General features: G+C 53.0%; 1 protein-coding gene and 2 long non-coding RNA genes across 3 annotated transcripts in view; 1 reads left to right on the top strand and 2 right to left on the bottom strand.

Moving 5' to 3' along the window:
* Window positions 1–5,123, top strand: part of LOC107180463 — a 10,429-nt gene extending 5,306 nt beyond the window's left edge. The window contains exons 5-8 of the long non-coding RNA XR_006211349.1: window positions 870–1,428; window positions 1,840–1,916; window positions 3,402–3,715; window positions 5,049–5,123. This is a non-coding gene — a long non-coding RNA (uncharacterized LOC107180463). The remainder of the gene's footprint in view (window positions 1–869; window positions 1,429–1,839; window positions 1,917–3,401; window positions 3,716–5,048) is intronic.
* The window catches only part of LOC122233682, a 14,212-nt gene extending 266 nt beyond the window's left edge, over window positions 1–13,946 (bottom strand). The window contains exons 1-3 of the long non-coding RNA XR_006211350.1: window positions 13,895–13,946; window positions 6,156–6,222; window positions 1–93 (exon numbers count right to left, since the gene is read on the bottom strand). The exon at window positions 1–93 is cut by the window's left edge and continues 266 nt beyond it. This is a non-coding gene — a long non-coding RNA (uncharacterized LOC122233682). The remainder of the gene's footprint in view (window positions 94–6,155; window positions 6,223–13,894) is intronic.
* A 56,791-nt stretch (window positions 13,947–70,737) lies between these two features.
* Window positions 70,738–133,326, bottom strand: LOC122233674 (elastin-like; the record flags this gene model as incomplete). The annotated part of the gene is made up of 34 exons (XM_042967174.1): window positions 70,738–70,781; window positions 71,678–71,729; window positions 72,428–72,598; window positions 73,946–74,127; window positions 77,329–77,347; window positions 78,408–78,488; window positions 79,430–79,611; window positions 81,432–81,450; window positions 82,511–82,591; window positions 83,533–83,714; window positions 87,905–87,923; window positions 88,984–89,064; window positions 90,006–90,187; window positions 92,008–92,026; window positions 93,087–93,167; window positions 94,109–94,290; window positions 97,739–97,757; window positions 98,818–98,898; window positions 99,840–100,021; window positions 104,642–104,660; window positions 105,721–105,801; window positions 106,743–106,924; window positions 109,906–109,924; window positions 110,985–111,065; window positions 112,007–112,188; window positions 116,894–116,912; window positions 117,973–118,053; window positions 118,995–119,176; window positions 124,174–124,192; window positions 125,253–125,333; window positions 126,275–126,456; window positions 131,044–131,062; window positions 132,123–132,203; window positions 133,145–133,326. Coding segments are annotated over 34 exons (3,269 nt in total), but the record flags the coding sequence as incomplete, so codon positions are not given.
* Window positions 133,327–140,019: the final 6,693 nt, after the last annotated feature.

Here is a 140,019-nt window from a genome sequence, read left to right as displayed (position 1 = left end):
CTCCTGGCCTGGGTGACCCCTTCCAGACCTCACCTTTGTGGGAATGGTGTGGCTGCTGTGTCTTCCTTTCTTGATTCTGGCGAGGAGATGAACCTGTTAGAAACGACATCGTGACTCCAACTTTGTATTTTGTGCCCTGTGCCATTTAGAGTGGTCCTAGATAAAGTCAGTGTCATCACTCATCACCTTCCCGTCTTTGTTGGTAAATGAGTTGTCTGGAATCCTTCCAGCTATACCTTAGGTAAAACTAGTTTGAACACTGTGTCCTTCAATTGTGTTTCTATGAGCAGTTTCTGGTTGTGTCCCCAGTCACTGTTAGAGCTGATACAGTCTCATGACACATACCAGGAGTTTTATACCAAAACACTTGCATGAAATCTGTTATGTGAATTTCTCCCTCTTTTTTTCTGTTGCACATAATTACTCCGTGTCCTGTAGTATGCTTAAAGTCAGAATTCCCTATGAATTAAGATGAACACATCTGAGCTTTGTAGACATTCACCACAAGTAACTTGTTCCTCACAGAAGACTCTCATTCCTCTGCAAGATTCCAGGCATCCTCCACTCCCCAGAGGTCTCAGAGGCCTTTGACAACACTTCAAGAGGGAAGACTCGCTTTCTCAGGGAGAGGAGCAGAGGAGGCACAGTGAGGGTCCGGCTACAGAACGTTTTGCCTGGAGTGGCTGTGATTCCATGAGCAGAATATGAGCCGTGTATTCCCACTCATTTTTTTGTGTTCTTAGTATACCAAAAGCAGAGCATCTGGAGTCGCTGTAGAGGAGGGATGCAGGGTGAACCTGGACATCGATGGCTGCCTGTCTGGAGAATCCTACTTCATTAGTCTGTAATTACTTCTGTTAACCCTCTAGGACAGGACCCTTGCCAGTTTACTTCTGCAGACATGGGCAGTGATGTGTGGTGGCATCCAGTGGCAGGGACAGAGTTTTCAGGTACTGATGCTACACTCTTGGATCCTGGTGGCAGAGAAGGTGGCAGGTGCTGACACCTTCTTCTCTGGGTTACAGCTGCTTTTGGTATTGGTTCTCTTGTCTGGCATATGGACGTAGCTGTCACTTCTGTTCTGCAGGGCAGTCTGGATCCTGGGGACCTCCTCCGTTAACTGGATGATTCTGCATGCCCTACCCTGGAGACGCCCTGCCCCCATGGACTATTAGGCACGTCCACCTCCTGAACCCTGGTGGCCCTGAGGCCACCCGGAACCCCTCCACCTGCAACACTTGGTAAGATGATCTGAGCACTAGGAGTTGACTTGTAAAACACACTCACCTTATTTTGTTGCTGTTAGGTCTTGGGCCAAGGTGCAGAGGAGGTACCACAGACCATTGTGATGCAAGAGGAGTGTCTGCTGCCATTACCACATTCCTCAAGTTTCTCAGGATCTCATCTTTGTCATTTCCCCCATCATGGGTGGGTACAGGCGTCTCTTGTGGAGAAGGAATGGGGCCGTATGCAGCAAATCAGACATAGCGCTTCAGCAGAAATGCCCTGTACACAGTCCACATGCTGGGATCTGTGAGGCATGAGGCACAACGTAACGTACGTCCATCTAGTTGTGCCCCCAGCCATCCATAGTTGTTCGCTGAGTGATGAATACATCTGAATCAGGGCTTTTAGGAGTCTTCATCAAGTTATAAGGGATGGTTCTTCAAGTTCTTCTTGGGGATCACCGGAGGCATGTGGGACACCCTGTGCATGTAATTTGGGATCTGACTGGGGCAAAGAATTTAAGTTGTCGGAAGTATGAGGGGAGGGTTTTTTGTTTTGTTTTTGGTCTCCAAACAGTCTACTCAAGTCAGAATAAACCTCCATCCCTTCTAGGGCTTTTTGCAGGAGCAGGTGTCACACCCAAGAGTGACATCGACACCGGCTCTGCCAAAACTGCCGAGAAACACAAGGTAAATGCTGTGGCCATTTTCAGTTTTGTCTTTACAGACATCCACGTCTTTCTGTACAAGACACTCTCCTGCCATTGTCTCTGGTCTGTGTGTCGTGTGGTATGCCTGCTGTTTTTGTTTTTTTCCCAAATGCAAAACCTTTACCGCCGAGTCTGCGGGCTTCCCAGCTGGCATCTGTTTGTGGTAAGTTGAGCAGCGAAGCGTGTCTAAGGGTGGGGACCATAGGGCTTTTCCAGTGTGTTCCTGGAATAAATCAAGGAGGATGACACCACCCTCCACTTGGAAGTCTCCTACTTTGGCTCATTCTCTGTGGATCTCCTCAATGTGGAATCATTGCTCTTGCTGTTTCTTCCTCTCCTGTTTCCTTCTATCGAGGGTTTTAACGTGGTCAGAAAAATCTGTGGGTATCCTTACAACTTGAAAATGCGAACTGCCTTCACTCCGACTTATATTTTTGTATGTGTCATTTAGAATGGTCTTAGACAAAGTAAATCTCATACCCATTAGCATTTTGGTAAACGTGCTGTCCAGAATCCCTTCAGGTGTGCCCTGGGTATAAATACTCTGAACTATAAGAGGTGGCATATTTGTCATAGAAAACGTGTCCTGGAACTTAAGTTGTGAAGAGAAAAAATCCAAAATTACCCGTGTGGCAAGTCCCCACAGTGTCCTTCACTTGTGTTCACATGAGCACGTTCTCTCGTGTCCTGTGTCACAGGTGCAGCTAAAACATGGAAACTTACACCAGAAATCAAAGTACATTTGTGTTAATTTTGTCTTTTAGAATTTCACCTCATTTTTCCAGAGGACACAATTACCCTGCAAAATGTACTTAAGCTGAGAAGTACCTCCGAAGTAAAATCAATTAGCTGAACCCAACTAACATGTATAGGTTACCTGTTTCTCTAAGAGCACATTTTCCCAGGTCCTCTACAGGCCCTCAGGATCCCCATCTCCCCATGTGTCTCTGTGCCCATGGATAGCACTTCCAGAGAGGAGGAGACCCCATTGTCGGGACAGTAGTTTGGGCACAGGCAGGGGCTTAGAGGCAGAGCTTTGAGCCACGAGGGCTATGATTCCATGTGTGGACACTGGCATTGTCATTCCTTCTCATTCTGTAGTTCTTCACATACACGTAAGCAGCCTCTGTGGTGGAGGGGGATCCTGGACAGAGATGCCTTCCTATCTGGAATATGCTACTTTGGTATTCAATCTATAAATCTTGTACGAAAAGAGCCCTTGCTGTTTCAACATTTCCAGACACGTGGAGACACTAGTTTACCCCAATCACATCCTCTTCCCACCCCAAAGCTGTAAGTGGAACCCAAAGTATGGGTAGAGATTTTGGCACTGATGCTGCCCTCTTGGAACCTGGTGGTGGGGAAGCTAGTAGGATATGAGCACTGCTGCTACGGGCTTCCGCTTTTTGCTGGTGTTGGTGCTCGGTTCTGTCCTATGAACATACCTCTCATTTCTCTCCCGCAGGCTATTATGTATTCAAGAGGGCCTGGTCCTTTCCCAGGATCGCCTTGCAGGCTGTTCCCCATGGACCACCCTTCACCACCAGTCCTGGGCTATAGGCCACATCCCCCTCCTCCACCTAGTCTATTTGTTAAGAAGACCTGAACTGGATGAGAGGCTGGTGAAGTATATTCATCTTCTTCATGATTGACTTTGTGGCAATGATGTAGAGATGGCTGTGAGTCTTGGCAATGCAACTACCAACTGCCTGAGGACGCTGTAGCATATCTCAAGTTTCTCGGGACATACAATGGGCAGTGTCATTTCCCTGTAATACGGTGAGCTATAAATGAAAGAGGATTTTTTTACACAAAAGCAGACGTAGCAGCAGCACTGGTGCATATTTTGGAGACACGGTGTTTTGGGTTCTGTAAAGAATGAGGCGCACCCCTAACTTTTAGAGCATCAGGTGTCCTGTGTGAAAGAGGGACATGCATTAAATGACGCAGACCTTGTGATCACCGTAATGGAAACACCGATGAAGGATCCAGTGCAAAAATGGGGGAGCCTTGAATCATACAGAAATAGAAGGGAAGTTGAGCACAGTAAGCAGAGTTTGAGGAGGCGCAGAGGGGAGGGTGTTGGGGTCAGTGAGATGCAGTTGGAGGTCATTCCTGGCCACAGCCTCAGCAGGGAGTGTGAGGTCCACACGGAGCTGCTATGTGGGATCGCTCTCAGTGCACAATGCAGCGTTCATCTCCAAAATGTCAGTGTGTTGCCAGAGCGCACGCAGGTAATCATCTAAAAAGATTGTCTCCCTGGATTTTCCTGAAGGTTCTGGGTATTTGTGGGGGAAAAAAGCCCTGGAGATATGGGGAATTTAACTTGGTCTTATGAAAATGCTGTATGCCCAAGTTCATATCCCTCAGTGAGACTAAAAGTGGAGACAGGATCTAGATCAGCTGAGTGCCTGCGTTGGCCTTCAGCCTGAGTCAGACTCAGGCCCACTTAGTGGGTCAACCTACAATTCAGGGTTGGCCAGAAGCTGCCCCCGCTGGACCCCTGTCATCACCCTGACTACAGCTTTGCATCTCCTCAGACTTCTCTCACAATATCCTGAGGCTTTGCCTGTGTTCCTGCTGTCTCAGCCCTGATACCAGTTCTTAGTGGGACCTACACAGAGCCTCAGCTGTGTTATCTGTGAAAACAGGGGTAATATTTGTTTTTAAGAACATTTTAAAAAGAAGACATTATATACATAAAGCATCTGCAAAATCTCTGGGAAGTGTCCACTCACCCTTCTCACAGTTTCAATTAAGATATCTCCACACAACGATCCTCCAAAAAAGATGGTCACGGGAGTTCATTAAACTAAGACTGTTAACAACTCAGCCCAGGGTGGGAATCACTGTTTTAAACAATAAGACAATGTCCCTCGTTTTTCTATTAGATTTCGGGCCCTGCCGCACAATGAAAGAAAATTATGAGAATGTGTACATTCAGAGACCTAGATCTGAAGACAATCATTTTCTATTACACATAATCTCGCAGATGCAGCCACACACTAAAGTTTCATCTGAGGCCACAGCCACAGTAAACTACAGAAGACAGAATGCATGTAGGAAAACATAAGATCAGAGGGAAATAACCCAAAATCTCTTTGCCTTATAGGACAACTCTTTTGAAATTTGAAGAGGACTGTGCACGGTGACAGACTATGGTGATTATATATACATTTTAAGAAGGTGTCAGATCTACCTGAATGCTTTCCCTGCCCATCATGTCCCCTCCACGTTGTCCTTCCTACTGTCCCCTAATCTACCTTTCATCGTTTTGTCTCTGTGTCAGCATCTGCTTTTAGGGCCATCTACTCTCACTCCTCATTGAGTGCACACAGTGGGGTTCCTATACACACAGGTAACAAAGTGCCAGAAATGGTGGTGATGGAGGATAGAAGCAAGATCACCCTTTCTGCAGGGGAGCCCGAGGGAGTTTTCTCTGGTGATGGGAACTTCCTATATCTAGACTGATGGGGTGCTTATGCTCATTTATTTTAGAAATATTCACTGACTCCCTGGTGCCTCGGGGTCAGATAGACAGGTATCTGTCCCTGGGAAATGGCAGAGTTCTAATGGTGCGGAAGGATGAGGGACCAGCAGTGACTGTGGGAGAGGAGTGAGGAGGCCACAATGGAGTCAGACCCTAACCCAGGATGCCAGGTCTCCACAGACAGCACCACGTGTAGGAGGGCTCTGAGGAGCAGAGGTTTCTGGATCAGACCCGTGAACTACATAATTCTCCTGCAGTTTCCTCACTGAGGGATGGACAGGGTAGAGGCCAGCAGCTGGAGGACACCCTGATCGTGGCTGGATTGGAGCAGGGGACCTGGGGGATTGAGTCAGAGAAAGGGACAGGCAGAAGGTAGCCGCAGGGAGTTTGAGAGACAAAGGGAAGGGAAGAGAAGGGACCTTTCTCTGCTGACTTCACCTACATTTCTGTGTGACCAAAAGGAGACTCTTGTCTCCAAGGGTAGGGAAGAGGGCTGGCAAAAAGTGACATTCTCAGCTCAAGTGCCCAGGATATCTGCCTTGCTCTTGAGTACCTAACACAGGAAGCCCATGCTTTCTGTCATGGTTGGAACTGCAGCTCATACCATTTAGTGAAAATCAATCCAATTATGAATCCCTCAACATTAAAGTACTGAAAGAAAATTAAGTGAACAGACTGAGAGATATAGCACAGGATAAAGTCCAAAGGTACACTGACTGCAATACTTACGGGAATATAGTCTATCAGAAAAGAAGTTAGGTACCCCAGTGCAGTCATTCAGACACCTGGGCCATATCTGAAAACGTAAAAAAAAAAAAAAAAAAAAAAAAATGTAATCCTTACTTCAAAAGCAACATTAGCGCTAGACACAAAGGGATCATGATTTAAGGTTTAGAGAGAAACCATATGACTTCATGGTGCTGTACCCATGAGATCAAGTCTCATCAAATTATACCCTTTAACTTGAAGGCTATTTGTTATATGTAAATTATACTTCACTAAAGAGAGTTTCAAAACATAAAATACAGAAGCAAATGTGGGAAAGTTCCTTTCTAATCCTGAAGTGCATGCGTGATGGGAGAGTGTCTGACCATGTCTCAACAATCCGAAAAATGAAGACATTTAAAAAATTAATAATATTAGAGTAAGAGGACGCTGAGCTCACCCTGTCCCATGTTTTCAACTACATAACATCCACATCCAAGTCCATAAGCACAGAGCGATCCAAAGAGTGGCAGAACAAAGTCCACAACTAAAGAGATAGAAGCTGTACCTGAAAGGTTAGGAAGGTCAGAAAGGTGGAGGGCGGCTGCCTGCAGAGAGGGCAGAGAAAGTGAGCCCTCACACCAGGGAGCTCACACAGGGAAGACTAATCCCCAGAACCTTTGGCTTTAAAACCCAGAGAGGCTGAATTCCCTTGCGTTTGGATCCTGGAGCTTTGGAGGTCAGCTGACCCAGCAGTGGGTGATCCAGAAGGCTGAATGGTAGCCTACAGGTCCCTGCCTGCGTAGAGAGGCAATGTAAACATGGCATTTTACACAATGCCAAGGCAACAGGAGGCAGATCTGTTCATGCTGACTTCTGAGTGGTGGGGGTACTTTTCCAACAATGAGGGAGCTCACAGGGACCATTCCCCACCCTGCCCCCCCAGATTAAGCACAGAGGCACTTACCAGGGAGTGGGCCTACAAAGACACTTGCTACCCTACGTGCTAGCTGTGTGCCAGTCCCAAGAGTTCTCTGGGGGACTCACCTACTCCAAGCCTGCTGGCCTCAGGGCAAACTGTTAAAACTGCATGGGCACCTTGTCTGGCCAGCTGCAGGCAAAGCTGCCACTGCACACTGTGCCCATCTGCACCGCACCCAGCTGTGCACCCCCAGCTACCCTCATCTGTCCCCCCCCCCCCCAGCTACTGACGCACTCTGTGCACAGCCTTGAGCCCCTGGTTGCCCTGGTGCATAGCTCCCAGCCACCAAAGGACAGCTATGATTTGTCAACAGAATCTTGGCAAGCCAGAAGGAAGTGACATGACATGTTCAAAGTGCTGAATGGAAAAATCAGCAGCCAAGAATATTCTATCCAGCAAGGCTATCATTCAGAATAGAAGGAGACAGAGTTTCCCAAACAAAAACTAAAGGAGTTTGTATCACTAAACCAATCCTGCAAGAAATATTGAGGGACTCTGAGTGGAAAGGAGAGATCCAAAGTGACAGTAGAGAGGTAGGAAACACAAATCCAGTAAAAATGAATATTTCTGTAAAACATCAGTTGAGGAACTCACAAAAAATGGATATAAAATATCGTATGTACCAAAACATAGGGAGGAGAAAATAATGGGTTCAGAGGTAAATGACCAGCAACTTAATACAAACAGCTAAAAGCAAAGAAATTATGTAAAAACCTAATGGTCACCATACATCAAAAACCACTCATAAATATGCAAAGAACAAGGAGAAAGAAATCAAATCACTAAAGTAGATCAACAAAACATGAAAGAGAGAAAGACAAGAAAGGGTTGAGAAAATCATTAGAAACCACAACAAAACAGGTAATAAAATGGCAATACATACATACAAATCAATAATTAATTTGAATGTAAATGGAATGAATGCTCCAATAAAAAGACATAGAGTGTAAAAATGGATGAAAAAACAAAACAGATTTATATGCTGTCTGCAAGTGACCCATTTTAGACCTCAAGACACTTACAGAATGAAAATGAGAGCATGTTGAGAAACATCACACAAATGAAGGTCAAAAGAAAGCCGGGGTAGCAATACATGTATCAAAGGGGAAAAAAAGAGGACTCAAATAAAATCACAAATGAGAGGGGCACCTGGGTGGCTCAGTCGGTTGAGCCTCCGGCTTCGGCTCAGGTCATGATCTCACACCCTGTGAGTTCGAGCCCCGCATTGGGCTCTGTGCTGACAGCGCAGAGCCTGGAGCCTGTTTCAGATTCTGTGTCTCCTTCTCTCTTTGACCCTCCCCCATTCATGCTCTGTCTCTATCTCAAAAATAAATAAATGTTAAAAAAAATTTTAAAAAAAAGTAAAATCACAAATGAGAGAGGAGAAATCACAGCCAACACCTCAGAAATACAAAAAATCATAATATTATGAAAACTTGTAAGTCAAAAATTTGGACAATTTACAAGAAACAGATAAATTCCTAGAAACATATAAGTTACATAAACTGAAACAGAAAGAAATAGAAAACATGAACAATAGCCAGCAAACAAATTGAGTCAGTAATCAAAAAACTCTCAACAATCAAAAGTAGAGGAGCAGGTGACTTCACAGGTGAATTCCACCAAACAGTTAAAACATGGTTAAGACCTCATCTTAAGCTATTCCAAAATATAAAAAAGGATGGAAAACTTCCAAATTCATTCTATGAGGCCAGCATTACCCTGATACCAAAACCTGATAAAGAGTCCACTAGAAAAGAGAACTCCAGGCCAATATCCTTGATGAACATGGATGCAAAAATTCTCAAATACTACCAACCAAGTTCAAAAATACCTTTAAAAAATCATTCACCACAATTAAGTGACTGTTCCCAAGCTGCAAGGTGGTTCCATATTTGCAAATCAATCACTGTGATGCATTACGTCATTGGGAGAAAGGATAAGAATCATATGATCAGGGCTCCTGGGTGGCTCATTCCTTGAAGCATCCGACATTGGTTCAAGTCATGACCATATGGTTCATGATTCAAGCCCTGTGTTGGGCTCTCTGCTGACAGCTCAGAGCCTGGAGCCTGCTTCAAATTCTGTGTCTCCCTCTCTCTCTGCCCCTACCCCACTCACATTCTGTCTCCATCTTTCAAAAATGAATAAATGTTTCAAAAAAAAATACAGTCATATCAATACATGCAGAAAAAAGCATTTGACAAAGTACAACATCCATTCATGATTATAACCCCCTAAAGTAGGTTTACAGGGAACATACAGCAATGTAATAAAAGTTATCTATGAAAACCCCGCAGTTAACATCATCCTTAGTGGGGAAAATCTGAGAGCTTTTCCTCTAAGGTCAGGAAGAAGACAAGGATGTTTACTCTCACCACACTTCATAAACATAGTACTGGAAGTCCAAGCCACAGCAATCACACACAAAAAACAAATAAAGATCTGGAAGAAGTGAAACTTTCACACTTTGCAGATGACATGACACTATATATAGAAAACCCTAAAGAGTCCACCGAATAACTGCTAGAACTGATAAATTCAGCAATATCACAGGATACACAATCATTGTACAGAAATCCGTTACATTTCTAGACAACAATCATGAAGCAGTAGAAAGAGAAATTAAGAAAAGAGTTCCATTTACAGTCACACACCAAATAATAAGATATCTATGAGTAAATCTAAACAAAGTGGTGAGTGACCTATACTCTGAAAACTGTAAAACAGTGATGAAAGAAATTCAAGATGACACAAAGAAATGGAAGGACATTCCATACTCATGGATCAGAAGTACAAATGTAGTGAAATTGTCTATACTTCCCAAAGCAATTGACACAATTAATGCAATCTGCATCAAAATACCAACAGCAGTTTTCACAGAACTGGAACAGTCCTAAAATTTGTATGGAACCACAAAAAACCCCAATCTTCAGAGTAAACATTCTTTATGTGAAGTGATAATTATGGATGGCATTATGCCTCTGGATCTTCTGCTCCAAAACACATGAACTCTGGCCTAAGCATATGAACAAACGTTAGACATATCCCGACCAAGGATCATTCTGCAAAATACATTCTACAAACGTACCCTCAAAACTTTGCAGATTATGAAAAATATGGAAAATCTAAAAATGGTTGTGACCAGGTGGAGCCTCAGGAGACAGGATGACTAAATGTAATAACGCCAGCTGGGATGAGTCTGGAACAGGAGAGGTTAAAACCAAAGAAATCTGAGTAAACATATAAATTTTAGTTGATACTACCATATCTCTTTGGGATATTGATTGTGATAATGTACCAACTCATATGACATCAATAGTCAGAAAACAGTCTGATGTATGTGGAGACTCAGTACTATCTTCCCAATTTTTTATTGGTAACTAGAAGCCCATATGAATGAAAACATTAGTAATCATGGTTTTATTTTTCAATACATAATATTATATAACTAGTTCTAGTATTAGTTACTAGTGATGGCCATGTACCTATTCTTGTTGTTCTTACTATTGTTTAATTTAAATAATAGCATTCATGGTACAGAAAACTGAATGCATGATAAACACTTCATAGAAACATCTACTTCACATATTTTAAGATAATAACGTATGTATATACCACTGTATTATGTGGTATGTAAATTAAGTGTTTTTCTGATCTTGAACGAACATGTCATTGAATGGCTTTCCATAAAGGTGGTTATCCTAGATAATGAATGATACTCAGATTTTAAAGGATGTACTCACATCATGCCTGAACACTGTCAAAAATAAAAATATACACACGGCCAGATGAATCATTGTGACTGGCTCACTTATCGTAAAGAATCCTTGCTTTAATATTTTCACGCATATTTTTGGCAGGAATACAAGAGAATGAAATATTTCCAAATAAAAGAGATATTCAAAGACTTGAATAACGATAGGGAGTTCAAGGGGTTTCAGAAGGAAGAGATGTGACCATGAGTGGGGAGTCACAGGCAAGCAGCTTTCTCTGGTCCATTCTGACATGTTTGCATGAGGATATGTGACTTGCCAAAGGGTAAGACCCAGAATTACAAGAGGGAAAGACAATGCTTTAGGAAGAAGTGACTTGGAAAGGGTGCTCCTGTGCCTAAGTGATGGCTCAGCAACCTGGCTGCGGGTCCCTGGGTCAAAGACTTCAAAAGACCAGCGGTAACCTAGACTAATGAAGATCTTAGTAACATAGATCAATGTAACTTAGAGCCACAAAGACTTAGAGCCACAGAGTTGATCTTCAAAGATCATCAAAACCATAATGAGATATCCCTTCACACGTATCAGAATGGCTAAATTTAACATCTCAGGAAACGGCAGATGTTGGCAAGGATGCAGAGAAAGAGAACGCTTTTGCAATGCTGGTGGGAATGCAAAGTGGTGTAGCTACTCTGGAAAATAATATGGAGATTCGTTACAAAAACCAAAAATAGAACTACACTAGGCCCCAGAAATTGCACAACTAGGTATTTATCCAAAGGATACACTAACTCTGACTCAAAATGACACATGCACTCTAATGTTTATAGTGGCATTATCAACAATAGCTAAATTATGCAAAGAGCCCAAATGAGCATTGACAGTTGAATGGATAAAAAAGATGTGGTATATTCATGCAATGGAATATTACTTGGCAATCAAAAGGAGTGAAATCTTGCTATTTGCAACAAAGTGGATGGAACCAGACTTTATTATGCTAAGCCAAATATGTCAGATAAAGACACACATCCTATGATTTCTCTCATCTGTGGAATTTAATAACACTGATGAACATAGTGAAATGAAAGCAAAAATAAGATATAAACAGAGAGGGAGTCAAACAATAAGAGACTGTTAAGTAAAGGGAAGAAGCTCAGGGTTCCTTGAGGATTACTGAATAGGGGTATGGGCTAAATGGGTGATGGGAATTGGGGAGGGCAATCGGGATGAGTATTGGATATATATTGTAATTGATGGATCACTAAACCCTAATCCTGAAACTGTATTCCACTATAAGGTAACTAACTTGGGCTTAAATTTTAAAAAAGAAGAAATATTTTAAAAAAGTAAAGAATGTACTACCAGTCAAAAGAAAATAATATTTAAATCAGACTCTTGGAGTGGAAATGAAAGACCAAAAGGGTTACAGATAAGAAAGGATCAGAGAAGACATCAAGAAACAATGGCAAAAAACTAGTAGAATGGCACTAAATATATATGCCTATCAATATTTACTCTGAATGTAAATCAGCTAAATGCTCCAATCAAAAGACATTGGATAGGGTGTCAGAATGGACCAAAAAAAAAAAAAAAAAAAAGAAAAAAGAAAAAAAAAAAGAAAACAAGGCCTATCAAGATTCTACCTACAAAGCCTTATTTGGACTTAAGTCACCTGCAGATTTTAATTGAGGGAATGAAAAAACATTTTTCATGCCAATAATGTCAAAAGAAAGCCAGTAGCAATACGTATATCAGGCAAAATAAACTTTAAAACCGAGAGTGTAGTTTGGTACTCTTTGGGTCAACACCTAGTAGTAAAATTGCCTGCACCAGTAGCCAAATTATGGGGAAAGTCCAAGTATCCATCAACTGATGAAGGTATAAAGTTGTGGGGTGAGCGTGTGTGTGTGTGAATGTAAATTACTCCTGACCAGCACCCTCACTTGTGTACTCCACTCAGCCCTTCGTGGAGACAAATGCTCTTCTGTGGGGTCAGTTCCTGGAGCCTCCTGGGACCTAACCCTAACGCTAACTGTAACTCTAACCATAACCCTCAACCTACACGTAACCCTACCTATCTCACTAAGTCACGCATGTGCCCTCACTTCAGCTCTTCATGGAATTCACAACACTGGTGAAAATGCTTCGACCCTGGCGACTTCTCTGGATTGATCCCTAACCCTAGCTAAGGGTCTCTCCGCATGGAGACCCAATTCAAAAGTGTGACAATAGCACACACATGGGTTCGAGAATTGGTAAAGAAATACTTGGCAGGGTACCTGGAACATCACCATGTCATTTGCAAGTGCGACTGCAGCTGCACTAGAGGATTCTGAGGCCTAAACGAAGGGTGGCCCATATATTTGTCGGGTTTGGAACCCAAAGACTAATCCTGACCAGCACCCTACCATGTGTACTCCACTCAGCCCTTTGGGGAGACCACTGCTCAGAGGTGGGGTCAAGGCCTGGAATCTCCTAGGACCTAACCTTAACCCTAACGTATAACCCTCAACCTACACCTAACCCTATCTATCTCATTAAGTCTACACCAGACCCACAGCCGCGCATGTGTCCTCACTTCAGCCCTCCATGGAATTCACAACACTGGTGTCGCTTCAACCCTGGCACTTCCCTGGACCGAACCCTAACCCTAGCTAAGGGTATCTGCCCACAGGGAATCAATTTCACAGTGTGACAACAAGAAGCACACGGGTTGGTGAATCGATACAGAAAATGTGGGCTTGCAACATGGAACATCACCATGTCATTTCCAAACGCGACTGCAGCTGCACGAGAGGATTCCTGAGGCCTACAAGAAGGCTTACCCATACATTTGTCTTGCTTTAGAACCCAAATACTAATCCTTACCAGCACCTTCACTTGTGTACTCCACTCAGCCCTTCGGGGAGACAACTGCACTGTTGTGACTCAGTGCCTGGAGCCTCTGGGACCTAACCCTAACCCTAACTGTAACCCTAAACATAACCCACAATGTACACATAACTGTATCTCTAAACCAAACCCTACATATGACCTGCACCCTCTCATGGGCCCTCAATTCAGACCTCGAGGGAGATCACAAAACCGGAGTCGCTGCGACCGTGGCGAGGCCCCTGGATGGAACCTTAACCCTAGTTAAGGCTCTGTCACCTTGGAGACCCAATTCCAAAGTCTGACAACAGCACGCGCACGGGTTGGAGAATCGGTGCAGAGATACTCGGCATGGAACTTGGAACATCACCATGTCATTTCCAAATCACGACTGCAGGTGCACGGTAGGATTCCTGAGGGCTACCTGAAGGGTGGCCCACACAATTGTTTGGGCTTGGAACCCAGACACTATTCCTGACCGACACCCTCCTTTTGTACTCCACTCAGCCCTTTTTGGAGACAACTGCTCGGCTGTGGGGTCAGTGTCTGGAGCCTCCTGGGACCTAACCCTAAACATAACCATAACCCCAACCATAACCATAACCCTCAACGTACATGTAACCGTATCTATCTCACTAAGTCTACACAACACCCACAGCCCCGTATGTACCCTCACTTCAGGCCTCCATGGAATTCATAACACTGGTGTCGCTTCGGCCCTGCTGACTTCCTTGGACTGAACCCTAACCCTAGATAAGGCTCTCTCCCAATCGGTATCCGATACAAAATTTTGTCTGACAACAGCACACACACTCAGGTCCGAGAATCAGTGCAGATATACACGACATAGAATCTAGAACATCACCATGTCATTTCCAAAGCACAACTGCAGCTGCAGGAGAGGATTCCTGAGGCCTAGCGGAAGAGTGGCCCATACATATGTCTGGTCTTTGAACCCAAAGACTAATCCTGACCACCACTCTCAACCTACACGTAACCCTATCTATCTCACTAAGTCACGCTTGTGCCCTCACTTCAGCCCTCTATGGAATTCACAACACTGTTGTCGCTTCGGCCCAGGCGACATCCCTGGACCAAACCCCAACCCTAGCTAAGGCTCTCTCCCCATGGGGACCCAAACCAAAGTGTGACAACAGCACGAACATGGGGTCGAGAATCGGTGCAGAAATACTCGGCATGGAAGCTGGAACATCACCATGTCATTTCCAAAGCGCGACTGTAGCTGCACGAGAGGAATCCTGAGGCCTACCCAAACGGTGGCCCATATATTTGTCTGGCCTTGCAACCCAAAGTCTAAACTTCTCTGGCACCCTCCCTTGTGAACTAGAGTGAGCCTTTGGGGAGACAACTGCTCTGCTGTGGGGTCAGGGCCTGGGAGCTCCTGGGACCTAACCCTAACCCTAACCCTAACCCTAAACTATAACCCTCAATCTACCTATCTATCTAACCTATCTATCTCACTAAGTCTACACCAGATCACAGCCGGGCATGTGCCCTCACTTCAGCCTTTCATGGAAATCAAAACCCTGGTGTTGCTTTGGTCCTGACGACTTCCCTGGAAGGAGCTCTAACCCTAGTTAAAGTTCTCTCCCTATGGGGACCCAATTCTAAAGTCTGACAAAAGCATGCACACAGGCTGGAGAATCGACAGAGAAATTCTCGGCATGGAACCTGGAACATCACCCTATCATTACCAAAGCGCGACTGCGGCTGCACGAGAAGATTCTGGAAGACTACATGAAGGGTGGCCCACACATTTATCTGGACTTGGAACACAAAGACTACTCCAGACTGGGACCCTCCCTTGTGAACTCCACTCAGCCTTTCGTGGAGAAATCTGCTTTGCTGTGGGTTCAGTGCTTGCAGCCTCCTGGGACCTAACCCTAACCCTGACTGTTAACCCTAACCATATCCCGAAACCTCCACCTAACCCTATCTCTAACCCTAACCCTAGACTTGACCTGCACCCTCGCATGGGCCCTCAATTCAGCCCTCGAGGGAAATTATGAAACTGGAGTTGCTTTGGCCCTGGCGACGACCCTGGACTGATCTCTCACCCTAGCTAAGGTTCTCTCCCCATGGGGACCCAATTCCAAAGTCTGACAACAGCACACACACAGGTTGGAGACTGAGTGCAGAAATACTTGGCATGGAACCTGGAACATCACTATGTCATTTCCAAAGCGCGACTGCAGCTGCAGGAACGGATCCCGAGGCCTACTCGAAGGGTGACCCATACATTTGTCAGGCCTTGGAACCCAAAGACAAATCCTAACCAGCACCATCCCTTGTGCCCTCAACTCAGTCTTTTGGGAAGACAACTGCACTACTGTGTGTTCACCTCTGGAACTGGGGACAAACCCTAAACCTAACCCTAAATTTAACAAGAACCCTCAACAGAAACCTACCATATCTCGACTCCTAACCCTACACTTAAACCACACCTTTGCATGGGACCTCACTTCACCCCTAGAGGGAGATCATGAGACTGGAGTTGCTTCAGGCCAGGCAACGTCCTTGGACTGAACCATAAGGCTAGCTAGGGGTCTCTCCTCATGTAGAACCAATAACAAAGTCTGACAACACCACGTGCCTGGGATCCAGAAGTGGTGCAGGATCACTCGGCATAGAACCTGGAATATCACCATGTCGTTTCCCAGGCCCGGCTGCAGCTGCCCGAAAGAATTACAGAGCCTCCACGACCAGTGACACATACAGTTGTATGACCTCGGAAATCAAAGACTAATCCTAACCGGCAACCTCCCTTGTACCCTCAAGTTATCTCCTCGGGAAGACAACTGCACTGCTCTGGGATCAGCAACTGGTGACTCCTGGAACATAACTCTAACCCTAACCCTAACCCTAAAACCTAACTCTAAACCAAACCATAGCATTAACACTACCATAACCCCAACCACAACACCAACCATAATCCTAAACCTAAACCCTACCCCGTAACCCAGAACCGTAAATCCCAAATCATAATTCAAACCCTAACCGTAACCACAAACCTAAACTCTAACCCTAAACTAAACCCAAACCTGAACCCCTAAACCATAACCCCTAAACCATAACCCCGAAACCCTAAACCTAAAAGAAACGTTGACCCTGAGCCTAACACTAACTCCTAACCCCTAACCCCGAAAACATAACCCCTGAACCCAAACCCTAAATCCTAAACTCTAAACCCTAAACCCTATCCCCTGACCCTGACACTGACCCTGACTGTGACCCTAACCCTGATCCTAACCCAAACCCGTAAGCCCTACACTAACCCTGTCACCCCAACCCTAACCCCTAAACCCTAACCCTAATCTTCACCCTAATCCTAACCTTCTAACTCTAACCATCTAAACCTAACCCTAACCCCTAATTGCTAACCCTAACCCCTAACCCTACCCCCTAACCCTAACCCTAACCCCATAGACAGTCCTTCATCACCAGTCATGGGCTATGAACCAACCCCCCCCCCCACCTCCTCCGTTTGGTAAGATAACCTGAACTGGATGAGGGATTTGTAAAGCATATTCATCTTCTTCGTGAAACACTTTGTGGGAAAACTATAGAGATGGTTATTAGGGCTTAGCAATTCAACTGCAAAACTGCCTGAGGACTTTGTAACATATTCAAGTTTCTCAGGACGTATGTACAATGGACTGTGTCATTTCCCTGAAGTGAGGTCAGCTTTAGGTTTCTCTTGTCAAAAAGAAAGAGGATTTTTACACAAAGACAGATGTATTGGGAGTACTGGTACATATTTTACAGACACAATGTTTTGAGTTCTGTGAAGGATGAGATGCACCCCTAAGTGTAGGTGCCTCAGGTGTCCTGTGTGAAATGGGGGCACATACATTATATGACACAGACCTTGTGGTCACCATAATGGAAGCACCAGTGAAGGAGTGGGGGAAACTTGAATCACACAGGAATAGAAGGGAATTTGAGGACAGAAAGCAGAGTTTGAGGAGGTGCAGAGGGGAGGGTCCTGGGGTCAGTGAGATGCAGTTGCAGGCCATTCCTGACCACAACCTCAGCAGGGAGCAAGAGTTCCACACGGAGCTGCTATGTGGGATCACTCTCAGTGCACAATGCAGGGTTCCTCTCCGAAATGTCATATTTGCCAAAGTGCACCTAGGTGATCATCTAAAAAGGTTGTTGTCTCCCTGCGTTGTCTGAAGGTTCTGGATATTTATGGGTGAAAAAATGCCCTGGATATATAGGAAATTTAACTTGGTCTTAAGGAAATGCTTGTTTGCATAAGTTCATATCCCTCAGTGAGACTAAAAGTGAAGACAGGATCTAGATCAGCTGAGTGCCTGCATTGGCCTTCAGCCTGGGTCAACCTACAATTCAGGGCTGGCCAGATGCCACCCCTGCTGGACCCCTGACATCACCCTGACTACAGCTTTGCATGTATCTCCTTAAACTTCCCTCACAATATCCCGAGGATTTGCCTGTGTTCCTGCTGTCTCAGCCAGAATACCAATTCTCAGTGGGACCTACACAGAGCCTGAGATGGGTTATCTGTGAAACAGGGATAATACTTGTTTCTAAGGACATAATGAAAAGAAGACATTGAATACAGAATGTAACTGCAAAATGTCTGGGAAATGTCCACTCACCCTTCTCACGGTTTCAATTAAGATATCTCCATACAAAAGATCATCAAAAAAAGATGGTCACAGAAGTTCATTTAACTAAGACTGTTAACACCTCAGCTCAGGGATTGGGGATCGCCACTTTAAACAGTAAGACAAAGACACGCTTATTCTATTAAGATTCAGGCCCCACCAGACAAAGAAAAAGATAATTACGAGAATGTGTATATCAGAGTTCTACATCTGAGATTTGAAGACAATCCTATTCCATTACATATAGACTCACAGATGCATCCACACACTAAAGTGTTCATCTGAGGACACAGATTAACTACCGAAGAGGGAATGCATGTAGGAAAACATAAGACCATAGGGAAATAACCCCAAATCTCATAAATTTCACTGCCTTATATGACAACTATTTTGAAATTGGAAGAGGACTGTGTGAGGTTACAGAGTATGGTGATTATATATCTTAAAAATGTGTCAGATCTGCCTGCATGCTGTCTCTGCCCACCCTGCGCTCTCCACTTTGTTTTTCTTAGTATTCCTTAATACTACTTTCACTGTTCTGTCTCTGTTTCAGTGTTTGCTTCTAGGAGGACCTACTCTCACCCCCCATCGAATGCACACAGTGCGGTTCCTATACACACAGGTAACAAACTAGCAGAAATTGCAGTGATGGAGGATAGCAGCAAGATCACCCTTTTTGCAGAGGAGACCAAGAGAGTTTTCTGGGGTGATGGTAACTTCCTATATCTAGATGCATGGGGTGCTTGTGCTTATTTATTTTAGAAATATTCACTGACTCCTGGTGCTTGGGGTCCGATAGACAGGTACCTGACCCTAGCATATGGCTGATTTCTAATGGTGGGTAAGGATCAGGGACCAGTAGTGACTGTGGGAGATGAGTGAGGAGGCCACACATGGAGTCAGATCCTCCCCCAGGATGCCATGTCTCCACGGACAGAAACCTTGTGCAGGAGGGATCTGAGGAGCAAATATTTCTTGATCACCTGTGAACTGCATAATCCTACCCCAGATTTCCCACTGAGGGATGGACAGGGCAGAGGCCAGCAGCTGGAGGACACCCTGATCATGGCTGGAGTGGAACAGTGGGCCTGGGAGATTGAGTCAGAGAAAGGGAAAGGCAGAAGGTAGCGACAAGGATTTTGAGAGATAAAGGGAAGACGAGGGAAGGGAATGTTTTCTACTGACTTCACCCACATTTCTGTGTGAACAAAAGGAGATTCTTGTCTTGCAGGGAAGGGAAGAGGGCTGGCAAAAAGACAGAGTGACATTCTCAGTTCAAGTGCTCAGGATATCTGCCTTGCTCTTGAATACATATCACAGGAAGCTGTGCATTCTGTCATAAGTGGAACTGCAGCTCATATCATTTAGTGAATATTAAAGCAATTATTAAGACCTTATCATTAAAGTAGTGCAACAAAAGTATGTGAACATACAGAGACATACAATAGAAGCAAAAGTCCAAAGGTAGACCGACTGCAATAGTTTTGGGAATATAGACTATCCGAAAAGGAGATATGCCAATGCAGGCTTTCAGACACCTGGGCAATATCTGAAAACGTGGGGGAAAAAGTAGTCCTTACTTCAAAAGCAACATTAGGATAAGACACAAAGGGATCGTGATGGAAGGTTTAGGGAGAAACCATATGATTTCATGGTGCTGTACCCATGGTCCTGTACCTTCAAGTCTCATCCAATTATACCCTTTACCTTGAGGCTATTTGCTATATGTAATCATACCTCATTAAGGAGAGTTTCATAAAATACTAGAAGCAAATGTGGGAAAGTTCCTTTCTAATCCTGAAGTGCATGGGTGATATGAGTCTGTCTGCTCATGTCTCAAAAATACAAAATAATAAGACATTTAAAAAGTTAATAATAGCAGAGTAAGAGGACCCTGAGCTCACCCTGTCCCATGTTTTCAACTGCATAACATCCACTTCCAAGTCCATGAACCAGAGAGTGATCCAAAGACTGGCAGAAGAAACTCCACACCTAAATAGAGAGAAGCTGCATCAGAAAGGTTATGAAGGTCAGAAAGGTGGAGTCTGGCTGCCTGCAGAATGGGCAGAGAAAGTGAGCCCTCACACCAGGGAGCTCACACAGTGAAGACCAATCTCCATAACATTTGTCATTAAAACCCAGAGGGGCTGAATTCCCTTGAGTTTAGATCCTGGAGCTTTGGAGGTTAGCTGACCCAGCACTGGGTGATCCAGGAGGATGAGTGATAGCCAGGTCCCTGCCTGTGTAGAGAAGCAATGTAAACATGGCATTTTACACAATGCCAAGGCAACAGGAGACAGATCTATTCATGCTGATTCCTGAGCGTGTTGGAGGACTTCTCTAACAATGAGGGAGCTCACAGGCACCATTCTTCTCCCTCAGCCTCCCAGAGTAAGCATAGAAGCACCCACCAGAGGGTGAGGCTGCACAGACACTTGCTACCTAACCCGTTAGTAGTTGCCAGTCCCAAGGGTTCACTAGGTGACTCACCACACCAAGCTGGCTGGTCTCAGGGCCAACATTTTTCAAACCACTAGGGCACCCTGTCTGACAAGCTGCATGCATAGCTGTCACAGCACGCTGTGTACATCTGCACCTCACCCAGCTGTATATATCCAGGCACCCTCATCTGTCACAACCAGCCACATGTCCCCAGGCACAGACATGCTGTGTGCATATCCTCAAGCCCCTAGCTTCCACTGCTGGTCCACAGCCCCCAGGCACCAAAGGACATCGGGAAATCTGGCATAGGAATAGTAGCCCTGTGCAATTTTGCTAACACTCCTGCCCTGTTCCCAAGTTACCCAGCGGGCATACCAGCTGGGCTGCCTGGGTCCCACTAACACCACTGAGAGCAAGCACATCCCACAACAGGCACGCAATCAGTGCAGACACCTGCACTAAAAGGAAAAGTAACCCAGACACAGCAGCAGGCCATGAACAATACCCATACGATAGTCTCTGAAGTTCCAGGACCTATAAATGGAGACGTGAACTACTGAGGTCTCTAGGACCTCTTCTTCATAACGTTATTAGTTTCAAGATCAGAAGGCACAGCTGACTTTCTTAACACAGAGAAATAGAGCCAGAGAGACAGACAAAATGGACACACACAGATGTTTATCCACAATGGAAGACCTAGTCAAAGCCACAGCCAGAGATAAGCCAAAGAGATATGAGTAACATACTTGATACAGAATTGAAAGCAATGATCATAAGGATACTAATTAGACTTGCGCAATGAGTAGAGAGTGAGACCCCTGACTAGAGTTAAGAAATAATACAGTAGTCATTGAGGACACAATAAAGGAGAGACAAGCTTGCTGGAACCAACAGAGGGATGGAAGAAGCAGAAGAACAAAGCAGTGACGTCAAAGACTGAATAATGGAAATTAAGCACACTGAACCAAAGAGAGAGAACAGAATTCTCCAACGTGAGACGAGACTAACGGAACTCAGTGACTACAGCAAACCTAATAATATTCATATTGTAGGAGTCCCAGTAGAAAGAGAAAATGGGGCGGAAAATTTATTTGTGGAAACAATAGCTGAAAACTTCCCTAATTGGGGGAGGGAAATGAACATCCACATCCGGGAGACTAGAGAATTCACATCAAAATCAACAAAATCAGGTCAACACCCAGACATATTGTAAGCAAACTTGCAAATTACAGTGACAATAAAGTAAAACTCTTAAAAGCAGCAAGACAAAGAGACCTTCACTTAGAAGGGAAGACCCATAAGGCTAGCTACCCGATTTCTGAACAGAAATTTGGCAAGCCAGAAGCGAGTGACATCACATATTCAAAGTACTGAATGGAAAAATCAGCAGCCAAGAATACTCTATCCAGCAAGTCTATCATTCAGAATGGAAGGAGACACAGATTTCCCAAATAAAAACTAAAGGTGTTTGTACCACTAAACCAGTCCTGCAAGAAATATTAAGAGGGATTCTTTGAGTGCAAAGGAGAGACCAGAAGTGACAGTATAGAGGTAAATGACACAAATCAAGTCAAACATGAATATTTCTGTAAAAAATAGTTAAGGAACTCAGAGATATGGGTTTGAAATATAATAACATCTACCAAAAACCTAGGGAGGAGAAAATAATGGGTTCCAAGGTAAATGACCATCAGCTTAATACAAACTGCTAAACGCAGAAGAGGTTATAGAAATAACCCAGCAGTAACCATATATCAAAAACCAGTCACAAATATGCTAAGAATAAATATAAAGAAATTAAAATACATCACTAAAGAAAATAAGCAAAACATGAAAGACAAGAAAGGATCGGAGAAAATCATTAGAAACCACAAGAAAACAGGTCATATAATGGCAATACATACATACATAGCGATCATTTCTTTGAAGGTAAATGCAATTAATGCTCCAATCTAGAGATGTAAGGTGTAAGACCAGATGAAAAAACAAAAGCTGGAGTAGCAATACTTGTATCAGAAAAAATACACTTAAAAAAAAGTAAATAACAAGAGACAGAGGAGGATGTTATATAACAGTAAAGGGTACAATACAAAAAGAAGATATAACAACTGTAAATATATCCCACAATTAAGTGGGATTTATTCCCAAGCTGCAAGTGTGGTTCAATATTCGCAAATCAGTCAATCTGATACAATATATCAACAGGAGAAAGGATAAGAACCATATGATCGGGGCACCTGGGTGGCTCAATTCTTTAACAGTCTGACATCAGCTCAGGTCATGGCCCCATGATTCGTGAGTTCAAGTCCCACATCGGACTCTGTGCTGAAAGCTCAGAGCCAAGAGCCTCCATCGAATTCTGTGTCTCCCACTCTCTTTCTGCCCCTCCCCTGCTCACATTCTGTCTCTCTCAAAATTAATAAATGTTAAGGGAAAGCACCATACGGTCATTTCAATACATGAAGAAAAAGCATTTGACATAGTACAACATCCATTCATGATTATAACCCCCTAAAGTAGGTTTACAGGGAACAAACATCAATGTAATAAATGTTTTCTATGAAAACCCCGCAGCTATAATCAACCTTAAGGGAGAAAATCTGACAGCTTTTCCTATAATGTCAGGAAGAAGACAAAGATGTTTACTCTTACCACTTTTAATAAACATAGCACTGGAAGTCCAAGTCACAGCCAGCAGATAAACGAAATGAAACAAAACAATGTAAAGTAAAATTAAAATAAAACATAATACAAAATAAAATAAAATACAAACAAATCCAAATGTGGAAGAAGTGAATCTTCCACACTTTGTAGATTACATGACATTATATCAGAAAACCCTAAAGAGTCCACCCAATAACTGCTAGAACTGATAAATGAATTCAGCAATGTCACAGGATACAACATCATTGTACAGAAATCGGTTGCAATTCTAGATAACAATAATGAAGCAGTAGGAGAAATTAAGAAAACAGTCCCATTTGAAGTTGTACATCAAATAATAACATATCTATGAATAAATCTAACCAAAGTGGTGAGTGACCTATACTCTGAAAACTATAAAACAGTGATGAAAGAAATTCAAGATGACACAAAAAAATGGAAGGATATTCCATACTCATGGATTGGAAGTACAAATTTCATGGAAATGTCTATACTTCCCAAAGCAACTGACACAATTAATGCAATCGCCATCAAAATAGCAACAACATTTTTCATAGAACTAGAACAGTCCTAAAATTTGTATGGAACCACAAAAGACCCCAATCTTCAGAGTGAAAAACCTTTATGTGAAGTGATAATTATGGATGGCACTATGTCTCTGGATCTTATGCTCCAAAACACAGTAACTCTTGCCTAAGCATCTGAACAAAGTTAGACATATCCCAACCAAGGATCATTCTACAAAATACATTCTACAAACATACCCTCAAAACTTAGCAGATTATGAAAAATACGGAAACATCTAAAAATCGTCATGGCCAAGTGGAGCCTAAGGAGACAGTATGAGGGTAATGTACCAGGTGGGATGATTCTGGGACAGAAGAGGTTAAAACCGAAGCATATGAATACAAATATAAACTTTAGTTAATACTACCATATCTCTTCGGGATATTGATTGTGATCATGTATCAACTCATAAGACATCAATAGTCAGAAAACAGTCTGATGTATGTGGAGACTCAATAATATCTTCCCAACTTTTCTGGTAACTAGAAACCCATCCTGAATGAAAAGATTATTAATAATCATGGTTTTACGTTTTCAACACATAATATTATATGACTAGTTCTAGTATTAGTTACTAATGATGGCCATGCACCTATTCTTGTTCTTACTACTGTTTAATTTAAATAATAGCATTCATGGTACAGAACACTGCTCTGGAGAGACTGGCCTTCTAGGTCAATCAGGCTTGCCTCAGCCCCAATGGAGGTGTCCCTTCCCTAGAAGACTAGCAGAAGCCCATGACCACAGCACCTCTCTTGACCAGACAGTTCTGCAGGGCTTCACTTTGAGTGGCAGTCATTTCAAGTCTCATTTAACAAGCAGATCAGAGCAGACCTAGATAAAACTCAGCACATTCTGGTCAAGGACCATACATTGCCCATACAACTGGCCAGAAGGATAGTGCAGCCAGAGCACAAAACAGTGCATGAAACACACACCACAGACACTCCCTGATGTGTCAGGCCCTGGACACTAGATGACCTCCTCTTGATAAAGCCATTCATCTCACAGGCAGGTAACACAATGAGGTTTGGTAACAGAGAGAAGACAAATACTCAGCTAAAATGCCAAGACAAGAGGAATACTTCCCAAATGAAAGAACAAGATAAGGTCATGGCCAGAGAAATGGAAGGAACACTTCCAAACTCATCCTATGAGGCCAGCTTGGCCTTGAGTCCAAACTGGACAAAGACCCCACTAAAAAGGAAAACTACAGACCAATTTCCCTGATGAACCTGGATGCAAAAATTCTCAACCAAAATTAGCAAACTGGGTCCAACAATACATACAAATAATTATTCACCACAATGAATTGGATTTATTCCTGGGATGAACAACCGATTCAGTATCTGCAAATCAACTGATCCGATACATCCCATTGATAAAAGAAAACAACCACATGATCCTCTCAATAGATGCAGAAAAAGCATTTGACAAAATGCAGCATCCTTTCTTGATGAAAAAAAAAAAAAACACTCATGAAAGGAGGGATAGAAGAATCTTGTCTCAATATCAGTATGTCCAGATACGAATGTCCTACAGCTAAATATCATCTTCAATGAGGAAAAACTGAGAGCTTTCCACCTAAGGTCAGGAACACGACTGGGATGTCCACTCTCAGCACTGTTATTCACCATTCTGTTGGAAGTCCTAGCCTCAGCAATCAGACAACAAAAAGAAATACAAGGTGTCCAAACTGGCAAGGAGGGGTCAAACTTTCCGTCTTCGCAGACATGATACTTCTACGGAAAATCCAAAAGACTCCACCGAAAAACTGCTAGGACTGATACAGGAATTCAGGAGAGTCTCAGGATATAAAATCAATATACAGAAGTTGATTGCATTTCTATACACCAATAATGAATCAGCAGAGAGAAATCTAGGATTGATGTACTTTACAACTGCACTGAAAAACACAAAATATCCAGGGATAAACTTAACCAAAGAGGTAAAAGATCAGTACACTTAAAACAATAGAGGGGAGCCTGGGTTGCTCAGTCAGTTAAGCGCTGACTTCAGCTCAGGTCATGATCCCTCACTTGTGGGTTCGAGTCCCACAATGGGCTCTGTGCTGACAGCTCAGAGCCTAGAGCCTGGAGCCTGCTTCCGAGTCTGTGTCTCCCTCTCTCTCTCTCTGCCCCTCCCCTGCTCATGCGCTCTCTCTTTCTCTCTGTCGCTCTGTCTCAAAAATAAACAAACATTAAAAAAAGGAACAAACCATACAACGTCTATGAAAGAAATTGAAGAAACACAAAGAAATGGAAAAACATTCCATGCTCATGGATTAGAAGAACAAATATTGTTAAAATGTCAATACTACCCAAAGCAATTGACACATTCAATGCAATCCCTATCAAAATAACACCAGCATTCTTCACAGAGCTAGAACAAACAACCCTAAAATTTGTAGGGAGCCAGAAAAGACCCCAAACAGACAAAGTCATGTTGAAAAAGAAAACAAAGCTGGAGACATTACAATTCTGGACTTTATGCTGTATTAGAAAGCCGCAATCATCAAGAGAGTATGGTACAGGCACACAAACAGACACAGACATCAATGGAACGGAATAGGGAACCCATAAATGGACCCTCAGACATATGGCCGAGTAATCTTTGACAATGCAGGAAAGAATATCCAATGGAAAAACAAAGTCTCTTCAGCAAATGGTACTGGGAAAACTGGACAGTGAGAAGAATGGACCTGGACTATGTTCTTAAACCACACACACACACACACACACACACACACACACACACACACACACACACACACACACCTCAAAATGGGTGAAAGATCTAAATGTAAGAAAGGGACCAAAAAATCCTAGAGGAGAAAACAGGCAATCTACCTCCTTGATCCTGGCCACAGCAACTTCTTGCCTGTCATGTCTCTAAAGCAAGGGCAATAAAAACCAAAATGAACTATTGGGACCTCAAAATAAAAAGCTTCTGCACAGCAGAGGACACAATCAGCAAAACTAAAAGGCAACTGAATGAAATGGGAGAAGATGTTTGCAGGTGACATCAGATAAAGGTTAGTATCCAAAATCTATAAAGAACTTATGACACTCAACACCCCAAAACCAAATAATCCAGTGAAGAAATGGGCAAAAGACATAAAGAGACACTTTAAGAACGATGACATCCAGATTGGTCACACAGGAAAAGATGTTCAATCTCACTCGTCATCACTGAAATACAAGTCGAAACCACAATGAGATATCCCTTCACACCTATCAGAATGGCTAAAATTAACATCTCTGGAAACAACAGATGTTGACAAGGATGCAGAGAAAGGGAACGCTTTTGCAATGCTGGTGGGAATGCAAAGTGGTGTAGCCACTCTGGGAAATAGTATGGAGATTTGTCACAAAAACTAAAAATAGAACTACCCTAGGACCCAGCAATTACAGTACTAGGTATTTATCCAAAAGATACACTAACACTGACTCAAAGTGGCACATTCACTCTAATGTTCATAGCAGCATTATCAACAATAGCTAAATTATGCAAAGAGCCCAAATGACCAATGAGAGATGAATGGATAAAGAAGATGTGGGATATTCATGCAATGGAATATTACTCGGAGATCAAAAAGAATGAATTCTTGCTGTTTGCAACAACGTGGATGGAACCAGACTTTATTATGCTAAGGAAAATATATCAGAGAAAGACACACATCATATGATTTCTCTCATCTGTGGAATTTAATACAACTGATGAACGTAGTGAAAGAAAAGCAAAAATAAGATACAGAGAGGGAATCAAACGATAAGAGACTCTTAAATACAAAGAAGAAACTCAGGGTTCCAGGAAGTTACTGAATAGGGGTATGGGATAAATGGGTGATGGGAATTGGGGAGGGCAATTGGGATGAGTACTGGATATATATTGTAATTGATGGATCACTAAATTCTGATCCTGAAACTGTATTCCACTATAAGGTAACTAACATGGGCTTAAATTTAAAAAAGAAGAAATATTAAAAATAAGTAAAGAAATATACTACCACTCAAAGGAAAAGAATATTTAAATTGGGCTCTTTGAGTGGAAATGAAAGACTAAAAGGGTTACAGACAAGAAAGGATCAGAGAAAACATCAAGAAACAATGGCAAAACAACTAGTAGAATGGCACTAAATATATACCTATCAATAATCACTCTGAATGTACGTGGACTAAATGCTCCAATCAAAAGACATTGGATAGGGTGTCAGAATGGACAAAACAAACAAACAAACAAACAAACAAACAAACAAAAACAAGACCTATCTAGATGTTGCCTAGTATCTAGCTTCCCTAGTATCTAGTATCCCTAGTATCTAGGGAATGAAGAAACATTTATTACGCCAATAATGTCAAAAGAAAGCCAGTAGTAATACTTATATCAGGCAAAATAACCTTTAAAACCGAGACTCTATTTTGGTACCCCTTGGGTAAATACCTAATAGTGACATTGCATGCACCCAGTATTTGTAGCAGCATTATCAACAGTAGCCAAACTATGGAGAAAGTCCAAGTATCCATCAACTGATTAAGGTATAAAGAAGCTGTAGTGTGTGTGTGTGTGTGTGTGTGTGTGTGTGTGTATACATATGTATATGCATATGTATGTTCATATATGCATACATACATATATACAATGAAATATAACTCAGCTTCAAGAAGAATGAGATCTTGCCATTTGCAACGATGTGGATGGAGCTAGAATGTATTATGCTAAGTGAAATATGTCAATCAGAGAAAGACAAATATATGATTTCACTCATGTGGAATTGAAGAAACAAAACAGATGAAAACATGGGAAGGGGGCAGGAAAAGTGAAGAGTGGTAACAAACCACATGAGTCTCTTAATGTTAGAGAAAAAAATTGAAGGTTGATGGAGGGAGATGGGTCAGCACTGGGCTAGATAGGGGACGAGTATTAAGGAGAGCACTTGTTTTGATGAGTACTGGGTGTTGTATGTAAGGGATGAATCCCGAATCCGAGAATGCACTATATGACAACTAGACTTAAATTAAAAATAAATAAATAAAAAATAAATAAATAAATAAATAAAGCTATAACAAGAGATGAAGACAGACACTATCTCTTACTAAAGGGGACAGCCAAACAAGAATATCCAATATTGTAAATTTTGATGCACCCAACATGCGATCACCAAGTATGTAAAACATTTAAAAACAACCATAAAGGAACTCATTTATAATAATATAACGATATAGAGGTCTTTAACACCACTCACATCAATGGACAGAACCTGTAAACAGAAAATCAACAAAGAAACAATGGCTTTGAATGACACACTGGACCAGATGGGTTTAACAGATATGTTCAGAACACTCCATACTAAAATGGCAGAGTACACATTCTTTTCAGGCGCACATGGGACATTCTCCAGAATTGATCACATTCTAGGTCACAAATCAGGCCTCAACAGGTACCCAAAGACAGAGATCAGACCAAGCATCTTTCTGACCACAAAGCTAGGAAACTGGAAGTCAACAACAAAAAAGCAGGGGTGGGGGGTACAAGGTCACATATAAAAGGAGGTTAAATTACATGCCACTAAATGAATGGGTCAAACAGGAAATCAACGGGAAAATACACTGAAACAAATGAAAATGAAAATATACTGGTAAAAACCTTTGGAATGCGGCAAAAGCATTCTATGATGGAAGTACATAGCAATACAAGCCTACCTTAAAGAGCAGGAAAAATCTCAAACAATCCTAACTTACAACCAAAGGAATGAGAGAAAGAACAGCAGAAGGGAGGAAATAATACGTGTTAGGGCAGAAATAAGGAATATAGAAACTAAAAAGACACTAGACCAAATCAATGAAACCAGGGGCTGGTTCTTTGAAAGCAGTAATTAACTTGAAAACCTCCTAGACAGACTTTTCACAAAGAAGAGAGAAAGGACTCAAATAAATAAAATCACAAATAAGAAAGGAGAAATAACAGTCAACACCACAAAACTGCAGTTAGAAGATAATATTATGAACAACTATATGCAACAAATTGGACACTCTGAGATATGGACAAATTCCTAGAAACAAACTACCAAAACTGAAACAGGAAGATACATATAATCTGAAAACAGAAAGAAATCAAATCAGTAATAAAAAATATCTCCCCCCAACACAAGAGCTCAGGGCCAGAGGGCTTCACTGATGAAGTCTACCATCCATTTAAGGAAGAGGTAATATGTAGTGTCCTCGAATTATTACAAAAAATAAAAAAGAAGGAAAACTTACAAATTCATCTTATGAGGCCATCGTTACCCTGATACCAAAACCAGATAAAGCCTCCACTAAAACCAAAAACTGCTGGGGCGCCCGTGCAGGTCAGTTGGTTTACTGTCCAACTCTTAATTTCGAATTAGGACATTATCTGGTGGTGTGTGCGTTCAAGTCCCACGTTGGGCCCTGTGTTGACAGTGTGTGGCATGGCCAGAAATCTCTCTCTCCCTGTCTCTCTGCCCCTGTCTCACTTTTATGTACTCTATCTAAGGAAAGAAATAAACATTTAAAAAAATGTTAAATAAAACTGCAGACCAATAGCCTGATGACTATGTATGCAGAACTTCTCATTAAAATACCTTCAAATTAGGGGCGCCTGGGTGGCGCAGTCGGTTAAGCGTCCGACTTCAGCCAGGTCACGATCTCGCGGTCCGTGAGTTCGAGCCCCGCGTCAGGCTCTGGGCTGATGGCTCGGAGCCTGGAGCCTGTTTCCGATTCTGTGTCTCCCTCTCTCTCTGCCCCTCCCCCGTTCATGCTCTGTCTCTCTCTGTCCCAAAAATAAATAAAAAACGTTGAAAAAAAAATTTTTTTAAATACCTTCAAATTAAAGTCAACAATACATTAATAGAATCATTTACAATAATCAAGTGGGATATATTCCTGGGCTGCAAGGGTTGTTCCACATTCACAGATCAATCAACATGATGCACCACAGTAATAGAAGAAAGGATAAGAACAATATGATGCTTTCAACAGATGCAGGAAAACTATTTGACAAAATGTCACATCCATTCATGATAAAAACCCTCAGCAAAGTACATTGAGACTCAACCTACCTGCACATAATAAAGGTCATCTATGAAAACCCACAGCTCATCTCATCCTCAATGGGGAAAAATTGAAAGTTTTTCCTCCAACATCAGGGACAAGATAGGAATGACCCCTCTCACCACTGTTATCCCACATAGTACTGGAAACCCTAACCACAGCACTCAGACAACAAAAAGAAATAAGAGGCATCCAAATCGGTAAGGAAGAAGTAGCACTTTCGCTATTTGGAACTGACATGATGTGTTCTATAAAAAAACATGAAAGACTCCCTTAAAAATCGCTAGAATTGATATATGAATTCGACAAGTCACAATATACAGAAATCAAGGTACATAGATGTATTGCATTTCTAACACAAATCATGAATTAACACAGAGAGAAAGTAAGGGATCAATCCCATTAACAGGCTCACAAATACCACAAGAAACCAGGAATAAACCTAACCAAAGAGGTGAAAGACCTGTACTCTAAAGGCTATGAAACACTGACGAAAGAAATGAAAGAGGACACAAAGAAATGGAAATACATTTCATGTTCATGGATGGGAAGCACAAAATACTGTTAAAATGTCTACACTCCTCAAAACAATCTACACATATAATGAAATCCCTATCACACTAACAAAAACATTTGTCACAGAACAAGAACAAATAATCTCAAAATTTGTATGGAATAACAAAAGTCCCCAAACAGCCAAAACAAACTTGAAGAAGAAAAGCAAAGCTGGAGACATCACAATTCCAGACTTTAGGTTATATTACAAAGCTGTACTAATCAGAACATTATGTTACTGGCAAAACAGCAACAACAAAAACACAGAGGCATAGACCAATAGAATGGAAACCCAGAAATGAACTCACACCTATATGGTCAATTAATTCTCAACAAAGCAGGAAAGAATATCCAATGGAAAAAAAGATAGTCTTGGGACACATGGGTGGCTCAGTCAACAAAGCGTGTGATTGTGAATTCAGCTCAGGTTATGATCTCAGGGCAGTGCAGAGCATGCGTGGGATTCTCTGTCTCCATTTCTCTCTGCCTCCATTTCTCTCTGCCCCTCTTCTGTATGCTCTCTCTCTCAAAAATAAATACATAAACTTAAAAAAAGGGTCCTCAACATATGGTTTTGGAAAAACTGGACAGCAACCTGCAAAACAAAACAAAAACAACGGACCACTTTCTTACAACATACACAAAAATAAATCCAACATGGATAACAACCTATATGTGAAACCTGAAACCATAAAAATCCCAGAGGATAACATGGGTAGTATCTTATTTGACATTGCCTGTACAAACGTCTTTGTAGATATATATCTAGAGGTAAGGGAAACACAAGCAAAAATAATGAGACTTCATAAAAAGTAAAACCTTCAGTCACCAAGGAAATAATCAACAAAACTAAAACATCAACAGAATGATATTTGCAAACGACATCGGATAAAGGGTTAGTGTCCAAAATATATACAGTTATACAGCACCCAAAAAATGAGAAATCTGATTAAAAATGGGCAGAAGACATGAATGGACATTTCCCGAAGGAAGACATATACATGGCCAAGAGACACATGAAAAAATGCTCAACAATACTGATCTTCAGGGAAATACAGTTCAAAAGTATAATGAGATAACACGTCACATCTGTCACAATGACTAAAATCAATGAAGGATGAAACAGCAGGTGTTGCCGAGAATGTGGGGAAAGAATAACCCTCTTGCACTGTGGGTAAGAATGCAAACTGGTGCAGCCACTCTGGAAAACAGAGATTCCTCAAAAAAAAAAAAAAAAAAAAAAAAAACAAAAACTGGAAATAGAAGTACCTTATGATGCAGCAATTTCACTACGAGGTATTTCCACAAAGAATACAAAATCTTCAAAGGGATACATGCACCGTGATGTTTACAGCAGCATTTTCTACAACAGCCAAATTACAGAAACTATCCAAGCATCCATCAACTGATGAATAAATTGAGATGTGGTATATGGAATGTAATATTATTTAGCCGTAAAAACATGAAATCTTGTCATTTGCCATGAGCTGGATGGAGCAAGAAAATGTTATCCTGGGTGAAATAAGCCTTTCAGACAAAGACAAATACCAGATGATTTCACTAACACATGGAAATAAAACAAAACAAAGCAGGAGGGGGGGAGGAGACAGTGACAAACAGACTCTTAACTAGGAAACGAACTGAGGGCTTCCAGAGCAAGGTGGGGAATGCGTGAAACAGCTGCTGGGGATTAAGAAGTGCACCTGGGATGAGCACCGGGTGACGTGTGGAAGGGTTGCTCTATATTGTACACCTGAAACTAATACTACACTGTATCTTTACTCACTGCAATTTAAATTAAAGATAACGTACGTTAATGACAGGTACCTACCAGGTTTTCTGTAGTTTGCAATCACTTAATTAGGTTGGAAAAATAACCATGAAATTTTTTAAAAAGCATGTATGATGTGGGGGACAGTTTGTGCCCTTACCTCAGTCTCTGGTTCCAGCAGGACTCGGAAAGTGGGTCCCAGCTCATTCTTCTAGGAGTTCCCAAAACGAGCATTTCATGTATTCATGTCCTAAAGGAATGCAGCTCCCATTCTGAATTTCTGTCAGCGTTTCTTCCCGGAAACAAGCCTGAATCTGGAACAAACCATCGACTGCATCGAGGGGTGATGTCGTGGGACCCTGCAATCCACGAGACCTTTAGTAAAATACGTCTTGTTCAAATACTGTCCGGGAAGGGGAGGAATGAAATACGGGAACAGCCCAGAAAATGCAAGGGCCTGTGCAGCTCAGCAACCAGCTTGCCCAGGGAAGCCACCCAGCGCCCACTCCTCAGCACTCAGTACAATAAGGCAAATTCTCTCTGGCGACTCAGGAGATGCCAAGTTGCTACAAAGCTCCCAAGGTCTCCCCTGGGTCAGGCGGCACAACCTGCTGGAAATGCAGCTCTGCTCTCTGTACTGAGGCAGCGGCAGAGGCCCGGAGTCCTCTGGGAGCAATCAAAGCCCTTCCTGCTCTGAGGTGCCCTGGGTCAGAAAAGCCCATGGTGCGCCCTCTGCTGGCCATCAGTGCCTGGGCAGAGGAACGCGCCTCTCCGGGTCTGTGGTGCTCGAGCTCTCTCTGTTGGCCATTATGGGCATTCTTGCAATGTGGAAGGCCCTGGTCGCTCAGCTGAGACACTCAAGGTGCTCTGGGCAACTAAACCTGTTCTCCACATTGGGAAAGGTTTTAATGACAGGGCCTGGGACACAAAGAAATCTTTTCCTTCTCCTTTCTTGTGAGTGAAGAATGAAACTGAACTTATTAACGTAATGACATCATTTGTAATGTTTTAAGCAATGTTCACAGAAAAATAGACCGCCAATTTACACTTGCTGAGCAAGAGATAATTGTGTTTACCACCAAATTACTTAGGTTAGATAAAGAATGAACACCTTTGAGAGAGATACCGGAGTCAGCTATGGAATGAATGAGTCCTAGGGATACAAGGGACAGCCAATGGAATGGAGTCAATCCTGTAATAATACTGTTGCATGCTTTCACATGATAGCTACACTTGTGCTGAAGTACAACATAATTTATAGACATATGGAATGACTGCAATGCATGCCTAAAACTAATACAACAAATGTGTGAACAATATTTCAATTAAAAATAGACAACCTTTACACTATCTTTAATTTCTCCTTCTTTGCCAATAAACTATCATTCCTGGGGCGCTTGGGTGGCTTAGTTGGTTAAGCGTCCGACTTTGACGCAAGTCGTGATCTTGCAGTCCATGAGTTTGAGCTCCGCGTCAGGCTCTGTCCTGAGAGCCCAGAGCCTGGAGCCTGCTTCAGATTCAGTATCTCCCACTCTCTCCCCCCTCCCCAGCTCGGGCTCTCTCAAAAAAAGAAAAAAGAAACATTAAAAATGAAAAATCATTCCTAATTTGGAATCTGTGAAATTCCATTTATACCAGATTCTCTAACATGACCATCTTGATGTTGAGAGCTTATCTGAAAAGTCACTAATAATATCTTTGATGACACATATGTAACAAGGTCAGAATGAAACTTACAGGGAGCTATGAATCAGTTGTGAATTTACAGTATGTATCCTTGGCTAATATTTCCAATGAAACGTGATTTAGGGACACAGATGGATGAAATAATGTCCACCAGTCATATAGGTAAATATCCTATAGGATCATTATGCCTTCAATTACTAATTGTCATCTCTTCAGAATTAAAAGAAAGCTGGGACAAGAAAATGTCTTTGAATTTGATGTAAGAGAAGACTAGAGTGTTTTAAAGTGTTCACCTACTTTCTGGAATCCTCAGATTAGTTATGGACAGGAGGATAGCAACCCACGATTGGGATGCACACCGCTAGTCGCAGAGGGAGGATATGGACCTAATTTCAATTTTTTAAATCAATATCAGCCATCCACCTCTGCCAAGTAGACTTCAGGACCTGGGGGCAACATGATGCCTGATGCCTGGGTTCAGAACTTGAGGAAGGCCAGCTGGTGGGGGAGAGGGGAAATCCAACAGGGCCTGGGGCAGTGAGGGAGATGGCCCCAGGACACCTACCCACAGGGCAGGCTTGGAGTTTACCTGCCAAAGAGCAGCACAATCTCCCTCAAGACATCCCTCTCCATGACAGAACATGAGGCTGAGCCTCACAATTCCAGAAGAAATGAGGGATACCCATCTGTTCAATTCCAATGGCTTCTGCAGAGCTTGGACATAGGGATGTTGGAGTCTTGGGGTCATGGAACTCTGATGCCCATGATACAAGCCCTTTCTGCCCCAGCACTCAGAGCTACCTCATACATCCCCTCTCCCCTGATGCATCTCACGCCGTCCACATACCTCCAGCAGGTGTCTACCTTCCTCTTTGTACTTCCTCTTTGTCACTGTTTCTCTCTAACTACATCTCTCTATGTTTCTTCCTTTCACTCTTTAGGGAGTGGTGTAACATACGGTGCTAACCTTTATTCTTATACATGTGAATATCCAATTTTCCCAGCACCAGTTATTCAGGAGACTACTCTTCTCCACTGTGTATTTTTGACTCCCTTGTCAAATAGTAGTTGTGCATTCATGGGTTTAGTTTGGGCTCTCAATTTCCATTCCATTGTCTTGTATGTGTGCTTATGCCAGTGACATAACTGACTTCTTTGTGTTAGAATGAAGCTTGAAATCAAGAAGTGTGATGCCTCCTATTTTGTCCTTTCTTGCATTGGCTACTTCGGGTCTTTTTGTGGTTCCAAATACATTTTAGGATATGTGTTTCTAATTGCATAAAAATTGCATCGGAGTCCTGATAGAGATTGCACTGAATCTCTAGAGGGCTTTTAGAATGGACATTGTATCTATACTAATTCCTCCTACAGATGGACATGGGGTGGCTTTTCACTGACTTGTGTGTTCTGTTTCTTTCATCCAAATTGAATTTCTTCCATTTCTGCACACAGGTTTTATAGTTTTCTGTAGAGATCTTTCACTTCCTTGGCTAAATTTATTCCAATAAATTTTATTGTTTTTGATGCTATTGTAAACGGGATTGTTTTCTTTCCTTCTTAGATATTTTGGTTAGTGTATAGGAATGCTACAGAATTTGATATGGTGACTTTCTCTTTTGGAAATTTACTGTATTTCTTCATTAGATATTAACAGGTTCTTTTACATTAAACTTTTTATTTCATTCCTTTACCTTATTTAAAACTAACATGTTATTTGGGAATAGCTGACACACTATGTTACATTAGTTTCAGATGAACAACATAGTGATTGGACAAGTGTATACATTCTGCTGGGCTAACCCAGGTGAAGCTATCATCTCTCACCATGTATCACTATTCCAGTCCCACTCTCTATGTTCCCTATGCTATATCTTTTATCTGTGATTTATTCATTGCATCACCAGAAGCCTGCATCACCCAATCCCCTTCACATATCTAGGGCATCCTTGTCTTGGGCTTGATTTTAGTGGAAAAACTTTCACAATTTCACTATTGAGTATGATATTAGCTGTGGGCTTCACATACATGGCCTTTCTTATGTTGAGATATGTTCCTTCAACACTGAATTTTAAAGAGATTTTTAGCACAAATTAATACCAAATTTTCTCAGAAATTTTTTTCTGTGTCAATTGACATCATCACATTTATTTTCTTTTTATTTTTTAAAATGTATTTATTTAGTTTAATTTAAATTTATGTATGCAATTCTTTAGTATTTATTTTTTCAAGTTTTTGTTTAAATTCCAATTGGTTTGGGGCGCCTGGGTGGCTCAGTCGGTTAAGCGGCCAACTTCGGCTCAGGTCACGATCTCGCGGTCCATGAGTTCGAGCCCCGCGTCGGGCTCTGGGCTGATGGCTCAGAGCCTGGAGCCTGCTTCCGATTCTGTGTCTCCCTCTCTCTCTGCCCCTCCCCTGTTCATGCTCTGTCACTCTCTGTCTCAAAAATAAATAAAAACGGTAAAAAAAAAAATTCCAATTGGTTAACATACAGTGTATGTTAATTTCAGGTATAGAATGTAGTCATCCATCACTTACATACAACACCCAGTGATCCTCACTGCTAGCGCCCTCCATAGCCCATCACCCATTTAACCCATGCCCCTGCCCATCTCCCTTATAGTAACCCTCCATTTGCTATTTATAGTTAAGAGACTGGTTTCTGGTTGATTTTTGTTTCACTCAATTATGTGAGGGGTCACATTTATTGATTTGAATTTCTGAAACATCCTGCCTTTACAGGGGAAAAACCATACATCACGGTCAATGATCCTTTTCGTGTGATCCTGAATTTGGTTTGCCTGTATATTACTGGGAATTATTCATCTATATTCATCATGGGGATACTGGCCTATAGATTTCTGTTCAGGTAGTATCCTTTTCTGGCTTCCTACCAGGGTAATTCCAGTCTCATGAAATGAGTTTGGTGGTGTTCATTCCTTTTGAATCAGTGAGAGGACTGCTGTTAGTTCTTCTACAAACGTTTGGTTAAATTCACCAATGAATCCACCTGGTCCTGGGGTTTTCTTCCTTGGCAGAACTTCGATTACTGATTCAATTTACTTACATTGGTGATCTTCTTGTATTGATACAGTCTTCCTTTAATGGGTCTGTGCAAACCGTCTATATCTTCCTGATACAATCTAGGTTGTGTGTTTCTAAGAACCTATCCATTTCTTCTAGGTAGGTAGTTTTCTGGCATCTAATTTAGCCATAGTCGCCACTTTGTCTGCTTTATGTTTTTTTGGTATAAGGCATAATGTCTTCTCTTTTATTTATAATTCTCTTGAATTTGGTCCTCTCTCTGTCTTAGCATAGTCTATGTATAGTCCTGACAATTTTGTTTCACTCTTCTGAAAACCCACTGTTGGTCTTCTTCATATTTTCTATTGATTTCATGGTCTCAGTTTCATTGGTTTCCACTCTCATATGGATTAATTTATCCCTTTTGAGAACATTGGGCATAGATTGTTGTTTTCTTCTAGTTCTTAGAAGTTAAATATAGGTTGTTCATTTGAGTCTCAAATCTATCCTCCACGCATGCAAATCCAGTGACTCATCAGAGAACCTTCAATAGGTCTTTTCTGTCCTACTTCTCATTCTCAGAACTCTAAGAAATAGAATCCGAAAATTTATTTGAAGACACAATAAATGAAAACTTCCCTAATGTGGGAAAGGAAACAGATCCAGAGCAGGAGGCACAGAGAACCCCCATTATATTCAAAAGAAGCAGATCCACACCAAGTTGTATAGTAATTAAAACCCAAAATGTCGTGATAAAGAAAAAATTTTCACAGCAGGAAAACAAAAGTTGACAGTTACCTACAAGGGAAACCCCATAATGTTATCACTGGATGTATTTCAGAAGAAACTTTGAAACTGTAAGTGAGCAGCACGGGTTGGTAAAGGTGCCGAATGGAAAACATCTGCAGCCAAAGAGAGTCTATCCAGCAAACTATCATTCAGATGGAAGGAGAGATCAAGAGGTTCCCAAATAAATATTCAGCGAGTTCACAACTAACAAACCACCCCTGCAAGAAATGTTAAAGGGGACTCTTTAAGTGGAAAAGAAACACCTAAAGTGACAATATTAAAGTGCGAAACGCAAAAGCAATAAAAATGAGCATATCTGTAAAACATCAGCCAAAGTATTCGCGATGTGAAAGGTTTTGAAATATGACACTACATATCTACAACACGGGGAGGAGAGGAGTAAAGAACTGGTTCAAACTTAAACAACTATCAACTTAATATAGACTCCTATATGCAGAAGTGTTTAGGTACAAACCTAATAATACCCACAAATCAAACACCACTAATACATATGCAGAGTATAAAGACAAACAATTTCAACTGTGAAATTGTGAAGAAACCCAGCAAATCAAAAACAGAGAAAGAGAACAAAGGATTAGAAAAATTCAGAAATAACCAACATCAAGTAATAATAGGACAAGTACATGTCTATCAATTACTTTGAATAGAAACGGAATAAATGCTCAAATCAAAGGCACTGGGGGGCAGATAGGGGCAACTGGATGGCTCAATCGCTTGAGATTTGGACTCTTGATTTCGGCTCAGGCTATGATCCCAGGATCATGGGATTGAGCCCCAACTGGGCTCTGCACTGAGCATGGAACTTGGTGAGGATTCATTCTCATTCTCTCTCTCTCTCTCTCTCTTTGTCTCTCTCTTCCCTCATTCCCCCCACCCCGCCCTCCCATGCCTGTGCTCTCTGTATTTATAATAAAAGGCACTGGGTGATAGAATGAGTAAATATATAGGACCCATCTATCTTCTACCTACAAGAGACTAATTATAGAACTAAAGTATCATAAGAAATCTTCAGTAGCAATACCTTTATCAGACAAAATAGATTTAAAAAGAAAACTGTAACAAGAGACAAAGAAGGACACTATAATAATAAAAGATACAATCCACAAAAAGATAGAACAATCATAAACATATATGCGCTCAACCTGAGAGCATCCAAATACACAAAACAGTCCAAAACTAAAGAATTGATAGTAATACAATCATAGTAGGGCACTTTAACACCACAATGACATCAATGGAGAGATATTTCCATCAGAAAATCAACAAGGAAGTAGAGACTTTGACTGATAGAGTAGACCAGATGGACTTAACCGATATATTTGAGACATTCCATCCTAAAACAGCACAATACACATTCTTTTCACGTGCACATAGAGCAGTCCCCACACTCGATAAAATATTAGGTCATAAAACAAGCGAAAACAAAATCAAACCGATCGACGCCATACCATGTGTCTTTTCAGACCACAATTCTATGAAAGTAGAAGTCTACTACAAGAAAAATAAACTGGAAAAGGCACAAATCATGGAAGTTAAATAACATGCTACTAAAAAATCAATGGCTCACCAACAAATCAAAGAGAAAATTCAAAAAACATGGAAAGAAATGAAAATGAAAACACAACAATCCAAACTTCTGTAAGCAGGAAAACTGGTTCTAACAGGGAAGTTTATAGCAATACAAGTCTGCCTCTGGAAAAAAAACAACACACACACACACACATACTGAAGTAAACTCCATAACCTTATAAGTATAAAAGCCAGACAAAGGACAACAAACAAAACTCCCAAACAGCAGAATGAAGAAAATAATTAAACTCAAAGAAATAAATGAGATAGAGATTAAAACTATGCACCCCATGCATCAAAAACGGACGAGGCAGTACATGAAACCCTATCATACCAAGAGAGAGCAGGATGACGGTGTGAAACAGTCCAGATCCAAGCTCAAATGGGGCGAGGCGAAAACAACCTCCAGTGGAGAGAGACAGGAACGAAAAAAATGAACGCAATCCCTCCCGGATGGAGGGCTGTGTCCACGAATGAACATCTCCCCGCTCCAAGTGGGAGTGCAAGCACGACCTACTTTATGTCCTATCCCTAAACCTAACACTAACCAAAATCCCAACACCTAAATCTAACAGATAACACTAACCATAAACCTAATACTAAACCCAGCCCCTATCCCTAGGCCTAATCCTAACACTAACCCTACCGAACCGACAAAGTAAACATAACCCGAACTAACCGTAACCTTGACCCTAAACCTCTAACTGTAACTCCATAAATCTAACCATAAAAGCCTAACCCTAATGCTCTAACTCAACCTGCTAACCCTAAAATTATAAAACTTAAAACTAACCCTAATCCTAACCATAAAACTCTAACACTAACCCTAACGCTAACCCTTAATCCAATCCCCACACCCATAACCCGAACCCAAGTCCTAGACCTAGACCTCACCTTATCCCTAAACCTAACGCAAACCCTAACACTAATGCTATCAACTAACCCTAACCCCACCATCTAACCATTACCCTAACTCTCAAACCCAAACCATAACCCTAAACTTAAGGCTAACCCAAGCCCAAACCTAATGCCTAAACCTAACTCTAACTCCAAACCTAACCCTTAACCATAACACTAAACACTAACCATAACCCTAAACATAACCCTAATACATAAACCCAACTCTAACCCTAACACTAACCCCTAACACCAAACCCAATCCCAAACCCTAACCCAACGCACACGACACACAGGAATGGTGTCACATCCACACTGGTGAAGTCCCTGGTCAGAACATTAACCCTAGTTAAGGATGGTTCTAGATGGGGACCCAATTCCTATCTCTGAGAACACCACAAACAAATGGCCCAAAGCAGTGCAGAATTACTCGACATGGAACATCGAACATCATCATGACATCTCCAATGCCCGCATGGAGCAGCACAAGGGGGCTGATGAGGCCCAACTGAAGATGGCACACACACGAGGCTGCTCCTGGAACACAAAGACTAAGCCTGAACAGCCCGTTCCGATAAGGCCCACACACAATCCTCTGGGGAGACCACTACCCTGTGGAGGTTCAGCGCTTGGAGCTTCCTGGGACCTAACCCTAACCTTAACTGTGACACTCGCATACCGCTCAAACTAAACCTCACGCCAACTCTAAACCTAACCCTACACATGACGGGCACCCACACATGGACCCTCATTCAGCCCTTCAGGATGATCACGGCACTGGTGTTGCTTTGGCCCTGGCAACATCCATGGAACGAACCTTAACCTTGGCAAAAGCTTTCTCCTAATGGGGACCCAAATCCTAAGTCTGAGGACATGATGGACATGGGACCCAGAAGCGGAGGAGGATTACGCGGCATGGAACCTGGAACATCACCATGTCATTTCCAAAGATCAGAAGGAGCTCCACAGGAGACTTCTTGAGGTCTAACCAAGGACTGGCACTGGAACCCAAAACTCAGCCTGACTTGACCTAAACCATAACCCTCACTCTACACCTCACCCTATATAGCACATTAACTCTACAGCGGACTCACAGCCACGCATTTTCCCTCACTTCACCTTCCATTGAATTAACAACACTGGTGTCGCTTCAGCCCTGGCAACTTCCCTGGACCGAATCCTAAACCTAGCTAAGGCTCTCTTCCCATGGGGTCCCAATTCCAAAGTCTGACAATACCACGCAGACGGGTTCAAGAATCGGTGCAGAAATACTTGGTATGGAGCGTGTAACATCACCATGTCGTTTCCAAAGCGCGACTGCATCTGCACAAGAGGATTCCTGAGGCCTACGCGAAGGATGACCCATACATGCATCTGGCCTTGAAACCCAAAGACTAATCCTGACCAGTAACCTCCCTTGTGTCCTCCACTCAGCCCTTTGGGGAGACAAAGGCTCTGCTGTGCGGTCAGTGCCTGGAGCCTCCTGGGACCTAACAGTAACCCTAAATGTAACCCTAACCATAACACTCACCCTACACTTAACCCATTTTCTGACACTAACGATACACTTGACCCACACCCTCCCATGTGCCCTCATTTCAGCCCTCGAGGGAGGTCACAAAACTGGAGTCGCTTGAGACGGGGCGATTTCCCTGGACCAAATCCTAACCCTAGCTAAGACTCTCTCACCATGGGGACCCAATTCCAAAGTCTGACAACAGGCCGCTCAAGGGTTCGATAATCGGGGCAGAAATACTCGGGTCGGAACGTGGAACATCACTAAGTCATTTTCTAAGGGTGACTGCAGCTGCAAGAGAGGTTTACTGAAGCCTACCCAAAGGGTGGCCCATATATTTGTGTGGCCTGGAACCCAAAGGCTAATCATGACCGGCACCCTCCCTTGTGTCTTCCACTCAGCCCTCCGGGGAAACATCTGCACTGCCTTGGGGTCAGTGTCTGGAGTCTCCTGAGCCTAAACCTAACAGTAACCCTACCCAGAACCCTCAGGCGAACCCAAACCCTATCTCGAACTCTAACCCTACACATGAAGCGCACCGTCACATGGGCCCTCACTTCAGCCCTCGAGAAAGGTCACGAGACTGGTCTCGTCAACACTGGCGATGTCCCTGGATCAAACCCTAACACTAGCTAAGGCTCTCTCCCCATGGGTTCCCAATACGAAAGTCTGACAAACCCACGCGCCTGGGGTCCTGAAGCGGTGCAGGATCACTCGGCATAGAACCTGGAACATCACTATGTTGTTTCCAAGCCCCAGCTGTAGCTGCCCCTGAGAATTCCTGAGACCTACCCGACCAGTGGCCCATAAAGTTGTCTGGCCTTCGAACCCAAAAATTAATCCTGAGGAGCATGATCCACTGTGCCCTCCACTCAGCCCTTCAGGGAGACAACTTGCACTGCTGTGGGGTCAGCGCTTGGAGCCTCCGGGAAACTAACCCTAACCCTAATACTAGCCAGAACTCTCAACAGATCCCTAACCCTATCTCAATTCAAAGCCTACTCATGACATGCACCTTCGCATGGGCCCTCACTTCAACCCTCCATGGAGATCACAAGACTGGATTTGCATCGGCACTGGTGATGTCACTTGATAGAACCCTAAATTTAGCTACGTTCTCTCCCCATGGGGACCCAATACCAAAGTCTGAAAACACCACGTGTCCGGGTGCATGAAGTGGTGAAGAATCACTTGGGAAAAAACCTGGAACATCACCATGTCCTTTCAAAGGCCTGGTTGCAGCTGCCCAAGAGGATTCCTGAGACCTCCCTGAAGGGTGGCCCATACATTTGTCTGGACTTGGAACTCAAAGACTAATCCTGACCAGCATCCTCCCTTGTGTACCCCACTCAGCCCTTCGGGGAGACAATTGCTCTCATGTGGGATCAGTGCCTGGAGTCTCCTGGGACATACCCTAACCCTAACTGTAATCCTAACCCTAACCCTCAACCTGCACCTAACACTCTCTATAACACTAACTCTACAGCAGGCCCACAGCTGTGCAAGTGCCGTCACCTCAGTCCTCCATGGAATTCATGATACTGGTGTCGCTTCAGCCCTGTCAATGTCCTGGTCCGAACCCTAACCGTAGCTATGACTCTCTCCCCATGTTCCCAATTCCAAAGTCTGACTACAACACACACACGGGTTCGAAAATAGGTGCAGAAACACTCAGCATGGAACCTAAAACATCACCATGTGATTTCCAAAGCGCAAGTGTGTCTACAAGAGAGTATTTCTGAGGCCTACCCAAAGAACGTCCCATAGAGTTGTCTGGTCTTGGAACCCAAAGACTAATCCTGACTGGCACCCTCCCTTGTATACTCCACTCAGCCCTTTGTGGAGACAAGTGCACTGTTGGGGTTTCAGTGCCTGGAGCATCCTGGGACTTAACCCTAACCCTAACCTTAACCCTAACCATAACCCTCAACCTACACCTAACCCTGTCTCATTAACAAGGACAACATCAGAATCAGAGGGCTCCCAGAAGATGAAGAGAGAGACAAAGGGGTAGAAGTGTTAAGTCAGCAAATCATAGCGGATAATTTTTTTTTTTTTTACCTGGGAAAAGGCACAGACATTAAAGTCCACGAAGCACAAAGGACTCTCATAAGATTCAACAAAAACCCACCAGTAAAAGTAATATTATATTCAAATTCACAAAATACTCAGGCAAGGAAAGAATCATGAATGCAGCAAGGGAAAAAAAGTCCTTAACCAACAAGGGAAGACAACAAAGATCAGGTTTGCAGCAGACCTGCCCACAGAGGCTTGGCAGGCCAGAAAGGAGGAGAAAGATATACTCAATGTGCTGAATCAGAAAACTATGCAGCCAACATTCCTTATCCAGCAAGTCTGTCATTCAAAATAGAAGGACAGATTAAAAGTTTCCCAGACAAATAAAACTTAAAGGAGTTCGTGACCACCAAACAAGTCCTCAAGGATTTTTCACGGGGACTCTCTGAGGGGAGAAAAGATGAAAAAAAAAATAATAATAAAAAAACACCAAAAGTACCAAAGACTGGATAGCACAAAAAACACCACCACAATATCCAACACTACAAGACACATAATGGCAATAATCTCATATCTTTGAGTACTCACTCTAAACATCAATGGCATAGATGCTCCAATCAAAAGACACAGGGTAACAGAGTGGAGAAAAAAACAAGATACATCTATATGCTGTTTACAAGAGACCCATATTAGACCTAAAGACACCTTCAGATTGAAAGTAAGGGGATGCAGAACCATCTATCATGCTAATGGTCGCCAAAGAAAGATGGAGTAGCCTTACTCATATCAGGCAATCTAGACTTCAAAATAAAGACTGTAACAAGAGATGAATAAGTGTGTTGTATCATAATTGAGGGGGTCTATCCACCAAGAAGACTTAACAATTGTAAACATTTATGCTCCCAATGTGAGAGCACCCAAAGATATAAATCAATTAATCACAAATATAAAGAAGCTCATTGATAATAAAACCATAATAGTATGGGACTTCAACACCCCATTATGACAACAGAAAGATAATTTAAACAGAAAATCAACAAACAAACAATGGATTTGAGTGAGACACTGGACCAGATGGACTTACCAGTTGTATTCAGAACATTTCATCCTAAAGCAGCAGAATGTACATTCTTCTCCAGGACACATGGAATGTCTGCAGAATAGATATCATACTGGAAAACAAATCAGCCCCCAACAAGTACAAAAAGTTCGAGATCATACCGTGTATATTATCATAACACAATGCTATGAAACTCAAAATCAACCACTAGAAAAAATTTGGAAAGATAACAAATACGTGGAGACTAAATAACATACTACTAAAGAATGAATGGTGGAATGCAGGCTGGTGCAGCCACTCTGTAAACAGTATGGAGGTTCCTCAAAAAACTAAAAACAGAACTACCCTATGACCCAACAATTGCATTGCTAGGCATTTAACCAAGGGATACAGGTGTGCTGTTTTGGAGGGACACATGCACCACCCCCATGATTATAGCAGGACTATCAACAATAGCCAAAGTATGGAGAGAGCCCAAATGTCCATCAGTGGATGAATGGATAAAGAAGAAGTGGTATATGTGTGTGTGTGTGTGCATCACACACATATACACATACAGACATACACACACACAATGGTGTATTACTTGGCATTCCAAAAGACTGAAATCTTGCCATTTGCAACCACGTGAATAGAACTGTAGTGTATTATGTTAAGTGAAATTAGTCAGAGAAAGACAAAAATCATATGACTTCACTCACATGAGACTTTAAGAGACAAAACATATGAACATAAGGGAAGGGAAACAAAAAGAAAATAAAAACAGTGAGGGGGACAAAACAGAATTGACTCATAACTATGTAGAACAGACAGAGGGTTACTGGACGGGATTTGGGAAGGAGTTGGTCTACATGGGTAAGGGACATTAAGGAATCTACTCATGAAATCATTGTTGCACTATATACTAACTAATTTTGATATCATTTTTAAAACATAAAAAATAAAATTAAAAAAAAAAAAAGGAATGAATGGGTGAACCAAGAAGTTAAAAAGAAAATTAAAAAGTACATGGAAGGCAATGAAACGGATAACACCACACCCCTAAACGTCTGTGATTCAGCAAAGGTAGTCATAAGAGGAAGTTTATAGCAATCCAGGCCTTCCAAAAGAGGTAAGAAAGTCTCAGATACACAGCCCAACTTTATACCTTAAAGAGGTGGAAAAAGAACAACAAATAAAACCAAAACCAGCAGAAGACAAGAAATGATAAAGATTACAGCAAAAATCAATGCTATTGAAACTGAAAATGAAAACAAAAACACACACAGAAAAAACAACAACAAATAACCCCCCCCACACACACACACACAAAACAGAACAGATCAATGAAACCAGAAGCTGGTTCTTTGAAATAATTAATAACATTGATAAACCACTAGCCAGTTGGATCAAAAAGAAAAAGGAAAGGACCCAAATAAATAAAATCACGAATGAAAGAGGAGAGGTCACAACCAACACAGCAGAAATATAAATAATAAGAGAATATTATCAGCAAATATATGCCAATAAAATGGGCAATCTGGAAGAAACAGACAAATTCCGAAAAATATATAAACTAACAAAACTGAAACAGGAAGAAATAGAAAATTTGAACAGAAACATAACCAGTAAAGACATTGAATTAGTAATCAAAAATTTCGCAAGAAAAAGAGCCCAGGGCCAGATGGCTTTCCAGGGGAATTCTACCAAACATTTAAGGAAGAGTTAACACCTATGCTCTTGAAGCTGTCCCAAAAAAAGAAATGGAAGGAAAACTTCCAAACATTTTCTCTGAACCCAGCATTACCTTGATTCCAAAACCAGAAAAAGACCCACTAAAAAGGAGAAGTATACACAAATTTTCATGATGAACATGGATACACTAATCTTCCACAAGATATGAACCAACCAGATCCAACAATACATTTAAATGTTACTCACCACGACCAAGTGGGATTTATACCTGGAATGCAAATCGGGTTCAATATCCACAAAACAATCAATGTGACTTATCACATCGATAAAAGAAAGGACAAGAACCACATGATCCTCTCAATAGATGCAGAGAAACCTTTGACAAAAGACAGCATCCTTTCTTGATAAAAACCCTCAAGAACGTAGGGATAGAAGGATCATACCTCGAGATCATAAAAGGCATATATGAAAGACCCGACACTAATATCATCCTCAAAGGGGCAAAACTGAGAGCTTTCCTCCTAAGGTCAGGAACAAGACAAGGATGTCCACTCTCACCACTGGTATTCAACATAATATGGGAAGTCTTAGCCTCAGCAATCAGACAACACAAAGACATAAAAGGCATCCAAATCGTCCAGGAGGAGCTCAACCTTTCACTCTTCATAGATGGCATGAAACTCTATGTGGAAAACCCACCATAGTGCAACAAAAAACTGCTAGAAATAATACATGAATTCAGCAAAGCGGCAGGATATAAAATCAATGCACAGAAATCAGTTGCATTCCTATGCACCAACAATGAAGCAACAGAAAGAGAAATCAGGGAATCGATCCCATTTACAATTGCACCAAAAGCCATAAAATACCTAGGAATAAATCTAACCAAATAGGTGAAAAATCTATACACTGAAAACTATAGAAATCTTATGAAAGAAATTGCAGATGGGAAACACAGAAAAGAAAAATATTGCATGCTCCTGGATAGGAAGAACAAATATTGTTAAAATGTCAATAGTACCCAGAACAATCTACATAGACAACACAATACCTATAAAAATAACACCAGCATTCTTCACAGAGCTACAACAAAGAATCCTACAATTTGTATGGAACCAGAAAAGACCCCGAATAGCCAAAACTATCTTGAAAAAGAAAACCAAAGTAGGAGGCATCACAATCCTGGACTTCAAGCTGTATTACAAAGCAGTAATCACCAAGACCGTATGGTCTTGGCACAAGAACAGACACTCAGATCAATGGAAGAGAATACGAACACAGAAATGGACCCAGAGATGTATGGCCAACTAATCTTTGACAAAAAGGAAAGAATATCCAAAGGAATAAATACAGTCTCCTCAGCAAGAGTGCTGGGAAAACTGGACAGCGACATACAGAAGAATGAGTCTGGACCACTTTCTCACACTCAAAATGGATGAAAGACACTCAAAATGGATGAAAGACCTAAATGTAACATAGGAAGCCATCAAAACCCTCGAGGAGAAAGCTGTCAGAAACCTCTTTGATGTTTTCTTCCACAACTTCTTAGTCAACAAGTCTCCAGAGGCAAGGGAAACAAAAGCAAAAATGAACGATTAGGACCTCATCAAAATAAAAAGCTTCTGCACAGTGAAGGAAACAATCAGCAAAACTAAAAGGCAACCAACAGAATGGGAGAAGATATTTGCAAACGACATATGAGATAAAGGATTAGTATGAAAAATCTATAAAGAACATATCGAACTCAAAACCCCAAAAAACAAGTAATCCAGTGAAGAAATGAGCAAAGACTTGAGCAAACACTTTCCAAGGATGACATCCAGATGGCCAAATGAAACATGAAAAAATGCTCAACATCACTCATCATCATGGAAATACAAATCAAAACCACAATGAGATAACACCTCACCCCTGTGAGAATGGCTAACATTAACAACTCAGGCAACAGATGTTGTCAAGGAAGCGGAGAAAGAGGAACTCTTGCACTGCTGGCGGGAATGCAAACTGGTACAGTCACTCTGGAAACCAGTAGGTAGGTTCCTCACAAAATGAAAAAGAGGACTACCCTACAACCCAGCAGTTTCACTACTAGGTATTTATTTAAATGATACAGATATGCTATTTTGAAGGGAAAAGTGAACCCCAAAGTTATAGCAGCACTATCAACAACAGCTAAAGTATGGAAAAAGCCCAAATATTCATCGATGGATGAATGGATAAAGAAGATGTGGTGTCCACACACACACACACACACACACACACACACACACACACACGTATTTATACATACACAATAGAGTATTACTTAGCAATCCAAAAGAATAAAATGTTGCCATTTAAACTGCATGGATGGAACTAGAGGATATTATGCTAAGCGAATTCAGTCAGAGAAAGACACATATTATGGGACCTCACTCATATGAGGACTTTAGATACAAAACAGATGAATATAGGGAATAGGAAGCAAAATAATATAAAATCATGGAGGGGGACAAAAACATTAGAAAACTCTTAAATGTGGAGAACAAACAGAGGGTTACTGGAGGGATTGTGGGAGGGCTGATGTGCTAAATGGGTAACGGGCATTAAGTAATCTACTACTGAGATCATTGTTCCACATTATGCTAACTAACTTGGATGTAAATTTAAGAAGTAAATTAACTAAAATAAAAAAAAAAAACACTAACCCAGTAAATAAAAGACATCCCGACAGAATATTGTTGAAAAGCTGAGTCAGTCATGAGTCCCCACTAAGCTTTATACCTAAGTGGCTTTCTTAATTTCCCTAGTTTCTTATAAATACAGGCAATGTGCTCTGACACAAATCTGCTCTTGCCCTGCCTCAAGGTGAGCAGAAAGAACATATTCACCCTTGACTTGGCTTGTTAAAAAGAAAGAAAAGAAAATTCATTTGAGATAAAGCAACTTTTACTCATGATGCAAAATCTGCTTGACTACTTTGGACATAATGTATTGCATTTGTTTATGGCTGACTTTGCCTAAATTAGTGAATCTTTTTAAATGACCAAATATTACACATTTCACTTAGTTGCAAACACACAGACACACACATACAGACACACACACACACAGATACACACACACACACACACACACACACAAATAGCATGAAATAAAAGTGAATAGGATATAACATAAGTGCAGTAAGGACATAAAAGATTAGTTTTCCTATAAAACATAAAATAACTGCTTTGGGAACAGTTTTCCATTTGATAACTTCACAAGCAAATTTATATTGATTTCCAATTTATTAACCATTTTTAGAAATACTATGTTTAATGATAACTCTAAATACAAATGGGATTATTTTTCAGAAAGAGGGAAACATATTTTTTCTCTTTAGTATATTAATTAAGCTGAAAACTGAAAGGATATCAGTTTTGTAAAAGACAATCCCAACAGACAACATTGTTGGTATCTGAACCATCATGTCAGTAAAAGTACAGTCAGTGAGGCTGTATCCTTGACTGAAAATCATGCACCATTTGTGGAGGGAACACCAGAAACTCTCCTCCAACATGATGATTGTCATTCAGGAGCTGTATTTTTTTTTTTATTTGATGAAATGGCATGCTCAAACTATCTTTATCATGACTCCAGTCTCTGGCTTTTTAAGTCCAGGTCAGTTCTAAAATGGTCTTAATTCATTTGCCTCAGGTAACTTCTCTTAATCTTGAATACCCAAATAAAAGAGACCTCAAATTAATTTTTTGATCATTAAAGAAAATAGGTCTACCAAAACGACATATACCAAACCTTACTAGCTATAATAGTATGCTTATCTCTTCCAAGTTACTAAAAGATTACTGCTTGTATTCAGCTTAATGGTCAACCTGGCATTTAATGGGAGCCTAGGGAAACAACAGTAATGTATGCTTGGAGTTTCAGGCTATTTCTTTGTTTCAATCAGCAGTCACTATAAATATGTTATGGTCTACAGATTTATTCTAGACCTATTTTCTATGTTTAAGTTTATATTTGAGAGAGAGAGAGAGAAAGCATGAGCCAGGGAGGGGCAGAGAGAGGGAGACACAGAATCTCAATCAGGTTCCAGGCTCCCAGATGCCAGCACAGAGCCCAACATGGAGCTCAAAGTCATGAGCAGTGAGATCATGACCTGTGCCAAATTCAGATGCTTAACCAACTGAGCCACACAGATGCCCATAGACCTATTTTAAATTTGCAAATTAATATCAGACTCCAAAAGTATTGACTATTATCTAAGCCTTTAGCTCATTCACAAGGTGCACTGACTTTGAACAAAATAAATTTTGATAAGATGCGCTAGTCTTCTATTTTTAGGAGCTACACAGACATAGAAGCAGAAAACCAACAGCTTCCTCATAAACAACTTAAGAATCATCTCTACACCACTGATACCAATTTAAAACAACCATTATATGGCCACTTGATCAACATTCATAAGGTCATGGCAATGGTTTGGAAATGCCAAATGAAACCAGAGCTCAACACGTGTAAGGAGTCACACCATGACCCTTAGGATTTCCATCTACATGTCCAAATGACAACTATTAACAGCTACTTTCCTGTGAATTTAATGATGGTACAACTTGCATGAATGCAAATATAACATACTTTTTAAAACAAAGCTCATTCTTAAATAGACAATCTATGCAGAAAAATCCTAAGTTCTATTCCAAACAATCAGCTGCACCCAAAGAAAGAACGATACTCTCTTAACTATAAATAACTGACTTTCAAAATCTATGATGGGTTTTCACCAATACAGCTCAGTCATGTTACCAAGAACACATGGTAAACTCTTACAACAAAGGCAATGACCTTTTCCTCTATATTTTAGGAAAAAATAACAGCTATTATCTTGACATTATGAATTCATTGTATAATTCAGACCTGTTACAAAGGAAACAAACTCTCTCAGTATTCTTACTGGCTAAATTTTGCAAAGGGAAGAATGCGTTTATATAATCATTAAGGATAACAGAAATTGCAGCACTAAAAAATAAAAGGATGTGACATTGAAATTCAACCTGTGGGTATAATTACTCAGACACTAAACTTAATCCCATTTCCTGAATTGTTACACCAGATTTACATGTACCATTGTTTATATTATACCAGGCTGAAGTATGGCTTTTCCCCGTTCATCTTGGAGACATGTGGTAGATGAAAGAAAGTGGGATTTGGAGCCCATGAGAACAAAGTTATCCAAAGGACAGCACTTACTAGTACTGTGATCTCAGAAACATGACCTACTCTCTTTTGAGCTTCAGATTGTTGATTTTCAAAATGAAAACAATCATACTTACCTCACCTGGAGGTTATGATGTCCGTGCTAAAGATGTAATTCCAGTGCCAGCCAGGAACTTGGAGTATAGAGGTAGAGGGAAGATGCAAGCCTATACAAATAAATAAACAAACAGAGTTATAACTTGGGCTAAGGGCAAACTGGGATTAGCACTGTGTGAGCAAATAATGGGCACAAAGGCATAGAGAAAAAAAAAACCCATGTAGGTAGTGACTAGGTACAACAGACAGAAACCTGTTATGGAATGGATTTGCCCCCAAAATCCATACATTGAAGTCCTAACTACCCATGGGACTGTACTTGGATACCAGATCTTGAAAGGTAAAGTGGAGGTTGAATGAGCTCATTTGCGGGGAGGGACTCTAGTCTGATAACTGGTGTCCTATAGGAAGAGAGTGGGCAACTACACACAGAAGGAAGACCACATGAAGACAGTGGGAAGGAGGCTATCCACCAGTCATGGAGAGAGGACACCCACCCTGGCCACACCTTGATCTGAAGTGTGAGAAAATAAATAAATCAATTTCTGTTGCTTAAGCCACCCAGTCTGTGGTACATTGTGATGGTGGACCCAGCAAAATAATATGAAATCCTAATATTTACTTGCTCAGCAAATGGGGTGTGAGCCTTTGAAGGAGTTAGGCACTGTTCGAGGGCCCTATGGAACCAGCCCTAAACAAAGCTAGTTTGGTCTTTGGACCCCATGGAGCCGACAATCTGGCAGGGACTGCAGTAGGCAACATCCAGCAAGCAAGAAAGAAAAACAGATGGTGCCAAGGACCAGGAAGAAAAAGAATGCAGGGAAGGGATATTGGGTGTTCAGGTCAGAGAAGGAGAAGTTTTCAGTTTTAGACAGAGAGCTAGCAGAGACTCCACTGAGCAGGTGATGTCAGAGCAAGGTTATGACGTAAATGAGGGAGTATGTCATGTTGGCACGTGGAAGTATATTCCCGACAGAGAGAGACAAAGTGAGTGCAAAGACCTGAAGCAGGGGTATGTGCCTGACAAGCTCAGGGAACAGGGAGGGGCCAGTGTGGCAGAAGCTCAGTAAAAAAGGGGAGGGGAATAGAGAGGCCTACAGGGAGGTAGCAGAGTCTGGGGAGGGTAGCACCTGTGTGGTGCACAGCTGGAGTCAGGTGTCTGGAGACATGAACAGCTGTGGGCAGTGCATAAAGACTTAGAGGCCCCAGCTGCTGGCATATACAAGCCTGAGGCTGGCTGAGATCACCCCAGAGTAAGGGCAGATGGAAAGCAGATGGGGGCAGGAAGAAGATGAGGACCTACCAACACAGACACTGGTGAGCAGCGGCCCAGACTGTGGGAGGAGGAAGGAAGTAATTTTTAAAGACAGTAGGTAATCAAGTGAGACTGTAAAATGGTGCCACGTAATCAATCCACATACTGAAGTTTGAGACTTCACTGTGACCTTCAGCGATGTGTGTCATCCATTAAAGAGATGAGAAGTAGGGACGAGTGGGAGAGGAAGCCCATTCAGACTCAGCTGACAGAGAAACAAGGGAAGTTCTGCAGGCACCGGCACGTGCACTGCTAGGCATAGGAAGACAAAGCAGGTGGTGCTGGATGGGAAGTGATTGCTCCCCGTGGGCCGGGAGAAACAGCTGCAGGTGCACAGGAAACAATAATGCTAGTATGTGCAACAAGAAATATTTGTACTTGCTTAAGCTCAATCAGAGTGGATAACCATGGATAGTTAACCATGAGATAAAAATAACCTAACTGTAAAGTCAATATCAAACCAATTGTTGACCCAACACAGATAGGCAATCAAGGAAAGATGAAATGAAGTAAAAGGAACTCAGTGAACACAAACCCCACCTGTTTACCAGTAAAATCAACTCTAGCATTTCTAGTTTTAGAGGCCCCGCCTGCCTAGGGACATTCATGAAATGGCCATGGTATCCTGACCGTGCAAAAGTAGCATAATCACTTGTTTCCTAAATAGTGACTCATTTGAATGGCCACACGGTTTTACTGTCTCTTCCAATCGGTGAAATGGACCTTCCCGTGAAGAGGCAGGAATAGGGCAAGAAGACAAGTAGATTGATGGGGCTGCTTTAAAATATTTTTAGCTTCACTGTTTTTTGAGAGAGAGAGACAGACAGACAGACAGATGGAACACATGTGGGGAAGGGGCAGACAGAGAGTGAGACACAGTATTTGAAGCAGGCTCCATGTTCAGAGTCATCAGCACAGAGGTGAAGCCAGGGTTCGAAACCACAAACCGTGAGACTATGACATGAACCGAAGTGGGACACTTAATCCACTGAGCGGCCGAGGCAGTGCAAAATACGTCTGGCCTAAAAGGAACATCAAGGCTACATTGCCGATGAAGGGGTGCAGAAGGGGCACATGCATGATCCCCTCCCATGCCAAGGTATGGGAAAGAACATGAGTGACACCCCTCCATCGCAGAGACAGTGGCGCAATGGTGACCCCCTCCCTTAATGTGGGAGGGCGCATGTGTTAATCCCCTCCTGTCCAAAGTGGGGGAACGCTAATGCTTGAAAACCTTTCATACCCAGGGTGGAGGAAGTACTACCTAAGCCTTACCCTACCCCTTATGTCAGTGCCAACCCTAACACTTACCTTAAGAGATGGGTGTTTCTTCAGCTGTGAAAGTGAAAGAACCATTCGTGAAATATCACATTTAATAGCGACATCACTACTCTCCCTAAAAGGTGGCACTGTGCATGGGTGACCATCTCACACACCAACAAGGGTCAAGGCAGAATCCTGAACCACCTCTGGCGTCAAGTGGGGTGGGGCACATGTTTGAACGCCCTCCAATGCTGAGGGGGGTTATGTGCATGTGTGAACACCCTTCCCACCGAGGTGAGTGGGGCCAAGCATGAACGCTGTCCCTTGCTGAGGGAGGGTTGTGTGCCTGTACAAATGGTCTGCCTCACAGAGCAGGGGTTGTGGGCATGCCTGAACCCCCTTCGGCAAGGAGGGGGGTGGTTTGCACATGCGTGAACACCATCCTGGCGAGAGGAGCGGGGAGCATACGTCAACGCCCTCCCTGGCCGCGTTTCTTCAGCTGTGTTTCTTCAGCTGTGAAAGTGAAAAGAACCATTCATGAAACATCACATTCAATAGTGACATCAGTACTTCCTCCCGGAGGGGTGACGCTGTGCATTGGTTAACGACTCACATGCTGACAGGGGGCCAGGCGGAAGCCTGAACCACCTCCTGTGCTAAGTGGGGCAGGGCGCATGTACCAACGACCTCCCTGGCTGAGGTGGTGGTTCGGTGCATGCCTGAACACCCTTCCTTGCCAAGGGGAGGGGGGCACATGTGCAAATGCCTTCCCTCATTGAGGGGAGCTGTGTGCATGCGTGAACATACACCAGTAGGGGGGCTGTGCGCATGCCTGTACAGCCTCCTGCGGTAGTGGGTAAGGAGCATGCATGCATGCCCTCCCTCACTGATGGGGATTGTGCTCATGTGGAAACGCCCTACCTCTTGGAGCAGGAGTTTTGTGCATGTGTAAACACTCTTCCACAAGTAGGGAGAGCTGTGCACATGTGTGAATAGCACCCAGTGGTATGGGGCGGGGCCCACGTGCGAATGGCATCCCTCCCCTAGCCAGGGTTGTTCAGAAATGTGAACACATTTTGCCACAACGGGGGCTGTGCACATCTATGAACACCCTCCAGCGCTGAGGGGGTGAGGTGCATAGGTCAACACCCTCCCGTGCCAAAATGGGTATGGGGCACATGCTTGAACCATTCCCTTGTTGAGGGATGCATGGCGCATATGTGAATGCCCTCCTTCATGGAGGGGTTGTTGTACGCATGCATGAATACCGTCCCTCACTGACTGGTGGCTGTGCGCATGCATGAACACCCTCCCAGGCAGAGGGGGGCGGGACAGATGCGTGAATATTCTCCCATACTGATGTGTCACGTCACATAGGTCAACACCTTCCCATGCCAGAGTGGGGGGATGGTGCACATAGGTGAATGCCCTTCCGCCAGGAGGGGGGGCCTTGCACACTCGAGAACAAACTCCCACACTAATGGGGCAGGGTGCATGCACAAACGCGCTCCGTCACCAAGGAGGGTTGTGCATGAGAACACCCTTCTACACGGACAGAGGTCTGTGCCCATCTGTGCCAAGGGGGGCAGGGAGTATTAGTGAAACACCTCTCGTGCAGAGAGGGGGAGCAAGCATGACCTAACCCTTACCCTAAAGCCTAAATGTAATGTTAACCCTAACCCTTACCTTAAGTGATGCATGCTTCTTCAGCTGTGAAAGTGAAAAGAATCATTGATGAAAGGTCACATTTAATAGTGGCAACAGTACTCCCTCTCCGAGGGGTGGCACTGTTCATGGGTGACACCCTCCCTCACCGAGGGGATGAGGAGCATGTGTGAACCACCTCCCATGCCAAGGGAGACAGGGCACATGTGTCAACACCCTCCCTCACCTTGGGACGGGTGGTGCAAATGTGAGAATGCGTGAACTCACTTCCAAGCTGAAGAGTTTGGGGCGCATGTGTGAACACCTTCCCATGCTGAAGAGGGCAGGACACATGCATGAATATTCTCCCACACTGAGGGGCAGTGCTATTGTGTGAATACACTCTAGAGACAAGGGGGTGGGTGTGGAAGCATGACATAACCCTTACCCTAACCGCTAATGGTAATGCTAACCCGGACCCTTACCTTAAGAGTTGTCTGCTACTTCAGCTGTGAAATTGAAAAGAACCATTCATGAAACGTCACATTTAATAGTGGCATCACTATTCCCTCATTGAAGGGTGGCGCTCTGCATGGGTGACCTCCTCCCACACCAAGGTGGGGCTGTGCACATGCGTAAAGACCCTCCCTGCTGAGGTGAGCAAGACACATGCATGAACCATCTCCCATGCAGAGGTGGGGTGTGACCATGAGTGAACACCCTCCCAACCTGACAGGTGGTCATGCACGTATGTGAACAATCTGTCCCGAAGGGGGGATCTATGCATGTGTGAAAGCCCTCCCCAGCGGAAGTGGAGTGGAGCACGTGCTTCAATATTTTACCACTCTCAGGGGTTGGGGTGAAAGGGTGAACACTCTCCCTTGCTCAGGATAGTGGGGTAATGCGTGAAGTCTTCCCGTGCTGAGGGGGGAGAGCAAGCATGACCTAGCCTTTATCTTAACCCCTAACTGTAATGCTAACCCTACCCCTGACCTTAAGAGATGCATGCTTTATCAGCTGTGAAAGTGAAAACAGCCGTCCATGAAACGTCAGATTTAATAGTGGCATCACTACTCCCTTGTTGACTAGTGGTGCTGTGCACAGGTGACCCCCTCCAGCACCTGAAGGGGGAGGGCACATGCGTAAACCCCCTCCCACGCTGGGGGGCAGGTTCATGCACATACCTGAACACCTTCCCAAGCCAAGGGGGCACTGTGCTCATGCGTGAACACCTCCTGAGCCAAGGAGGGCATGGTGCATGGACAAATGCCCTCCCTCGCCAAGGGTTGTGGTGTCCATGCATGAACACCCTCGCACACGAGATGGGTGCAGGCGCATACATCAACATCCCCCCTGCTGAAGGGGACTGGTTCCTATTGGTGAACACCGCCCCCCCGAGATGAGGGGGGGCGTGGCGCAAGTGTGAACGCCCTCCCACTCCAAGGGAGGGTGCAGGCATGGCCTATCCCTTACCCTAACCATGAACGGCAATCCTAACCATAACCCTTACCTTAAGAAATGCCTGCTTCTTCAGCTGTGAAAGTGAAAAGAGACATTCATAAAACAACACGTTACATAGTGGCATCACTACTCCCTTGTGGAGGGGAGGCAGGGTGCATGCCTGAACACCCTTCCGCAAGGAGGGTGGCGGGGGTCAGGTGTGACCTTCCTTCCTTGCCAAAATGGGGGTGCAAGCATGACCTAACCCTTACCCTAATCCTCAGGGTAATCCAAACCCTAACCCTCATCATCAGAGATGCTGCTTCTTCAGCCATGAAAGTGAAAAGACCCATTCATGAAACGTCAGATTTAATAGTGGCAACACTACTCCCTTGCTGTCTTTTTCAATCGGTGAAATGGACCTTCCCGTGAAGAGGCAAGAACAGGACAAGACCCTATGGAGCTTTAATTCACTGGCCTACAGAGACAACATCAATACAACCAGTAGAGACAACACATCTCCCCATGGGCCAACAATTTAGGTTGGGGTGACCTCAGAGAATATCCCCTCTGAGGGATTTAGATGTACACTTACCAGTCAAAAGTACAACCTCACTTATTGATCCAAAATACATGACCAACACCTTAGGTTCGATACATGTACCCTGCTAGAGTTTCCTTTTGGGGGTGGGTGGTGGTTGTCTCCACATTTGGTGCAGGGTTATGAAACGGTGGTGGTGGGTGTTTTCTCTTCATCCATAAAGAGTTCCAAGGTGACAATTTGTGGGAGCCAAGCGGTAGTTGGTCTGCCCCTGAATCCCTGTGTGCTTCGGGTTCCCTGTTTGGCATCATAGCAGTGGCCTAGTGGAAACATAAGAGATGTGAAGACACTCAGGTAACCAAAGATGTGAATGAAGAACCTCCTGAAATACCATCAGAAGACTATGGGACAGTGCTACCATCCACAGTTACAGTCCAGTTTCCGAGAGCATGTGGGATGCGCTAGAGAAATGCAGTGTTACAGTGGATGAGAGGTGTCCGGCTGGTAGAAGAAATGCTGCGCATCCCCGATGCTGTCTGGGGAAATGTCGTATATGTTGTCAGCTATGCCAAAGATAACAAAAGAACAATGAACGAGACAGACGCCTGCTTCTTCAGCAATGAAAGTGAAAAGAGCCATCCAGGAAATATCGGATTGAAAATGATTTTAGGTACATTAATTTTTGAAAGACACAAAGAACACAAGTGGGGCATGGGCAGAGAGAGAGAGAGAGACAGATAGTATCTGAAGCAGGCTCCAGATTCAGAGCCATCAGCACAGAAGCTACCCAGGGCTCAAAACAAGAAACCGAGAGACCATGAACCAAGACAAAGTGGGACGTTTAACCCAGAGACATCTAGGTGAATTAAAACATCTGAATTAAAACATCTGAATGAAACATCTGAATTAAAAGGAACATCACTGCTACATCGCGGATAAAGGGGAGCAGATGGGACACATTCGTGAAGCCATCCCACACCAAGGGGGATTGCACCATGCCCTAAACCTTAACTAACACCTAATATTAATCCTAACCATAAACCTTACCTTAAGAAATGCCTACTTCTTCAGTTGTGAAAGTGAAAATAGATATTCATGATTTAATACTGGCATCAGTATCAGATTTAATACTGGCATCAGTAATCCCAATCTAAGGAGGGGTGAGGCTCATGGGTGACACCATCGCACCCAGAGGGTGTGGGGGTCACATGTGTGAACACACCCCATGCACCAAAATGGATTGGGTGGTACGTGAAATCCGACCATACCGAGAGAGGGTGGGGTGACGGTGTGAAATACTCCAGAGCAAAGCTGGAATGGGGCGAGGGAAGAACAACCTGCAGTGCAGAGAGACTGGGGTGATAGCAAGAACACAATCCCTTGAACATGGAGGGCGGTGTCCACGCATGAACACCTTCCCGCTCAAAGTGGGGGTGCAAGCATGACCTATTCTTTGCCCAACTCCTAACCCTATCACTAAACAAAATACCACCACCTAAACCTAACACCTAACCCTAACCATAACCCTAATGCTAAATCCTGCCCCTACCCTTCCCCTAACCCGAGCCCTACCTCTAACTAACTGTAAATGTAAACATAACCCGAACTAACCCTAACCTTACCCTAACCCTCTAACCCTAACCCTAAAACCCTCATCCTAACGCTCTAACTCTACCCGCTAAATCTAAAACTATAAACCTAAGGCCCTCTCCCCATGGGGATCCATATCGAAAGACTGATAACAGCACACACACCGGGACCAGAAACGGTTCATGAACACTCGCATGGAATGTGGACATCACCACGTATTTCCAAAGCGCCGCTGCAGCTGCACAAGAGGTTTCCTGAGGCCTAACCGATGGGTGACCCATACAGTTGTCTGGCCTTGGAACCAAAAGACTAATCCTGACCAGCACCCTCCCTTGTGTACTCCCCTCTTCCCTTTGGGGAGACAACTGCTCTGCTGTGGTTTCAGTGCCTGGAACCTCCTGGGACCTAATCCTAATGCTAACCAGGACCATATGCTAACCCTCAACCTAAACCTAACCCTATCACTCACACTAGACACACCTATCTACACCAGACCAGATACAGTTGTCTGCCCTTAGAACCCAAAGATTAATCCTGACCCGCAGCCTCGTTGTGCACACCACTCAGTCATTCGTGGAGGCAACTGCACTGCTGTGGGTTCAGTGCATGGAGCCTTGGGAATGAAGAAAACCCTAACCATACCCCTAACCATAAACCTCAACCTAATCATAACCCTATTTCTAACCCTAACCCTAAACTTGAGCCGCAACCTCACATGGGATCTCAGGTCAGCCCTTGAGGGATATCACGAGACTGGAGTTGCTTCAGCCCTGGTGACTTCCCTGCACCGAACCCTAACCCTGGCTAAGGCTCCTTCCCCATGGGGATCCAATTCATAGTCTGACATCAGCACGCACATGGAATCGAGAAGCGGTGCAGGAATACTTGGCGTGGAATGTGGAACATCATCATGTCATTTCAAAATCCTGGCTGCCACTGCACTCGAGGATTCAACAGGCCTACCTGAAGAGTGCCCAATACAGTTGTCTGGCCTTGGAAACTGAAGACTAATCCTGACTGGCAGCCTCCGTTGTGCACTCCACTCAGCCCTTCCGGGAGATGACTGCACTGCTGTGGGTTCAGCGCCTGGAGACTACTGGGACCTAACTCTAAACCTAACCATAACCCTAACCATAACCCTCAGCCTAAATCTAACAGTTTCTATCACACTAGACCCACCTATCTACACCAGACCTTATAGAGTTGTCCGTCCTTGGAACCCAAAGACTAGTTCTGACAAGCAGCCTCCATTGTGCACTGACTCAGCCCTTCGGGGAGACAGTTGCACTGCTGTGGGTACAGCGCCTGGATCCTTCTTTGACCTACCCTAACCCTAACCATAACCCTGAGCAAAACCCTCAATCTCACCTGACCATATATCTCACAATACCTCTACACCAGACCCACACCAGTGCATGTACCCTCACTTCAGCCCTCGAGGGAGATCACGAGACTGGAGTCCTTTGGCCCTGGCCACATCCCTGCACTGAACCCTAACCCTAGCTAAAACTCACTCTCCATGGGTACCCATCCCAATGTCTGACAACAGAATGCACGTGGGGTCGAGAAGCAGTGCAGGATCACTCAGCGTGGAACGTGGAACATCACCATGTCATTTCCAAAGCCCGGCTGCTGCTGCATAAGACGATTCCTGAGGTCTCCCCCAAAGAGTGTCCAATACACTTGTCTAGCCTTGGAACCCAAAGACTAATCCTGACCGGCAGCCTCCGTTGTGCCCGAGAGCATTCCTGAGGCTTACCTGAAGAGTGCCAGAAACAGTTGTCTGGCCTGGCAACCGAAAGACTAATCCTGACCCGCAGCATCCATTGTGTACTCCAGTCAGCACTTCGGGGAGACCACTGCACTGCTGTGGGTTCAGCATCTGGAGCCTCCTGGGACCTAACCCCAACCCTAACCAGAACCCTGACCCTAACCCTCAACCTAAACCTAAACCTATCTCTCACACTAACTCTATACCAGACCCGTACCCTCGCAAGTGTTCTCACTTCAGCCCTCCATGAAATTCACGAGACTGGAGTCACTCTGCCCTAGTGATGTCCCTGCACTGAACCCTAACCCTAGCTAAGTCTCCCTCCTCATGGGGCCCAATTCCAATGACTGACAACAGCACGCTCATGGTGTAAATCACTCGGCTTGGACCCTGGAACATCACCATGTCATTTCCAAAGCTCAGAGGGAGCTGCACAAGGGCGCTGCTGAGGCCCAACTAAGGAGTGTCCTACACCCAAAGATGGCCTTGACACCCTAAGACTAAGAAGGAATGGCACCATCCTTTGCGTCCTCCACTCAACCCTCTAGGAGACCACTGCACTACTTAGGTTTCTGCGCTTAAGCGCCTCCTGGAACCTACCCCTAACCCTTACCATGACCCTCGCCATATTCCTCAACCTAAACCTCACCCCAATTCTAACACTAACCCTACACCTGACCTGCTACCACGCATGGCCCTCATTCATACTCAATGGAGATAAATGGATTGTTGTTGCTTCAGCCTTGCTTATGTCCCTGAATCTAACTGTAACCCTAGCTATTTCTCTATTCCGATGGGGATCCAATTCCTAATGCAGAGAATATCACGCACCTGGGGCCCAGAAGCGGTGCAGGATTACTCCACACGGAGCGTGGACCGCCACCATGTCATGTCCAAATACCAGAGGGAGGTGCCAAAGTGCTTGCTGAGGCTCAAAAGTGGCCCACATGCAAGGCTGGCACTGGTAACCAAAGACTAAACCTGACCTCCCATGTGCCCTCCACTGAGCCCTCCCAGGAGACCACTGCACTGCATGGGGTTCATCACCTGGGGACTCCTTGGAGCTATCCCTCACCCTAATCATGACCCACTCCATACTCCTCAATCGGAACCTCACCCCAAGTCTAACGCTAACCCTACACGTGACCCGCATCCGTGCATGAGCCCTCATTCAGCCCTCCATGGAGATAAAGGGATTGTTGTTCCTTCGGCCTTGCTTATGGCCTGTCCCTGGATCAAACCCTTGCCCTAGGTATGGCTCATTCCCGATGGGGACCCAATTCCTAACTCGGAGAAAACCACGCACATGGGGCCCAGATGCGGTGCAGGCTTACTTGGCATGGAACGTGGAACATCACCATGCCATTTCCAAAGTCCAGAGGGACCTGTACAAGGGGGTTGCTGAGGACCAATCGAAGAGTGGCCCACACAAGAGGCTGGCCTTGGCACCCAAAAAATAAGCATGACCGGCACCCTCCCATGCGCCCTCCTCTGGGTCCCCCAGGGAAACAACTGCACTGCTTTGGATTCAGCACCTTGGGCCTCCTGGAACCTAGCCCTAGCCCCAACCATGACCCTCCCCATACTACTCAACCTATACCTCACCCCAATGCTGATGCTAACCCTACACCTGACCCTCACCTGTGCATTGGCCCTCATACAGGCCCTCATGAAGATAACAGGACCGGTGTCTCTTCATCCCTGCTTATATCCCTGGACAGAACCTCACCCTATCCGTGGTTCTCTCCCAATGGGTATCCAGGTCCTAATTCTGAAACACCACGCATATAGGTGAAAACCCCTGCAGTATTATTCGGTATGGAATTGGAACATGATCATTTCGTTTCCACTGGTGGGATGGAGCTGCCCCAGGAGGTAACTGAGACCCAAATCAATAGTGGCACACACGGGAGGCTGGCCTTGAAACACAAAGAATAAGTCTGAGCTGAAGGCTCCCATGCAGCCACCACTCAGCCTTCCATGGAGACCACTGCGATGCTAGGGGTTCACTGCCTGGAATTTCTTGGGCCCTAACCCTAACACTAACCATGACCCTCACCATACCCTGAACCTCAAACTCATTCCTACACTAACGCTAACCCTACAACTGACCCTCACCTGCACACTGGCTATCATTCATCACCCCATGTAGGTAAGTGGAATAGGGTATCTGTGGCCCTCCTTATGGCCCTGGTCTGAAACCCAACTCTATCTAAAGCTCTCTCCAGATGGTGACCCGATTCTTAAGTCTGAGGATACCTCCCTTCCAGAAGAAGAGGCGGATTCCTCAGCATGGAACACGGAATATCACCATGTAATATCCTAAGCCCAGATGTTGCTTCAGAAGCGGTTCCTGAGGCTCAACCAAAGTATGGCCCACAAAGGAGGCTCACTCTGGCTCTCAAAGACTAAGCATGATCCACACCCTTCCCATGTGCTCACCACTGAACCCTCCAGGAAGACCAGCACTTCTGGTGCTTCAGCGTCTGGAGGACCTGGGACAAAACCTAACCATTATATTGACCAGAACCATACACATCATCCTCAACCTCACCCCAACTCTAAAGGTAACGCTACACCTGACCTGCACCCCTGCATGGGCGCTCATTCAGCCCTCCATGTAGATAATGGGACTGGTGTCACTTCGGCCCTGCTTATGTCCCTGGACCGAATCCTAACCCTATCTATGGTTCTCCCCCAAAGGGGATCCAGTTCCTAACTCTGAGAACACCATGCACATAGGGTCCAACCCCCTGTGGTATTCTTCAGGATGGAACTGGAACATCATCATTTCATTTGCACTGCTGGGATGGAGCTGCACAAGGAGGTTGCTGAGGTCCAACTGAAGACTGTCACACATAGGATGCTGCCCTGGCACGCAAAGACTTAGTCTGAACTGTAGACTTCCATGCAGCTTCCACTCAGCCCTCTGTGGAGACCACTGCACTGTTAGGCATTCACTGCCTGGAACCTCCTGGGACCTAACACTAACACTAAACTTGACCTTCACCATACACCTCAACCTAAACTTCACACCAACTCTAACGCTAACCCTACACATGACCCGCACCCAAGCATGGGCCCTATGGAGTCCTCTGGAACGATCATGGACTCATGTGGATTTGGCCCTATCTACATCCCTGGGCTGATACCTAACCTTAGTGATGGCTCTCTCCCATTGAGGAACAAATTCCTAAGTCTCAGTCACCACGCACATGGGGCCCAGAAGCGCTGCAGCGTTACTCGCATGGAACGTGGAACATCGACAGTAATTTCCAAAGCCCAGAGGAAGCTGCAAAAAGGGTTTGCAGCCCATCTGAAGATTGCCCCACAACTGATGCTGGCTTCGGCACCCAAAGACTAAGCCTGAGTGGCAACCTACCATTTTCCCTCCACTGATTCCTCCAGTGAGACCACTGGACTGCTTGGGGTACAGCACCTCGTACCTCCTGGAACCTAACCCAAACCGTAACCATGACCATCAACATACTCCTCAACCTCAACCTCACCCCAACTCTAAGGCTTCACCTGACACCCTACACCTGACCCTCACCCGCACATGGCCCTCATTCAAACCTCCATGTAGGTAATGGAATTGCTGTTGCTTTGGCCTTGCTTACATCCCTGGACCGAACCCTAACCCTAGTTGTGGCTGAATCCCGATGGGGATCCAATGCCTAACTCTGAGAGACCACACACATGGGGCCCAAAGCTTTGCAGGATTCCTCAGCATGGATCTTGGAGCATAATCGTGTCATTTCCATTACCCACAGGGAGCTGCACAAAGGGGTTCCTGAGGCCCAACTGAAGAGTGACTCACATGAGAGGCTTGATCGGGCACTCAAAGACAAAGCCTGATCAGCACAACCCCATGTGGGATCCACTCAACCCTTCTTGGAGACCACATCCTTCCTGGGGTTGTTGCACCTAGAGCCTCGTGAGACCTAACAATAACCATGACCTTCAAAATACCCCTCAACCTAAACATCACCCCTATTCTAAACATAACCTACAACTGACCCGCACCCTTGCAGGGACCCTCACTTCAGCCCTCCAGGGAGATCACGGGACTGCTGTCGCTTTGGCCCTGCTTACATCCCTGGACTGAACCCAAACTCCATTTTAGGCTGTCTCCCCATGGTGACCCAATACTTACTTCTGTGCAAACCACACACGTGGGGTTCAGAAGAGGAGCCGGATTCCTTGGCATGGAACGTGGAACATGACCAGGTAATTGCCAAAGCCCAGAGGGAGCTGCACAAGGGGGTTGCTGAGGCCCAACCAAAGTGTGGTCCATATCCGAGGCTGGCCCTAGCCCCTAAAGACTAAGCCTGGCCGGCACCCTCCAATGTGACCTCCCTCAGCCCTCCAGGGAGATCACTGCACTGCTTGGGTTTCAGCACCTAGGGCCTCCTGGACCCTAACCCTAACCGTGACCCTCGCAGTACTTCTCAGCCTAAACTTCACTCCAACTCTAACGCTAATCCTACACCAGCCTCACATGCGCATGGTCCCTCATCCAACACCCCATATAGATAATGTGAGTAGTGTTGCTTCAGCGCTGCTTATGGCCCTGAAGCAAACCCTAACACAAACTAAGGCTCTCTCCTGATGGTGACCCAATTCTTTAGTCTGAGGATACCACACACATGGAGTCCAGAGGAGGAGGAGTATTACTCAGCGTGGAATGTGGAATATCACCATGTAATATCCAAAGCCCAGATGTTGCTGCAGAAGTGGTTGCTGAGGCTCAATCAAAGAATGGCCCACGATGGAGGCTTGCCCTGGCAAACAAAGACTAAGCATGATGGACAACCTGCAATATGCCCTCCACTGAGCCCTCCGGGAAGCTCACTGCATTGCTGTTGGTTTATCGCTTGGAGCCACCTAGGACTTAACCCCAAACCCAATAATGAACATAACTATACACACCAACCTCACCATGAACATAACTATAAACAGAACTATAACAATGAACATAACTATACACACCAACCTCACCAACTCTAACCGTAACCCTACATCTGACCTGCACCTGTGCATGCGCCCTATTCAGCCCTCCATGTAGCTCAAGGGACTGGTGTTGCTTCAGCCGTGCTTATGTCGCTGGAACGTACCCTAACCCTAGCGATGGCTCTCTCCCAATGGGGATCCAGTTCCTAATTCTGAGAACACCACGCCCATAGGGCCCAGACCCCTGAAGTATTATTCGGTATGGAATTGGAACATCATCATGTCAAGTCCACTGCCTGCATGGATTTGCACAAGGAGGTTGCTGAAGCTCAACTGAAGAGTGGCACACACGGGAGGCTGGCTCTGGCATGGAAAGACGAAGCCTGAACTAGAGGCTTTCATGCAGTCTCCATTCAACCCTATGTGAAGACCACTGCACTGCTAGGATTTCACCGCCTAGAACCTCCTGGGACCTAAACCTAACAGTAACCTTGACCCTCACCATACCCCTCAACCTAAAGTTCACACCAACCCTTACCATAATCTTAAACCTTACACGCATTAGTGCATGGGCCCTCACTTCAGCCTTCCAGGGCAATCATGGGTCTCCTGTCCATTCAGCCCTAACTAAGTCCCTGGCCCAAACCCAAACACTAGCTAGGACTCTCTCTCTCTCGATGAGGACAAAATTCCTTTATCTGATATGACCACACATATGTGGGGCCAGAAGTGGTGCAGCATTACTCTCCATGGAAAGTGTCCTGAAGGGCACAGACGCTCCCAGTAACTGAAGGTGCGTCCCATGCCTGAAGCCACTCCCAATACCTGAAGGTGCTCCCCATGCCTGAAGACAAGCTCCTTGCCTGAAGGCAAGCCCCTTGCCTGAAGCCGCTCCCTGTGCCTGAAGCCATGCCCAGGGCCTGAAGGCATGCCCCATGCCTAAAGACAAGCCCCTTACCTGAAGGCAAGCCCCTTGCCTGAAGCCATGCCCCGAGCATGAAGCCATGCCCCATGCCTGAAAGGCAGGTCCAATGCCTGCAGGCTCACCCCTTGCCTGAAGGCTCGCCCTGTGCCTGAAGGGCTAGGCATGCCCAGTGCCTGAGGGCATACCCAGTGACTGAAGTCAGTCACACCCAATGTCTGAAGTCATTCCCAGTGAATGAAGTCACTCCCAAAGTCACTCCCAGGGACTGAAAGCCAAAGTCACTCCCAGTGACTGAAGACAAAGTCACTCCCAGTGAAGGAAGTCATCCCAAAGTCACTCCCAGTGACGGAAGTCTCTCCCGAAGTCACTCCCAGTGATGAAAGTCACTCCCGAAGTGACTGCCAGTGACGAAGTCACTCTAGATGTCACTCCCAGTGACACAAGTCATGCCCAAAGTCACTCCCAGTGAGAGAAGTCCCTCTCGAAGTCACTCCCAGTGACTGAAGTCACTCCTGAAGTCACTCCCAGTGACTGAAGTCAAAGTCATTCCCAGTGAATGATGTCATAGTCACTCCCAGAGACTGAAGTCAGTCACTCTCAGTGTCTGCTGTTACTCCCAGTGACTGGAGTCTCCACTCACAGGGACTGCAGTCATCACTCCCAGTGCCTGAAATTGGCACTCCCAGTGCCTGAAGACACTCCAGGGGAAGGACAGAGTGAGAGGGAGACACAGAATCCCAAGCAGGCTCCAGGCTCTGTGCTCTCACCACAGAGCCTCATGGGGAAGGACAGAGAGGGAGACATAGAATCCCAAGAAGCCCCTCCAGGCTCTGTACTCCCAGCACAGAAACTCCAGGCTCCGTGCTCACAGGACAGAGCCTCCAATGCCTGAAGGCACTCCCCTTGTCTGAAGGCACTCCCCTTGCCTGAAAGGCACCAGCACTCTCTAAAGACATACCCCATGCCTGAAGGTATGCCCTGAGTCTGACTGAGCTCCCTGTGCAGGATGGGGCATCCTGTGCCTGAAAGGCACAGGTGCTCCCCTTGCCTGAATGGCACAGGACCTCCTCTTGCCTGAAGCCGCGCCCCATGCCTGAAGCCATGCACCATGCCTGAAGCCACTCCTTATGTCTGATGGCTCGCCCCATGCCTGACTGCATGCCCCATGCCTGAAGAGCACAGATGCTCCCCGTGCCTGAAGGCGCGCCCCTTGCATGAAGCTGCTCCCAGTGCCTGAAGACAAGCCCAATGGCTGAAGGTGCACCCCTTGCCTGAAGATGCTCCCTGTGCCTGAAGCCACACCCTGTTCCTGAAGGCACGACCCATGCATGATAGAGCTCCACATGCCTGTAGGCAAGCCCACTGCCAGAAAGCAAGCCCCTTGACTGAAGCAGCGCCCCATGCATAATGCCGCGCCCAGGGCCTGAAGGCACACCCTGTGCCTGAAGGCATGTTCCATGCCTGAAGGCGCTCCCCTTGAATGAAGGGCACAGGCACTCCCTGAGGGCGCATACCATGACTGACAGCGCACCCCTTGCCAGAGGGCACCCCGTGCCTGAAGAGCACAGACTCCCCCCGCCCCCCGTGCCTGAAGTCGCGCCCTGTGCATGAAGCCGCTCACTGTACCTGAAGATGCTCCCAGTGCCTGAAGACAGGCGCCATGGTTGAAGGTGCGCCACGTGCCTAAAGACGCTCCCAGTGCCTGAAGCTGCTCCCTGTTCCTGAAGGCATGCCTTTTGCCTGAAACAGCTCCAGGGGCCTGTACTCAAGCCCCTTGCCTGAAGGCAAGCCCCAGCCTGAAGCCTTCCCCCATGCATGAAGCCCCGCCCAGTGCCTGAAGGCACCCCCCTTGCCGAAAGGCACGCCCCATGTCTGAAGGCTTGCCCCATGGCTGAATTCTCACCTTGTGCCTGAAGGCTAGCCCCCTGCCTGAAGGGCACAGGCATGCCCAGTGCCTGAGGGCATGCTCAGTGACTGAAGTCAGTCACTCCCAATGACTGAAGTCATGCCCAGTGAATGAAGTCACTCCCAAAGTCACTCCCAGTGACTAAAGTCAAAGTCACTCCCAGTAAATAAAGTTACTCCCAAAGTCACTCCAAGTGAGGGAAGTGTCTCCCGAAGTCACGCCCAGTGACGGAAGTCACTCTCTATGTCACTCCCAGTGAGAGAAGTCTGTCCTGAAGTCACTCCCCGTGACGGAAGTCACTCCCGTTGTCACTCCCAGTGACTGAAGTCAAAGTCACTCCCTGTGACTGCTGTCATAGTCACTCACAGTGACTGAAGTCAAAGTCACACTCAGTGTCTGCAGTTACTCCTAGTGACTGCAGTCGTCACTCCCAGTGACCGAAGTCGGCACTCCCAGTGCCTGAAGGAACTGCAGGGGAAGGACACAGAGAAAAGGAGACACAGAATTCCAAGCAGCTTCCAGGCTCTGTGGTCTCAGCACACAGCCTCCCGGGAAGGACAGAGTGAGAGGAAGACAGAGAATCCCATGAAGCCTCCAGGCCCTGTGCTCGCCCTCCAGGCCCCGTGCTTCCTGAAGCCACTCACCATGCCTGAAGGCACTCCCCGTGCCTGAAGGCACTCCCTTTGCCTGAAAGGCAGAGGTACTCTCTGAGGGCGCACCCCATGCCTGAGGGCATGCCGTGAGTCTCACTGAGCGTCCTGTGCATGATGGGGCGTCCCTTGTTGAAAGGCACATGTGCTCCCCTTACCTGAATGGCACAGGAGCTCCCTGTGCCTGAAGCTGCGCCCCATGCCTGAAGAAGCTCCACGTGCCTGAAGGCAAGCCCCATGCCAGAAGGCACTCCCCTTGACTCAAGGGCACAGGCATTCCCTGAAGGCACGCCTGTGCCTGAGGGCGTCCTGTGCCTGATGGCGAGCCCAGGGCCTGATGGCGCGCCCCGTGCCTGAAGAGCACAGAGGCTCCCCGTGCCTGAAGTCGCACCCTGTGCACGAAGCCGCTCACTGTACCTGCAGGTGCTCCCAGTGCCCGAAGACAAGCCCCATGGTTGAAGGTGCGCCCCGTGCCTGAAAATGCTCCCTGTGCCTGAAGCCGCTCCCTGTTCCTGAAGGCATGCCCCTTGCCTGAAACAGCTCCAGGTGCCTGTACTCAAGCCCCTTGCCTGAAGGCAAGCCCCGAGCCTGAAGCCTTCCCCCATGCATGAAGCCCCGCCCAGTGCCTGAAGGCACGCCCCTTGCCGGAAGGCTCGCCCCATGTCTGAAGGCACGCCCCATGTCTGAAGGCTTGCCCCATGGCTGAATTCTCACCTTGTGCCTGAAGGCTAGCCCCCTGCCTGAAGGGCACAGGCATGCCCAGTGCCTGAGGGCATGCCCAGTGACTGAAGTCAGTCACTCCCAATGACTGAAGTCACTCCCAGTGACGGAAGTCCCTCACGAAGTCACACACAGTGAAGGAAGTCCTTCAAGAAGTCACTCCCACTGACAGAAGTCACTCCCAGTGATTGAAGTCACTCCTGATGTCACTCCCAGTGACTGATGTCACAGTCACTCCCAGAGACTGAAGTCAAAGTCACACTCAGTGTCTGCATTTACTCCTAATGACTGTAGTCATCACTTCCAGTGACTGATGTCACAGTCACTCCCAGAGACTGAAGTCAAAGTCACACTCAGTGTCTGCAGTTACTCTTAATGACTGTAGTCGTCACTCCCAGTGACTGTAGTCGCCAATCCCAGTGCCTGATCTTCATTGCCAGTCCCTGAATCACCACTCCCATTGCCTGAAGGAACTGCAGGGGAAGGACAGAGAGAGAGGGAGACGCAGAATTCCAAGCGGCCTCCAGGTTCCAGTGCTCGAAGCACGGACCATCCAGGTTCCAGTGCTCTTGGCACTGGAGCCATCAGGCTCTGGTGCTCACGGCACTGGAGCCTGATGTCTCCACTGCTCGTGGCACTGGAGCCCCCTGGCTCCAGTGGCGTCCAGGCCCCAGTGCTCGCGACACAGAACCTCCAGGCCCCAGTGCTTGCAGCACAGAGCCTCCAGTTCCTGAAGCCACTCACCATGCCTGAAGGCACTCGCCGTGCCTGAATGCACTGCCCGTTCCTGAAGGCACTCCCTTTGCCTGAAGGCACAGGCACTCTCTGAGGGAACGCCCCATGGGTGACGCACAGCTTGCCTGAGTGCACCCTTTGCCTGATGGCAAGAACAGTGCCTGATGGCGCGCCCTGTGCCTGAAGAGCACAGAGGCTCCCCGTGCCTGAAGTTACGCCCTGTGCATGAAGCAGTTCACTGTACCTGAAGGGGCTCCCAGTGCCTGAACACAAGCCCCATGGTTGAAGGTGTGCTCCGTGCCTGAAAAACGCTCCCTGTGCCTGAAGCCGCTCCCTGATCCTGAAGGCATGCCTCTTGCCTGAAACAGCTCCAGGTGCCTGTACTCAAGCCCCGTGCCTGAAGGCAAGGCTTGTGCCTGAAGGCAAGCCCCGTGCCTGAAGCCTTGCCGCATGCATGAAGCCCTGCCCAGTGCCTGAAGGCACGCCCCTTGCCTGAAAGCACGCCCCATGCCTGAAGGCTTGCCCCATGCCTGAATTCTCACCCTGTGCCTGAAGGCTAGCTGCTTGCCTTAAGGGCACAGGCATGCCCAGTGCCTGAGGGCATGCCCAGTGAGTGAAGTCAGTCACCCTCAATGACTGAAGTCACTTCCAGTGACAGAAGTCCCTCACGAAGTCACACACAGTAACGGAAGTCCCTCTCGAAGTCACTCCCACTCTTGGAACACTCCCGAAGTCACTCCCAGTGACTGATGTCATAGTCACTCCCAGTGACTGAAGTCAAAGACACACTCAGTGTCTGCAGTTTCTCCTAGTGACTTCAGTCGTCACTTCCAGTGACTGAAGTCGTCAATCCCAGTGCCTGAAGGAACTGGAGGGGAAGCAGAGAGAAAGAGGAGACACAGAATTCCAAGCACCCTCCAGACTCTTTGCCTGAAGGCACAGAATTCCAAGCACCCTCCAGACTCTTTGCCTGAAGGCACGCCCCTGGCCTGAAGGCATGCCCCATGCCTGAAGGCTTGCCCCATGCGTGAATTCTCACCCTGTGCCTGAAGTCTAGCCCCCCGCCTGAAGGGCACAGGCACGCTCAGGGCCCGAGGGCATGCCCAGGGACTGAAGTCAGTCACTCCCAATGACTGAAGTCACTCCTAGTGACGGAAGTCCCTCGCAAAGACACACACAGTGACGGAAGTCCCACTCGAAGTCACTCCCACGGACGGAAGTCACTCCCGAAGTCACCCCCAGGGACTGAAGTCACTCCTGACGTCACTCCCAGTGCCTGAAGTCCGCAATCCCAGTTCCTGGAGGAACTGGAGGGGAAGGACAGAGAGAGGGAGACACAGAATTCCAAGCAGCCTCCAGGCTCTGTGGTCTCGGCACAGAAACTCCTGGGGAAAGAGAGAGACAGAGGGAGACACAAAATCCCATGCAGCCTCCAGCTCTGTGCTCAAACCAGAGACCCCTGGGGAAAAACAGACAGGGAGACTCAGAATCCCAAGCAGCCCATCCAGGCTCCAGTGCCAGCCGTACCGGGGCACAGGACGCCCCAGCGACCGCGGGACTGGAGTTTCCGGTGACCCGAGGGACCGCGGCCCCGGAGCCTCCAGTGACCACAGTGCCCACGTCACTGCAGACTCCAAAGAACCCAGTGCCCGCGGCACTGCGGCCTCCAGGGAGCACAGTGCCCGCGGCACTGCACACTCGAGTGAACGCTGTGCCCGCGACACAGCAGTCAGCAGTGAACCAAGCGCCTGAGGCACTGCAGCGTGCAGTGAACCCAGGGCCCTCTGCACTGCAGCCTCCAGTGAACACACTGCCCGCGGCACTGCAGCTTCCAGTGAGGGCAGTGCCCGCGGCAGTGCACCCTCCAGTGAAACCAGTACCAGCGGCACTGCACCCTCCAGTGAGCCCAGTGCCAGCGGCACTGTAGCCTCCAGTGATCCCAGTGCCAGCAGCACTGCAGCCTGCTGTGAACCCAGTGCCCGTGGCACTGAAGTCTGCAGGGAATCCAGTGCCTGCGACACTGCACCCTCCAGTGAACCCAGTGTCCGTGGCACTGCACCCTCCAGTGAACCCAGTGCCAGCGGCACTGGAGTCTGCAGTGAATCCAGTGCCCGCGGCACTGCACCCTCCAGTGAAACCAGTGCCAGCGGCACTGCACCCTCCAGTGAACCCAGTGCCAGCGGCACTGCAGCCTGCTGTGAACCCAGTGCCCGTGGCACTGAAGTCTGCAGGGAATCCAGTGCCCGCGACACTGCACCCTCCGGTGAACCCATTTCCCGTGGCACTGCTCCCTGCAGTGAACCCAGTGCCCGTGGCACTGCATTCCGCAGTGTACCCTATGCCAGGGCACTGCAACCTCTAGTGACCCCAGTGCCCACAGCACTGCACCCTGCAGTGAACCCAGTGCCCTCGGCACTGCATTCCGCAGTGAACCCTGTGCCCACGGCACTGCATTCTTCAGTGAACCCTTTGCCCGAGGCACTGCACCATCCAGTGAACACAGTTCCTCTGGCACTGCACCATGCAGTGAACCTATTGCCAAGGCACTGCAGCCTCCAGTGAACCCAGTGCCCGCGTCACTGCAGCCTCCAGTGAACCCAGTGCCCGTGGCACTGAAGTCTGCAGGGAATCCAGTGCCTGCGACACTGCACTCTCCAGTGAACCCAGTGTCCGTGGCACTGCACCCTCCAGTGAACCCAGTGCCAGCGGCACTGGAGTCTGCAGTGAATCCAGTGCCCGCTGCACTGCACCCTCCAGTGAAACCAGTGCCAGCGTCACTGCACCCTCCAGTGAACCCAGTGCCAGCAGCACTGCACCCTCCAGTGAACCCAGTGCCCTCGGCACTGCATTCCGCAGTGAACCCTGTGCCCACGGCACTGCATTCTTCAGTGAACCCTGTGCCCGAGGCACTGCACCATCCAGTGAACTCAGTTCCTCTGGCACTGCACCATGCTGAACATATTGCCACAGCACTGCAGCCTCCAGTGAACCCAGTGCCAGTGACACTGCACCCTCCAGTGAGCCCAGTGCCTGCGGCACTGTAGCCTCCAGTGATCCCAGTGCCAGCAGCACTGCAGCCTGCTGTGAACCCAGTGCCCGTGGCACTGAAGTCTGCAGGGAATCCAGTGCCTGCGACACTGCACCCTCCAGTGAACCCAGTGTCCGTGGCACTGCACCCTCCAGTGAACCCAGTGCCAGCGGCACTGGAGTCTGCAGTGAATCCAGTGCCCGCGGCACTGCACCCTCCAGTGAAACCAGTGCCAGCGGCACTGCACCCTCCAGTGAACCCAGTGCCAGCGGCACTGCAGCCTGCTGTGAACCCAGTGCCCGTGGCACTGAAGTCTGCAGGGAATCCAGTGCCCGCGACACTGCACCCTCCAGTGAACCCAGTTCCCAAGGCACTGCACCCTTAAGTGAACCAAGTTGCCGCAGCACTGCACCCTCCGGTGAACCCATTTCCCGTGGCACTGCACCCTGCAGTGAACCCAGTGCCCGTGGCACTGCATTCCGCAGTGTACCCTGTGCCCGAGGCACTGCACCATCCAGTGAACCCAGTTCCTCTGGCACTGCACCATGCAGTGAACCTATTGCCACGGCACTGTAGCCTCCAGTGAACCCAGTGCCCGCGTCACTGCAGCCTCCAGTGAACCCAGTGCCCGTGGCACTGAAGTCTGCAGGGAATCCAGTGCCTGCGACACTGCACCCTCCAGTGAACCCAGTGTCCGTGGCACTGCACCCTCCAGTGAACCCAGTGCCAGCGGCACTGGAGTCTGCAGTGAACCCAGTGCCCGCGGCACTGCACCCTCCAGTGAAACCAGTGCCAGCGTCACTGCACCCTCCAGTGAACCCAGTGCCAGCAGCACTGCACCCTGCAGTGAACCCAGTGCCCTCGGCACTGCATTCCGCAGTGAACCCTGTGCCCACGGCACTGCATTCTTCAGTGAACCCTGTGCCCGAGGCACTGCACCATCCAGTGAACTCAGTTCCTCTGGCACTGCACCATGCAGTGAACATATTGCCACAGCACTGCAGCCTCCAGTGAACCCAGTGCCAGTGACACTGCACCCTCCAGTGAGCCCAGTGCCAGTGACACTGCACACTCCAGTGAGCCCAGTGCCAGCGGCACTGTAGCCTGCCGTGAACCCAGTGCCAATGGCACTGCAGTCTGCAGTGAACCCAGTGACCGCGGCACTGCAACCTCCAGTGAACTCAGTTCCCGCGGCACTGCACCCTCCAGTGAACGCAGTGCCAGCGGCACTGCAGCCTGCAGTGAACCCAGTGCCTGTGACACTGCAGTCTGCAGTGAATCCAGTGCCCGCGGCACTGCACCGTACAGTGAACACAGTGCCTTCGGCACCGCAGCCTCCAGTGCCCCGGTGACCATGGCACTGCAGCCACCGGTACCCCAGTGCCCTCGGCCCATACCCTCCAGCTCTTGAAGCCACTCACCGTGCCTGAAGGCCCTCCCCGTGCCTGAATGCACTCCCGGTGCCTGTAGTGACTCCCATTGCCTGAATGGCATGGGTAATCTCTGAAGCTGCACCCCTGCCTGAGGGCATTCTCTGTGTCTCCTTGAGTTCCCTGTGCATGACGGGGCATCCCTTGGTGAAAGGCACATGTGCTCCCCTTGCCCGAATTGCACAGGAGCTCCCCGTGCCTGAAGACTCACCCCATGCCTGAAGGAGCTCCCAGTGCCTGAAGGCAAGCCCCATGCCTGAAGGCGCTCCCCTTGACTCAAGGGCACAGGCACTCCCTGAAGGCTTGCGCCATGCCTGCCGGTGCACCCCTCCCCTGAGGGTGCCGTGTGCCTGATGGCGAGCCCAGTGCCCGACGTCTCGCCCTGTGCCTGAAGAGCACAGAGGCTCCGCGTGCCTGAAGTCGTGCCCTGTGCACGAAGCCGCTCACTGTACCTGAAGGTGCTCCCAGTGCCTGAAGACAAGCCCCATGGTTGAAGGCGTGCACCGTGCCCGAAAATGTTCCCTGGGCCCGAAGCCGCTCCCTGTTCCTGAAGGCACGCCTCTTGCCTGAAACAGCTCCACGTGCCTGTACTCAAGCCTCTTGCATGAAGGCGAGCCCCGTGCCCGAAGCCTTGCCCCGTGCGTGAAGCCCCGCCTGGTGCCTGAAGGCACACCCCTCGCCTGAAGGCACGCCCCGTGCCTGAATTGCACGGGCATGCCCGGTGCCTGAGGGCATGCCCAGCGACTGAAGTCGGTCACCCCCGATGACTGAGTCATGCCCAGCGAACGAAGTCACTCCCAAAGTCACTCCAAGTGACTGAAGTCAAAGTCACTCCCAGTGAAGGAAGTTACTCCCAAAGTCCTTCCAAGCGACAGAAGCCTCTCCCGATGTCACTCCCAGTGACGAAAGTCACTCGCTATGTCACTCCCAAGTGAGGGAAGCCTCTCCCAAAGTCACTCCCCGTGACAGAAGTCACTCCCGATGTCACTCCCAGTGACGCAAGTCACTCCCGAATTCACAACCAGTGACGGAAGTCCCTCTCGAAGTCCCTCTCCCAGGGACGGAAGTCACTCCCGAAGTCATTCCCAGGGACTGAAGTCAAAGCCACTCCCAGCTGCCGATCCAGCTGCTGAGGTCATCGTTCCTCCCAGTGACTGAAGGAAATGTCACACTCGGTGTCTGAAGTTGCTCCTAGTGACTGCAGTCGTCACTCCCACTCCCAGTGCCTGAAGTCTTCACTGCCAGTGCCTGAAGTCGGCACTCGCAGTGCCTGAAGGAATTGCAGGGGAAGGACCGAGAGAGCGAGACGCAGAATTCCAAGCAGCGCCTCCGGGCTCTGTGGTCTCAGCACGGAAACTCCCGGGGAAAGACAGAGACAGAGGGAGACACAGAATCCCATGCAGCCCCCAGGCTCTGTGCTCTCACCACAGAGCCTCCTGGGTAAGGACAGAGAGGGAGGCACAGAATCCCACGCAGCCCCTCCAGGCTCTGTGCCCGCAGCACAGAGCCTCCAGTTCCTGAAGCCACTCACCATGCCTGAAGGCACTCCCCGTGCCTGAATGCGCTCCCCGTTCCTGAAGGCATTCCCTTTGCCTGAAGGCACAAGCGCTCTCTGAGGGCGCACCCCGTGGGTGACGGCGCACCCCTTGCCTGAGGGCGCCCTGCGCCTGAGGGCGAGCCCAGTGCCTGACGACGCGCCCTGTGCCCGAAGAGCACAGAGGCTCCCCGTGCCTGAAGTCGCACCCCGTGCATGAAGCCGCTCACTGTACCTGGAGGTGCTCCCAGGGCCTGAAGACAAGCTCCATGGTTGAAGGCGCGCCCCGTGCTGGAAAACGCTCCATGTGCCCGAAGGGGCTCGTGTTCCTGAAGGCATGCCTCTTGCCTGAAACAGCTCCACGTGTCTGTACTAAAGCCCCTCGCCTGCAGGCAAGGCCCGTGCCTGAAGGAAAGCCCTGTGCCTGAAGCCTTGCCCCATGCATGAAGCCCCGCCCAGGGCCTGAAGGCACGCCCCTGGCCTGAAGGCATGCCCCATGCCTGAAGGCTTGCCCCATGCGTGAATTCTCACCCTGTGCCTGAAGTCTAGCCCCCCGCCTGAAGGGCACAGGCACGCTCAGGGCCCGAGGGCATGCCCAGGGACTGAAGTCAGTCACTCCCAATGACTGAAGTCACTCCTAGTGACGGAAGTCCCTCGCAAAGACACACACAGTGACGGAAGTCCCACTCGAAGTCACTCCCACGGACGGAAGTCACTCCCGAAGTCACCCCCAGGGACTGAAGTCACTCCTGACGTCACTCCCAGTGCCTGAAGTCCGCAATCCCAGTTCCTGGAGGAACTGGAGGGGAAGGACAGAGAGAGGGAGACACAGAATTCCAAGCAGCCTCCAGGCTCTGTGGTCTCGGCACAGAAACTCCTGGGGAAAGAGAGAGACAGAGGGAGACACAAAATCCCATGCAGCCTCCAGCTCTGTGCTCAAACCAGAGACCCCTGGGGAAAAACAGACAGGGAGACTCAGAATCCCAAGCAGCCCATCCAGGCTCCAGTGCCAGCCGTACCGGGGCACAGGACGCCCCAGCGACCGCGGGACTGGAGTTTCCGGTGACCCGAGGGACCGCGGCCCCGGAGCCTCCAGTGACCACAGTGCCCACGTCACTGCAGACTCCAAAGAACCCAGTGCCCGCGGCACTGCGGCCTCCAGGGAGCACAGTGCCCGCGGCACTGCACACTCGAGTGAACGCTGTGCCCGCGACACAGCAGTCAGCAGTGAACCAAGCGCCTGAGGCACTGCAGCGTGCAGTGAACCCAGGGCCCTCTGCACTGCAGCCTCCAGTGAACACACTGCCCGCGACACTGCAGCTTCCAGTGAGGGCAGTGCCCGCGGCACTGCACCCTCCAGTGAAACCAGTGCCAGCGGCACTGCACCCTCCAGTGAACCCAGTGCCAGCGGCACTGCAGCCTGCTGTGAACCCAGTGCCCGTGGCACTGAAGTCTGCAGGGAATCCAGTGCCCGCGACACTGCACCCTCCAGTGAACCCAGTTCCCAAGGCACTGCACCCTTAAGTGAACCAAGTTGCCGCAGCACTGCACCCTCCGGTGAACCCATTTCCCGTGGCACTGCACCCTGCAGTGAACCCAGTGCCCGTGGCACTGCATTCCGCAGTGTACCCTGTGCCCGAGGCACTGCACCATCCAGTGAACCCAGTTCCTCTGGCACTGCACCATGCAGTGAACCTATTGCCACGGCACTGTAGCCTCCAGTGAACCCAGTGCCCGCGTCACTGCAGCCTCCAGTGAACCCAGTGCCCGTGGCACTGAAGTCTGCAGGGAATCCAGTGCCTGCGACACTGCACCCTCCAGTGAACCCAGTGTCCGTGGCACTGCACCCTCCAGTGAACCCAGTGCCAGCGGCACTGGAGTCTGCAGTGAACCCAGTGCCCGCGGCACTGCACCCTCCAGTGAAACCAGTGCCAGCGTCACTGCACCCTCCAGTGAACCCAGTGCCAGCAGCACTGCACCCTGCAGTGAACCCAGTGCCCTCGGCACTGCATTCCGCAGTGAACCCTGTGCCCACGGCACTGCATTCTTCAGTGAACCCTGTGCCCGAGGCACTGCACCATCCAGTGAACTCAGTTCCTCTGGCACTGCACCATGCAGTGAACATATTGCCACAGCACTGCAGCCTCCAGTGAACCCAGTGCCAGTGACACTGCACCCTCCAGTGAGCCCAGTGCCAGTGACACTGCACACTCCAGTGAGCCCAGTGCCAGCGGCACTGTAGCCTGCCGTGAACCCAGTGCCAATGGCACTGCAGTCTGCAGTGAACCCAGTGACCGCGGCACTGCAACCTCCAGTGAACTCAGTTCCCGCGGCACTGCACCCTCCAGTGAACGCAGTGCCAGCGGCACTGCAGCCTGCAGTGAACCCAGTGCCTGTGACACTGCAGTCTGCAGTGAATCCAGTGCCCGCGGCACTGCACCGTACAGTGAACACAGTGCCTTCGGCACCGCAGCCTCCAGTGCCCCGGTGACCATGGCACTGCAGCCACCGGTACCCCAGTGCCCTCGGCCCATACCCTCCAGCTCTTGAAGCCACTCACCGTGCCTGAAGGCCCTCCCCGTGCCTGAATGCACTCCCGGTGCCTGTAGTGACTCCCATTGCCTGAATGGCATGGGTAATCTCTGAAGCTGCACCCCTGCCTGAGGGCATTCTCTGTGTCTCCTTGAGTTCCCTGTGCATGACGGGGCATCCCTTGGTGAAAGGCACATGTGCTCCCCTTGCCCGAATTGCACAGGAGCTCCCCGTGCCTGAAGACTCACCCCATGCCTGAAGGAGCTCCCAGTGCCTGAAGGCAAGCCCCATGCCTGAAGGCGCTCCCCTTGACTCAAGGGCACAGGCACTCCCTGAAGGCTTGCGCCATGCCTGCCGGTGCACCCCTCCCCTGAGGGTGCCGTGTGCCTGATGGCGAGCCCAGTGCCCGACGTCTCGCCCTGTGCCTGAAGAGCACAGAGGCTCCGCGTGCCTGAAGTCGTGCCCTGTGCACGAAGCCGCTCACTGTACCTGAAGGTGCTCCCAGTGCCTGAAGACAAGCCCCATGGTTGAAGGCGTGCACCGTGCCCGAAAATGTTCCCTGGGCCCGAAGCCGCTCCCTGTTCCTGAAGGCACGCCTCTTGCCTGAAACAGCTCCACGTGCCTGTACTCAAGCCTCTTGCATGAAGGCGAGCCCCGTGCCCGAAGCCTTGCCCCGTGCGTGAAGCCCCGCCTGGTGCCTGAAGGCACACCCCTCGCCTGAAGGCACGCCCCGTGCCTGAATTGCACGGGCATGCCCGGTGCCTGAGGGCATGCCCAGCGACTGAAGTCGGTCACCCCCGATGACTGAGTCATGCCCAGCGAACGAAGTCACTCCCAAAGTCACTCCAAGTGACTGAAGTCAAAGTCACTCCCAGTGAAGGAAGTTACTCCCAAAGTCCTTCCAAGCGACAGAAGCCTCTCCCGATGTCACTCCCAGTGACGAAAGTCACTCGCTATGTCACTCCCAAGTGAGGGAAGCCTCTCCCAAAGTCACTCCCCGTGACAGAAGTCACTCCCGATGTCACTCCCAGTGACGCAAGTCACTCCCGAATTCACAACCAGTGACGGAAGTCCCTCTCGAAGTCCCTCTCCCAGGGACGGAAGTCACTCCCGAAGTCATTCCCAGGGACTGAAGTCAAAGCCACTCCCAGCTGCCGATCCAGCTGCTGAGGTCATCGTTCCTCCCAGTGACTGAAGGAAATGTCACACTCGGTGTCTGAAGTTGCTCCTAGTGACTGCAGTCGTCACTCCCACTCCCAGTGCCTGAAGTCTTCACTGCCAGTGCCTGAAGTCGGCACTCGCAGTGCCTGAAGGAATTGCAGGGGAAGGACCGAGAGAGCGAGACGCAGAATTCCAAGCAGCGCCTCCGGGCTCTGTGGTCTCAGCACGGAAACTCCCGGGGAAAGACAGAGACAGAGGGAGACACAGAATCCCATGCAGCCCCCAGGCTCTGTGCTCTCACCACAGAGCCTCCTGGGTAAGGACAGAGAGGGAGGCACAGAATCCCACGCAGCCCCTCCAGGCTCTGTGCCCGCAGCACAGAGCCTCCAGTTCCTGAAGCCACTCACCATGCCTGAAGGCACTCCCCGTGCCTGAATGCGCTCCCCGTTCCTGAAGGCATTCCCTTTGCCTGAAGGCACAAGCGCTCTCTGAGGGCGCACCCCGTGGGTGACGGCGCACCCCTTGCCTGAGGGCGCCCTGCGCCTGAGGGCGAGCCCAGTGCCTGACGACGCGCCCTGTGCCCGAAGAGCACAGAGGCTCCCCGTGCCTGAAGTCGCACCCCGTGCATGAAGCCGCTCACTGTACCTGGAGGTGCTCCCAGGGCCTGAAGACAAGCTCCATGGTTGAAGGCGCGCCCCGTGCTGGAAAACGCTCCATGTGCCCGAAGGGGCTCGTGTTCCTGAAGGCATGCCTCTTGCCTGAAACAGCTCCACGTGTCTGTACTAAAGCCCCTCGCCTGCAGGCAAGGCCCGTGCCTGAAGGAAAGCCCTGTGCCTGAAGCCTTGCCCCATGCATGAAGCCCCGCCCAGGGCCTGAAGGCACGCCCCTGGCCTGAAGGCATGCCCCATGCCTGAAGGCTTGCCCCATGCGTGAATTCTCACCCTGTGCCTGAAGTCTAGCCCCCCGCCTGAAGGGCACAGGCACGCTCAGGGCCCGAGGGCATGCCCAGGGACTGAAGTCAGTCACTCCCAATGACTGAAGTCACTCCTAGTGACGGAAGTCCCTCGCAAAGACACACACAGTGACGGAAGTCCCACTCGAAGTCACTCCCACGGACGGAAGTCACTCCCGAAGTCACCCCCAGGGACTGAAGTCACTCCTGACGTCACTCCCAGTGCCTGAAGTCCGCAATCCCAGTTCCTGGAGGAACTGGAGGGGAAGGACAGAGAGAGGGAGACACAGAATTCCAAGCAGCCTCCAGGCTCTGTGGTCTCGGCACAGAAACTCCTGGGGAAAGAGAGAGACAGAGGGAGACACAAAATCCCATGCAGCCTCCAGCTCTGTGCTCAAACCAGAGACCCCTGGGGAAAAACAGACAGGGAGACTCAGAATCCCAAGCAGCCCATCCAGGCTCCAGTGCCAGCCGTACCGGGGCACAGGACGCCCCAGCGACCGCGGGACTGGAGTTTCCGGTGACCCGAGGGACCGCGGCCCCGGAGCCTCCAGTGACCACAGTGCCCACGTCACTGCAGACTCCAAAGAACCCAGTGCCCGCGGCACTGCGGCCTCCAGGGAGCACAGTGCCCGCGGCACTGCACACTCGAGTGAACGCTGTGCCCGCGACACAGCAGTCAGCAGTGAACCAAGCGCCTGAGGCACTGCAGCGTGCAGTGAACCCAGGGCCCTCTGCACTGCAGCCTCCAGTGAACACACTGCCCGCGACACTGCAGCTTCCAGTGAGGGCAGTGCCCGCGGCACTGCACCCTCCAGTGAAACCAGTGCCAGCGGCACTGCACCCTCCAGTGAACCCAGTGCCAGCGGCACTGCAGCCTGCTGTGAACCCAGTGCCCGTGGCACTGAAGTCTGCAGGGAATCCAGTGCCCGCGACACTGCACCCTCCAGTGAACCCAGTTCCCAAGGCACTGCACCCTTAAGTGAACCAAGTTGCCGCAGCACTGCACCCTCCGGTGAACCCATTTCCCGTGGCACTGCACCCTGCAGTGAACCCAGTGCCCGTGGCACTGCATTCCGCAGTGAACCCTGTGCCCGCGGCACTGCATTCTTCAGTGAACCCTGTGCCCGAGGCACTGCACCATCCAGTGAACCCAGTTCCTCTGGCACTGCACCATGCAGTGAACATATTGCCACGGCACTGCAGCCTCCAGTGAACCCAGTGCCAGTGACACTGCACCCTCCAGTGAGCCCAGTGCCAGTGACACTGCACACTCCAGTGAACCCAGTGCCAGCGGCACTGCAGCCTGCCGTGAACCCAGTGCCAATGGCACTGCAGTCTGCAGTGAACCCAGTGCCCGCGGCACTGCACCCTCCAGTGAATCCAGTGCCTGCGGCACTGCACCCTCCAGTGAACCCAGTGTCCGTGGCACTGCACCCTCCAGTGAACCCAGTGCCAGCGGCACTGGAGTCTGCAGTGAATCCAGTGCCCGCGGCACTGCACCCTCCAGTGAAACCAGTGCCAGCGTCACTGCACCCTCCAGTGAACCCAGTGCCAGCAGCACTGCACCCTGCAGTGAACCCAGTGCCCTCGGCACTGCATTCCGCAGTGAACCCTGTGCCCACGGCACTGCATTCTTCAGTGAACCCTGTGCCCGAGGCACTGCACCATCCAGTGAACTCAGTTCCTCTGGCACTGCACCATGCAGTGAACATATTGCCACAGCACTGCAGCCTCCAGTGAACCCAGTGCCAGTGACACTGCACCCTCCAGTGAGCCCAGTGACAGCGGCACTGTAGCCTCCAGTGATCCCAGTGCCAGCAGCACTGCAGCCTGCTGTGAACCCAGTGCCCGTGGCACTGAAGTCTGCAGGGAATCCAGTGCCTGCGACACTGCACCCTCCAGTGAACCCAGTGTCCGTGGCACTGCACCCTCCAGTGAACCCAGTGCCAGCGGCACTGGAGTCTGCAGTGAATCCAGTGCCCGCGGCACTGCACCCTCCAGTGAAACCAGTGCCAGCGGCACTGCACCCTCCAGTGAACCCAGTGCCAGCGGCACTGCAGCCTGCTGTGAACCCAGTGCCCGTGGCACTGAAGTCTGCAGGGAATCCAGTGCCCGCGACACTGCACCCTCCAGTGAACCCAGTTCCCAAGGCACTGCACCCTTAAGTGAACCAAGTTGCCGCAGCACTGCACCCTCCGGTGAACCCATTTCCCGTGGCACTGCACCCTGCAGTGAACCCAGTGCCCTCGGCACTGCATTCCGCAGTGAACCCTGTGCCCACGGCACTGCATTCTTCAGTGAACCCTGTGCCCGAGGCACTGCACCCTGCAGTGAACCCAGTGCCCTCGGCACTGCATTCCGCAGTGAACCCTGTGCCCACGGCACTGCATTCTTCAGTGAACCCTGTGCCCGAGGCACTGCACCATCCAGTGAACACAGTTCCTCTGGCACTGCACCATGCAGTGAACCTATTGCCAAGGCACTGCAGCCTCCAGTGAACCCAGTGCCCGCGTCACTGCAGCCTCCAGTGAACCCAGTGCCCGTGGCACTGAAGTCTGCAGGGAATCCAGTGCCTGCGACACTGCACCCTCCAGTGAACCCAGTGTCCGTGGCACTGCACCCTCCAGTGAACCCAGTGCCAGCGGCACTGGAGTCTGCAGTGAATCCAGTGCCCGCTGCACTGCACCCTCCAGTGAAACCAGTGCCAGCGTCACTGCACCCTCCAGTGAACCCAGTGCCAGCAGCACTGCACCCTCCAGTGAACCCAGTGCCCTCGGCACTGCATTCCGCAGTGAACCCTGTGCCCACGGCACTGCATTCTTCAGTGAACCCTGTGCCCGAGGCACTGCACCATCCAGTGAACTCAGTTCCTCTGGCACTGCACCATGCTGAACATATTGCCACAGCACTGCAGCCTCCAGTGAACCCAGTGCCAGTGACACTGCACCCTCCAGTGAGCCCAGTGCCTGCGGCACTGTAGCCTCCAGTGATCCCAGTGCCAGCAGCACTGCAGCCTGCTGTGAACCCAGTGCCCGTGGCACTGAAGTCTGCAGGGAATCCAGTGCCTGCGACACTGCACCCTCCAGTGAACCCAGTGTCCGTGGCACTGCACCCTCCAGTGAACCCAGTGCCAGCGGCACTGGAGTCTGCAGTGAATCCAGTGCCCGCGGCACTGCACCCTCCAGTGAAACCAGTGCCAGCGGCACTGCACCCTCCAGTGAACCCAGTGCCAGCGGCACTGCAGCCTGCTGTGAACCCAGTGCCCGTGGCACTGAAGTCTGCAGGGAATCCAGTGCCCGCGACACTGCACCCTCCAGTGAACCCAGTTCCCAAGGCACTGCACCCTTAAGTGAACCAAGTTGCCGCAGCACTGCACCCTCCGGTGAACCCATTTCCCGTGGCACTGCACCCTGCAGTGAACCCAGTGCCCGTGGCACTGCATTCCGCAGTGTACCCTGTGCCCGAGGCACTGCACCATCCAGTGAACCCAGTTCCTCTGGCACTGCACCATGCAGTGAACCTATTGCCACGGCACTGTAGCCTCCAGTGAACCCAGTGCCCGCGTCACTGCAGCCTCCAGTGAACCCAGTGCCCGTGGCACTGAAGTCTGCAGGGAATCCAGTGCCTGCGACACTGCACCCTCCAGTGAACCCAGTGTCCGTGGCACTGCACCCTCCAGTGAACCCAGTGCCAGCGGCACTGGAGTCTGCAGTGAACCCAGTGCCCGCGGCACTGCACCCTCCACTGAAACCAGTGCCAGCGTCACTGCACCCTCCAGTGAACCCAGTGCCAGCAGCACTGCACCCTGCAGTGAACCCAGTGCCCTCGGCACTGCATTCCGCAGTGAACCCTGTGCCCACGGCACTGCATTCTTCAGTGAACCCTGTGCCCGAGGCACTGCACCATCCAGTGAACTCAGTTCCTCTGGCACTGCACCATGCAGTGAACATATTGCCACAGCACTGCAGCCTCCAGTGAACCCAGTGCCAGTGACACTGCACCCTCCAGTGAGCCCAGTGCCAGTGACACTGCACACTCCAGTGAGCCCAGTGCCAGCGGCACTGTAGCCTGCCGTGAACCCAGTGCCAATGGCACTGCAGTCTGCAGTGAACCCAGTGACCGCGGCACTGCAACCTCCAGTGAACTCAGTTCCCGCGGCACTGCACCCTCCAGTGAACGCAGTGCCAGCGGCACTGCAGCCTGCAGTGAACCCAGTGCCTGTGACACTGCAGTCTGCAGTGAATCCAGTGCCCGCGGCACTGCACCGTACAGTGAACACAGTGCCTTCGGCACCGCAGCCTCCAGTGCCCCGGTGACCATGGCACTGCAGCCACCGGTACCCCAGTGCCCTCGGCCCATACCCTCCAGCTCTTGAAGCCACTCACCGTGCCTGAAGGCCCTCCCCGTGCCTGAATGCACTCCCGGTGCCTGTAGTGACTCCCATTGCCTGAATGGCATGGGTAATCTCTGAAGCTGCACCCCTGCCTGAGGGCATTCTCTGTGTCTCCTTGAGTTCCCTGTGCATGACGGGGCATCCCTTGGTGAAAGGCACATGTGCTCCCCTTGCCCGAATTGCACAGGAGCTCCCCGTGCCTGAAGACTCACCCCATGCCTGAAGGAGCTCCCAGTGCCTGAAGGCAAGCCCCATGCCTGAAGGCGCTCCCCTTGACTCAAGGGCACAGGCACTCCCTGAAGGCTTGCGCCATGCCTGCCGGTGCACCCCTCCCCTGAGGGTGCCGTGTGCCTGATGGCGAGCCCAGTGCCCGACGTCTCGCCCTGTGCCTGAAGAGCACAGAGGCTCCGCGTGCCTGAAGTCGTGCCCTGTGCACGAAGCCGCTCACTGTACCTGAAGGTGCTCCCAGTGCCTGAAGACAAGCCCCATGGTTGAAGGCGTGCACCGTGCCCGAAAATGTTCCCTGGGCCCGAAGCCGCTCCCTGTTCCTGAAGGCACGCCTCTTGCCTGAAACAGCTCCACGTGCCTGTACTCAAGCCTCTTGCATGAAGGCGAGCCCCGTGCCCGAAGCCTTGCCCCGTGCGTGAAGCCCCGCCTGGTGCCTGAAGGCACACCCCTCGCCTGAAGGCACGCCCCGTGCCTGAATTGCACGGGCATGCCCGGTGCCTGAGGGCATGCCCAGCGACTGAAGTCGGTCACCCCCGATGACTGAGTCATGCCCAGCGAACGAAGTCACTCCCAAAGTCACTCCAAGTGACTGAAGTCAAAGTCACTCCCAGTGAAGGAAGTTACTCCCAAAGTCCTTCCAAGCGACAGAAGCCTCTCCCGATGTCACTCCCAGTGACGAAAGTCACTCGCTATGTCACTCCCAAGTGAGGGAAGCCTCTCCCAAAGTCACTCCCCGTGACAGAAGTCACTCCCGATGTCACTCCCAGTGACGCAAGTCACTCCCGAATTCACAACCAGTGACGGAAGTCCCTCTCGAAGTCCCTCTCCCAGGGACGGAAGTCACTCCCGAAGTCATTCCCAGGGACTGAAGTCAAAGCCACTCCCAGCTGCCGATCCAGCTGCTGAGGTCATCGTTCCTCCCAGTGACTGAAGGAAATGTCACACTCGGTGTCTGAAGTTGCTCCTAGTGACTGCAGTCGTCACTCCCACTCCCAGTGCCTGAAGTCTTCACTGCCAGTGCCTGAAGTCGGCACTCGCAGTGCCTGAAGGAATTGCAGGGGAAGGACCGAGAGAGCGAGACGCAGAATTCCAAGCAGCGCCTCCGGGCTCTGTGGTCTCAGCACGGAAACTCCCGGGGAAAGACAGAGACAGAGGGAGACACAGAATCCCATGCAGCCCCCAGGCTCTGTGCTCTCACCACAGAGCCTCCTGGGTAAGGACAGAGAGGGAGGCACAGAATCCCACGCAGCCCCTCCAGGCTCTGTGCCCGCAGCACAGAGCCTCCAGTTCCTGAAGCCACTCACCATGCCTGAAGGCACTCCCCGTGCCTGAATGCGCTCCCCGTTCCTGAAGGCATTCCCTTTGCCTGAAGGCACAAGCGCTCTCTGAGGGCGCACCCCGTGGGTGACGGCGCACCCCTTGCCTGAGGGCGCCCTGCGCCTGAGGGCGAGCCCAGTGCCTGACGACGCGCCCTGTGCCCGAAGAGCACAGAGGCTCCCCGTGCCTGAAGTCGCACCCCGTGCATGAAGCCGCTCACTGTACCTGGAGGTGCTCCCAGGGCCTGAAGACAAGCTCCATGGTTGAAGGCGCGCCCCGTGCTGGAAAACGCTCCATGTGCCCGAAGGGGCTCGTGTTCCTGAAGGCATGCCTCTTGCCTGAAACAGCTCCACGTGTCTGTACTAAAGCCCCTCGCCTGCAGGCAAGGCCCGTGCCTGAAGGAAAGCCCTGTGCCTGAAGCCTTGCCCCATGCATGAAGCCCCGCCCAGGGCCTGAAGGCACGCCCCTGGCCTGAAGGCATGCCCCATGCCTGAAGGCTTGCCCCATGCGTGAATTCTCACCCTGTGCCTGAAGTCTAGCCCCCCGCCTGAAGGGCACAGGCACGCTCAGGGCCCGAGGGCATGCCCAGGGACTGAAGTCAGTCACTCCCAATGACTGAAGTCACTCCTAGTGACGGAAGTCCCTCGCAAAGACACACACAGTGACGGAAGTCCCACTCGAAGTCACTCCCACGGACGGAAGTCACTCCCGAAGTCACCCCCAGGGACTGAAGTCACTCCTGACGTCACTCCCAGTGCCTGAAGTCCGCAATCCCAGTTCCTGGAGGAACTGGAGGGGAAGGACAGAGAGAGGGAGACACAGAATTCCAAGCAGCCTCCAGGCTCTGTGGTCTCGGCACAGAAACTCCTGGGGAAAGAGAGAGACAGAGGGAGACACAAAATCCCATGCAGCCTCCAGCTCTGTGCTCAAACCAGAGACCCCTGGGGAAAAACAGACAGGGAGACTCAGAATCCCAAGCAGCCCATCCAGGCTCCAGTGCCAGCCGTACCGGGGCACAGGACGCCCCAGCGACCGCGGGACTGGAGTTTCCGGTGACCCGAGGGACCGCGGCCCCGGAGCCTCCAGTGACCACAGTGCCCACGTCACTGCAGACTCCAAAGAACCCAGTGCCCGCGGCACTGCGGCCTCCAGGGAGCACAGTGCCCGCGGCACTGCACACTCGAGTGAACGCTGTGCCCGCGACACAGCAGTCAGCAGTGAACCAAGCGCCTGAGGCACTGCAGCGTGCAGTGAACCCAGGGCCCTCTGCACTGCAGCCTCCAGTGAACACACTGCCCGCGACACTGCAGCTTCCAGTGAGGGCAGTGCCCGCGGCACTGCACCCTCCAGTGAAACCAGTGCCAGCGGCACTGCACCCTCCAGTGAACCCAGTGCCAGCGGCACTGCAGCCTGCTGTGAACCCAGTGCCCGTGGCACTGAAGTCTGCAGGGAATCCAGTGCCCGCGACACTGCACCCTCCAGTGAACCCAGTTCCCAAGGCACTGCACCCTTAAGTGAACCAAGTTGCCGCAGCACTGCACCCTCCGGTGAACCCATTTCCCGTGGCACTGCACCCTGCAGTGAACCCAGTGCCCGTGGCACTGCATTCCGCAGTGTACCCTGTGCCCGAGGCACTGCACCATCCAGTGAACCCAGTTCCTCTGGCACTGCACCATGCAGTGAACCTATTGCCACGGCACTGTAGCCTCCAGTGAACCCAGTGCCCGCGTCACTGCAGCCTCCAGTGAACCCAGTGCCCGTGGCACTGAAGTCTGCAGGGAATCCAGTGCCTGCGACACTGCACCCTCCAGTGAACCCAGTGTCCGTGGCACTGCACCCTCCAGTGAACCCAGTGCCAGCGGCACTGGAGTCTGCAGTGAACCCAGTGCCCGCGGCACTGCACCCTCCAGTGAAACCAGTGCCAGCGTCACTGCACCCTCCAGTGAACCCAGTGCCAGCAGCACTGCACCCTGCAGTGAACCCAGTGCCCTCGGCACTGCATTCCGCAGTGAACCCTGTGCCCGCGGCACTGCATTCTTCAGTGAACCCTGTGCCCGAGGCACTGCACCATCCAGTGAACTCAGTTCCTCTGGCACTGCACCATGCAGTGAACATATTGCCACAGCACTGCAGCCTCCAGTGAACCCAGTGCCAGTGACACTGCACCCTCCAGTGAGCCCAGTGCCAGTGACACTGCACACTCCAGTGAGCCCAGTGCCAGCGGCACTGTAGCCTGCCGTGAACCCAGTGCCAATGGCACTGCAGTCTGCAGTGAACCCAGTGACCGCGGCACTGCAACCTCCAGTGAACTCAGTTCCCGCGGCACTGCACCCTCCAGTGAACGCAGTGCCAGCGGCACTGCAGCCTGCAGTGAACCCAGTGCCTGTGACACTGCAGTCTGCAGTGAATCCAGTGCCCGCGGCACTGCACCGTACAGTGAACACAGTGCCTTCGGCACCGCAGCCTCCAGTGCCCCGGTGACCATGGCACTGCAGCCACCGGTACCCCAGTGCCCTCGGCCCATACCCTCCAGCTCTTGAAGCCACTCACCGTGCCTGAAGGCCCTCCCCGTGCCTGAATGCACTCCCGGTGCCTGTAGTGACTCCCATTGCCTGAATGGCATGGGTAATCTCTGAAGCTGCACCCCTGCCTGAGGGCATTCTCTGTGTCTCCTTGAGTTCCCTGTGCATGACGGGGCATCCCTTGGTGAAAGGCACATGTGCTCCCCTTGCCCGAATTGCACAGGAGCTCCCCGTGCCTGAAGACTCACCCCATGCCTGAAGGAGCTCCCAGTGCCTGAAGGCAAGCCCCATGCCTGAAGGCGCTCCCCTTGACTCAAGGGCACAGGCACTCCCTGAAGGCTTGCGCCATGCCTGCCGGTGCACCCCTCCCCTGAGGGTGCCGTGTGCCTGATGGCGAGCCCAGTGCCCGACGTCTCGCCCTGTGCCTGAAGAGCACAGAGGCTCCGCGTGCCTGAAGTCGTGCCCTGTGCACGAAGCCGCTCACTGTACCTGAAGGTGCTCCCAGTGCCTGAAGACAAGCCCCATGGTTGAAGGCGTGCACCGTGCCCGAAAATGTTCCCTGGGCCCGAAGCCGCTCCCTGTTCCTGAAGGCACGCCTCTTGCCTGAAACAGCTCCACGTGCCTGTACTCAAGCCTCTTGCATGAAGGCGAGCCCCGTGCCCGAAGCCTTGCCCCGTGCGTGAAGCCCCGCCTGGTGCCTGAAGGCACACCCCTCGCCTGAAGGCACGCCCCGTGCCTGAATTGCACGGGCATGCCCGGTGCCTGAGGGCATGCCCAGCGACTGAAGTCGGTCACCCCCGATGACTGAGTCATGCCCAGCGAACGAAGTCACTCCCAAAGTCACTCCAAGTGACTGAAGTCAAAGTCACTCCCAGTGAAGGAAGTTACTCCCAAAGTCCTTCCAAGCGACAGAAGCCTCTCCCGATGTCACTCCCAGTGACGAAAGTCACTCGCTATGTCACTCCCAAGTGAGGGAAGCCTCTCCCAAAGTCACTCCCCGTGACAGAAGTCACTCCCGATGTCACTCCCAGTGACGCAAGTCACTCCCGAATTCACAACCAGTGACGGAAGTCCCTCTCGAAGTCCCTCTCCCAGGGACGGAAGTCACTCCCGAAGTCATTCCCAGGGACTGAAGTCAAAGCCACTCCCAGCTGCCGATCCAGCTGCTGAGGTCATCGTTCCTCCCAGTGACTGAAGGAAATGTCACACTCGGTGTCTGAAGTTGCTCCTAGTGACTGCAGTCGTCACTCCCACTCCCAGTGCCTGAAGTCTTCACTGCCAGTGCCTGAAGTCGGCACTCGCAGTGCCTGAAGGAATTGCAGGGGAAGGACCGAGAGAGCGAGACGCAGAATTCCAAGCAGCGCCTCCGGGCTCTGTGGTCTCAGCACGGAAACTCCCGGGGAAAGACAGAGACAGAGGGAGACACAGAATCCCATGCAGCCCCCAGGCTCTGTGCTCTCACCACAGAGCCTCCTGGGTAAGGACAGAGAGGGAGGCACAGAATCCCACGCAGCCCCTCCAGGCTCTGTGCCCGCAGCACAGAGCCTCCAGTTCCTGAAGCCACTCACCATGCCTGAAGGCACTCCCCGTGCCTGAATGCGCTCCCCGTTCCTGAAGGCATTCCCTTTGCCTGAAGGCACAAGCGCTCTCTGAGGGCGCACCCCGTGGGTGACGGCGCACCCCTTGCCTGAGGGCGCCCTGCGCCTGAGGGCGAGCCCAGTGCCTGACGACGCGCCCTGTGCCCGAAGAGCACAGAGGCTCCCCGTGCCTGAAGTCGCACCCCGTGCATGAAGCCGCTCACTGTACCTGGAGGTGCTCCCAGGGCCTGAAGACAAGCTCCATGGTTGAAGGCGCGCCCCGTGCTGGAAAACGCTCCATGTGCCCGAAGGGGCTCGTGTTCCTGAAGGCATGCCTCTTGCCTGAAACAGCTCCACGTGTCTGTACTAAAGCCCCTCGCCTGCAGGCAAGGCCCGTGCCTGAAGGAAAGCCCTGTGCCTGAAGCCTTGCCCCATGCATGAAGCCCCGCCCAGGGCCTGAAGGCACGCCCCTGGCCTGAAGGCATGCCCCATGCCTGAAGGCTTGCCCCATGCGTGAATTCTCACCCTGTGCCTGAAGTCTAGCCCCCCGCCTGAAGGGCACAGGCACGCTCAGGGCCCGAGGGCATGCCCAGGGACTGAAGTCAGTCACTCCCAATGACTGAAGTCACTCCTAGTGACGGAAGTCCCTCGCAAAGACACACACAGTGACGGAAGTCCCACTCGAAGTCACTCCCACGGACGGAAGTCACTCCCGAAGTCACCCCCAGGGACTGAAGTCACTCCTGACGTCACTCCCAGTGCCTGAAGTCCGCAATCCCAGTTCCTGGAGGAACTGGAGGGGAAGGACAGAGAGAGGGAGACACAGAATTCCAAGCAGCCTCCAGGCTCTGTGGTCTCGGCACAGAAACTCCTGGGGAAAGAGAGAGACAGAGGGAGACACAAAATCCCATGCAGCCTCCAGCTCTGTGCTCAAACCAGAGACCCCTGGGGAAAAACAGACAGGGAGACTCAGAATCCCAAGCAGCCCATCCAGGCTCCAGTGCCAGCCGTACCGGGGCACAGGACGCCCCAGCGACCGCGGGACTGGAGTTTCCGGTGACCCGAGGGACCGCGGCCCCGGAGCCTCCAGTGACCACAGTGCCCACGTCACTGCAGACTCCAAAGAACCCAGTGCCCGCGGCACTGCGGCCTCCAGGGAGCACAGTGCCCGCGGCACTGCACACTCGAGTGAACGCTGTGCCCGCGACACAGCAGTCAGCAGTGAACCAAGCGCCTGAGGCACTGCAGCGTGCAGTGAACCCAGGGCCCTCTGCACTGCAGCCTCCAGTGAACACACTGCCCGCGACACTGCAGCTTCCAGTGAGGGCAGTGCCCGCGGCACTGCACCCTCCAGTGAAACCAGTGCCAGCGGCACTGCACCCTCCAGTGAACCCAGTGCCAGCGGCACTGTAGCCTCCAGTGATCCCAGTGCCAGCAGCACTGCAGCCTGCTGTGAACCCAGTGCCCGTGGCACTGAAGTCTGCAGGGAATCCAGTGCCTGCGACACTGCACCCTCCAGTGAACCCAGTGTCCGTGGCACTGCACCCTCCAGTGAACCCAGTGCCAGCGGCACTGGAGTCTGCAGTGAATCCAGTGCCCGCGGCACTGCACCCTCCAGTGAAACCAGTGCCAGCGGCACTGCACCCTCCAGTGAACCCAGTGCCAGCGGCACTGCAGCCTGCTGTGAACCCAGTGCCCGTGGCACTGAAGTCTGCAGGGAATCCAGTGCCCGCGACACTGCACCCTCCGGTGAACCCATTTCCCGTGGCACTGCACCCTGCAGTGAACCCAGTGCCCGTGGCACTGCATTCCGCAGTGTACCCTGTGCCCGAGGCACTGCACCCTGCAGTGAACCCAGTGCCCTCGGCACTGCATTCCGCAGTGAACCCTGTGCCCACGGCACTGCATTCTTCAGTGAACCCTTTGCCCGAGGCACTGCACCATCCAGTGAACCCAGTTCCTCTGGCACTGCACCATGCAGTGAACCTATTGCCAAGGCACTGCAGCCTCCAGTGAACCCAGTGCCCGCGTCACTGCAGCCTCCAGTGAACCCAGTGCCCGTGGCACTGAAGTCTGCAGGGAATCCAGTGCCTGCGACACTGCACCCTCCCAGTGAACCCAGTGTCCGTGGCACTGCACCCTCCAGTGAACCCAGTGCCAGCGGCACTGGAGTCTGCAGTGAATCCAGTGCCCGCGGCACTGCACCCTCCAGTGAAACCAGTGCCAGCGTCACTGCACCCTCCAGTGAACCCAGTGCCAGCAGCACTGCACCCTCCAGTGAACCCAGTGCCCTCGGCACTGCATTCCGCAGTGAACCCTGTGCCCACGGCACTGCATTCTTCAGTGAACCCTGTGCCCGAGGCACTGCACCATCCAGTGAACTCAGTTCCTCTGGCACTGCACCATGCAGTGAACATATTGCCACAGCACTGCAGCCTCCAGTGAACCCAGTGCCAGTGACACTGCACCCTCCAGTGAGCCCAGTGCCAGCGGCACTGTAGCCTCCAGTGATCCCAGTGCCAGCAGCACTGCAGCCTGCTGTGAACCCAGTGCCCGTGGCACTGAAGTCTGCAGGGAATCCAGTGCCTGCGACACTGCACCCTCCAGTGAACCCAGTGTCCGTGGCACTGCACCTCCAGTGAACCCAGTGTGCCAGTCCAGTGCGCGGCACTGCAGTGAACCCAGTGCCCAGTGCCCGCGACACTGCACCCTCCAGTGCACTGGCAGTCCCAGTGCCAGTGGAGTCTGCAGTGAATCCAGTGCCCGCGGCACTGCACCCTCCAGTGAAACCAGTGCCAGCGGCACTGCAGCCTGCTGTGAACCCAGTGCCCGTGGCACTGAAGTCTGCAGGGAATCCAGTGCCTGCGACACTGCACCCTCCAGTGAACCCAGTGTCCGTGGCACTGCACCCTCCAGTGAACCCAGTGCCAGCGGCACTGGAGTCTGCAGTGAATCCAGTGCCCGCGGCACTGCACCCTCCAGTGAAACCAGTGCCAGCGGCACTGCACCCTCCAGTGAACCCAGTGCCAGCGGCACTGCAGCCTGCTGTGAACCCAGTGCCCGTGGCACTGAAGTCTGCAGGGAATCCAGTGCCCGCGACACTGCACCCTCCAGTGAACCCAGTTCCCAAGGCACTGCACCCTTAAGTGAACCAAGTTGCCGCAGCACTGCACCCTCCGGTGAACCCATTTCCCGTGGCACTGCACCCTGCAGTGAACCCAGTGCCCGTGGCACTGCATTCCGCAGTGTACCCTGTGCCCGAGGCACTGCACCATCCAGTGAACCCAGTTCCTCTGGCACTGCACCATGCAGTGAACCTATTGCCACGGCACTGTAGCCTCCAGTGAACCCAGTGCCCGCGTCACTGCAGCCTCCAGTGAACCCAGTGCCCGTGGCACTGAAGTCTGCAGGGAATCCAGTGCCTGCGACACTGCACCCTCCAGTGAACCCAGTGTCCGTGGCACTGCACCCTCCAGTGAACCCAGTGCCAGCGGCACTGGAGTCTGCAGTGAACCCAGTGCCCGCGGCACTGCACCCTCCAGTGAAACCAGTGCCAGCGTCACTGCACCCTCCAGTGAACCCAGTGCCAGCAGCACTGCACCCTGCAGTGAACCCAGTGCCCTCGGCACTGCATTCCGCAGTGAACCCTGTGCCCACGGCACTGCATTCTTCAGTGAACCCTGTGCCCGAGGCACTGCACCATCCAGTGAACTCAGTTCCTCTGGCACTGCACCATGCAGTGAACATATTGCCACAGCACTGCAGCCTCCAGTGAACCCAGTGCCAGTGACACTGCACCCTCCAGTGAGCCCAGTGCCAGTGACACTGCACACTCCAGTGAGCCCAGTGCCAGCGGCACTGTAGCCTGCCGTGAACCCAGTGCCAATGGCACTGCAGTCTGCAGTGAACCCAGTGACCGCGGCACTGCAACCTCCAGTGAACTCAGTTCCCGCGGCACTGCACCCTCCAGTGAACGCAGTGCCAGCGGCACTGCAGCCTGCAGTGAACCCAGTGCCTGTGACACTGCAGTCTGCAGTGAATCCAGTGCCCGCGGCACTGCACCGTACAGTGAACACAGTGCCTTCGGCACCGCAGCCTCCAGTGCCCCGGTGACCATGGCACTGCAGCCACCGGTACCCCAGTGCCCTCGGCCCATACCCTCCAGCTCTTGAAGCCACTCACCGTGCCTGAAGGCCCTCCCCGTGCCTGAATGCACTCCCGGTGCCTGTAGTGACTCCCATTGCCTGAATGGCATGGGTAATCTCTGAAGCTGCACCCCTGCCTGAGGGCATTCTCTGTGTCTCCTTGAGTTCCCTGTGCATGACGGGGCATCCCTTGGTGAAAGGCACATGTGCTCCCCTTGCCCGAATTGCACAGGAGCTCCCCGTGCCTGAAGACTCACCCCATGCCTGAAGGAGCTCCCAGTGCCTGAAGGCAAGCCCCATGCCTGAAGGCGCTCCCCTTGACTCAAGGGCACAGGCACTCCCTGAAGGCTTGCGCCATGCCTGCCGGTGCACCCCTCCCCTGAGGGTGCCGTGTGCCTGATGGCGAGCCCAGTGCCCGACGTCTCGCCCTGTGCCTGAAGAGCACAGAGGCTCCGCGTGCCTGAAGTCGTGCCCTGTGCACGAAGCCGCTCACTGTACCTGAAGGTGCTCCCAGTGCCTGAAGACAAGCCCCATGGTTGAAGGCGTGCACCGTGCCCGAAAATGTTCCCTGGGCCCGAAGCCGCTCCCTGTTCCTGAAGGCACGCCTCTTGCCTGAAACAGCTCCACGTGCCTGTACTCAAGCCTCTTGCATGAAGGCGAGCCCCGTGCCCGAAGCCTTGCCCCGTGCGTGAAGCCCCGCCTGGTGCCTGAAGGCACACCCCTCGCCTGAAGGCACGCCCCGTGCCTGAATTGCACGGGCATGCCCGGTGCCTGAGGGCATGCCCAGCGACTGAAGTCGGTCACCCCCGATGACTGAGTCATGCCCAGCGAACGAAGTCACTCCCAAAGTCACTCCAAGTGACTGAAGTCAAAGTCACTCCCAGTGAAGGAAGTTACTCCCAAAGTCCTTCCAAGCGACAGAAGCCTCTCCCGATGTCACTCCCAGTGACGAAAGTCACTCGCTATGTCACTCCCAAGTGAGGGAAGCCTCTCCCAAAGTCACTCCCCGTGACAGAAGTCACTCCCGATGTCACTCCCAGTGACGCAAGTCACTCCCGAATTCACAACCAGTGACGGAAGTCCCTCTCGAAGTCCCTCTCCCAGGGACGGAAGTCACTCCCGAAGTCATTCCCAGGGACTGAAGTCAAAGCCACTCCCAGCTGCCGATCCAGCTGCTGAGGTCATCGTTCCTCCCAGTGACTGAAGGAAATGTCACACTCGGTGTCTGAAGTTGCTCCTAGTGACTGCAGTCGTCACTCCCACTCCCAGTGCCTGAAGTCTTCACTGCCAGTGCCTGAAGTCGGCACTCGCAGTGCCTGAAGGAATTGCAGGGGAAGGACCGAGAGAGCGAGACGCAGAATTCCAAGCAGCGCCTCCGGGCTCTGTGGTCTCAGCACGGAAACTCCCGGGGAAAGACAGAGACAGAGGGAGACACAGAATCCCATGCAGCCCCCAGGCTCTGTGCTCTCACCACAGAGCCTCCTGGGTAAGGACAGAGAGGGAGGCACAGAATCCCACGCAGCCCCTCCAGGCTCTGTGCCCGCAGCACAGAGCCTCCAGTTCCTGAAGCCACTCACCATGCCTGAAGGCACTCCCCGTGCCTGAATGCGCTCCCCGTTCCTGAAGGCATTCCCTTTGCCTGAAGGCACAAGCGCTCTCTGAGGGCGCACCCCGTGGGTGACGGCGCACCCCTTGCCTGAGGGCGCCCTGCGCCTGAGGGCGAGCCCAGTGCCTGACGACGCGCCCTGTGCCCGAAGAGCACAGAGGCTCCCCGTGCCTGAAGTCGCACCCCGTGCATGAAGCCGCTCACTGTACCTGGAGGTGCTCCCAGGGCCTGAAGACAAGCTCCATGGTTGAAGGCGCGCCCCGTGCTGGAAAACGCTCCATGTGCCCGAAGGGGCTCGTGTTCCTGAAGGCATGCCTCTTGCCTGAAACAGCTCCACGTGTCTGTACTAAAGCCCCTCGCCTGCAGGCAAGGCCCGTGCCTGAAGGAAAGCCCTGTGCCTGAAGCCTTGCCCCATGCATGAAGCCCCGCCCAGGGCCTGAAGGCACGCCCCTGGCCTGAAGGCATGCCCCATGCCTGAAGGCTTGCCCCATGCGTGAATTCTCACCCTGTGCCTGAAGTCTAGCCCCCCGCCTGAAGGGCACAGGCACGCTCAGGGCCCGAGGGCATGCCCAGGGACTGAAGTCAGTCACTCCCAATGACTGAAGTCACTCCTAGTGACGGAAGTCCCTCGCAAAGACACACACAGTGACGGAAGTCCCACTCGAAGTCACTCCCACGGACGGAAGTCACTCCCGAAGTCACCCCCAGGGACTGAAGTCACTCCTGACGTCACTCCCAGTGCCTGAAGTCCGCAATCCCAGTTCCTGGAGGAACTGGAGGGGAAGGACAGAGAGAGGGAGACACAGAATTCCAAGCAGCCTCCAGGCTCTGTGGTCTCGGCACAGAAACTCCTGGGGAAAGAGAGAGACAGAGGGAGACACAAAATCCCATGCAGCCTCCAGCTCTGTGCTCAAACCAGAGACCCCTGGGGAAAAACAGACAGGGAGACTCAGAATCCCAAGCAGCCCATCCAGGCTCCAGTGCCAGCCGTACCGGGGCACAGGACGCCCCAGCGACCGCGGGACTGGAGTTTCCGGTGACCCGAGGGACCGCGGCCCCGGAGCCTCCAGTGACCACAGTGCCCACGTCACTGCAGACTCCAAAGAACCCAGTGCCCGCGGCACTGCGGCCTCCAGGGAGCACAGTGCCCGCGGCACTGCACACTCGAGTGAACGCTGTGCCCGCGACACAGCAGTCAGCAGTGAACCAAGCGCCTGAGGCACTGCAGCGTGCAGTGAACCCAGGGCCCTCTGCACTGCAGCCTCCAGTGAACACACTGCCCGCGACACTGCAGCTTCCAGTGAGGGCAGTGCCCGCGGCACTGCACCCTCCAGTGAAACCAGTGCCAGCGGCACTGCACCCTCCAGTGAACCCAGTGCCAGCGGCACTGTAGCCTCCAGTGATCCCAGTGCCAGCAGCACTGCAGCCTGCTGTGAACCCAGTGCCCGTGGCACTGAAGTCTGCAGGGAATCCAGTGCCTGCGACACTGCACCCTCCAGTGAACCCAGTGTCCGTGGCACTGCACCCTCCAGTGAACCCAGTGCCAGCGGCACTGGAGTCTGCAGTGAATCCAGTGCCCGCGGCACTGCACCCTCCAGTGAAACCAGTGCCAGCGGCACTGCACCCTCCAGTGAACCCAGTGCCAGCGGCACTGCAGCCTGCTGTGAACCCAGTGCCCGTGGCACTGAAGTCTGCAGGGAATCCAGTGCCCGCGACACTGCACCCTCCGGTGAACCCATTTCCCGTGGCACTGCTCCCTGCAGTGAACCCAGTGCCCGTGGCACTGCATTCCGCAGTGTACCCTGTGCCCGAGGCACTGCACCCTGCAGTGAACCCAGTGCCCTCGGCACTGCATTCCGCAGTGAACCCTGTGCCCACGGCACTGCATTCTTCAGTGAACCCTTTGCCCGAGGCACTGCACCATCCAGTGAACACAGTTCCTCTGGCACTGCACCATGCAGTGAACCTATTGCCAAGGCACTGCAGCCTCCAGTGAACCCAGTGCCCGCGTCACTGCAGCCTCCAGTGAACCCAGTGCCCGTGGCACTGAAGTCTGCAGGGAATCCAGTGCCTGCGACACTGCACCCTCCAGTGAACCCAGTGTCCGTGGCACTGCACCCTCCAGTGAACCCAGTGCCAGCGGCACTGGAGTCTGCAGTGAATCCAGTGCCCGCTGCACTGCACCCTCCAGTGAAACCAGTGCCAGCGTCACTGCACCCTCCAGTGAACCCAGTGCCAGCAGCACTGCACCCTCCAGTGAACCCAGTGCCCTCGGCACTGCATTCCGCAGTGAACCCTGTGCCCACGGCACTGCATTCTTCAGTGAACCCTGTGCCCGAGGCACTGCACCATCCAGTGAACTCAGTTCCTCTGGCACTGCACCATGCTGAACATATTGCCACAGCACTGCAGCCTCCAGTGAACCCAGTGCCAGTGACACTGCACCCTCCAGTGAGCCCAGTGCCAGCGGCACTGTAGCCTCCAGTGATCCCAGTGCCAGCAGCACTGCAGCCTGCTGTGAACCCAGTGCCCGTGGCACTGAAGTCTGCAGGGAATCCAGTGCCTGCGACACTGCACCCTCCAGTGAACCCAGTGTCCGTGGCACTGCAGCCTCCAGTGAACCCAGTGCCAGCGGCACTGGAGTCTGCAGTGAATCCAGTGCCAGCGGCACTGCAGCCTGCTGTGAACCCAGTGCCCGTGGCACTGAAGTCTGCAGGGAATCCAGTGCCCGCGACACTGCACCCTCCAGTGAACCCAGTGTCCGTGGCACTGCACCCTCCAGTGAACCCAGTGCCAGCGGCACTGGAGTCTGCAGTGAATCCAGTGCCCGCGGCACTGCACCCTCCAGTGAAACCCAGTGCCAGCGGCACTGCAGCCTGCTGTGAACCCAGTGCCCGTGGCACTGAAGTCTGCAGGGAATCCAGTGCCCGCGACACTGCACCCTCCAGTGAACCCAGTGTCCGTGGCACTGCACCCTCCAGTGAACCCAGTGCCAGCGGCACTGGAGTCTGCAGTGAATCCAGTGCCCGCGGCACTGCACCCTCCAGTGAAACCAGTGCCAGCGGCACTGCACCCTCCAGTGAACCCAGTGCCAGCGGCACTGCAGCCTGCTGTGAACCCAGTGCCCGTGGCACTGAAGTCTGCAGGGAATCCAGTGCCCGCGACACTGCACCCTCCAGTGAACCCAGTTCCCAAGGCACTGCACCCTTAAGTGAACCAAGTTGCCGCAGCACTGCACCCTCCGGTGAACCCATTTCCCGTGGCACTGCACCCTGCAGTGAACCCAGTGCCCGTGGCACTGCATTCCGCAGTGAACCCTGTGCCCGAGGCACTGCACCATCCAGTGAACCCAGTTCCTCTGGCACTGCACCATGCAGTGAACCTATTGCCATGGCACTGTAGCCTCCAGTGAACCCAGTGCCCGCGTCACTGCAGCCTCCAGTGAACCCAGTGCCCGTGGCACTGAAGTCTGCAGGGAATCCAGTGCCTGCGACACTGCACCCTCCAGTGAACCCAGTGTCCGTGGCACTGCACCCTCCAGTGAACCCAGTGCCAGCGGCACTGGAGTCTGCAGTGAACCCAGTGCCCGCGGCACTGCACCCTCCAGTGAAACCAGTGCCAGCGTCACTGCACCCTCCAGTGAACCCAGTGCCAGCAGCACTGCACCCTGCAGTGAACCCAGTGCCCTCGGCACTGCATTCCGCAGTGAACCCTGTGCCCACGGCACTGCATTCTTCAGTGAACCCTGTGCCCGAGGCACTGCACCATCCAGTGAACTCAGTTCCTCTGGCACTGCACCATGCAGTGAACATATTGCCACAGCACTGCAGCCTCCAGTGAACCCAGTGCCAGTGACACTGCACCCTCCAGTGAGCCCAGTGCCAGTGACACTGCACACTCCAGTGAGCCCAGTGCCAGCGGCACTGTAGCCTCCAGTGATCCCAGTGCCAGCAGCACTGCAGCCTGCTGTGAACCCAGTGCCCGTGGCACTGAAGTCTGCAGGGAATCCAGTGCCTGCGACACTGCACCCTCCAGTGAACCCAGTGTCCGTGGCACTGCACCCTCCAGTGAACCCAGTGCCAGCGGCACTGGAGTCTGCAGTGAATCCAGTGCCCGCGGCACTGCACCCTCCAGTGAAACCAGTGCCAGCGGCACTGCACCCTCCAGTGAACCCAGTGCCAGCGGCACTGCAGCCTGCTGTGAACCCAGTGCCCGTGGCACTGAAGTCTGCAGGGAATCCAGTGCCCGCGACACTGCACCCTCCAGTGAACCCAGTTCCCAAGGCACTGCACCCTTAAGTGAACCAAGTTGCCGCAGCACTGCACCCTCCAGTGAACCCATTTCCCGTGGCACTGCACCCTGCAGTGAACCCAGTGCCCGTGGCACTGCATTCCGCAGTGAACCCTGTGCCCGAGGCACTGCACCATCCAGTGAACCCAGTTCCTCTGGCACTGCACCATGCAGTGAACCTATTGCCACGGCACTGTAGCCTCCAGTGAACCCAGTGCCCGCGTCACTGCAGCCTCCAGTGAACCCAGTGCCCGTGGCACTGAAGTCTGCAGGGAATCCAGTGCCTGCGACACTGCACCCTCCAGTGAACCCAGTGTCCGTGGCACTGCACCCTCCAGTGAACCCAGTGCCAGCGGCACTGGAGTCTGCAGTGAACCCAGTGCCCGCGGCACTGCACCCTCCACTGAAACCAGTGCCAGCGTCACTGCACCCTCCAGTGAACCCAGTGCCAGCAGCACTGCACCCTGCAGTGAACCCAGTGCCCTCGGCACTGCATTCCGCAGTGAACCCTGTGCCCACGGCACTGCATTCTTCAGTGAACCCTGTGCCCGAGGCACTGCACCATCCAGTGAACTCAGTTCCTCTGGCACTGCACCATGCAGTGAACATATTGCCACAGCACTGCAGCCTCCAGTGAACCCAGTGCCAGTGACACTGCACCCTCCAGTGAGCCCAGTGCCAGTGACACTGCACCCTCCAGTGAGCCCAGTGCCAGCGGCACTGTAGCCTGCCGTGAACCCAGTGCCAATGGCACTGCAGTCTGCAGTGAACCCAGTGACCGCGGCACTGCAACCTCCAGTGAACTCAGTTCCCGCGGCACTGCACCCTCCAGTGAACGCAGTGCCAGCGGCACTGCAGCCTGCAGTGAACCCAGTGCCTGTGACACTGCAGTCTGCAGTGAATCCAGTGCCCGCGGCACTGCACCGTACAGTGAACACAGTGCCTTCGGCACCGCAGCCTCCAGTGCCCCGGTGACCATGGCACTGCAGCCACCGGTACCCCAGTGCCCTCGGCCCATACCCTCCAGCTCTTGAAGCCACTCACCGTGCCTGAAGGCCCTCCCCGTGCCTGAATGCACTCCCGGTGCCTGTAGTGACTCCCATTGCCTGAATGGCATGGGTAATCTCTGAAGCTGCACCCCTGCCTGAGGGCATTCTCTGTGTCTCCTTGAGTTCCCTGTGCATGACGGGGCATCCCTTGGTGAAAGGCACATGTGCTCCCCTTGCCCGAATTGCACAGGAGCTCCCCGTGCCTGAAGACTCACCCCATGCCTGAAGGAGCTCCCAGTGCCTGAAGGCAAGCCCCATGCCTGAAGGCGCTCCCCTTGACTCAAGGGCACAGGCACTCCCTGAAGGCTTGCGCCATGCCTGCCGGTGCACCCCTCCCCTGAGGGTGCCGTGTGCCTGATGGCGAGCCCAGTGCCCGACGTCTCGCCCTGTGCCTGAAGAGCACAGAGGCTCCGCGTGCCTGAAGTCGTGCCCTGTGCACGAAGCCGCTCACTGTACCTGAAGGTGCTCCCAGTGCCTGAAGACAAGCCCCATGGTTGAAGGCGTGCACCGTGCCCGAAAATGTTCCCTGGGCCCGAAGCCGCTCCCTGTTCCTGAAGGCACGCCTCTTGCCTGAAACAGCTCCACGTGCCTGTACTCAAGCCTCTTGCATGAAGGCGAGCCCCGTGCCCGAAGCCTTGCCCCGTGCGTGAAGCCCCGCCTGGTGCCTGAAGGCACACCCCTCGCCTGAAGGCACGCCCCGTGCCTGAATTGCACGGGCATGCCCGGTGCCTGAGGGCATGCCCAGCGACTGAAGTCGGTCACCCCCGATGACTGAGTCATGCCCAGCGAACGAAGTCACTCCCAAAGTCACTCCAAGTGACTGAAGTCAAAGTCACTCCCAGTGAAGGAAGTTACTCCCAAAGTCCTTCCAAGCGACAGAAGCCTCTCCCGATGTCACTCCCAGTGACGAAAGTCACTCGCTATGTCACTCCCAAGTGAGGGAAGCCTCTCCCAAAGTCACTCCCCGTGACAGAAGTCACTCCCGATGTCACTCCCAGTGACGCAAGTCACTCCCGAATTCACAACCAGTGACGGAAGTCCCTCTCGAAGTCCCTCTCCCAGGGACGGAAGTCACTCCCGAAGTCATTCCCAGGGACTGAAGTCAAAGCCACTCCCAGCTGCCGATCCAGCTGCTGAGGTCATCGTTCCTCCCAGTGACTGAAGGAAATGTCACACTCGGTGTCTGAAGTTGCTCCTAGTGACTGCAGTCGTCACTCCCACTCCCAGTGCCTGAAGTCTTCACTGCCAGTGCCTGAAGTCGGCACTCGCAGTGCCTGAAGGAATTGCAGGGGAAGGACCGAGAGAGCGAGACGCAGAATTCCAAGCAGCGCCTCCGGGCTCTGTGGTCTCAGCACGGAAACTCCCGGGGAAAGACAGAGACAGAGGGAGACACAGAATCCCATGCAGCCCCCAGGCTCTGTGCTCTCACCACAGAGCCTCCTGGGTAAGGACAGAGAGGGAGGCACAGAATCCCACGCAGCCCCTCCAGGCTCTGTGCCCGCAGCACAGAGCCTCCAGTTCCTGAAGCCACTCACCATGCCTGAAGGCACTCCCCGTGCCTGAATGCGCTCCCCGTTCCTGAAGGCATTCCCTTTGCCTGAAGGCACAAGCGCTCTCTGAGGGCGCACCCCGTGGGTGACGGCGCACCCCTTGCCTGAGGGCGCCCTGCGCCTGAGGGCGAGCCCAGTGCCTGACGACGCGCCCTGTGCCCGAAGAGCACAGAGGCTCCCCGTGCCTGAAGTCGCACCCCGTGCATGAAGCCGCTCACTGTACCTGGAGGTGCTCCCAGGGCCTGAAGACAAGCTCCATGGTTGAAGGCGCGCCCCGTGCTGGAAAACGCTCCATGTGCCCGAAGGGGCTCGTGTTCCTGAAGGCATGCCTCTTGCCTGAAACAGCTCCACGTGTCTGTACTAAAGCCCCTCGCCTGCAGGCAAGGCCCGTGCCTGAAGGAAAGCCCTGTGCCTGAAGCCTTGCCCCATGCATGAAGCCCCGCCCAGGGCCTGAAGGCACGCCCCTGGCCTGAAGGCATGCCCCATGCCTGAAGGCTTGCCCCATGCGTGAATTCTCACCCTGTGCCTGAAGTCTAGCCCCCCGCCTGAAGGGCACAGGCACGCTCAGGGCCCGAGGGCATGCCCAGGGACTGAAGTCAGTCACTCCCAATGACTGAAGTCACTCCTAGTGACGGAAGTCCCTCGCAAAGACACACACAGTGACGGAAGTCCCACTCGAAGTCACTCCCACGGACGGAAGTCACTCCCGAAGTCACCCCCAGGGACTGAAGTCACTCCTGACGTCACTCCCAGTGCCTGAAGTCCGCAATCCCAGTTCCTGGAGGAACTGGAGGGGAAGGACAGAGAGAGGGAGACACAGAATTCCAAGCAGCCTCCAGGCTCTGTGGTCTCGGCACAGAAACTCCTGGGGAAAGAGAGAGACAGAGGGAGACACAAAATCCCATGCAGCCTCCAGCTCTGTGCTCAAACCAGAGACCCCTGGGGAAAAACAGACAGGGAGACTCAGAATCCCAAGCAGCCCATCCAGGCTCCAGTGCCAGCCGTACCGGGGCACAGGACGCCCCAGCGACCGCGGGACTGGAGTTTCCGGTGACCCGAGGGACCGCGGCCCCGGAGCCTCCAGTGACCACAGTGCCCACGTCACTGCAGACTCCAAAGAACCCAGTGCCCGCGGCACTGCGGCCTCCAGGGAGCACAGTGCCCGCGGCACTGCACACTCGAGTGAACGCTGTGCCCGCGACACAGCAGTCAGCAGTGAACCAAGCGCCTGAGGCACTGCAGCGTGCAGTGAACCCAGGGCCCTCTGCACTGCAGCCTCCAGTGAACACACTGCCCGCGACACTGCAGCTTCCAGTGAGGGCAGTGCCCGCGGCACTGCACCCTCCAGTGAAACCAGTGCCAGCGGCACTGCACCCTCCAGTGAACCCAGTGCCAGCGGCACTGCAGCCTGCTGTGAACCCAGTGCCCGTGGCACTGAAGTCTGCAGGGAATCCAGTGCCCGCGACACTGCACCCTCCAGTGAACCCAGTTCCCAAGGCACTGCACCCTTAAGTGAACCAAGTTGCCGCAGCACTGCACCCTCCGGTGAACCCATTTCCCGTGGCACTGCACCCTGCAGTGAACCCAGTGCCCGTGGCACTGCATTCCGCAGTGTACCCTGTGCCCGAGGCACTGCACCATCCAGTGAACCCAGTTCCTCTGGCACTGCACCATGCAGTGAACCTATTGCCACGGCACTGTAGCCTCCAGTGAACCCAGTGCCCGCGTCACTGCAGCCTCCAGTGAACCCAGTGCCCGTGGCACTGAAGTCTGCAGGGAATCCAGTGCCTGCGACACTGCACCCTCCAGTGAACCCAGTGTCCGTGGCACTGCACCCTCCAGTGAACCCAGTGCCAGCGGCACTGGAGTCTGCAGTGAACCCAGTGCCCGCGGCACTGCACCCTCCAGTGAAACCAGTGCCAGCGTCACTGCACCCTCCAGTGAACCCAGTGCCAGCAGCACTGCACCCTGCAGTGAACCCAGTGCCCTCGGCACTGCATTCCGCAGTGAACCCTGTGCCCGCGGCACTGCATTCTTCAGTGAACCCTGTGCCCGAGGCACTGCACCATCCAGTGAACTCAGTTCCTCTGGCACTGCACCATGCAGTGAACATATTGCCACAGCACTGCAGCCTCCAGTGAACCCAGTGCCAGTGACACTGCACCCTCCAGTGAGCCCAGTGCCAGTGACACTGCACACTCCAGTGAGCCCAGTGCCAGCGGCACTGTAGCCTGCCGTGAACCCAGTGCCAATGGCACTGCAGTCTGCAGTGCTCCAGTGAAACCAGTGCCAGCGGCACTGCACCCTCCAGTGAACCCAGTGTCCGTGGCACTGCACCCTCCAGTGAACCCAGTGCCAGCGGCACTGGAGTCTGCAGTGAATCCAGTGCCCGCGGCACTGCACCCTCCAGTGAAACCAGTGCCAGCGGCACTGCACCCTCCAGTGAACCCAGTGCCAGCAGCACTGCACCCTGCAGTGAACCCAGTGCCCTCGGCACTGCATTCCGCAGTGAACCCTGTGCCCACGGCACTGCATTCTTCAGTGAACCCTGTGCCCGAGGCACTGCACCATCCAGTGAACTCAGTTCCTCTGGCACTGCACCATGCAGTGAACATATTGCCACAGCACTGCAGCCTCCAGTGAACCCAGTGCCAGTGACACTGCACCCTCCAGTGAGCCCAGTGACAGCGGCACTGTAGCCTCCAGTGATCCCAGTGCCAGCAGCACTGCAGCCTGCTGTGAACCCAGTGCCCGTGGCACTGAAGTCTGCAGGGAATCCAGTGCCTGCGACACTGCACCCTCCAGTGAACCCAGTGTCCGTGGCACTGCACCCTCCAGTGAACCCAGTGCCAGCGGCACTGGAGTCTGCAGTGAATCCAGTGCCCGCGGCACTGCACCCTCCAGTGAAACCAGTGCCAGCGGCACTGCACCCTCCAGTGAACCCAGTGCCAGCGGCACTGCAGCCTGCTGTGAACCCAGTGCCCGTGGCACTGAAGTCTGCAGGGAATCCAGTGCCCGCGACACTGCACCCTCCAGTGAACCCAGTTCCCAAGGCACTGCACCCTTAAGTGAACCAAGTTGCCGCAGCACTGCACCCTCCGGTGAACCCATTTCCCGTGGCACTGCACCCTGCAGTGAACCCAGTGCCCTCGGCACTGCATTCCGCAGTGAACCCTGTGCCCACGGCACTGCATTCTTCAGTGAACCCTGTGCCCGAGGCACTGCACCATCCAGTGAACTCAGTTCCTCTGGCACTGCACCATGCAGTGAACATATTGCCACAGCACTGCAGCCTCCAGTGAACCCAGTGCCAGTGACACTGCACCCTCCAGTGAGCCCAGTGCCAGTGACACTGCACACTCCAGTGAGCCCAGTGCCAGCGGCACTGTAGCCTGCCGTGAACCCAGTGCCAATGGCACTGCAGTCTGCAGTGAACCCAGTGACCGCGGCACTGCAACCTCCAGTGAACTCAGTTCCCGCGGCACTGCACCCTCCAGTGAACGCAGTGCCAGCGGCACTGCAGCCTGCAGTGAACCCAGTGCCTGTGACACTGCAGTCTGCAGTGAATCCAGTGCCCGCGGCACTGCACCGTACAGTGAACACAGTGCCTTCGGCACCGCAGCCTCCAGTGCCCCGGTGACCATGGCACTGCAGCCACCGGTACCCCAGTGCCCTCGGCCCATACCCTCCAGCTCTTGAAGCCACTCACCGTGCCTGAAGGCCCTCCCCGTGCCTGAATGCACTCCCGGTGCCTGTAGTGACTCCCATTGCCTGAATGGCATGGGTAATCTCTGAAGCTGCACCCCTGCCTGAGGGCATTCTCTGTGTCTCCTTGAGTTCCCTGTGCATGACGGGGCATCCCTTGGTGAAAGGCACATGTGCTCCCCTTGCCCGAATTGCACAGGAGCTCCCCGTGCCTGAAGACTCACCCCATGCCTGAAGGAGCTCCCAGTGCCTGAAGGCAAGCCCCATGCCTGAAGGCGCTCCCCTTGACTCAAGGGCACAGGCACTCCCTGAAGGCTTGCGCCATGCCTGCCGGTGCACCCCTCCCCTGAGGGTGCCGTGTGCCTGATGGCGAGCCCAGTGCCCGACGTCTCGCCCTGTGCCTGAAGAGCACAGAGGCTCCGCGTGCCTGAAGTCGTGCCCTGTGCACGAAGCCGCTCACTGTACCTGAAGGTGCTCCCAGTGCCTGAAGACAAGCCCCATGGTTGAAGGCGTGCACCGTGCCCGAAAATGTTCCCTGGGCCCGAAGCCGCTCCCTGTTCCTGAAGGCACGCCTCTTGCCTGAAACAGCTCCACGTGCCTGTACTCAAGCCTCTTGCATGAAGGCGAGCCCCGTGCCCGAAGCCTTGCCCCGTGCGTGAAGCCCCGCCTGGTGCCTGAAGGCACACCCCTCGCCTGAAGGCACGCCCCGTGCCTGAATTGCACGGGCATGCCCGGTGCCTGAGGGCATGCCCAGCGACTGAAGTCGGTCACCCCCGATGACTGAGTCATGCCCAGCGAACGAAGTCACTCCCAAAGTCACTCCAAGTGACTGAAGTCAAAGTCACTCCCAGTGAAGGAAGTTACTCCCAAAGTCCTTCCAAGCGACAGAAGCCTCTCCCGATGTCACTCCCAGTGACGAAAGTCACTCGCTATGTCACTCCCAAGTGAGGGAAGCCTCTCCCAAAGTCACTCCCCGTGACAGAAGTCACTCCCGATGTCACTCCCAGTGACGCAAGTCACTCCCGAATTCACAACCAGTGACGGAAGTCCCTCTCGAAGTCCCTCTCCCAGGGACGGAAGTCACTCCCGAAGTCATTCCCAGGGACTGAAGTCAAAGCCACTCCCAGCTGCCGATCCAGCTGCTGAGGTCATCGTTCCTCCCAGTGACTGAAGGAAATGTCACACTCGGTGTCTGAAGTTGCTCCTAGTGACTGCAGTCGTCACTCCCACTCCCAGTGCCTGAAGTCTTCACTGCCAGTGCCTGAAGTCGGCACTCGCAGTGCCTGAAGGAATTGCAGGGGAAGGACCGAGAGAGCGAGACGCAGAATTCCAAGCAGCGCCTCCGGGCTCTGTGGTCTCAGCACGGAAACTCCCGGGGAAAGACAGAGACAGAGGGAGACACAGAATCCCATGCAGCCCCCAGGCTCTGTGCTCTCACCACAGAGCCTCCTGGGTAAGGACAGAGAGGGAGGCACAGAATCCCACGCAGCCCCTCCAGGCTCTGTGCCCGCAGCACAGAGCCTCCAGTTCCTGAAGCCACTCACCATGCCTGAAGGCACTCCCCGTGCCTGAATGCGCTCCCCGTTCCTGAAGGCATTCCCTTTGCCTGAAGGCACAAGCGCTCTCTGAGGGCGCACCCCGTGGGTGACGGCGCACCCCTTGCCTGAGGGCGCCCTGCGCCTGAGGGCGAGCCCAGTGCCTGACGACGCGCCCTGTGCCCGAAGAGCACAGAGGCTCCCCGTGCCTGAAGTCGCACCCCGTGCATGAAGCCGCTCACTGTACCTGGAGGTGCTCCCAGGGCCTGAAGACAAGCTCCATGGTTGAAGGCGCGCCCCGTGCTGGAAAACGCTCCATGTGCCCGAAGGGGCTCGTGTTCCTGAAGGCATGCCTCTTGCCTGAAACAGCTCCACGTGTCTGTACTAAAGCCCCTCGCCTGCAGGCAAGGCCCGTGCCTGAAGGAAAGCCCTGTGCCTGAAGCCTTGCCCCATGCATGAAGCCCCGCCCAGGGCCTGAAGGCACGCCCCTGGCCTGAAGGCATGCCCCATGCCTGAAGGCTTGCCCCATGCGTGAATTCTCACCCTGTGCCTGAAGTCTAGCCCCCCGCCTGAAGGGCACAGGCACGCTCAGGGCCCGAGGGCATGCCCAGGGACTGAAGTCAGTCACTCCCAATGACTGAAGTCACTCCTAGTGACGGAAGTCCCTCGCAAAGACACACACAGTGACGGAAGTCCCACTCGAAGTCACTCCCACGGACGGAAGTCACTCCCGAAGTCACCCCCAGGGACTGAAGTCACTCCTGACGTCACTCCCAGTGCCTGAAGTCCGCAATCCCAGTTCCTGGAGGAACTGGAGGGGAAGGACAGAGAGAGGGAGACACAGAATTCCAAGCAGCCTCCAGGCTCTGTGGTCTCGGCACAGAAACTCCTGGGGAAAGAGAGAGACAGAGGGAGACACAAAATCCCATGCAGCCTCCAGCTCTGTGCTCAAACCAGAGACCCCTGGGGAAAAACAGACAGGGAGACTCAGAATCCCAAGCAGCCCATCCAGGCTCCAGTGCCAGCCGTACCGGGGCACAGGACGCCCCAGCGACCGCGGGACTGGAGTTTCCGGTGACCCGAGGGACCGCGGCCCCGGAGCCTCCAGTGACCACAGTGCCCACGTCACTGCAGACTCCAAAGAACCCAGTGCCCGCGGCACTGCGGCCTCCAGGGAGCACAGTGCCCGCGGCACTGCACACTCGAGTGAACGCTGTGCCCGCGACACAGCAGTCAGCAGTGAACCAAGCGCCTGAGGCACTGCAGCGTGCAGTGAACCCAGGGCCCTCTGCACTGCAGCCTCCAGTGAACACACTGCCCGCGACACTGCAGCTTCCAGTGAGGGCAGTGCCCGCGGCACTGCACCCTCCAGTGAAACCAGTGCCAGCGGCACTGCACCCTCCAGTGAACCCAGTGCCAGCGGCACTGCAGCCTGCTGTGAACCCAGTGCCCGTGGCACTGAAGTCTGCAGGGAATCCAGTGCCCGCGACACTGCACCCTCCAGTGAACCCAGTTCCCAAGGCACTGCACCCTTAAGTGAACCAAGTTGCCGCAGCACTGCACCCTCCGGTGAACCCATTTCCCGTGGCACTGCACCCTGCAGTGAACCCAGTGCCCGTGGCACTGCATTCCGCAGTGTACCCTGTGCCCGAGGCACTGCACCATCCAGTGAACCCAGTTCCTCTGGCACTGCACCATGCAGTGAACCTATTGCCACGGCACTGTAGCCTCCAGTGAACCCAGTGCCCGCGTCACTGCAGCCTCCAGTGAACCCAGTGCCCGTGGCACTGAAGTCTGCAGGGAATCCAGTGCCTGCGACACTGCACCCTCCAGTGAACCCAGTGTCCGTGGCACTGCACCCTCCAGTGAAACCCAGTGCCAGCGGCACTGCAGCCTGCTGTGAACCCAGTGCCCGTGGCACTGAAGTCTGCAGGGAATCCAGTGCCCGCGACACTGCACCCTCCAGTGAACCCAGTGTCCGTGGCACTGCACCCTCCAGTGAACCCAGTGCCAGCGGCACTGGAGTCTGCAGTGAACCCAGTGCCCGCGGCACTGCACCCTCCAGTGAAACCAGTGCCAGCGTCACTGCACCCTCCAGTGAACCCAGTGCCAGCAGCACTGCACCCTGCAGTGAACCCAGTGCCCTCGGCACTGCATTCCGCAGTGAACCCTGTGCCCGCGGCACTGCATTCTTCAGTGAACCCTGTGCCCGAGGCACTGCACCATCCAGTGAACTCAGTTCCTCTGGCACTGCACCATGCAGTGAACATATTGCCACAGCACTGCAGCCTCCAGTGAACCCAGTGCCAGTGACACTGCACCCTCCAGTGAGCCCAGTGCCAGTGACACTGCACACTCCAGTGAGCCCAGTGCCAGCGGCACTGTAGCCTGCCGTGAACCCAGTGCCAATGGCACTGCAGTCTGCAGTGAACCCAGTGACCGCGGCACTGCACCCTCCAGTGAAACCAGTGCCAGCGGCACTGCACCCTCCAGTGAACCCAGTGTCCGTGGCACTGCACCCTCCAGTGAACCCAGTGCCAGCGGCACTGGAGTCTGCAGGGAATCCAGTGCCCGCGGCACTGCACCCTCCAGTGAAACCAGTGCCAGCGTCACTGCACCCTCCAGTGAACCCAGTGCCAGCAGCACTGCACCCTCCAGTGAACCCAGTGCCCTCGGCACTGCATTCCGCAGTGAACCCTGTGCCCACGGCACTGCATTCTTCAGTGAACCCTGTGCCCGAGGCACTGCACCATCCAGTGAACTCAGTTCCTCTGGCACTGCACCATGCAGTGAACATATTGCCACAGCACTGCAGCCTCCAGTGAACCCAGTGCCAGTGACACTGCACCCTCCAGTGAGCCCAGTGACAGCGGCACTGTAGCCTCCAGTGATCCCAGTGCCAGCAGCACTGCAGCCTGCTGTGAACCCAGTGCCCGTGGCACTGAAGTCTGCAGGGAATCCAGTGCCTGCGACACTGCACCCTCCAGTGAACCCAGTGTCCGTGGCACTGCACCCTCCAGTGAACCCAGTGCCAGCGGCACTGGAGTCTGCAGTGAATCCAGTGCCCGCGGCACTGCACCCTCCAGTGAAACCAGTGCCAGCGGCACTGCACCCTCCAGTGAACCCAGTGCCAGCGGCACTGCAGCCTGCTGTGAACCCAGTGCCCGTGGCACTGAAGTCTGCAGGGAATCCAGTGCCCGCGACACTGCACCCTCCAGTGAACCCAGTTCCCAAGGCACTGCACCCTTAAGTGAACCAAGTTGCCGCAGCACTGCACCCTCCGGTGAACCCATTTCCCGTGGCACTGCACCCTGCAGTGAACCCAGTGCCCTCGGCACTGCATTCCGCAGTGAACCCTGTGCCCTTCAGTGAACCCTGTGCCCGAGGCACTGCACCCTGCAGTGAACCCAGTGCCCTCGGCACTGCATTCCGCAGTGAACCCTGTGCCCACGGCACTGCATTCTTCAGTGAACCCTGTGCCCGAGGCACTGCACCATCCAGTGAACACAGTTCCTCTGGCACTGCACCATGCAGTGAACCTATTGCCAAGGCACTGCAGCCTCCAGTGAACCCAGTGCCCGCGTCACTGCAGCCTCCAGTGAACCCAGTGCCCGTGGCACTGAAGTCTGCAGGGAATCCAGTGCCTGCGACACTGCACCCTCCAGTGAACCCAGTGTCCGTGGCACTGCACCCTCCAGTGAACCCAGTGCCAGCGGCACTGGAGTCTGCAGTGAATCCAGTGCCCGCTGCACTGCACCCTCCAGTGAAACCAGTGCCAGCGTCACTGCACCCTCCAGTGAACCCAGTGCCAGCAGCACTGCACCCTCCAGTGAACCCAGTGCCCTCGGCACTGCATTCCGCAGTGAACCCTGTGCCCACGGCACTGCATTCTTCAGTGAACCCTGTGCCCGAGGCACTGCACCATCCAGTGAACTCAGTTCCTCTGGCACTGCACCATGCGTGAACATATTGCCACAGCACTGCAGCCTCCAGTGAACCCAGTGCCAGTGACACTGCACCATCCAGTGAGCCCAGTGCCTGCGGCACTGTAGCCTCCAGTGATCCCAGTGCCAGCAGCACTGCAGCCTGCTGTGAACCCAGTGCCCGTGGCACTGAAGTCTGCAGGGAATCCAGTGCCTGCGACACTGCACCCTCCAGTGAACCCAGTGTCCGTGGCACTGCACCCTCCAGTGAACCCAGTGCCAGCGGCACTGGAGTCTGCAGTGAATCCAGTGCCCGCGGCACTGCACCCTCCAGTGAAACCAGTGCCAGCGGCACTGCACCCTCCAGTGAACCCAGTGCCAGCGGCACTGCAGCCTGCTGTGAACCCAGTGCCCGTGGCACTGAAGTCTGCAGGGAATCCAGTGCCCGCGACACTGCACCCTCCAGTGAACCCAGTTCCCAAGGCACTGCACCCTTAAGTGAACCAAGTTGCCGCAGCACTGCACCCTCCGGTGAACCCATTTCCCGTGGCACTGCACCCTGCAGTGAACCCAGTGCCCGTGGCACTGCATTCCGCAGTGTACCCTGTGCCCGAGGCACTGCACCATCCAGTGAACCCAGTTCCTCTGGCACTGCACCATGCAGTGAACCTATTGCCACGGCACTGTAGCCTCCAGTGAACCCAGTGCCCGCGTCACTGCAGCCTCCAGTGAACCCAGTGCCCGTGGCACTGAAGTCTGCAGGGAATCCAGTGCCTGCGACACTGCACCCTCCAGTGAACCCAGTGTCCGTGGCACTGCACCCTCCAGTGAACCCAGTGCCAGCGGCACTGGAGTCTGCAGTGAACCCAGTGCCCGCGGCACTGCACCCTCCACTGAAACCAGTGCCAGCGTCACTGCACCCTCCAGTGAACCCAGTGCCAGCAGCACTGCACCCTGCAGTGAACCCAGTGCCCTCGGCACTGCATTCCGCAGTGAACCCTGTGCCCACGGCACTGCATTCTTCAGTGAACCCTGTGCCCGAGGCACTGCACCATCCAGTGAACTCAGTTCCTCTGGCACTGCACCATGCAGTGAACATATTGCCACAGCACTGCAGCCTCCAGTGAACCCAGTGCCAGTGACACTGCACCCTCCAGTGAGCCCAGTGCCAGTGACACTGCACCCTCCAGTGAGCCCAGTGCCAGCGGCACTGTAGCCTGCCGTGAACCCAGTGCCAATGGCACTGCAGTCTGCAGTGAACCCAGTGACCGCGGCACTGCAACCTCCAGTGAACTCAGTTCCCGCGGCACTGCACCCTCCAGTGAACGCAGTGCCAGCGGCACTGCAGCCTGCAGTGAACCCAGTGCCTGTGACACTGCAGTCTGCAGTGAATCCAGTGCCCGCGGCACTGCACCGTACAGTGAACACAGTGCCTTCGGCACCGCAGCCTCCAGTGCCCCGGTGACCATGGCACTGCAGCCACCGGTACCCCAGTGCCCTCGGCCCATACCCTCCAGCTCTTGAAGCCACTCACCGTGCCTGAAGGCCCTCCCCGTGCCTGAATGCACTCCCGGTGCCTGTAGTGACTCCCATTGCCTGAATGGCATGGGTAATCTCTGAAGCTGCACCCCTGCCTGAGGGCATTCTCTGTGTCTCCTTGAGTTCCCTGTGCATGACGGGGCATCCCTTGGTGAAAGGCACATGTGCTCCCCTTGCCCGAATTGCACAGGAGCTCCCCGTGCCTGAAGACTCACCCCATGCCTGAAGGAGCTCCCAGTGCCTGAAGGCAAGCCCCATGCCTGAAGGCGCTCCCCTTGACTCAAGGGCACAGGCACTCCCTGAAGGCTTGCGCCATGCCTGCCGGTGCACCCCTCCCCTGAGGGTGCCGTGTGCCTGATGGCGAGCCCAGTGCCCGACGTCTCGCCCTGTGCCTGAAGAGCACAGAGGCTCCGCGTGCCTGAAGTCGTGCCCTGTGCACGAAGCCGCTCACTGTACCTGAAGGTGCTCCCAGTGCCTGAAGACAAGCCCCATGGTTGAAGGCGTGCACCGTGCCCGAAAATGTTCCCTGGGCCCGAAGCCGCTCCCTGTTCCTGAAGGCACGCCTCTTGCCTGAAACAGCTCCACGTGCCTGTACTCAAGCCTCTTGCATGAAGGCGAGCCCCGTGCCCGAAGCCTTGCCCCGTGCGTGAAGCCCCGCCTGGTGCCTGAAGGCACACCCCTCGCCTGAAGGCACGCCCCGTGCCTGAATTGCACGGGCATGCCCGGTGCCTGAGGGCATGCCCAGCGACTGAAGTCGGTCACCCCCGATGACTGAGTCATGCCCAGCGAACGAAGTCACTCCCAAAGTCACTCCAAGTGACTGAAGTCAAAGTCACTCCCAGTGAAGGAAGTTACTCCCAAAGTCCTTCCAAGCGACAGAAGCCTCTCCCGATGTCACTCCCAGTGACGAAAGTCACTCGCTATGTCACTCCCAAGTGAGGGAAGCCTCTCCCAAAGTCACTCCCCGTGACAGAAGTCACTCCCGATGTCACTCCCAGTGACGCAAGTCACTCCCGAATTCACAACCAGTGACGGAAGTCCCTCTCGAAGTCCCTCTCCCAGGGACGGAAGTCACTCCCGAAGTCATTCCCAGGGACTGAAGTCAAAGCCACTCCCAGCTGCCGATCCAGCTGCTGAGGTCATCGTTCCTCCCAGTGACTGAAGGAAATGTCACACTCGGTGTCTGAAGTTGCTCCTAGTGACTGCAGTCGTCACTCCCACTCCCAGTGCCTGAAGTCTTCACTGCCAGTGCCTGAAGTCGGCACTCGCAGTGCCTGAAGGAATTGCAGGGGAAGGACCGAGAGAGCGAGACGCAGAATTCCAAGCAGCGCCTCCGGGCTCTGTGGTCTCAGCACGGAAACTCCCGGGGAAAGACAGAGACAGAGGGAGACACAGAATCCCATGCAGCCCCCAGGCTCTGTGCTCTCACCACAGAGCCTCCTGGGTAAGGACAGAGAGGGAGGCACAGAATCCCACGCAGCCCCTCCAGGCTCTGTGCCCGCAGCACAGAGCCTCCAGTTCCTGAAGCCACTCACCATGCCTGAAGGCACTCCCCGTGCCTGAATGCGCTCCCCGTTCCTGAAGGCATTCCCTTTGCCTGAAGGCACAAGCGCTCTCTGAGGGCGCACCCCGTGGGTGACGGCGCACCCCTTGCCTGAGGGCGCCCTGCGCCTGAGGGCGAGCCCAGTGCCTGACGACGCGCCCTGTGCCCGAAGAGCACAGAGGCTCCCCGTGCCTGAAGTCGCACCCCGTGCATGAAGCCGCTCACTGTACCTGGAGGTGCTCCCAGGGCCTGAAGACAAGCTCCATGGTTGAAGGCGCGCCCCGTGCTGGAAAACGCTCCATGTGCCCGAAGGGGCTCGTGTTCCTGAAGGCATGCCTCTTGCCTGAAACAGCTCCACGTGTCTGTACTAAAGCCCCTCGCCTGCAGGCAAGGCCCGTGCCTGAAGGAAAGCCCTGTGCCTGAAGCCTTGCCCCATGCATGAAGCCCCGCCCAGGGCCTGAAGGCACGCCCCTGGCCTGAAGGCATGCCCCATGCCTGAAGGCTTGCCCCATGCGTGAATTCTCACCCTGTGCCTGAAGTCTAGCCCCCCGCCTGAAGGGCACAGGCACGCTCAGGGCCCGAGGGCATGCCCAGGGACTGAAGTCAGTCACTCCCAATGACTGAAGTCACTCCTAGTGACGGAAGTCCCTCGCAAAGACACACACAGTGACGGAAGTCCCACTCGAAGTCACTCCCACGGACGGAAGTCACTCCCGAAGTCACCCCCAGGGACTGAAGTCACTCCTGACGTCACTCCCAGTGCCTGAAGTCCGCAATCCCAGTTCCTGGAGGAACTGGAGGGGAAGGACAGAGAGAGGGAGACACAGAATTCCAAGCAGCCTCCAGGCTCTGTGGTCTCGGCACAGAAACTCCTGGGGAAAGAGAGAGACAGAGGGAGACACAAAATCCCATGCAGCCTCCAGCTCTGTGCTCAAACCAGAGACCCCTGGGGAAAAACAGACAGGGAGACTCAGAATCCCAAGCAGCCCATCCAGGCTCCAGTGCCAGCCGTACCGGGGCACAGGACGCCCCAGCGACCGCGGGACTGGAGTTTCCGGTGACCCGAGGGACCGCGGCCCCGGAGCCTCCAGTGACCACAGTGCCCACGTCACTGCAGACTCCAAAGAACCCAGTGCCCGCGGCACTGCGGCCTCCAGGGAGCACAGTGCCCGCGGCACTGCACACTCGAGTGAACGCTGTGCCCGCGACACAGCAGTCAGCAGTGAACCAAGCGCCTGAGGCACTGCAGCGTGCAGTGAACCCAGGGCCCTCTGCACTGCAGCCTCCAGTGAACACACTGCCCGCGACACTGCAGCTTCCAGTGAGGGCAGTGCCCGCGGCACTGCACCCTCCAGTGAAACCAGTGCCAGCGGCACTGCACCCTCCAGTGAACCCAGTGCCAGCGGCACTGCAGCCTGCTGTGAACCCAGTGCCCGTGGCACTGAAGTCTGCAGGGAATCCAGTGCCCGCGACACTGCACCCTCCAGTGAACCCAGTTCCCAAGGCACTGCACCCTTAAGTGAACCAAGTTGCCGCAGCACTGCACCCTCCGGTGAACCCATTTCCCGTGGCACTGCACCCTGCAGTGAACCCAGTGCCCGTGGCACTGCATTCCGCAGTGTACCCTGTGCCCGAGGCACTGCACCATCCAGTGAACCCAGTTCCTCTGGCACTGCACCATGCAGTGAACCTATTGCCACGGCACTGTAGCCTCCAGTGAACCCAGTGCCCGCGTCACTGCAGCCTCCAGTGAACCCAGTGCCCGTGGCACTGAAGTCTGCAGGGAATCCAGTGCCTGCGACACTGCACCCTCCAGTGAACCCAGTGTCCGTGGCACTGCGCCCTCCAGTGAACCCAGTGCCAGCGGCACTGGAGTCTGCAGTGAACCCAGTGCCCGCGGCACTGCACCCTCCAGTGAAACCAGTGCCAGCGTCACTGCACCCTCCAGTGAACCCAGTGCCAGCAGCACTGCACCCTGCAGTGAACCCAGTGCCCTCGGCACTGCATTCCGCAGTGAACCCTGTGCCCGCGGCACTGCATTCTTCAGTGAACCCTGTGCCCGAGGCACTGCACCATCCAGTGAACTCAGTTCCTCTGGCACTGCACCATGCAGTGAACATATTGCCACAGCACTGCAGCCTCCAGTGAACCCAGTGCCAGTGACACTGCACCCTCCAGTGAGCCCAGTGCCAGTGACACTGCACACTCCAGTGAGCCCAGTGCCAGCGGCACTGTAGCCTGCCGTGAACCCAGTGCCAATGGCACTGCAGTCTGCAGTGAACCCAGTGACCGCGGCACTGCACCCTCCAGTGAAACCAGTGCCAGCGGCACTGCACCCTCCAGTGAACCCAGTGTCCGTGGCACTGCACCCTCCAGTGAACCCAGTGCCAGCGGCACTGGAGTCTGCAGGGAATCCAGTGCCCGCGGCACTGCACCCTCCAGTGAAACCAGTGCCAGCGTCACTGCACCCTCCAGTGAACCCAGTGCCAGCAGCACTGCACCCTCCAGTGAACCCAGTGCCCTCGGCACTGCATTCCGCAGTGAACCCTGTGCCCACGGCACTGCATTCTTCAGTGAACCCTGTGCCCGAGGCACTGCACCATCCAGTGAACTCAGTTCCTCTGGCACTGCACCATGCAGTGAACATATTGCCACAGCACTGCAGCCTCCAGTGAACCCAGTGCCAGTGACACTGCACCCTCCAGTGAGCCCAGTGACAGCGGCACTGTAGCCTCCAGTGATCCCAGTGCCAGCAGCACTGCAGCCTGCTGTGAACCCAGTGCCCGTGGCACTGAAGTCTGCAGGGAATCCAGTGCCTGCGACACTGCACCCTCCAGTGAACCCAGTGTCCGTGGCACTGCACCCTCCAGTGAACCCAGTGCCAGCGGCACTGGAGTCTGCAGTGAATCCAGTGCCCGCGGCACTGCACCCTCCAGTGAAACCAGTGCCAGCGGCACTGCACCCTCCAGTGAACCCAGTGCCAGCGGCACTGCAGCCTGCTGTGAACCCAGTGCCCGTGGCACTGAAGTCTGCAGGGAATCCAGTGCCCGCGACACTGCACCCTCCAGTGAACGCGACACTGCACCCTCCAGTGAACCCAGTGTCCGTGGCACTGCACCCTCCAGTGAACTCTGCAGTGAACCCAGTGCCCGCGGCACTGCACCCTCCAGTGAAACCAGTGCCAGCAGCACTGCACCCTCCAGTGAACCCAGTGCCAGTGGCACTGCACCCTGCAGTGAACCCAGTGCCCTCGGCACTGCATTCCGCAGTGAACCCTGTGCCCACGGCACTGCATTCTTCAGTGAACCCTGTGCCCGAGGCACTGCACTCCAGTGAACTAGCCTCCAGTGAACCCAGTGCCAGCGGCACTGCAGCCTGCTGTGAACCCAGTGCCCGTGGCACTGAAGTCTGCAGGGAATCCAGTGCCCGCGACACTGCACCCTCCAGTGAACCCAGTGTCCGTGGCACTGCACCCTCCAGTGAACCCAGTGCCAGCGGCACTGGAGTCTGCAGTGAACCCAGTGCCCGCGGCACTGCACCCTCCAGTGAAACCAGTGCCAGCGGCACTGCACCCTCCAGTGAACCCAGTGCCAGCGGCACTGCAGCCTGCTGTGAACCCAGTGCCCGTGGCACTGAAGTCTGCAGGGAATCCAGTGCCCGCGACACTGCACCCTCCAGTGAACCCAGTTCCCAAGGCACTGCACCCTTAAGTGAACCAAGTTGCCGCAGCACTGCACCCTCCGGTGAACCCATTTCCCGTGGCACTGCACCCTGCAGTGAACCCAGTGCCCGCGGCACTGCATTCCGCAGTGAACCCTGTGCCCGAGGCACTGCACCATCCAGTGAACCCAGTTCCTCTGGCACTGCACCATGCAGTGAACCTATTGCCACGGCACTGTAGCCTCCAGTGAACCCAGTGCCCGCGTCACTGCAGCCTCCAGTGAACCCAGTGCCCGTGGCACTGAAGTCTGCAGGGAATCCAGTGCCTGCGACACTGCACCCTCCAGTGAACCCAGTGTCCGTGGCACTGCACCCTCCAGTGAACCCAGTGCCAGCGGCACTGGAGTCTGCAGTGAATCCAGTGCCCGCGGCACTGCACCCTCCAGTGAAACCAGTGCCAGCGTCACTGCACCCTCCAGTGAACCCAGTGCCAGCAGCACTGCACCCTGCAGTGAACCCAGTGCCCTCGGCACTGCATTCCGCAGTGAACCCTGTGCCCACGGCACTGCATTCTTCAGTGAACCCTGTGCCCGAGGCACTGCACCATCCAGTGAACTCAGTTCCTCTGGCACTGCACCATGCAGTGAACATATTGCCACAGCACTGCAGCCTCCAGTGAACCCAGTGCCAGTGACACTGCACTCCAGTGAGCCCAGTGCCAGCGGCACTGTAGCCTCCAGTGATCCCAGTGCCAGCAGCACTGCAGCCTGCTGTGAACCCAGTGCCCGTGGCACTGAAGTCTGCAGGGAATCCAGTGCCTGCGACACTGCACCCTCCAGTGAACCCAGTGTCCGTGGCACTGCACCCTCCAGTGAACCCAGTGCCAGCGGCACTGGAGTCTGCAGTGAATCCAGTGCCCGCGGCACTGCACCCTCCAGTGAAACCAGTGCCAGCGGCACTGCACCCTCCAGTGAACCCAGTGCCAGCGGCACTGCAGCCTGCTGTGAACCCAGTGCCCGTGGCACTGCACCCTTAAGTGAACCAAGTGCCCGCAGCACTGCACCTCCGAGTGAACCCATTTCCCGTGGCACTGCACCCTGCAGTGAACCCAGTGCCCTCGGCACTGCATTCCGCAGTGAACCCTGTGCCCGAGGCACTGCACCATCCAGTGAACCCAGTTCCTCTGGCACTGCACCATGCAGTGAACCTATTGCCACGGCACTGTAGCCTCCAGTGAACCCAGTGCCCGCGTCACTGCAGCCTCCAGTGAACCCAGTGCCCGTGGCACTGAAGTCTGCAGGGAATCCAGTGCCTGCGACACTGCACCCTCCAGTGAACCCAGTGTCCGTGGCACTGCACCCTCCAGTGAACCCAGTGCCAGCGGCACTGGAGTCTGCAGTGAACCCAGTGCCCGCGGCACTGCACCCTCCACTGAAACCAGTGCCAGCGTCACTGCACCCTCCAGTGAACCCAGTGCCAGCAGCACTGCACCCTGCAGTGAACCCAGTGCCCTCGGCACTGCATTCCGCAGTGAACCCTGTGCCCACGGCACTGCATTCTTCAGTGAACCCTGTGCCCGAGGCACTGCACCATCCAGTGAACTCAGTTCCTCTGGCACTGCACCATGCAGTGAACATATTGCCACAGCACTGCAGCCTCCAGTGAACCCAGTGCCAGTGACACTGCACCCTCCAGTGAGCCCAGTGCCAGTGACACTGCACACTCCAGTGAGCCCAGTGCCAGCGGCACTGTAGCCTGCCGTGAACCCAGTGCCAATGGCACTGCAGTCTGCAGTGAACCCAGTGACCGCGGCACTGCAACCTCCAGTGAACTCAGTTCCCGCGGCACTGCACCCTCCAGTGAACGCAGTGCCAGCGGCACTGCAGCCTGCAGTGAACCCAGTGCCTGTGACACTGCAGTCTGCAGTGAATCCAGTGCCCGCGGCACTGCACCGTACAGTGAACACAGTGCCTTCGGCACCGCAGCCTCCAGTGCCCCGGTGACCATGGCACTGCAGCCACCGGTACCCCAGTGCCCTCGGCCCATACCCTCCAGCTCTTGAAGCCACTCACCGTGCCTGAAGGCCCTCCCCGTGCCTGAATGCACTCCCGGTGCCTGTAGTGACTCCCATTGCCTGAATGGCATGGGTAATCTCTGAAGCTGCACCCCTGCCTGAGGGCATTCTCTGTGTCTCCTTGAGTTCCCTGTGCATGACGGGGCATCCCTTGGTGAAAGGCACATGTGCTCCCCTTGCCCGAATTGCACAGGAGCTCCCCGTGCCTGAAGACTCACCCCATGCCTGAAGGAGCTCCCAGTGCCTGAAGGCAAGCCCCATGCCTGAAGGCGCTCCCCTTGACTCAAGGGCACAGGCACTCCCTGAAGGCTTGCGCCATGCCTGCCGGTGCACCCCTCCCCTGAGGGTGCCGTGTGCCTGATGGCGAGCCCAGTGCCCGACGTCTCGCCCTGTGCCTGAAGAGCACAGAGGCTCCGCGTGCCTGAAGTCGTGCCCTGTGCACGAAGCCGCTCACTGTACCTGAAGGTGCTCCCAGTGCCTGAAGACAAGCCCCATGGTTGAAGGCGTGCACCGTGCCCGAAAATGTTCCCTGGGCCCGAAGCCGCTCCCTGTTCCTGAAGGCACGCCTCTTGCCTGAAACAGCTCCACGTGCCTGTACTCAAGCCTCTTGCATGAAGGCGAGCCCCGTGCCCGAAGCCTTGCCCCGTGCGTGAAGCCCCGCCTGGTGCCTGAAGGCACACCCCTCGCCTGAAGGCACGCCCCGTGCCTGAATTGCACGGGCATGCCCGGTGCCTGAGGGCATGCCCAGCGACTGAAGTCGGTCACCCCCGATGACTGAGTCATGCCCAGCGAACGAAGTCACTCCCAAAGTCACTCCAAGTGACTGAAGTCAAAGTCACTCCCAGTGAAGGAAGTTACTCCCAAAGTCCTTCCAAGCGACAGAAGCCTCTCCCGATGTCACTCCCAGTGACGAAAGTCACTCGCTATGTCACTCCCAAGTGAGGGAAGCCTCTCCCAAAGTCACTCCCCGTGACAGAAGTCACTCCCGATGTCACTCCCAGTGACGCAAGTCACTCCCGAATTCACAACCAGTGACGGAAGTCCCTCTCGAAGTCCCTCTCCCAGGGACGGAAGTCACTCCCGAAGTCATTCCCAGGGACTGAAGTCAAAGCCACTCCCAGCTGCCGATCCAGCTGCTGAGGTCATCGTTCCTCCCAGTGACTGAAGGAAATGTCACACTCGGTGTCTGAAGTTGCTCCTAGTGACTGCAGTCGTCACTCCCACTCCCAGTGCCTGAAGTCTTCACTGCCAGTGCCTGAAGTCGGCACTCGCAGTGCCTGAAGGAATTGCAGGGGAAGGACCGAGAGAGCGAGACGCAGAATTCCAAGCAGCGCCTCCGGGCTCTGTGGTCTCAGCACGGAAACTCCCGGGGAAAGACAGAGACAGAGGGAGACACAGAATCCCATGCAGCCCCCAGGCTCTGTGCTCTCACCACAGAGCCTCCTGGGTAAGGACAGAGAGGGAGGCACAGAATCCCACGCAGCCCCTCCAGGCTCTGTGCCCGCAGCACAGAGCCTCCAGTTCCTGAAGCCACTCACCATGCCTGAAGGCACTCCCCGTGCCTGAATGCGCTCCCCGTTCCTGAAGGCATTCCCTTTGCCTGAAGGCACAAGCGCTCTCTGAGGGCGCACCCCGTGGGTGACGGCGCACCCCTTGCCTGAGGGCGCCCTGCGCCTGAGGGCGAGCCCAGTGCCTGACGACGCGCCCTGTGCCCGAAGAGCACAGAGGCTCCCCGTGCCTGAAGTCGCACCCCGTGCATGAAGCCGCTCACTGTACCTGGAGGTGCTCCCAGGGCCTGAAGACAAGCTCCATGGTTGAAGGCGCGCCCCGTGCTGGAAAACGCTCCATGTGCCCGAAGGGGCTCGTGTTCCTGAAGGCATGCCTCTTGCCTGAAACAGCTCCACGTGTCTGTACTAAAGCCCCTCGCCTGCAGGCAAGGCCCGTGCCTGAAGGAAAGCCCTGTGCCTGAAGCCTTGCCCCATGCATGAAGCCCCGCCCAGGGCCTGAAGGCACGCCCCTGGCCTGAAGGCATGCCCCATGCCTGAAGGCTTGCCCCATGCGTGAATTCTCACCCTGTGCCTGAAGTCTAGCCCCCCGCCTGAAGGGCACAGGCACGCTCAGGGCCCGAGGGCATGCCCAGGGACTGAAGTCAGTCACTCCCAATGACTGAAGTCACTCCTAGTGACGGAAGTCCCTCGCAAAGACACACACAGTGACGGAAGTCCCACTCGAAGTCACTCCCACGGACGGAAGTCACTCCCGAAGTCACCCCCAGGGACTGAAGTCACTCCTGACGTCACTCCCAGTGCCTGAAGTCCGCAATCCCAGTTCCTGGAGGAACTGGAGGGGAAGGACAGAGAGAGGGAGACACAGAATTCCAAGCAGCCTCCAGGCTCTGTGGTCTCGGCACAGAAACTCCTGGGGAAAGAGAGAGACAGAGGGAGACACAAAATCCCATGCAGCCTCCAGCTCTGTGCTCAAACCAGAGACCCCTGGGGAAAAACAGACAGGGAGACTCAGAATCCCAAGCAGCCCATCCAGGCTCCAGTGCCAGCCGTACCGGGGCACAGGACGCCCCAGCGACCGCGGGACTGGAGTTTCCGGTGACCCGAGGGACCGCGGCCCCGGAGCCTCCAGTGACCACAGTGCCCACGTCACTGCAGACTCCAAAGAACCCAGTGCCCGCGGCACTGCGGCCTCCAGGGAGCACAGTGCCCGCGGCACTGCACACTCGAGTGAACGCTGTGCCCGCGACACAGCAGTCAGCAGTGAACCAAGCGCCTGAGGCACTGCAGCGTGCAGTGAACCCAGGGCCCTCTGCACTGCAGCCTCCAGTGAACACACTGCCCGCGACACTGCAGCTTCCAGTGAGGGCAGTGCCCGCGGCACTGCACCCTCCAGTGAAACCAGTGCCAGCGGCACTGCACCCTCCAGTGAACCCAGTGCCAGCGGCACTGCAGCCTGCTGTGAACCCAGTGCCCGTGGCACTGAAGTCTGCAGGGAATCCAGTGCCCGCGACACTGCACCCTCCAGTGAACCCAGTTCCCAAGGCACTGCACCCTTAAGTGAACCAAGTTGCCGCAGCACTGCACCCTCCGGTGAACCCATTTCCCGTGGCACTGCACCCTGCAGTGAACCCAGTGCCCGTGGCACTGCATTCCGCAGTGTACCCTGTGCCCGAGGCACTGCACCATCCAGTGAACCCAGTTCCTCTGGCACTGCACCATGCAGTGAACCTATTGCCACGGCACTGTAGCCTCCAGTGAACCCAGTGCCCGCGTCACTGCAGCCTCCAGTGAACCCAGTGCCCGTGGCACTGAAGTCTGCAGGGAATCCAGTGCCTGCGACACTGCACCCTCCAGTGAACCCAGTGTCCGTGGCACTGCACCCTCCAGTGAACCCAGTGCCAGCGGCACTGGAGTCTGCAGTGAACCCAGTGCCCGCGGCACTGCACCCTCCAGTGAAACCAGTGCCAGCGTCACTGCACCCTCCAGTGAACCCAGTGCCAGCAGCACTGCACCCTGCAGTGAACCCAGTGCCCTCGGCACTGCATTCCGCAGTGAACCCTGTGCCCGCGGCACTGCATTCTTCAGTGAACCCTGTGCCCGAGGCACTGCACCATCCAGTGAACTCAGTTCCTCTGGCACTGCACCATGCAGTGAACATATTGCCACAGCACTGCAGCCTCCAGTGAACCCAGTGCCAGTGACACTGCACCCTCCAGTGAGCCCAGTGCCAGTGACACTGCACACTCCAGTGAGCCCAGTGCCAGCGGCACTGTAGCCTGCCGTGAACCCAGTGCCAATGGCACTGCAGTCTGCAGTGAACCCAGTGACCGCGGCACTGCACCCTCCAGTGAAACCAGTGCCAGCGGCACTGCACCCTCCAGTGAACCCAGTGTCCGTGGCACTGCACCCTCCAGTGAACCCAGTGCCAGCGGCACTGGAGTCTGCAGGGAATCCAGTGCCCGCGGCACTGCACCCTCCAGTGAAACCAGTGCCAGCGTCACTGCACCCTCCAGTGAACGCAGTGCCAGCAGCACTGCACCCTCCAGTGAACCCAGTGCCCTCGGCACTGCATTCCGCAGTGAACCCTGTGCCCACGGCACTGCATTCTTCAGTGAACCCTGTGCCCGAGGCACTGCACCATCCAGTGAACTCAGTTCCTCTGGCACTGCACCATGCAGTGAACATATTGCCACAGCACTGCAGCCTCCAGTGAACCCAGTGCCAGTGACACTGCACCCTCCAGTGAGCCCAGTGACAGCGGCACTGTAGCCTCCAGTGATCCCAGTGCCAGCAGCACTGCAGCCTGCTGTGAACCCAGTGCCCGTGGCACTGAAGTCTGCAGGGAATCCAGTGCCTGCGACACTGCACCCTCCAGTGAACCCAGTGTCCGTGGCACTGCACCCTCCAGTGAACCCAGTGCCAGCGGCACTGGAGTCTGCAGGGAATCCAGTGCCCGCGGCACTGCACCCTCCAGTGAAACCAGTGCCAGCGGCACTGCACCCTCCAGTGAACCCAGTGCCAGCGGCACTGCAGCCTGCTGTGAACCCAGTGCCCGTGGCACTGAAGTCTGCAGGGAATCCAGTGCCCGCGACACTGCACCCTCCAGTGAACCCAGTTCCCAAGGCACTGCACCCTTAAGTGAACCAAGTTGCCGCAGCACTGCACCCTCCGGTGAACCCATTTCCCGTGGCACTGCACCCTGCAGTGAACCCAGTGCCCTCGGCACTGCATTCCGCAGTGAACCCTGTGCCCACGGCACTGCATTCTTCAGTGAACCCTGTGCCCGAGGCACTGCACCCTGCAGTGAACCCAGTGCCCTCGGCACTGCATTCCGCAGTGAACCCTGTGCCCACGGCACTGCATTCTTCAGTGAACCCTGTGCCCGAGGCACTGCACCATCCAGTGAACACAGTTCCTCTGGCACTGCACCATGCAGTGAACCTATTGCCAAGGCACTGCAGCCTCCAGTGAACCCAGTGCCCGCGTCACTGCAGCCTCCAGTGAACCCAGTGCCCGTGGCACTGAAGTCTGCAGGGAATCCAGTGCCTGCGACACTGCACCCTCCAGTGAACCCAGTGTCCGTGGCACTGCACCCTCCAGTGAACCCAGTGCCAGCGGCACTGGAGTCTGCAGTGAATCCAGTGCCCGCTGCACTGCACCCTCCAGTGAAACCAGTGCCAGCGTCACTGCACCCTCCAGTGAACCCAGTGCCAGCAGCACTGCACCCTCCAGTGAACCCAGTGCCCTCGGCACTGCATTCCGCAGTGAACCCTGTGCCCACGGCACTGCATTCTTCAGTGAACCCTGTGCCCGAGGCACTGCACCATCCAGTGAACTCAGTTCCTCTGGCACTGCACCATGCAGTGAACATATTGCCACAGCACTGCAGCCTCCAGTGAACCCAGTGCCAGTGACACTGCACCATCCAGTGAGCCCAGTGCCTGCGGCACTGTAGCCTCCAGTGATCCCAGTGCCAGCAGCACTGCAGCCTGCTGTGAACCCAGTGCCCGTGGCACTGAAGTCTGCAGGGAATCCAGTGCCTGCGACACTGCACCCTCCAGTGAACCCAGTGTCCGTGGCACTGCACCCTCCAGTGAACCCAGTGCCAGCGGCACTGGAGTCTGCAGTGAATCCAGTGCCCGCGGCACTGCACCCTCCAGTGAAACCAGTGCCAGCGGCACTGCACCCTCCAGTGAACCCAGTGCCAGCGGCACTGCAGCCTGCTGTGAACCCAGTGCCCGTGGCACTGAAGTCTGCAGGGAATCCAGTGCCCGCGACACTGCACCCTCCAGTGAACCCAGTTCCCAAGGCACTGCACCCTTAAGTGAACCAAGTTGCCGCAGCACTGCACCCTCCGGTGAACCCATTTCCCGTGGCACTGCACCCTGCAGTGAACCCAGTGCCCGTGGCACTGCATTCCGCAGTGTACCCTGTGCCCGAGGCACTGCACCATCCAGTGAACCCAGTTCCTCTGGCACTGCACCATGCAGTGAACCTATTGCCACGGCACTGTAGCCTCCAGTGAACCCAGTGCCCGCGTCACTGCAGCCTCCAGTGAACCCAGTGCCCGTGGCACTGAAGTCTGCAGGGAATCCAGTGCCTGCGACACTGCACCCTCCAGTGAACCCAGTGTCCGTGGCACTGCACCCTCCAGTGAACCCAGTGCCAGCGGCACTGGAGTCTGCAGTGAACCCAGTGCCCGCGGCACTGCACCCTCCACTGAAACCAGTGCCAGCGTCACTGCACCCTCCAGTGAACCCAGTGCCAGCAGCACTGCACCCTGCAGTGAACCCAGTGCCCTCGGCACTGCATTCCGCAGTGAACCCTGTGCCCACGGCACTGCATTCTTCAGTGAACCCTGTGCCCGAGGCACTGCACCATCCAGTGAACTCAGTTCCTCTGGCACTGCACCATGCAGTGAACATATTGCCACAGCACTGCAGCCTCCAGTGAACCCAGTGCCAGTGACACTGCACCCTCCAGTGAGCCCAGTGCCAGTGACACTGCACCCTCCAGTGAGCCCAGTGCCAGCGGCACTGTAGCCTGCCGTGAACCCAGTGCCAATGGCACTGCAGTCTGCAGTGAACCCAGTGACCGCGGCACTGCAACCTCCAGTGAACTCAGTTCCCGCGGCACTGCACCCTCCAGTGAACGCAGTGCCAGCGGCACTGCAGCCTGCAGTGAACCCAGTGCCTGTGACACTGCAGTCTGCAGTGAATCCAGTGCCCGCGGCACTGCACCGTACAGTGAACACAGTGCCTTCGGCACCGCAGCCTCCAGTGCCCCGGTGACCATGGCACTGCAGCCACCGGTACCCCAGTGCCCTCGGCCCATACCCTCCAGCTCTTGAAGCCACTCACCGTGCCTGAAGGCCCTCCCCGTGCCTGAATGCACTCCCGGTGCCTGTAGTGACTCCCATTGCCTGAATGGCATGGGTAATCTCTGAAGCTGCACCCCTGCCTGAGGGCATTCTCTGTGTCTCCTTGAGTTCCCTGTGCATGACGGGGCATCCCTTGGTGAAAGGCACATGTGCTCCCCTTGCCCGAATTGCACAGGAGCTCCCCGTGCCTGAAGACTCACCCCATGCCTGAAGGAGCTCCCAGTGCCTGAAGGCAAGCCCCATGCCTGAAGGCGCTCCCCTTGACTCAAGGGCACAGGCACTCCCTGAAGGCTTGCGCCATGCCTGCCGGTGCACCCCTCCCCTGAGGGTGCCGTGTGCCTGATGGCGAGCCCAGTGCCCGACGTCTCGCCCTGTGCCTGAAGAGCACAGAGGCTCCGCGTGCCTGAAGTCGTGCCCTGTGCACGAAGCCGCTCACTGTACCTGAAGGTGCTCCCAGTGCCTGAAGACAAGCCCCATGGTTGAAGGCGTGCACCGTGCCCGAAAATGTTCCCTGGGCCCGAAGCCGCTCCCTGTTCCTGAAGGCACGCCTCTTGCCTGAAACAGCTCCACGTGCCTGTACTCAAGCCTCTTGCATGAAGGCGAGCCCCGTGCCCGAAGCCTTGCCCCGTGCGTGAAGCCCCGCCTGGTGCCTGAAGGCACACCCCTCGCCTGAAGGCACGCCCCGTGCCTGAATTGCACGGGCATGCCCGGTGCCTGAGGGCATGCCCAGCGACTGAAGTCGGTCACCCCCGATGACTGAGTCATGCCCAGCGAACGAAGTCACTCCCAAAGTCACTCCAAGTGACTGAAGTCAAAGTCACTCCCAGTGAAGGAAGTTACTCCCAAAGTCCTTCCAAGCGACAGAAGCCTCTCCCGATGTCACTCCCAGTGACGAAAGTCACTCGCTATGTCACTCCCAAGTGAGGGAAGCCTCTCCCAAAGTCACTCCCCGTGACAGAAGTCACTCCCGATGTCACTCCCAGTGACGCAAGTCACTCCCGAATTCACAACCAGTGACGGAAGTCCCTCTCGAAGTCCCTCTCCCAGGGACGGAAGTCACTCCCGAAGTCATTCCCAGGGACTGAAGTCAAAGCCACTCCCAGCTGCCGATCCAGCTGCTGAGGTCATCGTTCCTCCCAGTGACTGAAGGAAATGTCACACTCGGTGTCTGAAGTTGCTCCTAGTGACTGCAGTCGTCACTCCCACTCCCAGTGCCTGAAGTCTTCACTGCCAGTGCCTGAAGTCGGCACTCGCAGTGCCTGAAGGAATTGCAGGGGAAGGACCGAGAGAGCGAGACGCAGAATTCCAAGCAGCGCCTCCGGGCTCTGTGGTCTCAGCACGGAAACTCCCGGGGAAAGACAGAGACAGAGGGAGACACAGAATCCCATGCAGCCCCCAGGCTCTGTGCTCTCACCACAGAGCCTCCTGGGTAAGGACAGAGAGGGAGGCACAGAATCCCACGCAGCCCCTCCAGGCTCTGTGCCCGCAGCACAGAGCCTCCAGTTCCTGAAGCCACTCACCATGCCTGAAGGCACTCCCCGTGCCTGAATGCGCTCCCCGTTCCTGAAGGCATTCCCTTTGCCTGAAGGCACAAGCGCTCTCTGAGGGCGCACCCCGTGGGTGACGGCGCACCCCTTGCCTGAGGGCGCCCTGCGCCTGAGGGCGAGCCCAGTGCCTGACGACGCGCCCTGTGCCCGAAGAGCACAGAGGCTCCCCGTGCCTGAAGTCGCACCCCGTGCATGAAGCCGCTCACTGTACCTGGAGGTGCTCCCAGGGCCTGAAGACAAGCTCCATGGTTGAAGGCGCGCCCCGTGCTGGAAAACGCTCCATGTGCCCGAAGGGGCTCGTGTTCCTGAAGGCATGCCTCTTGCCTGAAACAGCTCCACGTGTCTGTACTAAAGCCCCTCGCCTGCAGGCAAGGCCCGTGCCTGAAGGAAAGCCCTGTGCCTGAAGCCTTGCCCCATGCATGAAGCCCCGCCCAGGGCCTGAAGGCACGCCCCTGGCCTGAAGGCATGCCCCATGCCTGAAGGCTTGCCCCATGCGTGAATTCTCACCCTGTGCCTGAAGTCTAGCCCCCCGCCTGAAGGGCACAGGCACGCTCAGGGCCCGAGGGCATGCCCAGGGACTGAAGTCAGTCACTCCCAATGACTGAAGTCACTCCTAGTGACGGAAGTCCCTCGCAAAGACACACACAGTGACGGAAGTCCCACTCGAAGTCACTCCCACGGACGGAAGTCACTCCCGAAGTCACCCCCAGGGACTGAAGTCACTCCTGACGTCACTCCCAGTGCCTGAAGTCCGCAATCCCAGTTCCTGGAGGAACTGGAGGGGAAGGACAGAGAGAGGGAGACACAGAATTCCAAGCAGCCTCCAGGCTCTGTGGTCTCGGCACAGAAACTCCTGGGGAAAGAGAGAGACAGAGGGAGACACAAAATCCCATGCAGCCTCCAGCTCTGTGCTCAAACCAGAGACCCCTGGGGAAAAACAGACAGGGAGACTCAGAATCCCAAGCAGCCCATCCAGGCTCCAGTGCCAGCCGTACCGGGGCACAGGACGCCCCAGCGACCGCGGGACTGGAGTTTCCGGTGACCCGAGGGACCGCGGCCCCGGAGCCTCCAGTGACCACAGTGCCCACGTCACTGCAGACTCCAAAGAACCCAGTGCCCGCGGCACTGCGGCCTCCAGGGAGCACAGTGCCCGCGGCACTGCACACTCGAGTGAACGCTGTGCCCGCGACACAGCAGTCAGCAGTGAACCAAGCGCCTGAGGCACTGCAGCGTGCAGTGAACCCAGGGCCCTCTGCACTGCAGCCTCCAGTGAACACACTGCCCGCGACACTGCAGCTTCCAGTGAGGGCAGTGCCCGCGGCACTGCACCCTCCAGTGAAACCAGTGCCAGCGGCACTGCACCCTCCAGTGAACCCAGTGCCAGCGGCACTGCAGCCTGCTGTGAACCCAGTGCCCGTGGCACTGAAGTCTGCAGGGAATCCAGTGCCCGCGACACTGCACCCTCCAGTGAACCCAGTTCCCAAGGCACTGCACCCTTAAGTGAACCAAGTTGCCGCAGCACTGCACCCTCCGGTGAACCCATTTCCCGTGGCACTGCACCCTGCAGTGAACCCAGTGCCCGTGGCACTGCATTCCGCAGTGTACCCTGTGCCCGAGGCACTGCACCATCCAGTGAACCCAGTTCCTCTGGCACTGCACCATGCAGTGAACCTATTGCCACGGCACTGTAGCCTCCAGTGAACCCAGTGCCCGCGTCACTGCAGCCTCCAGTGAACCCAGTGCCCGTGGCACTGAAGTCTGCAGGGAATCCAGTGCCTGCGACACTGCACCCTCCAGTGAACCCAGTGTCCGTGGCACTGCACCCTCCAGTGAACCCAGTGCCAGCGGCACTGGAGTCTGCAGTGAACCCAGTGCCCGCGGCACTGCACCCTCCAGTGAAACCAGTGCCAGCGTCACTGCACCCTCCAGTGAACCCAGTGCCAGCAGCACTGCACCCTGCAGTGAACCCAGTGCCCTCGGCACTGCATTCCGCAGTGAACCCTGTGCCCGCGGCACTGCATTCTTCAGTGAACCCTGTGCCCGAGGCACTGCACCATCCAGTGAACTCAGTTCCTCTGGCACTGCACCATGCAGTGAACATATTGCCACAGCACTGCAGCCTCCAGTGAACCCAGTGCCAGTGACACTGCACCCTCCAGTGAGCCCAGTGCCAGTGACACTGCACCCTCCAGTGAGCCCAGTGCCAGCGGCACTGTAGCCTGCCGTGAACCCAGTGCCAATGGCACTGCAGTCTGCAGTGAACCCAGTGACCGCGGCACTGCACCCTCCAGTGAAACCAGTGCCAGCGGCACTGCACCCTCCAGTGAACCCAGTGTCCGTGGCACTGCACCCTCCAGTGAACCCAGTGCCAGCGGCACTGGAGTCTGCAGTGAATCCAGTGCCCGCGGCACTGCACCCTCCAGTGAAACCAGTGCCAGCGGCACTGCACCCTCCAGTGAACCCAGTGCCAGCAGCACTGCACCCTCCAGTGAACCCAGTGCCCTCGGCACTGCATTCCGCAGTGAACCCTGTGCCCACGGCACTGCATTCTTCAGTGAACCCTGTGCCCGAGGCACTGCACCATCCAGTGAACTCAGTTCCTCTGGCACTGCACCATGCAGTGAACATATTGCCACAGCACTGCAGCCTCCAGTGAACCCAGTGCCAGTGACACTGCACCCTCCAGTGAGCCCAGTGACAGCGGCACTGTAGCCTCCAGTGATCCCAGTGCCAGCAGCACTGCAGCCTGCTGTGAACCCAGTGCCCGTGGCACTGAAGTCTGCAGGGAATCCAGTGCCTGCGACACTGCACCCTCCAGTGAACCCAGTGTCCGTGGCACTGCACCCTCCAGTGAACCCAGTGCCAGCGGCACTGGAGTCTGCAGTGAATCCAGTGCCCGCGGCACTGCACCCTCCAGTGAAACCAGTGCCAGCGGCACTGCACCCTCCAGTGAACCCAGTGCCAGCGGCACTGCAGCCTGCTGTGAACCCAGTGCCCGTGGCACTGAAGTCTGCAGGGAATCCAGTGCCCGCGACACTGCACCCTCCAGTGAACCCAGTTCCCAAGGCACTGCACCCTTAAGTGAACCAAGTTGCCGCAGCACTGCACCCTCCGGTGAACCCATTTCCCGTGGCACTGCACCCTGCAGTGAACCCAGTGCCCTCGGCACTGCATTCCGCAGTGAACCCTGTGCCCACGGCACTGCATTCTTCAGTGAACCCTGTGCCCGAGGCACTGCACCATCCAGTGAACTCAGTTCCTCTGGCACTGCACCATGCAGTGAACATATTGCCACAGCACTGCAGCCTCCAGTGAACCCAGTGCCAGTGACACTGCACCCTCCAGTGAGCCCAGTGCCAGTGACACTGCACACTCCAGTGAGCCCAGTGCCAGCGGCACTGTAGCCTGCCGTGAACCCAGTGCCAATGGCACTGCAGTCTGCAGTGAACCCAGTGACCGCGGCACTGCGGCCTCCAGTGAACTCAGTGCCCGCGGCACTGCACCCTCCAGTGAACGCAGTGCCAGCGGCACTGCAGCCTGCAGTGAACCCAGTGCCTGTGACACTGCAGTCTGCAGTGAACCCAGTGCCCTCTGCACTGCAGCCTCCAGTGAACACAGTGCCAGCGGCACTGCAGCTTCCAGTGAGGGCAGTGCCCGCGGCACTGCACCCTCCAGTGAAACCAGTGCCAGCGGCACTGCACCCTCCAGTGAACCCAGTGCCAGCGGCACTGCAGCCTGCTGTGAACCCAGTGCCCGTGGCACTGAAGTCTGCAGGGAATCCAGTGCCCGCGACACTGCACCCTCCAGTGAACCCAGTTCCCAAGGCACTGCACCCTTAAGTGAACCAAGTTGCCGCAGCACTGCACCCTCCGGTGAACCCATTTCCCGTGGCACTGCACCCTGCAGTGAACCCAGTGCCGTGGCACTGCATTCCGCAGTGTACCCTGTGCCCGAGGCACTGCACCATCCAGTGAACCCAGTTCCTCTGGCACTGCACCATGCAGTGAACCTATTGCCACGGCACTGTAGCCTCCAGTGAACCCAGTGCCCGCGTCACTGCAGCCTCCAGTGAACCCAGTGCCCGTGGCACTGAAGTCTGCAGGGAATCCAGTGCCTGCGACACTGCACCCTCCAGTGAACCCAGTGTCCGTGGCACTGCACCCTCCAGTGAACCCAGTGCCAGCGGCACTGGAGTCTGCAGTGAACCCAGTGCCCGCGGCACTGCACCCTCCAGTGAAACCAGTGCCAGCGTCACTGCACCCTCCAGTGAACCCAGTGCCAGCAGCACTGCACCCTGCAGTGAACCCAGTGCCCTCGGCACTGCATTCCGCAGTGAACCCTGTGCCCACGGCACTGCATTCTTCAGTGAACCCTGTGCCCGAGGCACTGCACCATCCAGTGAACTCAGTTCCTCTGGCACTGCACCATGCAGTGAACATATTGCCACAGCACTGCAGCCTCCAGTGAACCCAGTGCCAGTGACACTGCACCCTCCAGTGAGCCCAGTGCCAGTGACACTGCACACTCCAGTGAGCCCAGTGCCAGCGGCACTGTAGCCTGCCGTGAACCCAGTGCCAATGTCACTGCAGTCTGCAGTGAACCCAGTGCCGCGGCACTGCACCCTCCAGGGAATCCAGTGCCAGCGGCACTGCACCCTCCAGTGAACCCAGTGTCCGTGGCACTGCACCCTCCAGTGAACCCAGTGCCAGCGGCACTGGAGTCTGCAGTGAATCCAGTGCCCGCGGCACTGCACCCTCCAGTGAAACCAGTGCCAGCGGCACTGCACCCTCCAGTGAACGCAGTGCCAGCAGCACTGCACCCTGCAGTGAACCCAGTGCCCTCGGCACTGCATTCCGCAGTGAACCCTGTGCCCACGGCACTGCATTCTTCAGTGAACCCTGTGCCCGAGGCACTGCACCATCCAGTGAACTCAGTTCCTCTGGCACTGCACCATGCAGTGAACATATTGCCACAGCACTGCAGCCTCCAGTGAACCCAGTGCCAGTGACACTGCACCCTCCAGTGAGCCCAGTGACAGCGGCACTGTAGCCTCCAGTGATCCCAGTGCCAGCAGCACTGCAGCCTGCTGTGAACCCAGTGCCCGTGGCACTGAAGTCTGCAGGGAATCCAGTGCCTGCGACACTGCACCCTCCAGTGAACCCAGTGTCCGTGGCACTGCACCCTCCAGTGAACCCAGTGCCAGCGGCACTGGAGTCTGCAGTGAATCCAGTGCCCGCGGCACTGCACCCTCCAGTGAAACCAGTGCCAGCGGCACTGCACCCTCCAGTGAACCCAGTGCCAGCGGCACTGCAGCCTGCTGTGAACCCAGTGCCCGTGGCACTGAAGTCTGCAGGGAATCCAGTGCCCGCGACACTGCACCCTCCAGTGAACCCAGTTCCCAAGGCACTGCACCCTTAAGTGAACCAAGTTGCCGCAGCACTGCACCCTCCGGTGAACCCATTTCCCGTGGCACTGCACCCTGCAGTGAACCCAGTGCCCTCGGCACTGCATTCCGCAGTGAACCCTGTGCCCGAGGCACTGCACCATCCAGTGAACCCAGTTCCTCTGGCACTGCACCATGCAGTGAACCTATTGCCACGGCACTGTAGCCTCCAGTGAACCCAGTGCCCGCGTCACTGCAGCCTCCAGTGAACCCAGTGCCCGTGGCACTGAAGTCTGCAGGGAATCCAGTGCCTGCGACACTGCACCCTCCAGTGAACCCAGTGTCCGTGGCACTGCACCCTCCAGTGAACCCAGTGCCAGCGGCACTGGAGTCTGCAGTGAACCCAGTGCCCGCGGCACTGCACCCTCCACTGAAACCAGTGCCAGCGTCACTGCACCCTCCAGTGAACCCAGTGCCAGCAGCACTGCACCCTGCAGTGAACCCATTGCCCGTGGCACTGCATTCCTGCAGTGAACCCAGTGCCCGTGGCACTGCATTCCGCAGTGAACCCTGTGCCCGAGGCACTGCACCATCCAGTGAACTCAGTTCCTCTGGCACTGCACCATGCAGTGAACATATTGCCACAGCACTGCAGCCTCCAGTGAACCCAGTGCCAGTGACACTGCACCCTCCAGTGAGCCCAGTGCCAGTGACACTGCACACTCCAGTGAGCCCAGTGCCAGCGGCACTGTAGCCTGCCGTGAACCCAGTGCCAATGGCACTGCAGTCTGCAGTGAACCCAGTGACCGCGGCACTGCAACCTCCAGTGAACTCAGTTCCCGCGGCACTGCACCCTCCAGTGAACGCAGTGCCAGCGGCACTGCAGCCTGCAGTGAACCCAGTGCCTGTGACACTGCAGTCTGCAGTGAATCCAGTGCCCGCGGCACTGCACCGTACAGTGAACACAGTGCCTTCGGCACCGCAGCCTCCAGTGCCCCGGTGACCATGGCACTGCAGCCACCGGTACCCCAGTGCCCTCGGCCCATACCCTCCAGCTCTTGAAGCCACTCACCGTGCCTGAAGGCCCTCCCCGTGCCTGAATGCACTCCCGGTGCCTGTAGTGACTCCCATTGCCTGAATGGCATGGGTAATCTCTGAAGCTGCACCCCTGCCTGAGGGCATTCTCTGTGTCTCCTTGAGTTCCCTGTGCATGACGGGGCATCCCTTGGTGAAAGGCACATGTGCTCCCCTTGCCCGAATTGCACAGGAGCTCCCCGTGCCTGAAGACTCACCCCATGCCTGAAGGAGCTCCCAGTGCCTGAAGGCAAGCCCCATGCCTGAAGGCGCTCCCCTTGACTCAAGGGCACAGGCACTCCCTGAAGGCTTGCGCCATGCCTGCCGGTGCACCCCTCCCCTGAGGGTGCCGTGTGCCTGATGGCGAGCCCAGTGCCCGACGTCTCGCCCTGTGCCTGAAGAGCACAGAGGCTCCGCGTGCCTGAAGTCGTGCCCTGTGCACGAAGCCGCTCACTGTACCTGAAGGTGCTCCCAGTGCCTGAAGACAAGCCCCATGGTTGAAGGCGTGCACCGTGCCCGAAAATGTTCCCTGGGCCCGAAGCCGCTCCCTGTTCCTGAAGGCACGCCTCTTGCCTGAAACAGCTCCACGTGCCTGTACTCAAGCCTCTTGCATGAAGGCGAGCCCCGTGCCCGAAGCCTTGCCCCGTGCGTGAAGCCCCGCCTGGTGCCTGAAGGCACACCCCTCGCCTGAAGGCACGCCCCGTGCCTGAATTGCACGGGCATGCCCGGTGCCTGAGGGCATGCCCAGCGACTGAAGTCGGTCACCCCCGATGACTGAGTCATGCCCAGCGAACGAAGTCACTCCCAAAGTCACTCCAAGTGACTGAAGTCAAAGTCACTCCCAGTGAAGGAAGTTACTCCCAAAGTCCTTCCAAGCGACAGAAGCCTCTCCCGATGTCACTCCCAGTGACGAAAGTCACTCGCTATGTCACTCCCAAGTGAGGGAAGCCTCTCCCAAAGTCACTCCCCGTGACAGAAGTCACTCCCGATGTCACTCCCAGTGACGCAAGTCACTCCCGAATTCACAACCAGTGACGGAAGTCCCTCTCGAAGTCCCTCTCCCAGGGACGGAAGTCACTCCCGAAGTCATTCCCAGGGACTGAAGTCAAAGCCACTCCCAGCTGCCGATCCAGCTGCTGAGGTCATCGTTCCTCCCAGTGACTGAAGGAAATGTCACACTCGGTGTCTGAAGTTGCTCCTAGTGACTGCAGTCGTCACTCCCACTCCCAGTGCCTGAAGTCTTCACTGCCAGTGCCTGAAGTCGGCACTCGCAGTGCCTGAAGGAATTGCAGGGGAAGGACCGAGAGAGCGAGACGCAGAATTCCAAGCAGCGCCTCCGGGCTCTGTGGTCTCAGCACGGAAACTCCCGGGGAAAGACAGAGACAGAGGGAGACACAGAATCCCATGCAGCCC

This window comes from Panthera tigris, chromosome E1 (genome assembly GCF_018350195.1).
Source record: "Panthera tigris isolate Pti1 chromosome E1, P.tigris_Pti1_mat1.1, whole genome shotgun sequence".
Lineage (NCBI taxonomy): Eukaryota > Metazoa > Chordata > Mammalia > Carnivora > Felidae > Panthera > Panthera tigris.
This window is presented reverse-complemented; position numbering and strand designations above follow the sequence as displayed.